At 38.3% G+C, this 132,887-nt stretch overlaps 9 protein-coding genes, 1 long non-coding RNA gene and 2 pseudogenes across 11 annotated transcripts in view; 10 read left to right on the top strand and 2 right to left on the bottom strand.

Moving 5' to 3' along the window:
• Positions 1-6,601: 6,601 nt before the first annotated feature.
• On the bottom strand, positions 6,602-12,600 carry LOC103435874 (serine/threonine-protein kinase MHK-like). Its single transcript, XM_008374303.4, has 18 exons — positions 12,202-12,600; positions 11,133-11,455; positions 10,957-11,035; positions 10,607-10,675; positions 10,373-10,462; positions 10,074-10,212; positions 9,887-9,989; positions 9,667-9,719; positions 9,394-9,460; positions 9,059-9,170; positions 8,916-8,981; positions 8,756-8,824; positions 8,604-8,661; positions 8,388-8,492; positions 7,652-7,686; positions 7,496-7,541; positions 7,262-7,337; positions 6,602-6,975 (listed from the first exon to the last, which is right to left on the bottom strand). The coding sequence occupies exons 2-18, from the start codon at positions 11,138-11,140 to the stop codon at positions 6,846-6,848; spliced, it is 1,305 nt and encodes a 434-aa protein (XP_008372525.3). The 5' UTR covers positions 11,141-11,455; positions 12,202-12,600; the 3' UTR covers positions 6,602-6,845.
• A 22,712-nt stretch (positions 12,601-35,312) lies between these two features.
• Positions 35,313-38,307, top strand: LOC103435875 (chloroplast envelope quinone oxidoreductase homolog). The gene is made up of 4 exons (XM_008374304.4): positions 35,313-35,429; positions 35,771-35,912; positions 37,106-37,197; positions 37,336-38,307. The coding sequence occupies exons 1-4, from the start codon at positions 35,364-35,366 to the stop codon at positions 38,026-38,028; spliced, it is 993 nt and encodes a 330-aa protein (XP_008372526.3). The 5' UTR covers positions 35,313-35,363; the 3' UTR covers positions 38,029-38,307.
• A 1,053-nt stretch (positions 38,308-39,360) lies between these two features.
• On the top strand, positions 39,361-42,335 carry LOC103435878 (chloroplast envelope quinone oxidoreductase homolog). Its single transcript, XM_008374307.4, has 4 exons — positions 39,361-39,564; positions 39,724-39,865; positions 41,125-41,216; positions 41,352-42,335. The coding sequence occupies exons 1-4, from the start codon at positions 39,499-39,501 to the stop codon at positions 42,039-42,041; spliced, it is 990 nt and encodes a 329-aa protein (XP_008372529.1). The 5' UTR covers positions 39,361-39,498; the 3' UTR covers positions 42,042-42,335.
• Positions 42,336-43,217: 882 nt separating this feature from the next.
• Positions 43,218-45,168, top strand: LOC103435877 (chloroplast envelope quinone oxidoreductase homolog). The gene is made up of 4 exons (XM_017332576.3): positions 43,218-43,381; positions 43,743-43,884; positions 44,106-44,197; positions 44,294-45,168. The coding sequence occupies exons 1-4, from the start codon at positions 43,307-43,309 to the stop codon at positions 44,978-44,980; spliced, it is 996 nt and encodes a 331-aa protein (XP_017188065.3). The 5' UTR covers positions 43,218-43,306; the 3' UTR covers positions 44,981-45,168.
• A 327-nt stretch (positions 45,169-45,495) lies between these two features.
• Positions 45,496-48,152, top strand: LOC103435988 (chloroplast envelope quinone oxidoreductase homolog; annotated as a pseudogene).
• Positions 47,721-62,037, top strand: LOC103435876 (chloroplast envelope quinone oxidoreductase homolog). Its single transcript, XM_008374305.4, has 4 exons — positions 47,721-47,855; positions 48,022-48,163; positions 60,961-61,052; positions 61,190-62,037. Exons 1-4 carry the CDS (start codon positions 47,781-47,783, stop codon positions 61,883-61,885), a joined length of 1,005 nt encoding a protein of 334 aa, XP_008372527.1. The 5' UTR covers positions 47,721-47,780; the 3' UTR covers positions 61,886-62,037.
• A 16,563-nt stretch (positions 62,038-78,600) lies between these two features.
• On the top strand, positions 78,601-82,298 carry LOC103435989 (chloroplast envelope quinone oxidoreductase homolog). 2 transcript variants are annotated; one of them, XM_029102478.2, is made up of 4 exons: positions 78,601-79,104; positions 80,302-80,443; positions 80,790-80,881; positions 81,401-82,298. In XM_029102478.2, exons 1-4 carry the CDS (start codon positions 79,039-79,041, stop codon positions 82,088-82,090), a joined length of 990 nt encoding a protein of 329 aa, XP_028958311.1. In that variant the 5' UTR covers positions 78,601-79,038; the 3' UTR covers positions 82,091-82,298. The 2 variants fall into 2 exon arrangements, with proteins under 2 accessions (XP_028958311.1, XP_028958312.1); XM_029102479.2 differs by lacking the exon at positions 78,601-79,104 and adding an exon at positions 79,774-80,083.
• A 953-nt stretch (positions 82,299-83,251) lies between these two features.
• LOC103419948 (chloroplast envelope quinone oxidoreductase homolog) lies at positions 83,252-85,278 on the bottom strand (annotated as a pseudogene).
• Positions 85,279-95,633: 10,355 nt separating this feature from the next.
• LOC103409184 (uncharacterized) lies at positions 95,634-101,888 on the top strand. Its single transcript, XM_070821082.1, has 11 exons — positions 95,634-95,849; positions 95,952-96,048; positions 96,154-96,278; positions 96,802-96,934; positions 97,058-97,215; positions 97,745-98,158; positions 98,241-98,364; positions 98,467-99,135; positions 99,932-99,980; positions 100,419-100,488; positions 100,822-101,888. Exons 2-5 carry the CDS (start codon positions 96,014-96,016, stop codon positions 97,140-97,142), a joined length of 378 nt encoding a protein of 125 aa, XP_070677183.1. The 5' UTR covers positions 95,634-95,849; positions 95,952-96,013; the 3' UTR covers positions 97,143-97,215; positions 97,745-98,158; positions 98,241-98,364; positions 98,467-99,135; positions 99,932-99,980; positions 100,419-100,488; positions 100,822-101,888.
• Positions 101,889-120,366: 18,478 nt separating this feature from the next.
• On the top strand, positions 120,367-120,798 carry LOC139196194 (secreted RxLR effector protein 161-like). Its single transcript, XM_070821860.1, has one exon. The coding sequence runs from the start codon at positions 120,367-120,369 to the stop codon at positions 120,796-120,798; it is 432 nt and encodes a 143-aa protein (XP_070677961.1).
• A 4,232-nt stretch (positions 120,799-125,030) lies between these two features.
• Positions 125,031-127,872, top strand: LOC103435881 (uncharacterized). The gene is made up of 2 exons (XR_529483.4): positions 125,031-125,300; positions 126,656-127,872. It is a non-coding gene; the product is annotated as an uncharacterized lncRNA (long non-coding RNA).
• Positions 127,873-130,888: 3,016 nt separating this feature from the next.
• LOC103435882 (chloroplast envelope quinone oxidoreductase homolog) overlaps positions 130,889-132,887 on the top strand; it is a 3,108-nt gene continuing 1,109 nt past the window's right edge. The window contains exons 1-3 of the mRNA XM_008374311.4: positions 130,889-131,220; positions 131,985-132,126; positions 132,502-132,593. Of these exons, the coding sequence (XP_008372533.3) occupies positions 131,155-131,220; positions 131,985-132,126; positions 132,502-132,593 (300 nt within the window). The 5' untranslated portion in view covers positions 130,889-131,154. The remainder of the gene's footprint in view (positions 131,221-131,984; positions 132,127-132,501; positions 132,594-132,887) is intronic.

Raw genomic sequence — 132,887 nt, 5'->3', positions numbered from 1 at the left:
AACAAAACCAAGTGTTATGATTGAATCTCCCACATATTTGACATCTTGGCTTCTCAAGTGGGGCAAAAGGAATACGCTGCTGTGAATTTGAAAATTGACCAAGTTTACTAGGACTTAGAGTTTGAATGACATGTGTTTGTGTAGGCATGTACTGTCTAGGTGAAAAACTTCTTGGATGTTGATTAAATATGCCTTTGCCTTTGTTCATATTGGCATTAAACTGGTTGAATCCACTAGAGACAAAGCTAGATTGATTAGACCCTCTCTAAGTTGGAATATTGGCAATCATGGCTGTCATAAACGGTGCATTAACAATGGACTCAAGAATGGCTTCTTCAGCAAGCAGTTGTGTTCGAAATTCCTTCAAAGAAATGACATTTTCACACCCCCTTATCACAGTCCGAAATGTATTGTACTATGCTGGTAAACCATTTAATGCAAGTATAACAATGTTTTCATCAAGAAAGTAAACCCCAGCAGCAGAAAGATAATCTCTAGCTTCCTTTATCTTTTGCAAGTACTGAGTGATAAAATTAGAGCCTTTTTTATTGTTTGCAGATTCAAATTCATTTGAAAAATGCTGGTCTTAGAGACAGTTGAAAATTGTTCTTGTAATTGAATCCAAAGATCCCTAGAACTAGTACTCCCAATAGCACATGACATTGCCACAGGACTTAAAGATGCAGTGAGTAATTGCATCAAGGTTTTATCATGCATCATCCAAACTAAATACTCATCATGATGATGAATTTGACGAATTTACATCATATTCTCCAGACTAAGAGATGAATCGAGCAGGACAGGGATACGAGCCATCAACAAACCCTAGGATTCCATTATTTTCAAGCAGTAATTTCATTTGAAAATGCCAATTTAGATAGTTCGAATCATCTAGTTTAACATTCACAATTGTGGAAATCGATGAAACCAAAGCAGTTATCGGTGATTGAAGGAGCTATAATTGAGAAGCAGTTACCATTGTTGCTGGAAAGACTTCTATAATTTGGTAGAAATATCTCTGAGAACATGCACCAAACACCTGGAGTGCACAAATTGTAGAAGACGAAGTCGCAACAGGAATCGCAGTTGCAGAGCCTTAGGGACGAAGAAAACCCTAGATTAGAGAGCAGATGAAGTGAATTCGATCAAGAACCACGAACAAGAAGCAAGAAGATCAATGAAGACAAAGATCGATCGAAGAATCAGAACGGCGGAAGACTCGAATCGAGATCAAGCGTGAGCTTTCATGGCGATTGATACCATGTTAACCTTCAGAAATGTAGTGAGAGAGAGAGAGAGAGAGAGAGAGAGAGAGAGAGAGAGAGAGAGAGAGAGAAATAAAGAATGGAAAACTTCAGTGTATTAATTTCTTAGCAATTAAGCGAGAACATTCAATAGTATTTATACACTACTCAATACTTCTAACAACCTAACTAACTAATTGACTCTCTAATCTTCATACAAGTGGCATAATCTCAGCCACACAACCTATCTCTATCAAGTTCCACCCTCGAATAGGAACTGGAACCGGAAAATATTAATTTTTGGTCGTTTGCTCATCTAATAGAGACTGGTCAGCTGCTCATCAGCAAAAACCAACATTAGGAACATGTCTTGACTATAAGGCCAAAAATTCATTACAACAAATGCAACACAGACGACAACCTCGAATTCGAAGAAGTCCTCGGTGCACCATCACAATCCAACATAAATCTTATTGCAGTTTCCAATTTCCAAAACTAGCAGATCAACGTGCAAACTTAGAATTAGAGCTACTAAATATAGATAATCGTCCAACATAATCAAAAGCTTTAAATTGAAGGTACAAAATCCAAAGCCTCAGTTTCTATATACAACTTTGAATTTCTTGTAAAATATAACCCTAAATTACTATAAAAATCACAATTAGGTGGGACTACAATGCTAAATAGAACTGTTGCTTTTACACCACGGCGTGAGTTCAAATCATGTCGACTTTCTAATCTAACATCTAATTTAACAAATTTATCATTTGAAGTTGAAGACTTGGGATTAGACCTGACATTCGTATCGTGTTTTTTTTTGTTCTTGTCGTTTTTGTGACATATTTGATATTTTAATGGGTCGTGTCGTGTAACACCTGTTAAAGTAAATGGGTAATATGACCCGACCTGAAATCGACCCGTTAATATTATCAGGTAATATGATCCAACCCGTTACCTATTAAAGAAAATATATTTTAAATCAATAAATAATGAAAATGAAAAACATAATTTGATACTAAATTAGTATATGCATATTACATTGTCACATATATATTACTTCAAAACATAAAATATATATATGGGGTGTGCTATCCACACACCCCAAATTACTTCTCACACACCCTTATTAATTCATATATGTTGATCTTCTTCAATTCATCCGATCCGACAGTTGAAAATTAGAAGGGTGTGTGAGAAGTAAAATGGGGTGTGTGGATATCACACCCCTATATATATATATATATATATAACATTTGTCTTTCAAGTATTACATACTCCAAAAATAGAGCCTAATAAAAAACATCAGTACATTACTACAAAATATCAAATGTTCATGGATATGCAAAATAAATTGAGGAACCTTACACGTTTATATATGCTTTCATATTTTTCAGACTTGTACATTAATGATCATGAATTTTATTTATTTTGAACTCCTTTAAAAATACTATTCACGAGGGTTTGTATGGTTTTAAAAATTCAAACAATGATATACCCAGACTCAAAGCTAGAGGATGTGATCACGAATGTTTGCATATTTTTTTTCACATTTTTTGCACTTGTAAATTAATTATTATAATTTTGTAATGAGTTTGGTATTTTTTAATTACTTGCTATCTTTATTTTTAATGTGTTTTATAATTTTTTTAATCTCACTCTTTGCCTATAGTATACTATAAAAATAAATAAAACTTAAATTTTTTAATTTTATATAAAATAATAATACAATAATACATATTTAATATACAATATATAAATATACACCATGGCTACTGTATTTTATAGTAAGTTTTTTTAGTAGTTTGGAAACATAAAACCATCAGATTAACTTTTTCTTAATGTGTTGAATCGTGTAATGACCCGGCCCTGAAATATTTGTTTTGTTTCAGAAAATAAATAGATTGGTGATAGTCCCAAACTACACTCTTGTTTAGTTAACTTACCATTAATCCCAATTAAACATTTTAATTTCATGAACCCTCACAATAAATTTAGGGGTGTAATATCTACACACCTCATTTTACTTCTCACACACATTTTTAATTTTCGGCCGTCGGATCGGATGAATTGAAGAAGATCAACGGACATAAATTATCAAGGGTGTGTGAGAAGTAAAATGGGATGTGTGGATAGCACACTCCTAAATTTATAACCAACATTTGATTATCAAAGCATAAGGATAAAACTCAAGTTATTGACCAAACTTCCTTCTCTTAGCACAATCGTTCAACAAAAGATTTTCCTCGATTACTTAACTACCACCTAATGTGTTTCTTTATTTATAGGCCTTGTTTCCATCCATGGTCCATAATTACAATTTCTATATCAAATGCACTATTTCTTTTCACACTTTGTCACCACCTTCCTTTATAAATCAAATCTCACTTATTTTATGGCTGCATATAACGTCTCATTAGACTGCCTACGTACCCTAAATAAGGATCAAGCCATTTGTAGTTTACATTCCAAATTCTATTTCATAATCTTCACATTTTAAAGTGACTAACACTTCATAAATTAAGCCCAAACAATTGATCCACATCAAATATATTATAAATATGGACTTAGAACATTGTAATTAGCTTAAAAAGAGCAATATCGTCGTCTTAGCCACGCGTCGCCGTAGGTGGCGGTTAACCATCCCGATTCGCCGAAAATTCAACTATTTTTAAAAATTCTCAAAATTTTTAGAAATGAAGATCTCAAAGAGTAGAGAAAATTTTATATCTGTGGCCAAGTCCAATTTGGCCTGGAAAGGCTCCAATTTACCTCGAACCCGCCGGAAACCCTATAAATGGGTAGTCTCAAATCATCACCTCTGATGCTCCGCCTCCCCTACCATGGTTTGGGTTTTGTTCTAGACCCCCAGGGTAGTCTCATGGTGGTGGTTATTGAACCAAATCATTTCAGATTTGGTGGATTTCGAGCAAGGAGGGTCGGCACCCATGGGTGTGTTCTTTCCAAATTCAAGACCAAATTTCATTATTTTTTAGGTGTAATAGGAAGAGGGAAAGTTATGGAGGGGTTTCTAAGTGGTGGTTTGAGGCAATTCACCGAAAAATGGGTGAAAACCCGTCGGAAAATGCTAAGGGAGTTGATCGGGTCGGGTCACCACGGGCCGGGTCTGATCCTCCGTTTCTCAGTTCTCTCCTTTCCCCTCCCCATCTCTTCCCCTATTGGTCAACTCCCCTTATTCCTCCCTTCCTTTTCTCCTTTCTATTCTCTTCTTTCAACCCCAACCGTCCATTTTATTTTTTCATTTTCATCCCAGCCACACACATAGCATGTCACTTGGCTCCATATTTTCTGGGGCCTTCTAAAGAAATATAAAATTACCAATTTATCCCCAACTTTAAACGTTAATAACTTCTTCGTTATAACTCCGTTTCATGAATGGTTTGCGCCTACGCGTTCGTGAGATCGAGCTTTATTTAAAAATATAAATTGTGACCTCAAACGGTCTACATATTTTAAATAATTAATTTCCGAACTTCAAACTTCGTAACTAGTTTAATTTAAAACTAAACTCAAGTGAATTAATATAAATTCTCGATTCTTTTCACATATTCATAATTTTGAATATTTCAATTCATATATTTAAATTTTTCAGGGTATTGCAAATCAGGTTACTCGCGTGTCACCTTCTTGTAAACCTGTTAAGGACCTGTTATTAACGAGTTCTTCTCATGTGACCCGATAGAGACCCGATTAGTTATCATGTTGACCCAAAACCCATTATTTTCGTGTCGTTTACGTATCGTATTAAGGAGTCGTGTAAGAACTTATTAGGTCTACTTGGGATTGAGGGTTTTGATTTTATGTTTCCAAGAAGAGAACAAGAAAGAAAATTTCACAAAATGGATGAGAAAACACAGATAAAAACTTTTGGATTTTACAAAGCAAACATTGTTGGAGAAGAATATGAAGATCTCATTGAAAAAAGAGAGAGAAAAGAAAAGAGGGATTTATCTGAGTCTCTCTCTCTCTCTATGTGTGTGTGTATATGTATGTATATGCGTCCACCTCTATCTTTTGTATGAGAGTGTATTTGTGATTATCTATACATCTATTTTTACTTCTCATACCCCTCTTGTTAATTTATGTCCTTTGATTTTCTTTAATTCAGTCAATCCGACGACCGTAAATTAAGAGAGTGCATGGAATAAAAAGGGGTGTGCGTGTGTAATTTGGGCTTTATAGTTTTAGATCTTCAAATTGTTGGATGTGATGTGCTATGAGGAGGAGGGTTCTCTCTCTCCTCTCCTCTTTCTCCGAATGTTCTCTGAGTCTCTCAAATCCCCTAAAAAGGGAAAAGGAAAGGAACAGGTGGGGCAATAGACACATGTAGATCTCATTTTTATTAGAAAAATTGTACAAATAAATGGTAAGAATAACACTTTTGTTGATCTAATAATCTACTTGTTAATAGAGTTTAGGCCTTTGTGGTTTTTAAGTTGTTCTGGATCCTTTTTCTATCTTTGTGTCGGCTTCTAGTTAGTTGGATTGAAGGAAAGGGTGGTCAATAGGTCGAAAAAAGTGAGTGGATACTAATATACTGGACTTATATTGGAACCATACTCTTCTATTAAGCGGGAAAATTTGAGTGTGATGCTAATATTTTGAACTCATACTAATATAACAATAGTGGTATATGTATCAAGCTCAAAGTGCATGATTTCTATATATAAGTATTACACTCACTCAAACTACTAAAAGACCGTAAACGTATATAAATTGTACCAGTCTTGTGTTAAAATCGTGACCGGACCAATTACGGTAAATGTTTTTGTTTCATTTCGATTTTAACGAAAGAGTACTAGCTAATGAGAGGAATAATGTATAAATGGTTAATCTAATTTGGTTTTGGCCGGTTCACAAAAACTCGAACTCACAATCGAGCCAAACTGAACCAAACCGGCCATTACCCCTTAGATGCGATGCATTTGCGAACAAAAGCACGTGTGGTTGCCGCCCATTTGCAGTGTTTACGCCAAGCAATTTCAGCGGCGTCACCTTTGTCTTTGACTTGTTCTTGCTTTGCTTTGTCATTCCCTCTCCAACGTCTCCATTGCCACTATCCATTCCCTGTCGCAATCTTAACGTCTGTCCACTTCAATTAAACATGCCACATTCCCCTCAATCCCACCACCAAAATCCACAACACCTGCTGCCTGCATTAAAACAAAACACTTATGTTGGAAGAGATCCCAAGTTCGAGTCACCCGCTCACTCCATGCGTCGGTGAAAGAAAAAGCGAGTCACTTTGTTTGGTCAATTAAACAACGTGCGGTTGCATCAGTTAAAAGTAATAAAAAAAACATCGATTTGTAACACTTTGAGCTTCAAAGATGCACGAATTAAGGTGTCAAGTGATCGCTAAATTGTCAACATAATTCGATCTCAGAAGCTAAATTGTCATGGTACAATGTCGATTGGCTTTACAATATTGAAGAATTCGAGTAAGAATATTCTGAATACACTCTACATGTTCACGGTACAATGGCAGACTGTATGACAGTGCTCAATGCAATTCTATATTAACATGTGTAATAAATTACAGCTCGCTTTTCGTTCCAATAGCAGTTTATTAGATCATCTCACTTAGAGGCAATGGCTTTGTGGGAAGGGAGGAGACACGGTCAAAAATCGACCATCTAAGATGTTCGGCTGCAAGGATGGGATGGAGAAACCAGCCGATTGTGGAACTCTGACGGATGGATGCTGAATTGAACTGCAAGAAAGGCATGGGGAATAACAGACATCATGTTAGTCCAGAACAATATGGATAAAACTCAGTTCTGTGAAAAGTCAACAACCTCAAGACAACTATATATCATTATCTACAGCTTCTTGGTGTATTGGAAGTACCATCATATCAATATCCCCATAAGAGAGATATGGTCAACAAGCCATATTATTAAAGCAGAAGGGAAACAAAATTTCGTACATTATCACCACGTAGACCGTTTACACAATGAGCAGATGAACAATATTACTATACGGGCATGCGAACTGACCTGAATGATAAAGAAAAGGAAGGCTCTACTGGGGCACAAATTCCACGTTGGTCGGGGGGCATCAGAGACCAAAATACTGGAGAACAGTTGCAACGACACATCAGTTTCAAGAAAAGAGAAGCTAAGAAGAGAAGGCAAATAGTTTTTTCTTGTCTTAATTCACATTTCTCTCCCTAATTAAGGCAAGCCTTCTAATCTGAAACGATGACATTAAAGAAAGATCCAAAGAATTACCAGATCGTCCAGAACGATCTTCCAAACCAGAGCAAAATAATGCATCCTGCAAAATGAAACTAACATAATTCAAAACAAAAGTAAATTAAGCAGCATTTGGGTTCTAATGCTACAAGATTCCACAAAAACATTCCCGAAAGAAGCCCGTGCACTCACCTCTTTCATATGATGAGATACATCATGGACCACATCTGCAGGGAACAATTACAATACACAGTGAGATGAATATAGCCCTCCAGAAAAGATATAAATATGAGGTGAAACCGAAATATAAAGAATTTACAAAAAGGAGGGGAAGTCCAAAAATTTCCCATAAAATATGACTGCTCAGATAGATCCTTGAATTTGCTCAAAAAAATAAAGATAGATCCTTGAAATATTGACTTATGATTCAGCTGAACTCCGTGGAATAATCAATACTCCAGTTACGAAATAAAGAGGAGAAAAATGGAGTTATCTCCAGTCAAACAGAAATGACACCATTTAAACTTGAAATTCCATATCCTGAAGTCTAAATAATGATGCATGGGAGACAAAAGAATGTACTAAGTAAATGAAGCAGAAGCATGGGGAGGTTGAAATACTTTCACTTCAACAGTCCCTCCAGACTTGCTATTAGCAATTCCTAATACACAAGGCCTGTCTTAAACTTTGAGTGGTCGACTAGTGCTAAAGCAAAAGTGGAAGTAAATTAGGTTATGGACCAAGAACGCCACCCTGAACCTAACTGGATGAGAAAAAAGCTTAAACATAAGCTACTACACTTAGGAATGAGCCCAAGCATGCAAGGCACACAAGACACATTGCAAACATTGCAATAAAACAAAAATTTTGTCATTGCCATCCCTATCCATGCCTTTCATACTAACACCACAGGGACAAACATAATTACCGAAGTCTGGAACACTGGGTTTCACAGCCAACGTCAAGCCAAGAAAGCAGTCCTCAGGCTCAGCACCAAAGTCCGATAATTTCAACTCGAGTGTTGGCTTTGCCCCTGTGAAATAATGGAGAAAAATTATACAAGAAAACGAAAAAAGAAAAAAAAATAATGGATACTAATAAGGGAGGTAGGTACGCATGAAAGAATGGGGAAAGGGAACCTTACCCATGTTACTCAGCTTCAGGTCAAGTGAATCAGGAAGTGAACGAGGAATCCAGCCCACCTATCCATCTTATGTTAGTAAGCTGATCAAATTTATAACATAGCAAAATAGAACAAAAGCAAAGAAGAGAAGAAAACTTGAGAACACATATTACCTGGAAAAAAGGATGTTGCAATGATTCATCGGCGGTTAGCCTCCTTGAGGAATCCCATGAACATAGTTGCTGCCAACAATCAAGAAATCAAGATATTAAAGCATTTAACAAATATTGTCAGGAATTACTGATGAAGGAGAACTGTATAAACAACTCTTACCATGATCAAATCAATAGCTTCTGGACTTGCATTTGGAATGATATCGCAGAGGTTAGCGGGCAAGATCTATTAAAAAGAATGAAATAGTGAGTGAAAGCCAAGCAATATGAATTGATAGTAAACAGATCGATGCAAAAGCTTACCTTTTCATAATTGATAAAGCTATATAATCGAGAGGCATTTGTCCCTTCAGGAAAGACAGTCAAGTCTGGAGTACCAAGCACACAGCAGATCTTGAAGAATTGATCTATCTCACTGTCCATTGAAGAAACTAGATTTGTAAGATGTAAAGAAGTTCTCCAACATATCTTCTTATTAAAGAAGAAAAACTTAGCACACATCTATAGTGCATTTATTTATTTTGTGCGGTACGACAGGTAAAATAAATGGACTACGTAGAGGTAACTGCAAAAGAATCATTTTTACGCACATTTTCTCACCAAGACCAAAAACAATAAATATAGAATGATATAATCACCTTTCACCAGGGAAAATAGGGGATGAAGTGCAAAGCTCAGCTAGGATTGCGCCAGCTGCCCACATGTCTGCATATGTTTTCATTTGTTAATCGCCACTCAAAGAAGCACAAAGAGATAATTGATCTCAAGTTTGATATAGAAAAATCTCATGCAGCCTAATCATAGATATACAATACCAGTATAAACCTCAGTTGAAACTTTTTCAACACAGAAATTACAGAACTTCTGGAAGAGGAGCTGTTCAATGAAGAAGTAATAAAGACCATGCTTACCAACTGCAGGAGTGTATAGTTTGGACTGCAACAAGACTTCTGGTGCTCGATACCTAGGATGCCAAACAAGCACCGTAAAATGTAAAAGATCAGAGTGCATGCATAGACATTTGTGCACAAAATAAGATAACACAACTCGACATTAACCCCCCCACTCCAGAAAACCATACATTCACAAATGCGAAAAACAAGATAAGATGATTGAAGATGACTAACTCACCAGCGTGTGGAAACATATTCAGTGTAAGGAGGCATCGATGATACTTCTCGAGCCAAGCCAAAATCGGCAATTTTAAGAACGTCATTCGTCACCAGCAAATTCTCTTCAAGGGAAAATCGTGTTCGATTAATTTCTTAACAAAAATATAGAGATGCAAGAAAACACAATGTTGCCAAACATAACTTACCTGGCTTTAGATCTCGGTGAAAATACCCACTTTTATGGAGGTGAATGAGTCCATGCAGCAGTTGAGACATAAAGCTACGAATCTCATCCTCTGAAAAGGGTCTTCTTTGTTCTTTCATTATTTGGTACAAATTATAGTTCTGGAAACATGAAATTTGGAATCAAACACATCTTACATAATGAGATTAACTTGACCAACTGGCATTCATCAACTTTCAAATTAAGACGATGATATCATTTTATATGATATATAAGTTATAACGTAAACAAAACTAAATGAGAAGGCAAAAGGTCCCTCACCATATATTCAAAAATGAGGAACACCTCATTGTTTTCCCTGACAACCTCCTTTAACTTTATGATATTGGGATGATTTAGTTTACGAAGTACCTGGGAAAATTTTTTTTGACTTGAATCAATGGAAACAACCAGAGGGCATTATCTATTTCATTTAGCAATATGCAAAATGTAAAAGCTCATATTGATGCATATGGCACAACAATATTGAACCATTAAAGTTATCGTGGGACATACCTTAATCTCTCGTAACCTCCAGTATTCCTCCCAGAAATAGAACTTCCTCTTCATCTTCTTGACAGCAACCTGAGGTCAGAAAGGTTAAGTAATACCAGGAAGGATATCGTTTTTGTATAAATGCTTACTCTAAACTCTTAACTAATTCATTCATATTACAATACTAGAGACAACAATTAATATTGAGTCCGTGTTCTCCCTCAATATTTGTATAAACCACAAGATTGATAAAATCAAAAGCATATGACCAAAAGTTCACAGGGGTTAATCGCAAAAACAAATCAATTCACAGGTCAAGATCAAACAAAGCTTAGGAGAAGTAATCATTTCTTTAGTAAGGAGAACCATACAATCTCCTTTGTTCTCAAATCACGAGCCTTATATACACAACCACAAGTGCCATCACCAAGCTCTTCCAAAATTTTATATCTGGGAAAAGAATTCAAGTAAACAAAAAAATATAAGAATTAAAAAAAAATGAAAACCTATTGTTTTAAACAATTCAAAGCATTAGAAAGCAACTAACCTTTCCATTTTTTATGTGCGAACAGTATACAGTCCAACAATCGTTCAGTGGAATTTAAACAACCTCCAAAAAGAGTCTTCGCTGACAACACGGTTTTGTTCACTGGCTTGTAGGCATTGTATAGCGCTTAAGTCTAGCATCCAGCATTTGGCTTCATCAAGCATCCACTTGTCATTGTAGGAGCGGTTAACAGTCGGGAAGAAGTTTATCAACATTTTGCAACCCTCCACGTGAACTCCAGGGACCAAGCATTAAACTTGGCTAATCCATTTTCTTTACAACTACTAACTTATAGCCTCGTATCAAAAACTGGGGCAATTGAGCTGCAGTAGATGGCAAAGTCAGAAGTTTAATTCAACTTTAACAAACCCAACCATTCAACATCAAACAAAAATCATGTCTTTTAATAGCTACAAGCCTACAAATCACTGTTTGCCTTCTTGGCCAACACAAAAAAAGCACACAGAAAGAAAAACAGAACCCGAATCAAAAAACATACAACATTTTGGTTTCCCAAGTTAAAACATCTCACCCTTCGATAATACTAAATTCCTTAGAATTGCAAGATCAAAGCCTTTTCCTTTCGTTATTTCAATGTTACAATGAACACTACAAGTCAAAATTTTGTAGCCCTTCCCCATCCTATACCTTGTTCAAAAGATCAAACAACGAAATTTTCGTACACAACAAATCTATTAAATCCGTATCCCATCCCATCAATTCAAATCCTAAACATGAAACAACAAGCTCAAACTAGACAAGCAATCCAAATACACTAAAAAGATTCAAACTTTACAATATTACCATATAATTTGTACTATTTCATTAAAACCCAACAATCAACTCCACTACCTCAACCATGGTTAGACTATATATTGGTACAAAACTAACAAAAACTAGAAACCCAGAATTAAATTTTCTTTCTTTTGCTTTTCCTGATTTTCTTAAGAACCAAACAGAGCCCAAAAATGAAAACCTCGTGTGTTTCAATTTGCAAACAGCTAAAAACAATCCAAAAATTCATAAAAGTGCACAACATAATACAAGAAAAATTGAAGGATGAACTTACAAATTTACAACTGAAGCTAATAAATTGAGATAACCAGAGAAACAATTAGGAAGGTAAACAGATCAACAATGCACAAACAGTTTTCCAGGGAAAACAAATAGGGAAATTTTCAGAGAGAAAACTTTCGTTTGAGAGGAGAGGAAACTTGAGAGAGAGAGAATTTGGATTGCTGGTGAAGCCATGAGAGGGAGATGGATTCCGCATAAGAAGCGAAGGAAGAAGAAACCAAGCAAAAATTGTTATTAAAATCCGAAATATTATAAATTATTTGTTCTAATGATTTTATCGGTTTGTTAATATAAATTTTTAAGGAATTGTTATTGGCACTTCATAAATTTTATTTTATATTTCAAATTTTCTATATTTGAAAAGAAAAATATATTTGTGAGAAATATAGAATGAAATTTTTAAAGTGTCAATAACACTTTTCATTTATTATTGGGTGTCGTTAATATAATTAAAAATGAGAAATAGAAAATGCTTTGTCGTGGTGGTGGGAAGGATGGTGGTCCAGGTGGTCCCGCGGCTTATTCATTGGTTACCCGCTTTATTGTCCTCAATTACTTTTTAATTTTTAATTATAAAGAACTAAAGAAAATTAATGAAAATAGGAAGGCTTGTTTTATTAACATCACGTATTGTTGAATACATTCTCATATACTTAATACATTTCATATTTGTTTTTTTTATCAAAGTTTATCTTAATGCATCCCACATAGTTTCTCATAATATCCTCACACCCTACACTCTTAATATACACCCCACACTTTCTACTTACACCCTCCGCTTCACATCTTAGGTGCATATACATATTTTATAGTTTTATGTTTTTGTTTTACTTATGTAATCACAACAATAAAATTGGATTAAAAAAGAATGTGAGGTGTATGTAGAAAATTGGATCGATGCCTTCACGAATCACTGGAAGAAAATCCATATTACTCCAAATGAGTTTTTTTTTATGGATTACATAAGAGCAACTCCACCGTTGCAAAGGCCCCCCGGGCTATTCACTATTTAATCCACCCAGTGAATAGTAACTGCCCATAATGAACAGTAACTGCATTTTGCATCTCCACCTCTACACTGAATAGTCCTGACAATAAGCAATAAAATATTAGTATTTTTTTATTTACAATTAATATTATATTATTTACTTTGTATAAATTAATATTATATTATTTACTTTGAATAAATTAATATTATATTATTAATTTATCTTTTCCTTTTGGAAATCTCTTCCTATCTCTTGAAACTTCTACCATTTTTTTTTTGTTGCACTTCTGACACACAGCAAAGCAGCACACCTGAATGCCTTTCTTAATTTTTACTGCACTTCTGTAGTCCATGGCTTAGCGAAACGATGTGGTGCAGAGGGGTGCTGTGAAGCTGGATCGCCCAGTTAATTTCAGAACGTCATCGTTCAAGTCCCTTCTCCCTCCTTCTCAATCTCCCAAATCCACCTTGCGCTAGAGCAGCCCCGCGTTGTTTGGCTTCGCAGCTTCAAAGGACGACGAAGGTCAATTTTTGTTTCCCCAAATGGGATTCGATTGAATTTTGGAGAAAAATGGAAGCATTATTTCAATTAATCATTTAAATAAATGTTTAGAATTTGGAAATTTTGAGGTAATAGAATAAGCATGGCAAATTCAAATGAGTAAATGAAATGTTGCTTGTATGCATGTTGTTTAACTTTTTTCGAATCGAATAGTACCCGGAAGAGTTCGAGTAGTTGTAAGGTTGAGGCCCATAAATGCAAAGGAGATGATGGTTGACGTCGCTCAGACGTCAGCCTTGCGTCACGTGGCCTTCGGGCTCTCGAGCTGGCAACTTCTGCCGGACCTCTCCCTCAGGCCTGCTCGGGCTCCATCGCCAGCACACGCTGGACCTCCCCACTCGGGCTCTCTGGCCCTGTTTGAGAGCCAATCCATTGGGCAATAGCCCACGGTAGAACTGCTTTAAGGAGCACAACTTAGACAGTTATTATATTCTTAGCAATAGAGGTGTCTACTTTTAACAGCAGTCTTCTTGTGATTATATTCTTAGCAGCAGAGGTGTCCAGGTTTTCTTTGCTTAAGTCTAGAACAAGAAACTTCGAAATTTGAATACTGGTGGCAGTTGAATGACTGAATTCGGCATGCAGCTCTTTAACCAAGTGTATTTCAACTTCTTCAGCAGCAGAATATTGGTGGCAGTTGAATGATTGAATTCGACACGCGTTCAGAGAGCTACATACTGTGTACAAATAAAACCAGTTTCAGTAAGGTGATGAAAGCTTTGGAGATTCGAGATAGTGAAAAAGCCATCAAATGAAAAATGCAGCGAACAAAAAATACATAGTTGTCCAATTGACATGGAATAGCCGCTCCAAACTTGGTATTCTCTGCCCATCTAAAGTTACAAGCAGGAGTTGGATGTCCAACTTAAAAAAGAAAAAAAAAAGGTTTGATCCAACCATCTCTTGGGATGTTTTATGTGAAATGTGATTTTGGGTGTATTTAGAATTTTTTTTTTTTTTAAATCTCAAGAGGTTGAAATTATCATTGCATATTAGGGTATACAAGTTATTTGGTATTAAATTTTAATGTGAGATGTATTCAACATTATATGGGGTGCTAATAAAAAAAATCAAATCTCAATTGTTGAACTAATAAAGACTAAAAATAAAAAACGAGACCTTGAATGCGGTCTCTAGCCGCCAATTTTTTTTACTGAAACCTTATTGTTCCCTCTTCACTTGTAAGTTAGAGGTTTTAGGTTGCTAAAAGCAAATTTGAACCACATTATTATTGCTAACTCAGTGTGAGGCTTAACTTACTCCTTCACCCCCTTAATGTAGATACTATTGTTTGTTAAAAAAAAATTATTAGTTTTGAGTTTTTTTATTAAAGTTCTAACATTAATGGAGTATGTATATCCATGTTGGTCATTATTTTATTAACTTAAAAATTGAAATTTGTAGCCCCTTGTTTTAATGAGAATTTAAATAAAACTCATTGTTTGCAAATTGAAAAAATTAAAAGATAAATTATACTCCCAACCCCAAAGAAAAAAAGACATATAAAATCAAAAGAAAATCATGTTTTTCCATAAATAATGTACATGTATATATAAAATATTGTACACACACGTATACATAAATAATGTACATGTATATATGGATAAACCATAAGTTGGTTCTTTGTTATGACTCTTCCACTACAAAGTTGGTTGTTTGCTATGACTCTTCCACTACAGATGCTGCTGCTAAGAGTTGGGAATACACTCTTGTATTATCTCCTATATTTCGGGATTTATATAGACCAGTTGGTTGTAATCAGTTTGACTTGTAACTCTCTGATGTAATTCATTCCTATAAATACAAACACACAACCTTTCTCAGATTTAACTGAGTTAAGCATCATTAGTTCTTTTGTCCTTTCTACTCTTATGTGTGTTTAACTCTCTTTCATGGTATCTCAGAGCTAACAAGTCTCACGACAAAACATCAATTTTTTTTTTCTAATGGCCTCCTCCTCAGACTCCTTTTCTTCTGCCCTACCCACTTCCGCTGTTCCCAACGTCTCTAATTTTTTAACGATCAAGCTTGATGATACAAACTACCCTCTTTGGCATGCCCAAATACTTCCCCTTCTTCGTAGCAGGAACCTCGTTTCCTTTGTTGATGGCATCAACCTATGTCCTTTAGCTTTTCTCAAGGACAATGACGGCAATCTCACTACTACTGTCAACCCAGCCTTCGAAGTCTAGATGCAACAGGATGCCATGATCCTATCTTGGATCAATAGTTCGGTTCACCCCTCCGTCTTGGCCACTCTTATTGGCTAAACCAATTCTCACTCTGCTTAGTCGTCCCTTCGCGAGCGTTATGCTTCGCCGTCCACTGGCCGTCTCTTGCAACTCCGAAGTGAACTTATGAACACTCATCGTGGTGATTCATCAATTGCTGATTTCTTGGATCGTATCAATTGTCTGGCTGACACACACTCTCTCTCGGGGTCTCTCATTTCAAACTCAGATTTGGTGGCCATTGTTCTCAACAATGTTGGTCCTGCGTACGAAGGTACCGTCGCGTTTGCTCAAGCCCGAGAGGATGTTATCTCATATGCAGCTTTGAAGGCTCTTCCTCTCGACGCTGAACGTCGTCAAAAGATGAGCCATATGTTCAACATTGAAGCTGTTCCCTCTGCCCTCGCTGCTGGACGCGGCGGCCGTGGTTTTCAGGTCGGAACAGGTCGCAGTGCTCAGGCTCCTGGTCGTGGTTTTCCCACAGGTCCTGGTCGTGGTGGTTGTGGCCCTTTTCAACATGGTCGTGGTGTGTTTTAACAGCCAGGGCCTCATGCTCCTAATGATGGTGTGCTCGGTGCTGCTCCTCAGTAAGGTCCTACTTTTAATCCCAACAGTCGTGTTTAGTGCCAAATATGCCGTAAATCAGGTCACTCTGCTATCAACTGCTACAATCGTATGAACGTGGCCTATGAAGGCCGAGTTCCCACTCTCAAGCTTCATGCCTATGTCGTTGCTGCTCCTGCCCATAATCCTCCACCAATGGCTGCCACACTGGTTCAAAATTAGCTCTTTGATTCTGGCGCTAATGCTCATATTACGAATGATTTGACACAAGTGGCTGATCCCCGCGAGTACAATGGCGATCATCATGTGAATGGTGTAGTTGGAGGCACAAGTTTGCATATCTCTAAAGTTGGTCACACACATACTCGCACTCCCTCCCATACCTTTAATCTTTCCAACACCTTATATTGTCCCAATGCTTCTACCAATATTATTTCTGTCAATCGTTTTACTATGGATAACCACTGCTCCCTAACCTTATATCCCCATTCTTATCGTGTTCAGGACTTAACAACAGGGAAGACCCTTTTGCAAGGCCGAAGTAAGAACGGCTTCTATCCTTTTTCAAGTCTTTCATCAAACAATAATCATGGCGTCTTTGCATTTTATGGTAGTCGCGTCTCTGATGCAGTGTGGCACTCTAGATTAAGGTATCCATCTTCTTCTATTTTAAAGTTTTTAGTTGCTAGAAATAAATTGCCAATTCATGGCCATGTGACTTCTGCTCTATGTCAATCTTGTCCTCTAGGCAAAAGTCACAAACTTCCATTTCCGCTTTCAAGTTCAATTTCCAAATTTCCTTTAGATTTAATTCATTCGGATGTATGGACTTCCCCGTCTTACTCGATTGATGGATTTAAATATTATGTGATTTTTATTGATGATTATTCACGCTACTCTTGGATATATCCTTTAAAACTTAAATCCGAAGTGTTTAATACTTTTGTCTCTTTTAAGAAACTCGTTGAAAATATGTTTAGTAGACACATCAAATTCTTGCAAACCGATGGTGGTGGCGAATATATGAATCATGCTTTTAAAAACTATTTATCCTCTCATGGAATTCATCATCATTTTACATGTCCTCATCACCCTGAACAAAATGACCTTGCCGAACGTAAACATCGACGTTTGGTTGAAACTAGCCTTACTCTTCTCGCTCATGCATCTTTACCTGTCACGTTTTGGGTCGAAGCCTTTCACTCTGCCAATTTTGCCCACCAAAGTTTTACATAATGAATCTCCCTTTCAAAAATTATTCTCCACTCCTCCACAATATGAATTTTTAAAGGTTTTTGGTTGTGCATGCTTCCCATATCTTCGACCATATAATCAAACCAAACTTCAATTTTGGTCTAAAAAGTGTATTTTTCTTAGATACTCTTTAAATCAGCAGGGTTATCGTTGTTTTGATCCATCCACAGGCAAAATTTTTATGTCTCGCCATGTTATTTTTGATGAAAAATGTTTTCCCTGACATGATAACCATTGACCACATCTTGCCACCTACACTCTCCACCCCCACCAACTCTCATCGTGTTAACCCTATCACCTTACTACCTAATCCTACCTCACCTCTAACTTTATCCACATTCCCTACCTCGCTAATCACTACCTCACATGATCATCCAACCTATACTCCCACTCCACCGCTTGCCAACCCTACTATCCCTACCATACTACCCACTCATCCTCCAGACTACACTATTTCCCATACTTCTAACCCTTCCCCATCCTTACCTCCACCTGCGAATATTAAGACCACAAGCACCGTGCCACTGACACTTACTCTGCCATCTCACTCTATGATTACACGGGCCAAAGATGGCATTCGTAAACCTAATCCCCGCTATGCTTTAATTGCTGCCACTAATACTTTGGTTGAACCTTCCAGTTTTACACAGGCTAACAAATGTTCACAGTGGCGTCAAGCCATGGCTGAGGAGTTTACAGCTCTTCAACGCACTGGCACTTGGACTCTTGTGTCGTTGCAACCACATCTTAATGTTCTTCCCAATAAATGGGTTTACAGAATCAAACGCAAATCTGATGGCTCCATAGAATGCTTTAAAGCCCGTCTTGTTGATAATGGCTTTCATCAACAGGAAGCATTGACTACGCCGAAACGTTTAGTCCTGTGGTTACTCATGCCACCATCTGATTAATTCTTTCTGTTGCACTACATTACAATTGGTCTATCCGACAGTTGGACGTTCAGAACACCTTCTTACATGGTTCCCTCTCTGAAAATGTCTATATGTGTCAACCCCAAGGCTTTGTTGATCCCCAATTTCCGACTCATGTCTGCAAATTGCAACGTTCTCTTTACGGACTCAAACAAGCCCCAAGGGCGTGGTTTCAGTGCTTCTCCACTCATCTCGATGAACTTGGGTTCGTTGGTTCCCAAGCTGACTCATCCTTATTTACTTACTTTGATGGCACCACCATTATTTATCTCTTAATCTACGTTGATGATATTTTGGTCACTGGAAATAATAGTTCGCAGATTGCCCAACTCATTGCTCAACTTGGTTTACTTTTTTCTATGAAAGATCTTGGGCCCCTACATTATTTTCTAGGAATGGAAGTTACTCGTACCACTTCTGGATTTCATTTGTCCCAAGCCAAATATATCATGGACATTCTTCAACGAACACACATGGCAGACTGCAAGCCTATCCAAACGCCATCTTCTCCTGGCCGTCGTTTATTTCTCCACGAAAGAGATCTTTTTTCTGATGCCACTGAATACCATAGTGTCGTGGGTGCCCTTCAGTATTTGCTCTTCACTCGTCCTGACATTGCTTTCTCTGTCAACCAAGTCTGCCAGTTCATGCACTCTCCCACAAAGGTACATTGGGCTGCTGTCAAACGCATTTTACGTTATCTTAAGGGCACTCATGATCATGGCTTGCTTTATCGTCCAAGTTCCCTCTCCATCACAGCATATGCGGACGCGGACTATGCAGGTGATCCTAATGATCATTGTTCCACAGGTGGTTATTGTATTTTTCTCGGATTTAATCTAATTTCATGGAGCTTCAAGAAACAACGTGGCGTTTCTCGATCAAGTACTGAAGCTGAGTATCGTCAACTTGCTTATACCGCTGCTACTTTGTACTGGTTTCGCAATTTATTTAATGATCTTCATCTTTTTCTTACACCCCCTCAGTTATGGTGTGATAATATAAGTGTTCTTGCTGTTGCTTCGAACCCTGTATACCAAGCCCAAATGCGACATGTTGAGGTTGATTATCATTATGTTCGTGAGAAGGTAACTCAGAAGGAAATAATTGTGGGTTATGTTGCGTCTTCGGATCAGGTCGCAGATTTTCTAACCAAAGGCTTGTCTTCCACTCGGTTTAAGTTTTTTCTTTCCAAGCTTCCCGTTCTTGGTCGACTGCTCAGCTTGCGGGAGTGTGATAAACCATAAGTTGGTTCTTTGCTATGACTCTTCCACTACAGAGATGGTTGTTTGCTATGACTCTTCCACTACAGATGCTGCTGCTAAGAGTTGGGAATATACTCTTGTATTATCTCCTATATTTCGGGATTTATATAGACTAGTTGGTTGTAATCAGTTTGACTTGTAACTCTCTGATGTAATTCATTCCTATAAATACAAACACACAACCTCTCTCGGATTTAACTGAGTTGAGCATCATTAGTTCTGTTGTCCTTTCTACTCTTATGCGTGCTTAACTCTCTTTCATATATAAAATATTGTACACACACATATACATCAACCAAAAAAATGTACCCATATAATTTTAAAATGAGTTAGTGTTGTAGGCCTAATTTACTGAACTATTCTAAGAGAATAGAGAGGGGGAGGCCGGCGACAATAAGAGAGAGAAGAGAGAGATTTAATTGTGAGGTGTGTGTTATATCACTCATTGTGCCTTTATTTATAGTAGTAGGATATATTAAATCCTTACCCTAATAGGATTACAACTCTAATAGGATAATATCTAACTTAGAGAATATTTCAAGATATCTCTAGATACACTAGGATTTACACAATCACATTCTATTCTAAATATGACTGCAACACTCCCCGTTGAGTGTGTAAATACTCAAACAAAACATCGCATTAGATCTTCAGCAGTTGGGATAGAACAGTTCATGAAGTCGTTGGCACAACGGTCGAATGTGAGTATCAAATTAAAGAAAGTATGCATTGGTAGTAAAACTCACAAAACCTCACTATGGAAAACATATGGCAGGTAAAACCCATATAGACTAAGGAGAAGAGTGAGAAATATGCATTGTGAAATCCCGTCCCTGGAATTTCACTATTCATTATGTATCTCATAATTTAAGTTCGTATTTCACGTTTACGTTATTTTTATTACTTAATTTTAATTCCGTAAATTTTGAGAATTAAATCAAATAGTTATCGGGTTTGAATTTTCAAAATCAATCTTTATCTTTCGTTGACTTTTCGAAGTTTTAACTAGTGTTTTTAAATAGATCTCGAACCCATGAACGCATAGGCGAAAGCCGTTTGCGAGTCCGAGTTATAACGGTGTAGTTACATACATTTGAAGTTGTGAACTATAGATTATGAGAATTATTTAATTCCCACATGTGGGTTAAAGGTTAAGTTAGTTTAAAAAGAGGACCAAATCAGATTTTTAGAGGGGGGAAAAGGACCAATAAGGGAAGAAACAAAAAAGGGGGATTTTTCCCCTTCCATTTTCGTCATCCCATGCACCCACAAACCCGACTTCAACCCGGCTGAATTTCGGCCAATCTCCACCATTTTTTCAGGTCATTCTCAACCCTCCACCACCTGCAACTTATTCCACAACCTCTCATCTACCTTATTTGCTCAAATTTAAGGGTTTTTAAGGCCAAATTCAGGTAGAACTCCATCGAAGAATCCGGGGGTTCTCGATGGCGATTCGTCGTTCCGGTGAGTATCACCATTCACCATCACCCTTGATCAACTTCTCTTTGACCCAAGAACAAGACCCAATCAATTTTAGGGGTATTGGAACACCAAGGAAGCCGAATTGAGGAACACCCACCTTAGGGTCGACAGGTGCGAGCCAATCTGAGGGCCTTCCCGGCCAAATTGGATTTGGTCACAGGTATAAAATTTACTCTACTTGTTGAGATCTTTATTCCTATAAAATTTGAGAATTTTTGGAAAAAGTCTAATTTCCCGGTGTGTGACATCCGATTTATGAAATGTTGATAGTTAACATTATGTATGTATAGTCTTATTTGAAAATTACCCATTTATCATGTTACATTTGTTGCTTTAAAGTTAGTGAATGCATTAATGTAATGTTGATGAGGGGGAATCGACAATTATGTTGTCCCATAATGTGAAATTGTTTCTCTTCATATTTGGTACAATTTTGCTAGAGTTGTTAGTATACATTTAGTCAGATGTGGTCCAGATTTTATCCTTGTGATGACAGTGAATAGACATTATTGATGAGCATATTGATTCCATCTCATTGGTTTAGCATTATCAGACCTTTCTGCTTATGCCTGAAGTTGAACGAATCCTTATATGTATGTATAAATTAATGAAGGGATGAATTTGTTTCCTTATTTACAGTATACATATATCTATGTATCCATATTCAAAGGAACTTACATATATCCCTGGATATATATATGCACCAACTGCCAAGACTTTTATATACAGGTACATCTATATTTTTAAGTAGCATCTTCACTTACTTTCTCTAAGTGTTTTCATTCAAATGTTACATTTATTTTGATCATGTTAATTCAAGTTAACCAAAATAGTACTTGGATCTCATAGTGTGAATTAGTAGTTCCAAGTAATCTAATTAAGACTAGAGTCGGAAGTGATGCATTTAGTAATTGCATATACTTGAGAATAGGAGTTGATCGAGGTGATGGATACTTGTAGTAATAATTCGAAACAATGCTTTGGAACCTAGATGGGAAATACAGAAATGGATGGTGTATGTGCTCATGTTGTAAATCATAAGTGTGAAGGTAGGCAGTAAGTTATGTGTTGGTTTGATAGCACTATGTAGCATTGGTACATCGATGACCCTGCTTGGTTAATCCGCATTGGGAGGTCACTACCTATTTGGTTATCTTGACCGTGCTTGGTTAATCCGCATTGGGGGTCACTAATGGTCCTGCTTGGTTAATCCGATTTGGGGGGCCATACTATATATGGATCGCGCTTGGTTAATCCGCGTTGGGCGATCCTTATGGCCATGTATGCTTAGGAGTGATCATGCTTGGTTAATATGCATTGGGTGATCACTTCTTAACAGCTGTAGGAGTGACTCTGCTTGGTTAATCCGCATTGAGGGGTCACTGCCTACTTGGTTACTTTCTCATGGGTAGGCTCTACTTCGTTAAATCAACTCAAAGATCCACTTTGGTTACTTGCGTAGGCTTCGGCCGAACGACGTCTCTCTAGCTCTATTTTGAGTGTATCCGTGAATTTTGGCTTCGAGAACTTTGAGTTGATTTAGAAAAGTCGTTGGATGTCTATGTGACTCTTTCGAAGTTTGCAAAGGTTTGGTATTAATTTCTTATGAATGATTTATATTCAAAGTTTATAAACTGTGATTGGTGGTTGGTTTCATCATTATTATTACATACTTTGTATTATTGTCGCTCACACAAGCTTCGCAACTTATCTAGGTTGTTGGTTGCTTGATGCACCATTTCCATAATGTAGGCACTTATTTCACATGCGACAGGTCTGGGTAAATTATAAGAAACCGTTTGATATTTTAATTCCATTAAGTAGTCCAGAATCCTTGCTCTTGCTCTTTTCCATAAGGTTATCTTAGAATCCTAGATTCAAGTGAATGGGAATTACCCACGATGGATCTTGTGAATACAAATTAGAATTACCATGTTATTATCCATAACCCAAGTAGGGAATTATGTAGAGTTCTTTAATTAAATTCGTGAAATGATATGCTATCTCACTGATTGATTAACGTGATTAAATATTAATATTGTTCTTCGTGATTCCTTGATATGTTACAAGCTATGGATTGAGATATAATGTTGGAAGCATAGTGATTGGTATGATGTAGTGTAATGTGATTTGACATGTGTATTGGAAATGGTTGTGACATGTGATTGAAATGCATATTGAATTGCTTGGGAGATGTGAGGTCTAGTAATGGACCGATAACCCATTGTGATGGGGGTTTGCTGCTCCATATTGTTTCGTTTCATTGAGTCTTTGTGAATTGAGTAACTTGAATCATGTCTTGTTCTTTCGAGCCGTTGTTATGCTTCCTAGACTTCCGTTCATTTCTGTTGAGTGGTCCGGAACTGAGTTCTGATTGGATTCCGTTGAGTAATGGTCTGTAATCCCTTCTACTCCACGATTCTGTTGAGTGACGGTTCGGAATCGTATCCTGATTGGATTCCGTTGAGTGATGGTCCGGAATCCCCTTTGGTGCCTTGGTTCCGTTGGGTGGTCCAAAATTCCCTTTTTCAAAGATGTAGTCTTCGGCCGAACTGTGGCGCTCTAGGCCGCATTTCAACGTGTTGTATGTGTTATTGATGATGTGATGGTTGGCATTATTGATGGATGTGATTATGGAATGATATTGGTTATGGTTATGGTAATTATGATTGGACTCGTTGAACTTTATGACTAGTGAATATGATTATGCTCCGTCGTTTGTCCCTTGTAATATTGCATGTTATGCATTGTGATATATTGTTAAGACATAGCGATTTAATTGATGAATATTTGAGTGTAGTGAAATGAAGAACTACGAATGGCTTGATCCCTAATGAGGGTACGTAGGCAGTCTAACGAGGAGGTTAGATGCAGCCATAAAGTATACGAAAAACTACTATGCGATTCGATTCTCGAGTTGTGCTTTGTACATATCCTGGAGGCGGGGTATGTTAGACATACAGGTATTGGTGTCGTCACGTGTCGATCCTAGACGTATGTTGGGATCGGGGTGTGACATGTATAATGTCTAAAACAAACGTCATACATGACAAAAGTAGTGAACTTTCAACGAAGTATGATCATCCCAGGATGAGTGCCTCATCAAAACCTCGTTAGATAGCAAAAATCCAGTGGAAAAAATGCTCCTAATCGTAGGAAAATAGTACATTAAGATCAAGTGAGTATGTTTCAGGATACTCCCCCTGAGTTAAACATAACTTCCAAATAAAAGAACTATAAGCAATTCAACTCAGACAATTTACGCATATCGATTCCTTGGACGAGATTTTGAAAAGTAGACTTGGGCAAAGACTTGGTAAAGAGATTGGCCAGGTTGTCTTGGGAACGGATTTGCTTGATTTCTATGTTATGATGTTGTTGTTGCTGGTGAGAATAAAAGAACTTCATAATTATATGCTTGGTGTTGTCTCCCAATGCATCCCTTCTTTAACTGCTCGATACATGTTGCGTTATCTTTAAAATATCGTCGTATGAAAGTCAATGACGGTAGTAAGACCACTAGTGCTTTAAATATGTTTCATGATTGCTTTCAACCAAAAACACTCGCATGATGCTTCATGCAAGGTGAGAATCTCAGCATGTTTTGAAGAAGTCGTATCTAGAGTTTGCTTAGTAGACCTCCAAGATATAGCGGTGTCTTCAACGGTAAAGACATAGCTGGTTTGAGAACATGCCATATATGGGTCAAACAGATAACCAACATCTGCGTAACCAACAAGGCGGGAATTATCTTGAAAACCAAGGAGGGGCGGCTTCTCTTGAGGATTCGTGGGTGTAGAACAAGCCCAAGTCCGTCATACCCTTGAGGTAGCAAAAAATGTCTTTAACACCATTCTAATATCTGCGTGTAGGCACAGTACTGTATCTAGCCAAAAGATTAACAACGAAAGAGATGTCGGGTTTTGTGCATTGAGCCAAGTACAATAAAGCACCAATTGCACTTAGGTATGGAACTTTAGGCTCCAAAATCTCTTCCTTATCTTCCTTGGGATAGAAGGGATCTCGTTAAGCATCTAGAGTCCGAACGATCATATGAGTACTCGAAGGATTTGCTTTATACTCATTAAAATGTCGCAACACCTTTTGGGTATAGTTCGATTGATGTACTAGGATTCCTTATGAACAGTGCTCGATCTCCAGGCTGAGACAATTTTGAGTTTTCCCAAAATCCTTCATCTCAAATTCCGATTTCAAGTGAACGACAATCTCCTCAAGCTCTGTGGGAATTCCAATGAGGTTCCTGTCGTTGACATAAACTGCAACGATCGGAAATGCGGCTTCTTGATAAACACGCATAGGCATAATTTGTTGTTCATATAACCCTTACTTGTCAAATATTCACTCAGATGGTTTCAATCCGTAAAGTGACCTTCTCAATCTAATCGAGAGAGTGTTATGTGGTTTAGAGATATTTGAACCAGTCAATGGTTTAGAGATATTTGAACCAGTCAATGGAAGTCTTTTTGGAACTTTCATGTAGATTTCTGTATCTAAATCCCCATAAAGATACACGGTTACCACGTCCATAAGCTGCATATTCAGTTTTTCAAAAATTACCAAACTGATAAGGTAGCGGAACGTTATGACGTCCATTACGGGGGAAACGTCTCCTCGTAATCAATAACAGGGCGTTGAGAGAAGCCTTGCGCTACGAGGCATGCTTTGTATCGCATTATTTTATTCTTCTAATTATGCTTCCTTACGAAAACCCATTTATAGCCTATAGGTTTCACATGTGGTGGAGTAGAAGCTACTAGCCCAAACACCTTATGTTTTGCAAGTGAATTAAGTTCAACCTGGATTGCTTGTTTCTAGTTTGACCAATTTGTTCTATGTCGACATTTATCAATGGAACGTGGTTCAATTTCATCGATAAACATGATGTCAGTAGATACTGTGTACGCAAATGCATCGTCGACGATCATCTCATTTCGATTCCAAACCTCATCTAATACTGCGTAGTGGAGTGAAATCTTACGATTCTTGGGAGGCCAAGTTGTCTTGTCTAAGACATCACCGTAATCTAGAATAACCTCATATGTCAGAACATATAGGTAAGTAATGGTCGGATTCAAACTAAGGTCACTAGTTTGTGCTGTTTTCCTCTTTTGAGGTTATAAATCCTTTAAACCAAGGATTCTACCACGCTTCAGGGTAGGAGCAGATGATTGGTTAGCCGTCAATGTACCGGGTCGCGTGGAAGGTGCGGCCGCCCCACCCTAGGGGACGGTCCAACCTTCCAAGGCAATATTACTGTGTACTTTAGGTACGTCGATCCTTGTAGGTCCGTTTGCAGCAGGTATATGTGATATCCCCACCTTTTCTAGATTAGTAAACCATCTAGCATGCTTTGTGCAATGCTGTGAATTTCTAGAATATGATGCATTTCAATTTTAGACAGTAGTGCGGGGATCTAAATGAGATATAGTGGGAGCATAACACGACAATTTGTGGCGTTCTACAAAAACATTGGTGCTCTTATCTTTCCATACCGACGGGAATACTTTTTCATCAAAGTAACAATCTAAAAATGGTGCGGTAAAGAGATCTTCTATCAAGGGCTCTAAGTAGCGAATAGATGATGGCGAATCATAACCTACATAGATTCCCATTCTTCTCTGGGGACCTATTTTGGTATGTAGTGGCGACGTTATTGGCACATAAACTGTGCACCCAAACACACGTAAATGTGAGACTTCAGGCTCTTATCTAGTAACCAACTATAACGGTGAATGTGGTTGGGTAGCGGTGGGCCTTAGGCGGAACAACATAGTTAAGTGCAATATTGCATAGCCCCAGATAGATATTGGCAGTTTGGTTCGCATGACCAAAGTCCGAGCCATCAATTGAAGGAACGTTATGAAAGCTTCTGCCATACCGTTTTAGGTGTAAACATAAGGTACATGATGTTTAACTTCAATCCCAACGGACATGCAATAATTGTCAAATGTCTGTGACATAAACTCTCCAACATTATCCAATTGAATCAACTTGATCGAATAATCAGGGTGGTGAGCCCTAGGCTTAACAATTTATGCTAAAAGTTTCGCAAATGTAGCATTGCGTTTGGACAATAAGCAGGCATGTGACCAACGCATCAATGCATCAACTAACACCATAAAGTATCTAAATTGTCCGCATGTTGGTTGGATAGGTCCACAAATATCCCCTTAAATCCTCTGAAGAAACTTAGGAGGGTTTTGAATAATCTTTGTAATTAAGGGTTGAGTATTCAACTTCCCCCAAAAACAGGTTTTTCATATCCCTTCCGCGATGTCCCATATGGTCATGCCAAAATAGCAAAATGCTCTGGAACTCAGGCTCAGGGCCAGCCATATGGTAGTTCTCTATGCCGGGAATGGTTGTGATTTACAACTCAATTGGGGAGACGTTCCAGCTTCTCGTGAATACGTTTCTGGCCATATTCGTAAGAAGTGATACAAAGAAATTCAGAACCATTCTCTTTAGTGGTTTCAACATGATATTGATTATCTCGAATATCTCTAAAACTCAGCAACGTTGTTCCGGAACATGGAGAATAGAGGGCCTATTTAATGGTTAAGATAGTACCATTAAACAACATTATACGGGCATTTTCGTATCCTTTTATCAGGTTAGATGAGCCTGATAGGGTTGTTAGAGGTGCATTCTTAGGTACGAAGTTAGTAAAATAGTGTCGCTCATGCAATATGGTGTGCGTGGTAGCACTATCAGCTAGACAACTAATTTCCCTACTAGTCATACTAGAAATAAATTAATTGAATCGGTCACATGCACAAATATAATTCTATTTATTTAATTAATCAATTGAGAAAATAATATCCATAATTCAAAACAAACCATAAACCAAACAGATTATTCCAAAAACTTAGAAAAATTGTCCAAAAATTAAACCATAAACCTAAAAATAAAGGGTTCGGCCACTCCTAGTGGATTCGGCTACTAGGAGTAAAAACACCCAAAAACATGTCTAGAAGAATAAAACTTATTCGTCCATAGGAGTTGATGCCTCTTGAAAATTTGATATCTTCATAGATGTAGTAGCATCTTTGGGATGTTTCACATCGGTAAAGTTAGACTCATGACGGGAATGATATTTGGCAATAGCCTCGGGGGTAGCTCGGCGTACGCATGACCAATGATCCTTTGATCCACAACGATATCACATGTCCAATTCAGTGGAATCCGATCAAACGGTAGCTTTTCCCTTGTTCTTGAAGTTTGGGGCTTTAGAGGTAAGGGGTTGGCATTTCTGGGTCAAATTTCCTCCCTTGGGTGGGCCTTGGCTCTGTTGACCTTGGGCCTATAGGTGGGCTTGCCACCTATTGCCAGGACCACAATGATTCTTTCGTTGTTTGTAGCTGCTAGAATTGGTCGCATGCGTTTCAGGCGAAATGTTCAAGCCAGTGGGTCGAGCTTGATGATTTCTCATCAAAAGCTAGTTCTGCTTTTCAGCGAAAAGTAAAACAAAGATCAAATTTGAAAATTTGGTGAACTTATGTGCCCTATATTGTTGCTGCAGGATAATATTGGTGGTATTGAAGGTCGAATAGGTATTATCCAAGAGATCATCGTATGTTAATTTCACTTTATAGAACTTAAGCAGTGATCGAATTCTACTAACTTCAGAGTTGTATTCATTCACATACTTAAAGTCTTAGAAGCGTAAATGCTGTCAGTCGTGTCTTGCTTCAAGCAAGTAAATGTCTTTTTGATGATCGAAATGATCGGCCAGAGCAAGCCAGATGGTGCGTGGGTCTTCCTTAGCGAGGTACTCGGTAGCAGTGCTTCATGGATGTGTCTTCAAATGAAGATCATTGCAGTAACTTTCTCAGCTTCATTAACGAGGTTGTCGTCGATAGGTTCTTCAATGGTGGCTCTAATACCTTTTGCAGTAAGATGAAGCTTCACATCTTGAACCCAGTTTAGATAGTTTCTTCCAGATACTTCCAGAGCGGTGAAATCCAGCTTGTTCAAGTTTAACATGTCCCTAAAACAAAGGGTACAACAAAACATGATTAGTCATATGGAATCCATATACATATATCGTAGAACATTCGGGTTCTATAGACATGTAATGGTTTAATTAAACATGAAAAGTATAGGTTTCATGTGGTAAATTTTGAATGTAAACTTCGAGTTTCAAAGGTATTAAATATGAAAATACAGAACGCAATATGCTGATTTAAGTATAATGGATTTGAGTTGCTTCGGGAACTCAAGTGTGAGAGCTTTTGAGACTACCAAAAGGATGTAGCGGTTCAAAGTAGAAAAATAAATTATTGAATCATTAATGTCCAAAAGTGATATTCAAGTTAATAATTTTCGATTAATTATTAGATTAATGGACTGCTAGTCACTTTTAATTAATTCAATAGATCAGGACCAAATATGGTCGATTGTGGAAGCAAAAATAATGACAGACAGGTCATATTAGCTTCGATTGGCGATAAGCTAAGTGATAATTAAATTAGAATTGATTAGCATAAACCCAAGTACCCTAAAACATATTTGGGTATGATTTATAACACGGGGATGCCATAAATTGGCATTGGGTCGAAAAATATCGATGCCCAGCCAAAAATGGGCTGGATGCGGTGGGGGTTTAAGCCCTGCAGCAAGGATGCAGGTTGTTAGGCCTCGAGGAAGGTTGCGGGCCTTTGGGTTGTATGGTCTAAGGTTAGCCCAGCAATAGAAGTTGCTAGTTTAGGCCAAAATAGGGCGCGGTAGCGGGCTCAGCCAAAGGCTGGCTTGCGGGTTGGCGCTTATGAACCCCAGCCGAAGCTGAGGTTGGGTTGTGGGCAAGGGCAGTGCAAGCCCAGCAGTTCTAAGGCTGCTGGCAGGTTGGGCCGAGGGTTGGCAAAGCCCAACAAGCAACGTAGGCTTGCTGCAAGCAGCCTTGGGGCATGGTTAGACCTAACAAGCAACATACTTACTGCAGGTTTGGGCCAAGAACTCGGGACAAAGCCTAGCAACTCAAAAGTTTCTGGTGTGGGCTGAAGGGGTTGCAGGCCCACAGTTACCCTTACCAGGCCGAGACTTGGTGTCCGTGTAGGTGTAGCAAAGCCCAATGAGCTGAGCTACTGCCATAGTCCAGACGTCGCAACGACGTTGTTCTGGTGGAGTAGGTACGGTGCTCGGCGGTGGTGCTAGCAGCAGCCATGCCACATAAATTCCCAGTTTTTTTTTTTCCAACTTTTCTAGGGTTTAAAGAACCCTAAATTGCTTCTAATTTATTTATATGCTTTGATTCACAAATTCCGCATAGCAAAACAATAATTGCATAATGCATGAAACATATATATATTGAGAAATATATGAAACATATACAATATATATATATATATATATATATATATATATATCGGAGGAAAATATAAATATAGGGATTCATGCATCATGGGGAATGTTTTCATGCTTCGTGGACGTTTCAAATATCTTACTTTATTTTAAGCATACCTGATTGACAGAAAACAAAGAAAAGCCTTTGAATTTTGTAGAAGAAAGCCTCCTCCTACGATCATTCAGTTCCTTAGCTTCTGGCAAGAGCGTGTTGATAACATGTTATATGCCTAATTTACTGAACTATTCTAAGGGGGGAAAAAGGAGGAGGATGACGACAATAAGAGACAGAAGAAAGAGATTTAATTGTGAGATGTGTATTGTATCACCTCATTGTGCTTTTATTTATAGTAGTAGGATAAGTTAAATCCCTACCCTAATATGATTGCAACTCTAATATGATAATATCTAACTTAGGAAATATTCCAAGATATCCCTAGATACACTAGGATTTATACAATCATATTCCTATTCTAAATATGATTGCAACAGCTAGAATTTTTTTTAATGAATTTTACATAAAAATTGATTTATTTTACATCTAAACAAAATGATATACTTTACATATAACAACTTGATATATTTAAGAATGGGTATATTTAAGATTAAAAAAATTGAAAAGTAACATGAATGGGTACATTTTAGATTAAAAATTGATTTTTTTTATACAAAATAAATGAGTACAAACTTATTTTTAACACACCCTAACCCGGAATATCCACCTGGACTCTAATCGAGCTGTGTTGGTCGATACCAGGAAGGTGACGAAGAAAAAGTGAGTAATGTGGAAAATGTGATTAAATTAAAACCTAAAAGTGACTAAATGCAAGAGTGCGCATGTGAGCGGGTTTGAGCTCATTTCACAAGTGATGTCAGAGCATAAGTAAAATACCGTAAAAGTAAAATAAGAATTATACCATCGGAATTAATCTCCAATATCAACATTTGCCAAGAATCCTCGTCGACACAAAAACTCTGCCACTAAATCCTAAAGGGGTGAAAAACAAGAGTGAGTTCCTAAAGTATGTTTTCTTCACTCGTTTAGAAGTGGATTTGAACTGCTGGGCCTAAAATAAAACTTTGTAAAATCTTTTAAAAAATGAATTAACCCTCGCCATAAAACAAGTATAATTTCCAAATATGATAGTACATATAGTATGAAAACACTTACCATAAATAGTAATATCCTAAGAGTGCAATCATTCACAGTATTTCGCATATAAAACATATATTCGGTACTCATCAACATATGTTAACACACGAGTTTCTGCAGAGATATTCTGACAAGAATATGACGGGGGTGTAATAATGATTTACGCTCTAGTACTACAATCATGTGAAGATTGACATTATGCGCATCACATACGAATCCTAATTGCCTATAGCAATCTAGGACATGATTGACACCTACGATGGATCCAAGGTGAGTGTATCGATCTGATGTGAACATACACGTGAAGACTGACTCTGACTTGAGGTGAGTGTAAACGCCAGTGTAAGCATGTATGATGAGCAGTAACATAAGCATGACCATGCAATGGTAATTCGATAATTCTAGTCAATATAATAATATTCATGGTCGTAAATATAATTAAGGCATCCTATAATAGTACGCATACTTGTGAGCACTACACCTGCCATCTATTTGTGCCATATCTTATAGCATTTCCACCCTTTCAAATCCCTTAGGGATGGTGGATTAAATCCCCTCCCTTCAAAACTCCTCCAACCCCTTCCAATCCATTGGGCTCCGAGGAAGCCCAGTTACTCACCAGGCCAAAATTGACTGGCCTAGCCCTTAGGCCATGTGAGGTAAGGCCACAGTCACATCCCGGCCCGGGCCCCCACCACATCCCGCGCTCGACTCTGCCGTAGCACGATATTGTCCGCTTTAGGCCCCGACCACGCCTTCACGGTTTTGTTTCTGGGAACTCAAACGAGAACTTCCCAATGGGTCACCCATCATGAGATTGCTCTTGCGTGAACTAGCTTAACTTCGGAGTTCCGATGAACTCCGAAGCTAGTGAGCTCCCAAAAGGCCTCATGCTAGTTAGAGATGGGAATATACATATAAAGGTTAGAGGATCCACTCTCCTAGGCGATGTGGGATGTTACAATCCATCCATCTTAGGGGCCCGACGTTCTCGTCAGCACACTTTTGGCCAGGGATTGGCTCTGATACCAAATTGTCACATCTCGGCCTGGGCCCCCAACATATCCTGGGCTCGACTCTGCCGTAGCACGATATTATCCGTTTTGGGCCCCGACCACACCTTCACGATTTTGTTTCTAGGAACTCACACGAGAACTTCCCAGTGGGTCACTCATCATGGGATTGTTCTCGTGCGAACTCGCTTAACTTTAGAGTTCCGATGAACTCCGAAGCTAGTGAGCTCCCAAAAGGCCTCGCGCTAGGTAGAGATGAGAATATACATATAAATGTTAGAGGATCCACTCCCCTGACGATGTAGGATGTTACAGCCACACAATCAAATTTTTTTTTAAATTAATAAAAAATGTGAAAAATTAATTAAAAATATAAAAGATTATAAAATTAGTTAAAAATACAAAAAATTATAAAAAAAAATTTAATTAACAATAGACAAAATTATAATTTTTTCTTGTAAATACCTAATCATGTTCTTCTTACACCACATTTCAATATTCACAAATATTTTCTATTAATATTTTATTGCTATCCGAAATTAAAAATATTTTTTTTATTATTTATTATTTTATAAAAAAAGATAATAATAATATTTTAATACTAATAGCCAGGGCTATACACTTGGACAATTACTGTTCCCTAGGCAATTACTATTCACTTAGAGATTGAATTGCCTTTGCCCAAAGGGCAGGTTTTTTAAGGTGGGAGTGCTCTTAATAGAGGTAGGACACACCAACACATATGAGTTTCATCTCTATTTTTTTTAGAGTAAATTACACAAAACTACCTTAATTATAGATCGAACCACAATCTCATGCCTTATGTTTTAAACATTGCAATGTCATACCTCAACTTATGAATTTGTTGTAATATCAAACCTCCATCAAATTTTTCTATCAAATTAGTTGTTAAATAATGACGTGGCAGAAGCTGGGTCCATCCATTCCCAAAGCAAAATAAAAAAATTATTTTTTAATTTAATAATTAAAATTAATTAAAAATTCTCCAAAGCTCCCTTCAGTACCCTCCTCCAACCTCTTGCCGACTCCCCTCCCTAACACCTGCACCGTCCACCCACCCCACCCTTTCTCTCACGTCTCTCTCTCCCTTCTATTTTTCTTTTACATTGTTTCTCTCTTTGTCTCACGTCTCTCTCCCCCTTACGCTGACAAACTGATAGATCTTAAATCGGAAGTCAGTAATGGCAAGACAAATAGGATCTTAAATCGGAGGTCAGCGAAAGCAAGTCTGAGGTGTCGCCAGCCATCCCTCTGGTTCCATGTCGAATAAGAGTGGGAGAGAACGAGAGATAACAAGAGGAAGAAAATGAGAAAAAGAGAGAAAAGACGGACAGGGCTGCAATGGAGGTGGATGGTTTATGAGAACCGTTTGACCGACGAAATACCCAAGTCCTTTTCGATTTCTCGCCGTACCCGCTTTCGCTGGTGCAGAGCTGCAAGGGCACATCAAATGACCCGACCGGCTCTGATCTGAGGCGTATTTCTCGCAACACCAACTGAAGCTTTCTGAGGTTCCCTCCTCCCCATCAATGGCGGTGTATCAGCCGGTGTGGAGGAACTCGACAAGACGGCCAGAGTAGGAGGGCCAGTGGGCGCGGAGGGATCGGTACAGAGGAAGGAATAAGAGCGGAGAGAGTGAGGGAGTGAGGAAGAGAGTTTTAATTTAATTAATTTAATTATTAAATATAATTTTTTATTTTAGATGGGGAAAGAGTGGATCTCACTCGTGTCACGTCATTATTTAACAGTTAAATTAATAGAAAATTTAACAGAGGTATAGCATTGCAATGAATTCATAAGTTGAGATATAACATTGCAATGTTTAAAATATGAGGTATAAGATTGTAGTTTGACCTATAATTGAGGTAGTTTTGTGTAATTTAATTTTTTTTTAGTATATCGATATTTTTACACTAAAAAGAAGGGGTCATACAATGGACAGTCTAATTTGGTATTGAATTCGCCATCTATGAAATTCGAACCTAAGATATCTCACTTCCAAGTGAAGATGAATATTATCAGATCATAGTACTGAGTGGTAAATCTCATTTCTATTAAGAAGATAATATAAATAATGGTACAAATAAATAGTAAGAATTATATTTTTGTTTGATATAACGATACACACTAAAGTGTGATGGAATAAAAGTCCATAAAAAACAGAGGGTTATTTCCGGCGTTTTCCTTAATTCAACACTTGGCAACCAAGTAATTCCACGTGTGTGCGCTAGACAATACGTCAAAAACCCATTCGGCAAGAATATAGCGACTCTCTCTCTGTCCTTCTCTACAAATATGAATCTCTCGGTCTCTCTTCCGACTCATGGCGTCAAAGCTTATGCATGCGGTTCAGTATGACAGCTATGGCGGAGGAACTTCTGGTTTAAAGGTTTTCTATTTTCTTTCTTCATCTCCTACATTTCTCCTTATATTATTCTGTAAATTTTCTTGGTCAAACATTTTGTAGATTTATCTCATATGTCGCACTTGGTGCGATGACAAGTACCTTCGCCCATGAGCGGTAGGTTTCGGGTTCGAGACTTGGGAGCAGCCTCTCCATAAATGGGGCTAAGGCTAGCCGACATTCACCTCTCCCAGACCCTGCGTAAAGCGGGAGCCTTGTGCACTTGTGCACTGGGTACGACCTTTTTATCTCATATGTTTTTCCTTCTTTGATATTTGCTTCTGGAATTTATGTGTATTTTATTCATGTTAATTTGGTTTTTGCAGCATGCGGAGGTTCCGATACCCTCTCCGAAGAAAGGAGAGGTTTTGTTGAAACTGGAAGCAGCTGCTCTAAACCCAGCTGATTGGAAAATTCAGAAAGGCATGTTTCGGCCCTTATTACCCCGAAAAATTCCTCACACACCTGGTAAATAATTCTGATGTTTTTGCTTGCAAGAATTTCACCACATACTTTTTGTTACAGGTTACAATCAATCTGTGCTTGTGAGTTACTTTTTCTTACCAGAATTTCCCAGCAGTAATTCTGTGCTTGTGAGTTACTGAGTATTGACAGTCCAATTCATAGCACCTAAAAAAATGAATAAATTTTAAATGCTCTGTTTGTTGTTATAAAGTCAGATTAAGTTGACCGTATCGGTGGGAACTTTGGCCTTCTTTTGGTGTCTAGGATTGGGTTGTAATGGACAACTTACTGGATTCAATGTACGTCAATGAAAAATCAAGTGTTGTCCAAGTTGTACTGTTGAAGTTTAAAGGAGGATTAGTCATGGAGGAGACTTAATCTTACCATTTCTGTGGGATAGAAAGGATAACTTAATCGTCTATGACAAACCAATCATCTACCTTCAACTTAGACAACATTTGAAAGCCGGCATCCAATTTTTCATTCAACATTCATAGAGTCAAGTGTGTTATCTCATACAGTCCAATGCTTGACACAAAACAAGGCCTTTCTTTTTAGAATGATCGATCATCCTCTTTGTGAGCCTTCGATTCGAGTAGATTAGATAGTATATTGGAAGATGATTTTGTTGGTCTTACCAGTCATGTATTTGTAGAAGTTTGTTTGGTTTCACCAAAAGAACCCGCTTTCTAGTTGTTCCCCTCCTTTTACGACGTGTTTGTGCACTTAACATTACAGTGCAGTGCTTGTCATTAGTGGTTGGTATTTCCACTGAAGTGTAGTCTACTCGCTTTTCGATAAGTTTCCTGCTCCGGGCTACTTAAATTTTGAGGTACTTTGACAACATTCAACTGGTGTTATAAGCTGCAACAAGCCAACTGTTGTAACAAGGTACTGGGTGTGATTGGTTACTTCATCATTTTAAAACTAGGCGTGCCGAAGAGACGCTTTTTAAAAAGTGGATATTGAAAAGTAAGCATAATGGTTTACGGATCATATCGTGTTTTCAATGAAACTTCTCAGTTAAACTTTATCATATTCGTAATCATGGGAGATTTTTCCGTTGATTTTTTTTTATGATTTTTCTGATATTCCTACATTGAAGGGCGAGTTGTTTGGTGATGTAAGTTATCAATTTCTATGAGTTTTTAGATTGGTAGGTTTTTGTTGTTAACATTGTCTAATGATAATAATAGCTACGGATGTGGCTGGAGAGGTTGTAGAGGTTGGACAAGGCGTGCAAAAGTTCAAACCGGGGGACAAAGTTGTGGCATTTCTGATCCATGCTGTGAGTGTTCATCTTATTCCTTTGGTTACTTTTTCCCCGTCTTGAAGAGCTAATTGTGCATATAAGAAGCTTCCCGTTTAGAACTCATTGATTATATTTGTGCCTCAATTTTCGTTGTCATCTTACATATATGGATAGAATGGAGGTGGACTGGCTGAGTACGCTACAGCTAGTGAGAACTTAACAGTAGCCAGGCCACCTGAAGTATCAGCAGTTGAAGGTGCAGGCTTACCTGTTGCTGGCATTACAGCTCACCAAAGTCTCACGCAAGCTGCTGGGGTCAAGCTGGACGGAAGCGGCCAGCAAAAGAACATATTGATTACTGCTGCCTCTGGGGGCGTGGGTCAGTATGCCGTCCAACTAGCAAAGCTCGGTAACACGCATGTTACAGCCACTTGTGGAGCTCGTAACATTGAATTTGTCAAGAGCTTAGGGGCAGATGAGGTTCTTGACTACAAGTCCCCAGAAGGAGCAGCTCTGACAAGCCCATCTGGTCGGAAATATGATGCTGTGGTCCACTGCACAACCGGCATCCCCTGGTCAACTTTTGAGCCTAATTTGAGCGCCAATGGGAAGGTCATAGACATCACTCCTGGTCCAAGTGCTTTTGCTACTTTTGCTCTGAAGAAACTGACATTCTCGAAGAAGCAGCTGGTGCCACTGCTTATGAATGCCAAGGCGGAGAACTTGGAGTATCTTGTTAAGTTAGTGAAGGAAGGAAAGCTCAAGACAGTGATTGACTCGACGCACCCTCTTAGCAAGGCTGAAGATGCTTGGGCTAGGTGTGTAGATGGACACGCGACTGGAAAGATTATTGTCGAGGTTAAGTAAACAACATATAGGGTGATGCTATTCACACGCTCTTTATTTATTTATTTACATCATTCGATCATCTTCAATTCATTAGATCCGGCAGTCGGAAATTGAGTAAGATGTGTGAATGGTAAATAAAGAGGTGTGGTTATCACAATCCATGACATACAAGTCCTTAATGTTTTTATAGCGGTATGTAAACTTCATTTGTGCTGTATGATATCTCCCCTTGATGTGTGGGTGTTTGTTTTGTAAATGATAAGGTTTGGATTTAAATAATGTTCATTTTATTGTTAACTACGTTTTACAGTTGGCAATGTTAACTACGTTTTAGGTTGTGAGTTCTAAACTTTTGCTCCCTCATTGACCTACCCCTTGGGGTTGTTACCTGTCAATTTTATTATTATTTTGCTGGGTGTCAATTTTGTCCAAATAATAAATACTTACAAGATTTTGATTATCTATTTAAATTAATAATATGATAGATGTAAGATGAAATAGGCTAATCGAGTTACTCTTCCTTGGCGAGCTCTAACACTAAGGGCTAGTTTGGTATTGTTGCGTTTTTTGAAAAAAAAAATACTTATGTTGTGCTGTGAGAATAAATAGCTGTAAAATAAAGTTGTTAAATGTTTGATAAATTTTTTTTTTGTAAAAGTGCTTTTAACAAAAAAAATAATATTTAAATATTTGGTAAACTTTTATATAAAAATGTTGTAAACATGTTAAATGATTACAAAGACTATAACATTCAATGTGTTATAAAAATTATCAAAGAGAATAATGCAGCGATAAAAATTGTAATTTTGTATAGTATACAGGAGTATACTTATCATTTGAAATTTTCATTAAATAGATACTATTCACAATGCTTTGAATAAAAAAAAAAACTTTTTCAAGAAGCATAGTAGCATGGTAGACCATAGTTCTATTTTTTATTGTTATTGACAACAATTTTGAAAAAGAAACAATTTTCTTTTGTTTTACTAAACACATTTGATGTCTAAATTTTTTTAATTTTTTTTTAAAGCACCACACCCTCCAACCAACTCTAAATTTATTTTTATATAATGATATATTTACAAGTGAATAAAGTCAATAAACCAGAGAGTTATTTCCGTCGATTATCTTAGTTCAACACGTGGCAAACTGAAATAATTCCAAGTGTCGTTGTCAAAAACCCAATCCTAGGGATTTCGATCCTCTCCTGAGCTCAAGGTGAGGGTCTTCCTGATCAAGGATTGTAGGTCGTTAGATGAAAATCCAACGATTACAAATAAGGGATTTCTTTAAAATTATAATAATTATAACCGTTAGATTTTTATCTAACGGTCCACATACCTTGGATCCTCACCTTCGGCTCAGGAGAGGATCCAAATTCCATCCACAAGGATCTAGCAACTCGCCCTCTCTCACTCTCCCTCTTCTCTCTCTACAAATCTGAATCCTCCCTCGTCTGTCTCTGCCGATTCAGAAGGGTACGGCAACATGGCGTCAAAGCTTATGCATGCGGTACAGTACGACAGCTATGGCGGAGGCGCTTCTGCTTTAAAGGTTATCGCTTTTCTTTCTTCATCTCGTACGTTCCCCTTTTGTTATTCTGTAAATTTGTTTGGTCTAACATTTTGTACATCTATCTCATATGTTTTTCCTTCTTTGATATTTCCTTCTCGAATTTATGTGTATTTTATTCGTGTAATTTGTTTTTTGCAGCATGTGGAGGCTCCGGTCCCCTCTCCCAAGAAGGGGGAGGTTTTGTTGAAACTGGAAGCAGCTGCTCTAAACCCAGTTGATTGGAAAATTCAGAAGGGCATGCTTCGGCCTTTTTTCCCCCGAAAATTTCCTCACATACCTGGTGAATGATTCTGCTTTCTTTGCTTGCAAGAATTTAACCAAATTCTTTTTCTTACAAGTTACAAGTTACAATCAATCTTGAACTTTCCCAGCAGTAATTATGTATGTGCTTGTGAGTTCCTGAGTAAATAATTTGACAGTCCAATCATAGCATCCAGAAAAATGAATAAGATTTTAAGTGATCTGTTTGTTATAAAGTCAGATTAACTTGTAGTGTTATAAACGAGAAGTTGATCGTATTGGTAGGAACTTTGGCCTTCGTTTGGTGTCTAGGATTGGGTTGGAATGGATAACTTACTAGGTTCAATGTACGTCAAAGAAAAAATGGATGCCAACTTTCATATGTTGTTTAAGTTGAAGTTAGAAGGAGGATTAGTCATGGAGGAAAATTAACTCTACCATTTTTGTGGGGATTGAAAGGATAACTTAATCCTCTATGACTAATCAATCTTCTACCTTCAACTTAGGCAACATGTGAAATCTGGCATCCGGTTTTTTGTTCTAAAATCCATTCAGTCAAGTGTGTTATCTCTTCCAGTCCAATGCTTGACACCAAACAAGGCCTCTGTTTTTAGAATGATTGATCGTCCTCTTTTTGTATTGGAAGATTTGGTTGGCCTTACCAGGCATAGATTTGTAGAAGTTTGTTTGGGCTAGGCCCCCTTTTTCACCAAAAGAACCCGCTGTTTCTAGTTTGTACCTGCTCCTTTTCAGACGTGTTTGTTCACTTCACATTACAGCGTAGTGCTTGTCATTAGTGTTTGGTAATGCCACTGATGTGTAGTCTACTCGCCTTTCAATAAGTTTGCTGCACCATGCTAGTTAAATTTTTGAGATACCTAGACAACATTCAACTGGTCTCATAAGCTGAAACATGCTAACTGTTGTACAAGGTACTGGGTGTGATTGGTTACTACATTATTGAAAAACTAGGCATGCCGAACAGACCCTTTTTAAAAAGTGAATATTGAAAAGTAAGCACAATGGTTTACGGATCATATCGTGTTTTCAATGAAACTTCTCATTTACACTTTATGCTATTTGTAATCTTGGGAGAATTTTCCGGTGCTTTTTTTTTTAATGATTTTTCTGGTGCTTGAATCAGTTGGATTCTGAAGTAAATTTGTGCTTTGATTTTTAAAATGGCATTCATCTATCCTACATTGAAAGGCGAGGTGTTTGATGGTTTAAGTTATCAATGTCATTCAGTTTGTAGACTGGTAGGTTTTTGTTTTTAACGTTGTCTAATGATATTAACAGTTACTGATGTGGCTGGAGAGGTTGTAGAGGTTGGACAAGGAGTGCAAAAGTTCAAACCGGGGGACAAAGTTGTGACATTTCTGAGCCATGCTGTGAGTGTTCATCTTATTCCTTTGGTTACTTTTTCCCCGTCTTGAAGATCTAATTGTGCATATAAGAAGTTTCACATTTAGAACTCATTTATTATATGTGTGCCTCAATTTCATTGTCATCTTATGTATGGATAGAATGGAGGTGGACTGGCTGAGTACACTAAAGCTAGTGAGAACTTGATAGTGTCCAGGCCACCTGAAGTCTCAGCAGCTGAAGGTGCAGGCTTACCTGTTGCTGGCCTCACAGCTCACCAGTGTCTCACGGAATCTGCTGGGATCAAGCTGGACGGAAGCGGCCAGCAAAAGAACATATTGATTACTGCTGCCTCTGGGGGCGTGGGTCAGTATGCAGTCCAACTAGCAAAGCTCGGTAACACGCATGTTACAGCCACGTGTGGAGCTCGTAACATTGAATTTGTCCAGAGCTTAGGGGCAGATGAGGTTCTTGACTACAAGACCCCAGAAGGAGCAGCTCTGACTAGCCCATCTGGTCGGAAATATGATGTTGTGGTCCACTGCGCAACTGGCATCCCCTGGTCAACTTTTGAGCCTAATTTGAGCACCAACGGGAAGGTAATAGACATCACTCCCAGTCCAAGTGCCTTTGCTACTTTTGCACTGAAGAAACTCACATTCTCGAAGAAGCAGCTGGTGCCACTGTTTCTGAATGTCAAGGCTGAGAACTTGGAGTATCTTGTTAAGTTGGTGAAGGAAGGAAAGCTCAAGACGGTAATCGACTCGACGTATTCTCTGAGCAAGGCTGAAGATGCTTGGGCTAGGAGTATGGATGGACACGCGACTGGAAAGATTATTGTCGAGCCTTAAGTAGACAAGAGACAGGGTGGTTCTATTCACACGCCCTTTGTTAATTTCTGTCTTTTGATCACCTTCAATTCACTCGACTAGACAGTTGAAAATTGAGAGGGGTATGTGAAAAGTAAATAAAGGTGTGTGGATAGCATTACCCATGTATATACATCTTAGTGTTTCTTAAGTGGTATGTAAATTTCATGTGTGCTTTATTTTATCTCCCATTGATGTGTGGGTGTTTGTATTGTAAATGATAAGGTATGGATATAAATTAATGTTAATTTTATTGTTAAGTACATTTTATAGTAAGTATTGTTGGGTGTGCATCCCATACATCCTATTATATTATGGCTATATATATTTTACACCCTCTATATTTTTTTCGTATTGCCCCCTAAGATTTTGACTTGTACCATTTTGTTAGTGTTTAAATCTTCATCAAGTTGATGACATGGTAATTATGAAATCCGTAATTGCGATGATTTGTAAGTTATATATGCACCACATTGATTGAAAAACTCATCAACTTAATGGATATTAGTACATTCAAATATTCAAAAGATGTAAATTGATACAATTGTAAAATTATGATGTAAATTGTAGTTAGCTTACTATATTAAAAAGTCAGTACTCTTTGCATACAATTTTCTTTTTTTCGATAAATCTCCGCATACAATTTTTTTATCATAATTTTTCAAAAAATAAACTATTTACCTCAAATGCCACTTAAGATGATATGAAAATGTAGTACAAAAATATAGTATGAATAATATTACTCACTTTTTTAGGCCCTGAAAAAGTGGGATACAATGGTTTAGTATTTGATCGATTTGAGGTCAATATATATTTGACTTCGTTTTTACTATTTTAACGATAAGTGATCAATATTTAATTACATATAATTTCATTGAATTACATAGAATTTCTTAAGGGACATTTCATAAATCTCATTCTACATTTCTCACAAGCGTTTTTTTCTTTCTAATTATAGAAAGTTTGGAGTGCAAAATGAGATTTTTAGAATACCAATAACAATCTCTTTTCTTAAAACACCAAATTTTATATTTTGGTAATAAAAAAATTGAGAAAAATCGAAAACCGAAACATCAATATAATAAAATAAAAGGTTATTTCCGTCATTCACAATAATATAACACTTGGCAACTTGCTGTGCGTCCACGTCTGGTATACAAGACGTCTAAAGCCGCTCCCGCAAAGAATCTAGGAAAACACACACGCACTCTCTGTCGCCCCTCTCTATCTCTCTGCCGACTCAGGGGATGGCAGCAATGGCGTCGAAGCTTATGCATGCGGTTCAGTACGACGGCTATGGCGGAGGAGCTTCTGGTTTAAAGGTTCTTTCTTTACGATTGTCGCCTTCTTTTTGATTCTCTATTTTTCTGTAAAAACATTATTTTGTAGATTTCTCATGTCTTTTATTCTTATTTTATTGGTGATTTTTGCTTCTGGGATTTCATTAATGCTCAATACTCTTCGGTGTAAAAAGAAAATGTATTACTTGTATAATTAGGCTCTGAAATCCCAAATAAATAAAATAAAAACCGAAGAGATGAATGATAACTCTTGAGAAAATGCTGCAATGTTGATTGAATATGTGCCCTTGATTTTGAAGGGCAATAAAAATCCATGGAGAAAGTAGTACATGTGAGAGCTACCTTAATAAATTGTTTATGCAAAATTGTATGGTTGTTGCAGCATGTAGAGGTTCCGATCCCCCCTCCGACGAAAGGCGAGGTTTTGCTGAAACTGGAAGCAGCCAGTATAAACCCAATTGATTGGAAAATTCAGAAAGGCATGTTGCGGCCTTTTTTGCCCCGCAAATTCCCTTATACACCCGGTAATTTCTGTTTTTCCCGGTGTTTGATTAAGTACTACAGCGTTGAACTGATTGATACATTTACCGGAATTTGATCAGTTTCGTGTTGTTGGGGAGAGTTGTGAGGTAGATAAATTAGCAACATTCTGAAACAAATTATGCTCCTATATTGCAAGACGAGTTGTTTTGTGGTTTGTACACTCTTGTTTGTTGACATTGGCTAATGATATTGTTGAAAACAGTTACTGATGTTGCTGGAGAGGTTGTAGAAGTTGGACAGGGGGTCCAAAAGTTCAAACCTGGCGACAAAGTTGTGGCATATCTTTCCCAAGCTGTAAGTTTTCGTTTTATTCCTTTGGTTAAATCCTATCTTCATTTGTTTGTCACTGCTATCATCTGTGGCTCACTTTTCTTTGTTGTCGTATAAAAGGGAGGTGGACTGGCCAAGTACGCTGCAGCTACTGGGAACTTGACAGTGACCAGGCCACCTGAAGTATCAGCAGCTGAAGGTGCAGGCTTACCTGTTGCTGGCCTCACAGCTCACCAGTGTCTCACGCAGGCTGCTGGGGTCAAGCTGGACGGAAGCGGCCAGCAAAAGAACATACTGATTACTGCTGCCTCTGGTGGTGTGGGTCAATATGCAGTCCAACTAGCAAAGCTTGGAAACACGCATGTTACAGCTACTTGTGGAGCTCGGAACATTGAATTTGTCAAGAGCTTAGGGGCAGATGAGGTTCTTGACTACAAGACCCCAGAAGGAGCAGCTCTGAATAGCCCATCTGGTCGGAAATATGATGCCGTGGTCCACTGTGCAACCGGCATTCCCTGGTCAACTTTTGAGCCTAATTTGAGCGCCAACGGGAAGGTGATAGACATTACTCCCGGTCCAAGTGCCTTGGTTACTTTTGCTCTGAAGAAACTCACCTTCTCAAAGAAGCAGCTGGTGCCGCTGCTCATGAATGCCAAGGCTGAGAACCTGGAGTATCTCGTTAAGTTGGTGAAGGAAGGAAAGCTCAGGACAGTGATTGATTCGACATATCCTCTGAGCAAGGCTGAAGATGCTTGGGCTAACAGTATCAGTGGACATGCGACCGGGAAGATCATCGTCGAGCCTTAAGTAGACAAGATGTAACATCATACTGATATTTTTAATGGAATGTAAACTATATCTTCATGTACTTAAACAAGAGTTATCTCATACAGGTGGTTGTGCGCCTTATGTTATGTCTTCCAATGATGTGTTGGTCTTCAGTCTTGTATTGCAACTGATACGGTTTGGATCTAATGTTCACATTTTCCTGTCAATACGCTAATTCTGATACTTTCCTGCAAACATTTATCTTTTACAAGCTTTGTTTTGGTAGACTAATCCAAGGGTTATTATTGTAAATATGTTAATTGTTTGGCTGTTTACTTGGGGCCAATGTGTAATACCTATACATTGGAGTTACTTATCGATGTGAATATGAAAAACTCTTGAAGTCTATAAACTTAAACTCTTTTAAGTCTACAAATAGGCGAACAATAAACACACATAAAGCATACGCTGTGTGTTTATTGCGAGTTGAGTTGTTTTGTGGTTTATGCATTCATGTCTGTGAGTCTGGTAAGTTGGTTTGTTGACATTGACCAATGATGTTATTGAAAACAGTTACTGATGTTGCTGGAGCTAGAGGTTGTAGAAGTTGGAAGGGACCCAAAAGTTCAAACCGGGCGACAATTAAAGTTGTGGCATATCTTTCCCAAGCTGTACCTGTTCATTTTATTCCTTTGGTTAAGTTCGGTCTCCATGTGTTTGTCACTGCTATCACCAGTGCCTCACTTTGTTACCATATAAAAGGGAGGTGGACTGGCCGAGTATGCTGAAGCTGCAGGGTTACCTATTGCTGGTCTCACAGCTCACCAGTCTCACGCAATGCAGGGGTCAAGCTCGACGGAAGTGGCCAGCAAAAGAGCTTTTTTATTACTGCTGCATCAGGTGGTGTGGGTCAGTATGCAGTCCAACTAGCAAAGCTCGGAAACACTCATGTTAGCCACTTGTGGAGCTTCTAACATTGAATTTGTCAAGAGGCTTACGGATAGATGAGGTCCTTGATTACAAGACCCCAGAAGGAGCAGCTCCTCTGAATAGCCCATCCGGTCGGAAATATGGTGCTGTGGTCCACTGTGCATTCCCTGGTCAACTTTTGAGCCTAATTTGAGTGCCAGCGGGAAGGTCAAGTGCCTTGGTTACTTTTGCTCTGAAGAAGCTCACCTTCTCAAAGAAGCAGCTGGTGCCACTGCTCTTGAATTAGGCTGAGAACTTGTGTTAAAAGTACAACACGAGCCCAAAGAGCCCAAAGAATAAAGTTTACCCCATGGTGAAAAATCAAAGTAAAAAGCATACATAAGCTAGACCACATAGCTTAAAAAGTTATGACACTCTCTTTTTCTAAGCTATTGTAACAAATGTGTGGTCATAAACACAGCCCATGTCAGTGGGCTGTTTGTAGAAAAGTCTAGAACAATGGCTAGGATGAAATGAGTCCATTTCACCGATTTATGACTGGTTTGGTATTGCTGTGCTTTGAAAAAAAAGCTACTGTGAGAATAAGCGGTTGTGAAATAAATCAGCAGAGTGTTTGGTAAACTTTTTGTAAAAGTGCTTTTGGAAAAAAAAAAAAAGTCTGATAGTGGGTCTTTTCATTAAAGGAGCACTGTAGCTCCGTGTGCTTTGAAAAAAAAACCAGTTTTCCAAAGCTGCAAATAGCAGCTTCAGCTTTTTCCTTTGATTTCAGCTTATTCTCACAGCAGCTTCCAAAATAAGCCATTTTTTTTCAGTTTACCAAACACCTAAAACCCTCACAGCTTTTTTTCATGGGTGCTTTTTTTTTAAGCACCTCACTCTCAAACCACCCCTTAGTAAGTCGGTTTAGCAAGCCTATAAATATGTAATGGTGGAAAGTAAGAAAAGTAAGTAGTAATGAAGTAAGAAAGTAAGAGAGGAAACTAGAAACTAAGAGAGAGCTAAGTAAGAAAGTGAGAAGCCTTGTGAGTGAGTAGTTTTGTGAAGAGTGTGAGTGGTCTAGAGTGTGTCTTTAGAAAAAGAGAGTGTCATAGCTTCTAAGTTATGCCCTTGATAGTTGTTGTGTTGTAATATTCTGTGAGTGTAATACAAATAATTTGTTTACTTGTTTTGTCTCTCCAATATTTGTGTTAGAGTTGTGTACTCTAATTTTCCTCAACAACTTGGAGTATCCAGTTTCGTTGGTCAATGAAGGAAAGCTCAAGACAGTGATCGACTCGACACATCCTCTGAGCAAGGCTGAAGACGCTTGGGCTAAGAGTATCGATAGACATGCGACTGGGAAGATTATTGTCGAGCCTTAAGTAGACAAGATACATCTTAGTGGTTTTTAATGGGATATGCAAACATTATGCACTTATCTAGAGTTGTGTCATTTGTTATATCTTCCAGTGATGTGTAGGTCTTGTATTGTAAATGATAAGGTTTGGGATCTAATGTTCACATTTTCTTGTTAATAGATTCTGATTGTTCCGTGCCAAAATTCTCTTTTACAAGCTTTTATTTGGTGAAGACTTTTCTCTCACCACACGGGAGGCGACTCTTCGTTCCGCCTCTCTGATCATATGGCCCCCTACACAGCTAATGCCGTCGTTTGTGTGGTGGTGGAGAGTTTTCAGTTCGTACTTTCTCACTTGTGAATTTTCTTTTCATCACCTTTTATTGTAGAGAGTTGCAAATTCTGACTTCCAACTTCTTCTTCTTCAAGGCTTGACTTTTCATCTATCTGACTTTTCTCAACAAGCATGTCCTGGTTCTGGTTGTATATATTGGCCTGCTGGCTTTACGTATAGAGATTGATATAAATAGCAACTTAAACATTAATATTTTAACAGTTCCCACTAGGGTTTGCATGGCAGGCATGGCGCCCAAGCTTATGCATGCGGTGCAGTACGTCCGCTATGGTGGAGGAGCTTCTGGTTTACAGGTTCCTTTTTCTTTATCTGTTACATTTTTCCCTTTCTTTTTTTTTTTTTCTACGAAGTGCTCAATGTTCGTTGGCTTGAAACAAAAAAACTCGAGTTCTATAACGGAAAAAAAAGTAGAGTTTTATAATTTTTGTATCTGTATTTTATTTATGAAATTTGTTGCAGCATGCAGAGGTTCCAATACCCACTCCGAAGAAAGGCGAGGTTTTGCTGAAATTGGAAGCAGCTAGTATAAACCCACTGGATTGGAAAATTCAGAAAGGCGTGGCACGACCTTTTTTGCCCAAAAAATTTCCTCATATACCTGGTAAGTAATCAAGTTGATCACCTTGGTAGGAACTTTGACCTGTTTTATTTGGTATCTAAGATTGAGTTGAAACTTGAAAGGGATAACTCTACATTCTAATGTATGTTATAAAAGAGAAATGCACGTCAACAACTCCCAAATGTTGTTTCAGTTGAAGTTAAAAAATTGATTAGGTTTCCTACTTGAATAACCCATCTTTTACCTTAAACTTACAAAACATTTGAAAAGTTTGACATCCATTTTTATTCATGTCCAGCCCTCGAAGCCAAACAAGGCCTTTGTACTTGTGTATTTTACCTGTTCAAAGTATTCGAAGTTGATGTTGGTAAAAACTGTTTATACAATGACAATAACGACATATTTTTTAGTGTGTCTGAAACACAGGACGGAACATCACATTTCAACACTTTGAAAAAAAAAAAAACTTTCCTCCAATTGTATAATAACATGTGATCTTCCACCCTGTGTTTTGGGCACCTTGAAAAATCTCTCGACAATAACTAAAGACTCGAGATTTTTACCTGCCTCCTTTTCAAAAGTTTTCCTCATATGACTATGCAGTGCTTGTTTTGCAAATTTTCTTTCACTGCCTGTAGAATTTGGTGAAGTTTAGTTACTTAGGTTTGTTAAATTCTTCAATAATCACCCTGTTCCAGTCAATTAACGTTTGAGGATCCTTCATAAATCAATTCGTGTCATATAAACTGCCGCAGGCCAGGCAATGTACTGATGATAAAGTAAAGTTACCTAAATTTGATTAATTACGACAACATTGAACTGATTAATAAAGCTACCTAATGTTGATTAATTACTACGGCGTTTGAAACAAAATCATGCTCTACTCGGTGTCCCAAAGAGATTGCCCTCTTTAAAGAATTGGGCATAATGGTTACAGATTAGTTCATGTTGTTAATAAAACACTCATCATACATTGAAGTATTTGGATAGTTTTGAGGTAGATAAATTAGCTGGATTATGAAACAAATTTATGCTTTGACTTTAAAATGGAGAGATATTGCTCCTATATTGCGAGACGAGTTGTTTTGTGGTTTATGCATTCATTGTTAGACCTACAACTGATTAGTCTTTGCCAAGGATCACAATTAACATTCACATATACATATATATATTTGAGGAGTCTGAGTATGATCATACCTGAGGACGTCATGATACAAGCAACAAAACAGCAACACAGAGAGTCTTCTACTCACTGAGGAACCTGATATCAAAACCCTAGCAATAGTTCTAGATCTTGTTTTTGATGTAATCTTCCCGTGAGCAGGGACACCTCCTGTATAGGCTTATGAACCCAACTGCATCCCAACTATCGTGGGATCGTCAAAGCCTAAAAAATCTCCACGTTTGTCAGTTGTTAAACCACAACTGAAGCACGCATTTAGTGTCCTACAAATAAGGGATTTTATCCTTTAAATGGTTTTGAAACTCCGCCTATGTCTTACATGGCCGGTCCCAAGCCCGGATAAAGGAGGAGGGGGAGGGCGTCAGGTAGTCGACAGCCGGCACTCCATGATCACGTCGAATCCTTATGAAAATGAATCCAGAACAAAATCGCGCTAAAGCTAGGGCATCACCCGTAAGTGGCGCGCTGTGTGGCCCGAGCACAGTGATAAGTGAGCAAGGGTCGCTGTATCTCCATCGGCACCCGGATGCAGTGTTAAATGAGCAAGGGGGCCATAGAAACTTCTTTTCGAACGACTCCACTCAAAGTTGTTTGGGAGCATATGCTCCTATCAACTTTACCCGGGACACACAAAAGAAGTACTTTGATCCTATTAGACGGGGGAGGGTGAAGAAGCTAGGACAGAAGGGTAGAGTTCAAGAGAGCAAAATGCGTTTAGGAACGTGGAATATAGGAACCTTAACGGGAAAATCTATGGAAGTAGTGGAAGTTATGGTGAGGAGAAGGATAAATATTATGTGCCTACAAGAAACTAAGTGGGTTGGTAGTAAGGCAAAGGATCTAGAAAACTCAGGGTTTAAACTTTGGTATTCGGGCACAAATAGAACGAGAAACGGTGTTGGCATCATCGTGGACAAGACCTTGGTACAAGATGTTGTAGATGTCAAGAGGGTAGGAGATAGAATCATGGCAATCAAGATTGTAATAGGACAAGAACTTATCAATGTGATTAGTGCGTACGCACCTCAAGTAGGGTTGGATACGAGTTCGAAGGAGAAATTTTGGGAAGATCTTGGAGACTTGGTGCAAGGAATTGCTCAGACGGAGAAGTTATTTATAGGAGGAGATTTAAATGGACACGTGGGCAGGGAGACAGGCAACTATGGAGGTTTTCATGGTGGCCATGGTTTTGGGGAGAGAAACGAGGATGGGGAAGCTATCTTGGATTTTGCAATGGCATATGATCTCTTCTTAGCCAACACCTTCTTTAAGAAGAGAGAAGAACATGTGATCACCTACAAGAGTGGGTCGTCAAAAACACAAATAGATTTTCTTCTAATGAGGAAAGGGGATCGTATAACTTGTAAGGATTGCAAAGTTATACCAGGAGAGAGCGTGGCTAATCAACATCGCTTGTTGGTGATGGATGTACATATCAAAAGAGTAAGACAAAAGAACAAGACTTGGAAGTGCCCAAGGACTAGATGGTGGAATCTAAGAGAAGAAAAACAAGCCATTTTCAAAGAGAAGGTAATCACCCAATGTGTGTGGGATAGAGAGGGGGAAGCTAGCCAAATGTGGGATTCCATGGCTAGTTGTATCCGAAAAGTAGCAAAAGAGGTATTAGGAGAGTCCAAGGGCTTTGCCCCACACCAAAAGGAATCTTGGTGGTGGAATGAGGAGGTACAAACAAAGGTGAAGGCTAAGAAGGAATGTTGTAAAGCCTTATACAAGGAGAGGACCGATGAAAATGGTGAAAGGTATAGAAAAGCGAAGCAAGAGGCGAAGAAAGCTGTCAGAGAAGCTAAGTTAGCGGCTTACGACGATATGTATAAACGACTAGATACCAAAGAATGAGAGTTGGATATCTATAAACTATCTAGAGCAAGGGAAAAGAAGACAAGGGACCTAAACCAAGTGAGGTGCATCAAGGATGAGGATGGAAAGGTTCTTGCTACAGAGAACGCGGTTAAAGACAGATGGAGAGGTTATTTTCATAATCTTTTCAATGAAGGACATGAATTGAGTGCTTCTTTAGGGGAGTTGAGTAACTCAGAAGAGTGTAGAAACTACTCTTTTTATCGTCGAATCCGGAAGGAAGAAGTGGTTGTAGCTTTGAAGAAGATGAAGCATAAAAAAGCAATAGGCCCAGACGATATACCAATCGAAGTGTGGAAACTTTTGGGAGAGACAGGTATAACATGGCTCACTGACCTTTTCAATAGGATTTTGAAAACGAAGAAGATGCCAAATGAGTGGCGAACGAGCACTTTGGTGCCTATTTACAAGAATAAGGGCGACGTACAAAATTGCATGAACTATAGGGGTATTAAGCTAATGAGCCATACAATGAAGCTCTGGGAGAGAGTCATTGAGCATAGATTGAGGCAAGAGACACATGTTTCGGACAACCAATTCGGGTTCATGCCAGGGCGCTCAACCATGGAGGCAATCTATCTCTTACGAAGATTGATGGAAAGATATAGAGATGGGAAAAAGGATTTACACATGGTCTTTATAGATTTGGAAAAAGCGTATGATAGGGTCCCAAGAGACATTCTTTGGAGGATTTTAGAGAAGAAAGGAGTACGAGTAGCATATATCCAAGCTATAAAGGATATGTATGAAGGAGCAAAGACTGCCGTAAGAACTCATGAAGGACAAACCGAAAGCTTTCCCATAACTGTAGGATTACATCAAGGCTCATCCTTAAGTCCTTACCTTTTTGCGTTGGTAATGGATGAGTTAACAGGACATATTCAAGATGATATTCCTTGGTGTATGCTTTTCGCAGACGATATAGTGTTGATAGATGAAACTCAGGAAGGGGTAAATGCAAAGCTTAACCTTTGGAGAGAAGTGTTGGAATCTAAAGGTCTTCGCCTAAGCCGATCAAAGACAGAATATATGGAGTGCAAGTTCAGTGCAAATGGAGGCCAAAACGAGTTAGGGGTGAGGATCGGAGATCAAGAAATACCAAAGAGCGACCGTTTTCGTTACCTAGGATCTATCTTGCAAAAGAACGGAGAATTAGATGGAGATCTCAACCATAGAATACAAACTGGATGGATGAAGTGGAAGAGTGCATCCGGCGTGTTGTGTGACCGCCGTATGCCACTGAAGCTCAAGGGAAAATTTTATAAGACGGCAATAAGGCCGGCGATGCTGTATGGCACAGAATGTTGGGCGGTGAAACATCAACACGTACACAAAATGGGTGTAGCGGAGATGAGGATGCTTCGTTGGATGTGTGAGCACACGAGAAAGGATAAGATTAGGAATGAGGATATCCGGGGTAAAGTAGGAGTAGCCGAAATTGAAGGAAAGATGAGAGAAAATCGGTTACGGTGGTTTGGACATGTGCAAAGAAGGCCTACTGACGCTCCGATTAGAAGATGTGACTATGGGACAGAGGTTCAGGGCCGAAGGGGTAGAGGAAGACCTAGGAAAACTTTGGAAGAGACTCTAAGAAAAGACTTAGAGTACTTGGATCTAACGAAGGACATGACACAGGATCGAGCACAATGGCGTTCTAAGATTCATATAGCCGATCCCACTCAGTGACTTGGACTTTCCAAGTCTCCAACCGAGAAGTTTTCCTCACTCGGGAAATTAAGGGAACACTACCCTAACCTACATGCTCCACTCAGAAAGCTTCAACATACAAGCTTCAACAAAAGAAAATTCAAAGAACTTAGCGAAGAAGGCTTTGGTGTATTTAACACAATACGTTGAAATGAAGGAAAGCTTATTTATTGATATCCCCGATAAGCTACAAATATGTACATATACATGAGTCAAAATAAACACACAAGAGGGAGCCTTCACAAAGGTTGCTTAGGAGAAGTCTCAGCAGTCGGTAGAGCCCCAGAAAGAGAAGGCACCGGAGGGGGATCATTTGGAGCCTCAGTACTGGACAGAACCCTAGAAGGAGGAGGCATCAGAGGTTGATCATTTGGAGCTTCATTACGCGGTACAGCCCCAGAAGACGAAGGCAATAAATGCCTTTGGAACAAACCCACAAATCTCTGATGATCAAGTAAAACCTGACCATCAGTTTCCTTCATCTGGTCAAGCTTCCTCTTCATGTTTGTAGCATAGTCATGTGCGAGCCGGTGCAACTGTTTATTCTCATGCTTGAGCCCTCTAATCTCCTGTTTGAGACTCATCACTTCAGCCGCCAATGATTCAACTTGGCGGGTTCGAGCAAATAGGCGTTGGGCCATATTAGACACAGAACCTGCACACTGAACACTGAGAGCCAGCGAATCCTTAACAGCTAACTCATCAGACCGTTTGGAAAGTAGTCTGTTATCTTTGGGAGTGAGAAGGTTCCTGGCCACCACCGCAGCGGTCATATCATTCTTCATCACGGAATCCCCAACGGTAAGAGGACCAGTTGGGGAGACGAAGGATGGGCGCCATATGTTGTCTGGAGAAGGCGGGGCTGCCTCTTCAACAAGGTTCAAGTCAAAACGACGGTCGGAGGGGCCAGACATTTTCAAAGGTGTTGAAGAGAGAAGAGGTCGGACAAATCAAGATCTTAGAAGTGCAAGAATGAAGCTTCTACTGGTGGAGATTCAAGTGTGCTTTGGAACTTAATGCCAGCCCCTATAAAAATCTGCACTCGACGGAGCTTCAGAAATCGAAGAGGCGCCTGCTCAGAAATCGAAGAGGCGTTTGCTTTCTCAAAAGTTGGGCTGCTTAGAGATCACGAGGGTTGATCTCAGAAATCGAAGAGGCGTTTGCTTTCTCAAAAGTTGGGCTGCTCAAATACCACGAAGGCCGATCTCAGAAATCGAAGAGGCGCTCGCTTTCTCAAAAGCTGGGCTCCCCAGAGACCACGAGGGCCGATCTCAGAAATCGAAGAGGCATCTACTTTTCCAGCCTTGTCAGCACCTGTCACACGCACACTCAGCTTTGCGGAAATTATGGGCATTCTGTCAAAGACTTCTGGGGAAGTAGTCCCACACGCAACAATAGCTCATGGGTACCACAGATAACTTTGCCAAAGTTCTCTGCCAAAGTTGAGCACGTGAAGCTTGCAGCTCCCACTACACCGCTCTGACCAAGAAGGGTAAAAGAATAGCAAAGAAACAGCACTAACAAAGTTTAGACCCATAAATTTTGAAGGTCTAGCTACCATATTATTACCCACAAGGGTAAAGGAACAGTACCACTGTTGGATAATTGGAAAGTCCCTGTGTGTCAACCTCTGTGCTTCGTGGCAAGGTAGATTAGCAAACATGCCCAAACTTTACTCACATTCGAGAAAACACTCCCAACAAGATTGCTTGCTCCAAAATCGAAGAGGCACCGCCCTCCAAATCTCGAGAGCCACTCTCCCAACATGATTACTTTCTCAAAAATCGAAGAGACACTGCTCCCCGAATCTCGAGAGCCAGACCCCCAGCATGATTGCTTTCTCAAAAATCGATGAGGCATCGTTCTCCGAATCAATTGAAGAGGCGCTCGCTTTCTCAAAAGCTGGGCTGCTCAGAGACCACGAGGGCCGATCTCAGAAATCGAAGAGGCACCTACTTTTCTAGCCTTGTCAGCACCTGTCACACGCACACTCAGCTTTGCAGAAATTATGGGCATTTTGTCGAAGACTTCTGGTGAAGTAGAAAGCACATGAATCTTACTGTTCAATCACCCACTTCCCACACGCAACAATAACTCATGGGTACCATAGATAACTTTGCCAAAGTTCTCTGCCAAAGTTGAGCACGTGAAGCTTGCAGCTCCCACTACATCGCTCTGACCAAGAAAGGTAAAAGAATAGCAAAGAAACAGCACTAACAAAGTTTAGACACATAAATTTTGAAGGTCTAGCTACCATATTATTACCCACAAGGGTAAAGGAACAGTACGGATAATTGGAAAGTCCCTGTGTGTCAACCTCTGTGCTTCGTGGCAAGGTAGACTAGCAAACATGCCCAACCTTTACTCACATTCGAGAAAACACTCCCAACAAGATTGCTTGCTCCAAAATCGAAGAGGCACCGTCCTCCGAATCTCGAAAGCCAGACTCCCAACATGACTACTTTCTCAAAATCGAAGAGAGGGTAAAGGAACAGTACCATTGCTGGATAATTGGAAAGTCCCTGTGTGTCAACCTTTGTGCTTCGTGGCAAGGTAGACTAGCAAACATGTCCAACCTTTACTCACATTCGAGACAACACTCCCAACAAGATTGCTTGCTCCAAAATCGAAGAGGCACCGCCCTCCGAATCTTGAGAGCCAGACTCCCAACATGATTACTTCCTCAAAAATCGAAGAGACACTGCTCTCCGAATCTCGACAGTCAGACCCCCATCATGATTGCTTTCTCAAAAATCGAAGAGGCATCGTTCTCCGAATCTCGAGAGCCAGATACCACAGACCACTTTTTCAAAGTGCTCTGACAGAGTTAAAACATGTGAAACTGGCAGCTCCCACTACCGTGCTATGACCAAGCAGGGTAAAGGAATAGCATTACTACTTGTTGTTAGGGAGACTCCTATATATGTCGACCTCCATCCCCAACGGACAGGCAGACCTGCAAAAATGCTCAACCCTTCATCATATCTGAGAGGGCACTCCCAACGAAGCCTTTCGAAATATTCAGCTTTCTTTCCCCCCCCGATAATACCTCTGCAAACAAGCTATACTAGAGCAAGAATATCTCATATCATCAGGGTTAAAAGCAAGAGTATCCCATATCATGCTTTTTCCCTGTCTTTTCTTTTGGCCTTGTTTTTACCTGCAAGACAAGGAGAAAGAGAGCAATCAGTCAGCACTTGGAATCAAGCTTCCAGCCAGGAAGTGACTGCCTGGAACCCCTTACCTGATTACTTACCTGGCATTGCTCTCGAGTACTCATCTTCAACATCTTATGTTTCCAGGGAAGATTCCGCATCTGCTTGAGGAACAGATAGGGCAAGTGTGAAGGATACAAGGAAGCATGTGGAGACAAGCGTAACAGCACACGTGCCGATACATCCATTACTCTGTCAAAAGCAAAAGTATCCCATATCAGCAGGGTGGAACGTACTCTAGATTTGATGGACTTGTTTTGACCCTCAAATTCTTCAGTCGGCCTTATACTCTGGAGGAAACCAGAAAACCCTCCAGCTCAGTTCAAGAATAAGCCTGTGGAAAGTTACTTCTTCAAAAGCAAAAGTATCTCATATCATCTCTTCTCATTTTTCTTCTCTTTATCCTTCATGCTGCTGCAAGATGGGGAGAAGGTGAACAATCAGTCGGAGCTCTGATTGCTTACCTTGTCTGTCACCTCTTTCAGCAGACCCCCTAGCTCGGCGACTTGGGAGACTCCTACTACATGGTTTGTATCGCGCTTGACCAAGCCTGAAACTACAAGTAAGCTTCAAGTGAAATTGATACATTACCTTGTGCATCTCCACCAGTTAAAGATACCACCCCTGATGGAGGAAGAGTACTTCCAGAGAAGATGCCACATCTACCTATGAGACAGATAAGGCAAGTCAAGACGACACCACACTCCGATACTTAGAAGTTTCGTGATTACGAGATCATTCTCCCACAATATTTCCTAATGTCATTTGTACTAAATCATTCACTTGTACTCACTAAAGGAGAGCTTGAACCTATGTACTTGTGTAAACCCTTCACAATTAATGAGAACTCTTCTATTCCGTGGACGTAGCCAATCTGGGTGAACCACGTACATCTTGTGTTTGCTTTCCTATCTCTATCCATTTATATACTTATCCACACTAATGACCGGAGCAATCTAGCGAAGATCACAAAAAGCGACCGTTTTCGCTACCTAGGATCTATCTTGCAAGAGAACGGAGAATTAGATGGAGATCTCAACCATAGAATACGAGCTGGATGGAAAGAGTGCATCCGGCGTGTTGTGTGACCGTCGTAGGCCACTGAAGCTCAAGGGAAAATTTTATAGGACGGCAATAAGGCCAACGATGTTGTATGGCACAGAATGTTGGGTGGTGAAGCATCAACACGTACACAAAATGGGTGTAGCGGAGATGAGGATGCTTCGTGGGATGTGTGGGCACACGAGAAAGGATAAGATTGGGAATGAGGATATCCGAGGTAAAGTAGGAGTAGCCGAAATTGTAGGAAAGATGAGAGAAAATCGGCTCCGGTGATTTGGACATGTGCAAAGAAGGCCGACTGACGCTCCGGTTCGAAGATGTGACTACGGGACAGAGGTTCAGGGCCGAAGGGGTAGAGGAAGACCTAGGAAAACTTTGGAAGAGACTCTAAGAAAAGACTTAGAGTACTTGGATCTAACGGAGGACATGACACAAAACCGAGCGCAATGGCGTTCTAGGATTCATATAGCCGACCCCACTTAGTGGGAAAAGGCTTTGTTGTTGTTGTTGTTGTATCCTTTAAATGGTTTTGACTTTAATTAATTAATTCCACGTATGATAGTCCTTATTATGCTCAGTGACAATTCAATAGAGTCCTAACATTCTCCCACTTGAATTATCACTGATCATATCCTTTATCAACGCATTAATCCCTTAGTGATCACTTTTGTCAACACAACCATTAATCCCTTTGCATATCTGCCATAAATTATTTCAAAGAAATGAACCTTAGAAAATCTTATACATCAACTCGTACAAGCACCCTAAGATCACATCACCCAAAATAACTTATGCATGATATAATTACCGAAACAAATTCAAAACTTTGTTTCCATGCTCCCACTGATCAGAGCAGTCCACCATTGTCAAGCTTTTGTTTAGCTCCAATGGAATGCTTATAATACCAAGCACATTTAGTCCGAATCTTTCGTCAGTCCACAACATTTCAATATATTGCATACATATATTTGTACATATATACAATAGCTGAAATAAAACCTCAACCATTAACAGGGTAAAATTCAAGAGTACATGAATTCAAGCTTTATTTTAACAAAAGATGAAATCAAATGAAAGATAACCCTTACTTCCATACAGTAGCTGAATCAAAGGATTCAACCACGCCCATGTTTGCCACATGATTCTTGAAAACTCCCACTGCCAACGGTTTTGTAAGGGGATCAGCCAACATTAAAGTAGTGTCAATGTGTTCTATAGACACCATTCCTGCCTTCACCTTCTCCTTGACTGATTGATACTTGACATCCATTAATCGAGCTGCATAAGATTTCTTGTTGTTTTTAGAGAAGAACACAGCAGCTTTATTGTCACAATATATTACAAGTGGCTTCGCAATTGTGTCAACTATCCTCATTTCTGAAATAAGATTCTTCAACATCATGGCTTGTTGGGTTGCTTCAAAACATGAAATATATTCTGCCTGCATTGTTGAAGTAGCCAAAGTTTTCTGCTTTGCACTTCTCCAAGAAATAGCACCTCCAGCCATTAGAAAAACATACCCACTCGTTGATCTTCGATCATCCTCACATCCCGCAAAGTTTGAGTCACAATGACCAATCACTTCCAACCTTTCAATCCTACCATATACTAACATGTAGGATTTGGTCCTTTGCAAGTATCGAACAACCTTCTTGGCAGCAATCCAATGATATTCCCCTGGGTTTGCTTGGAATCTCCCAAGCACACTAACTGCAAAAGCCAAATCCGGCCTCGTGCAAACTTGTGCATACATTAAACTTCCAACAAGTGAAGCATAGGGTCTGTTGGACATGTTTTGCTTTTCAATATCATTCTGAGGACATTGAGATTTGTTAAACTTGTCTCCTTTGCTCATTGGGGCTTCACCTTTTGCACAACTCTCCATATTGAATCTTTTCAGGACCTTTTTTATATAAGATTTCTGCGAGAGCCCTAGTAAGCATCTTTTCCTATCCCTAATTATTTCTATTCCAAGCACGAAAGTAGCATCACCCATGTCTTTCATTTCGAAAGTATTTGGACAGTCCCTTTTGAAATGACCATATTCCTTGCAAAAATAAGACTTAACCTTTTCCATATCCACCCTAAAACCTTGAGGTCCCTTTGAGGAGAGAGTATTATTTCCAGCAGAGTGAGAAAAGTTAAAGGGTTTGCTTGGCTTACCAGAAAACACATCGTGCTTCTTTCCTTTGTCTGTGCTCACCATATTGACAACCTCTTGTTTTCCTTGTTTCATCCTTGCCTCCTCTTGGACACAGATTGAAATCAAATCATTCAAACTCCATTTTTCTTTCTGAGCATTGTAGGATGTCTTCAACTGCTCATAACTCTCAGGGAGAGAGTTAAGAGCCATATGAACCACAAAAGAGTCATCAATAGGCACTTCAAGATCACTGAGCTTTGCCGCTGGCTCCACCATTTTCAGTATGTGCTCCCTAACTGTGTGACTTTCATCAAATTTCAAAGTAGTCAGGGTTGTCATGAGGTTTCCTATCTCTCCTTTCTCAGAGACCTTGAACTTTGCCTCAATGCCTTCAAGGAAATTCTTTGCTTTGTCACTGGCAGGTAGTCCCCCTCTCACAGCTTCCCCAATTGATCTTTTTATCACAAGAAATGCCATGCGATTAGCTTTTTCCCATTTTTCAAATTTCAACCTTTGAGCAGCTGTGCTAGTTACATCCACTGGTGCTGGCTCATCTTCTCTAAGTGCCAAATCGTAGTCCATCAGTCCTAAAATAATCTCAACATCTTGTCTCCATTTTTTGTAATTTCCTCCATTGAGCGGCTCGATAGAGGAAAAATTCAGGGACATGGGATTCACTGAGGACGTCATTAATTTGTTAGTGAAACAAACAATGAAAATTGCATGTAGTACAAGGTAACACCTTTGGGCAAGAAACACTTTACTACAAGTTTCATTGACATAGCTACTTAATTTAATATTAAACACCTTCATAACTCAGGTCTTTGGACAAGAATTAGATCAATTTAATATCAAAATAACCACTATGCCCTAATTCACTTAATCGAACCATTCATATATTCCCTTTTTGAAGAGAGCAGTATGTATGTTATGATAAATGAATTACAATGTCCTGCGACCTAATTCATGCAACAATGCTTGACAAAATCCCATTTTGATGTGATCTTCTATGCAGTTGTGCATCGGTGCAAAGTCTTGCTCCCTTAAAATTCTTCAACTGAGGATTATATGTGACATGTTTAAACTAAAAAACAGTTTTGAATCCAAGTAGACTAACCTTGCTCTGATACCAAATGTTAGACCTACAACTGATTAGTCTTTGCCAAGGATCACAATTAACATTCACATATACATATATATATTTGAGGAGTCTGAGTATGATCATACCTGAGGACGTCATGATACAAGCAACAAAACAGCAACACAGAGAGTCTTCTACTCACTGAGGAACCTGATATCAAAACCCTAGCGATAGTTCTAGATCTTGTTTTTGATGTAATCTTCCCGTGAGCAGGGACACCTCCTGTATAGGCTTATGAACCCAACTGCATCCCAACTATCGTGGGATCGTCAAAGCCTAAAAAATCTCCACGTTTGTCAGTTGTTAAACCACAACTGAAGCACGCATTTAGTGTCCTACAAATAAGGGATTTTATCCTTTAAATGGTTTTGACTTTAATTAATTAATTCCACGTATGATAGTCCTTATTATGCTCAGTGACAATTCAATAGAGTCCTAACATTCATGTCTGAGAGTCTTAGGCTGGTAGGTTGGTTTGTTGACATCGTGTAATGATATCATTGAAAATAGTTACTGATGTTGCTGGAGAGGTTGTAAAAGTTGGAGAGGGCGTCCAAAAGTTCAAACCGGGCGACAAAGTTGTGGCATATCTGACCGCTGCTGTGAGTGTTCATCTTAATCCTTTGGTTACTTTTTCCCCTTTTTGAATAGCTCATTGTGCATATAAGAAGTTTAGCATTTAGATCTCGTTTGTTATATCTATGCCTCAATTTTCTGTTGTCATCTTACATATGGATAGATTGGAGGCGGACTGGCTGAGTACGCCACAGCTAATGAGAACATGACAGCGGCCAGGCCACCAGAAGTTTCAGCAGCTGAAGCTGCAGGCTTACCTATTGCTGGCGTCACAGCTCACCAATGTCTCACGCAAGCTGCTCGGGTCAAGCTTGACGGAAGTGGCCAGCAAAAGAACATATTGATTACTGCTGCCTCTGGCGGTGTGGGTCAGTATGCAGTCCAATTAGCCAAGCTCGGTAATGCTCATGTTACGGCCACTTGTGGAGCTCGTAACGTTGAATTTGTCAAGAGCTTAGGGGCAGATGAGGTTCTTGACTACAAGACCCCAGAAGGAGCAGCTCTGAAGAGCCCATCTGGTCGGAAATATGATGCCGTGGTCCACTGCACAACCAGTACCGGTGTTCCCTGGTCAACTTTTGAGCCTAATTTGAGTTCCAACGGGAAGGTCATAGCAATCACTCCCGGTCCAAGTGCCTTTCTTACTTTTGCTCTGAAGAAACTCTCCTTCTCGAAGAAGCGGCTGGTGCCGCTGTTTGCTGATGTCAAGGCTGAGAACCTTGAGTATCTTGTTAAGTTGGTGAAGGAAGGAAAGCTCAAGACGGTAATCGACTCGACGCATCCTCTGAGCAAGGCTGAAGATGCATGGGCTAAGAGTATGGATGGACATGCAACCGGGAAGGTCATCGTTGAGGCTTAAGTAGACGAAATATAGTCTTGTAACCTAAAACAAATTATAAATGCAAGAGTTGTCTGATACAGTTGCTTTAGTTGTGTGCTATATGATATTTCTAATAGTTTAATGTGTGGGTCTTGTATTGTTAATGATATGGATTATTTGATTTATGTTCATTTTCTTGTAAAGTATATTTGACAGTGCTTTTGATACAAGTTATACAAAGTTGGCCGAAGATCTTTGACATCCAATTTCTATTTAATTTTCCATCCAAAATAAAATGACCATGTTAGTTCAAGGGCAGATGCACATTGGGATCAGTATTTGATGTAATCCCCTCTAAGCATATCTTGATAGTACTCGGTAGGTTGCGTCAATAATATTCTACAAATGCTATCCATAGCACTTGTCATATAGCTTCAGCAAATGTCAATATCTGTTAACATATTCATAATATAGTTCATCTGACGACAACAAGCTCACTAAGTGTTCGATGAAATGTCTCCATGAATCAACTGAAATTTGTTCGCGCGCTAAAATTTTTATTTTCAAAATTTAGGTTTTTAAATTAAAAGAGCCAAAGTTTAAATTTTGAATCCGCTATTGCCTCGGTCATTAAATTTTGGGAGACTTTGGATGCGGTCCCTAATTATCAATGTTTTTTTACTGAAACTTTTGTGATTTTCCGTTTTTGATCGAAGTCCCTGACATTAATGTAATAATGTATTTCTATGTAGGTTATTTTATTTTTAAATTAAAAATGAAATTTGTAGTTATTTATATTAATGAGATTTTAAATAAAACCTATAATTTATGGGATAAAAAAATATTAAAGATAAATTATACTCTCCAATATATTTTGTGTGTGTACATACATACATACACATACATACATGGGTACGTTCATTAAAACTAACAAAAAAATTATTGCTCCAAAACATGGGTACATATTAAATTTCTTCTATTAAACTTGACATGAATTCATTCTCAAATCAAAGAAATAGAATGTACCCACATAAATTTAAAAAATGAATTAGAAAAAAGATTGAATGAATTATATATATAAAAAAAATAGGTAGATTTTATTGTGAACACGGAAAATTCCTGAAACGAAAGAGACAAGAACGACATGCACAAACAAATATTTGTATTTTTTTATTTTGGGTTACAATCTCTCTCAAATTTGATCCTCTGATTCGATCTCCGTAAGGTATTGATTTGTGGATGTTTCGTTGATCCAAGGGCCGTTGAGGCTTGATCTTGGATGAACTGTTGGAAGTTTCTTCAAGGGGGCCGTGGGCTTGATCTTTGAAGGTGGATTTGAGCGGATCTTCAAGGAGCCGTTGGAGCTTGATCTTGAGGATAAGTGTTTCTTCAAGGGCCGTTAAGGCTTGATCTTGAATAACGGTGATGAACGGATCTTCAAGGGCTTTTGGGCTTGATCTTGAAGAACGGTTGGATGTGTGGATTTGTTGAACGTTGTTGATCCAAAGGGCCGTTGGGGCTTGATCTTGGATGAACTGTTGGAAGTTTCTTCAAGGGGTCGTGGGCTTGATCTTTGAAGGTGGATGATTGTTGATCCAAGGGCCGTCGGGGCTTGATCTTGGAAGAACGGATGATGAACGAAGAACGAAGAAGGCTTTCTTGATTATTCGGGAACCTAGATGCTTGAGAGCTTCGGAGTTTCAGAGCTTCAGAGCTTCAAGGTGTAGTATCAATTGGTTCCAAATGAATGAATTAGCCTTCTATTTATAGAATTTTTCAAGGCCTAATTTTGAATATAATATTCCAGATGAAATAAGTCGTTTCTGCCATGTGTTGACATGTGTCCTGTTTGATGACTTTTCCAACTCATTTCAATTTTCGTTGAGTCATACGCTACGTGTACAATTTATGTAATACATGAGCGTTGACACTTTGATTTATCGGTCAACATTTATTTACCGAAATTTCGATGTCTACAAATGCCCCCACTTCAAGGCACGTCGTATACATGTGCTTGTCACGTGTAGGAGATGCGTTTTGAAGTCCCTTACTGTAGATGTCGATCCAAGTGCCGTCGAGGCTTGATCTTGAATTGGGCTGGAGATTTCTTCAAGGGTCGTTGAGGCTTGATCTTGACTTGGGCTTGAAATTTCTTCAAGGGCCGTTGAGGCTTGTTCTTGAACTTTCGTTTGAAATTTCTTCAAGGGCCGTTGAGGCTTGTTCTTGAACTTTTATTTGAAATTTCTTCACGGGCCGTCAAGGCTTGATCTTGAAGGTTGAAATTGGACCACAATGAGCTTCATGTGGTAGATGATCTTTGGCTTTGGTAGTGGATGAAGTGGCACATATTATGTTGTGCTTGTTGACTTTCCACAGCTTTGGTCTTGAACTGGGTTTTGATTCAAAGGTGATAGACACTTAATCTTGAATCGGACTTGTGATTTCCTCAAGGGCCGTCGAGGCTTGATCTTGAATTTGGCTGGAAACTTCTTCAAGGGCCTTTGAGGCTTGATTCTTGAAGGTTGACTCGAACACATGGCAAGCAGGCACGAGGTGAAGGTGACGACTTGTTGCTTTGTTCAATCTTTCTAATTCACACCTGAGCAGTTTGGTCAACGGTATGATCTTCAAGATTGATGGGCTCTTCTTCCAGTTGGTGACTTGATCTTTAAGGATTTGATTCAAGGGTGGTGAATCGACACGTACATCTCACAACACCTAGTAAGTCGACCCAAGAATTTGAGGGTCAAAACGAGTTCACCATCCAGAATGATTGCAACCCTGATGATATGAGATACTTTTGATTTTGAAGAAGTAGCGGATGACTCAGCACGTGCTTTGTTGCACTTGTCTCCATATGCTTCAAGGTATCATTTTCATTTCCTTTAACTGTTCCTCAGGCAGATGCGGCATCTTCTCGAGTTCTTCATCTCAGACTCCTTCTGCTGAGTTGACTGTGCATGCTGCATTCTTCTCTGCTTGTTTCTTCAGGCAGATGTGGCAGCTTCTTGAGTTCCTCAGTTCGGACTCCTTCTGCTGAGTTGACTGTGCAGACCGCATTCTTCTCTGCTTGTTTCTTCTGCACGTTGTCTCTACATGCTGCAAGGTATTATTTTCACTTGCCTTTATATGTTCTTCAGGCAGATGTGGCAGCTTCTTTGGAAGTACAGCAGCAGTGGGAGACGAGTACTCGAGAGCAGTGCTAGGTAGGCAATCAGGGAAGGGTTCCAAGCAGTCGGTTCCTTACCCGAGTTTGAGTGGAAGTTCCGGCATATTGTTTTCTTTATCCTTGTCTTTGTAGGTAAGAACAAGGACAAAGGAAATGACAGGGAGAACGCATGATATGAGATACTCTTGCTTTCTACCCTAGTGATATGAGATACTTTTGCTTTGGAGTCATTGGCTTGCAGAGGTACCCCAAGGAATAAGGAACACTGAGTGACCCGAGAGGCTTCGTTGGGAAGGCATTCTCGGAGATGAAGAAAGGTTATGTATGTCTGCCTCGCTATGGAGGGTGAAGGTGGACAATTATAGGAAATTCGTTAGTACCTGTAGAGGTACTATTCTTTTACTCGTGTCGGTAACCAATGCGTGATTGATCAGTATGGCTTCACGTGCTTTCTTCTTTATCAGAAATTTTTGACAAATTGTCCGTAATTTTCATCAAGCTGAGTGTGCGTGTGATAGGTGTTGACGAGGCTGAAAAAGACTGGCACCTCTTCGATATCTGGGATCGGCGCTTCGACAAATTGCCCGTGATTTCCGCAAAGCTGAGTTTGCGCGTGACGGGTGCTAACGCGTCTGGAAAAGCAAGATGCTTCTCCGATTTCTGAGCTTGCCTCTTCGATTTTTGAATCGGCATTTTCGAACTCTGAGCTCACCTTTTCGATCTCTGAAATCCCGTCGAGTGCTGATTTTTTTATAGAGGCACGCAGTTCGTTTCAAAGCACACTTGAATTTTTGCTTGTAGAAACTCCCCTCTTGCACTTCTAAGATCTTAATTTGTCCGACCTCTTCTTTCTTCAACACCTTTGAAAATGTCTGGGCCTTCCGACCATCGTTTTGATTTGAACTTTGGTGAAAAGGTAGTCCCGCCTTCTCCAGACGACATATGGCGCCCATCCTTCATATCCCCTACTGGTCCTCTTACCGTTGGGGATTCGATGGTGAAGAATGATATGACCGCTGCGGTGGTGGCCCGAAACCTTGTCACTCCTAGAGATAACAGACTACTTTCCAAACGGTCTGATGAGTTAGCTGTTAAGGATTCTCTGGCTCTCAGTGTGCAGTGTGCAGGTTCTGTGTCTAATATGGCCCAACGCCTATTTGCTCGAACCCGTCAAGTTGAATCATTGGTGGCGGAAGTGATGAGTCTCAAACAGGAGATTAGAGGGCTCAAGCAGGAGAATAAACAGTTGCATAAGCTCGCACATATCTATGCGACAAACATGAAGAGGAAGATTGACCAGATGCAAGAATCTGATGGTCAGATTTTACTTGATCATCAGAGGTTTGTGGGTTTGTTCCAGCAGCATTTGCCTTCGTCTTCTGGGTAAGAAGTCGCGCATCCTGATGGCAACGGACGATCTTTGTGTCGCAATTTCATCATCTTCAACACGTTCATGTTGCTTTGAAGGTTGACAAGAGTTGTTTTACCCCCTTTCCGATTGGCGGACTTGTGGAGGAGACGTATGCTTCTTGTGCAATTTCTTAGGAGTGACTTGAGTCCATCCTTCAATTTTGCTTGTCTTGGAGGATGCCCCCAGCGGTTGAGGTGAAAACTTCGAGTCGGAAGAGCCAGAAGTGATGGTGGTATAGTTTGTGTTCACCACATCGTCAAGATCTAGCTCGATGATTCCTTTCTGAGCCAGCTTCATGATGAGATCTTTCAGCACGAAACATTTTTCTGTCGGATGACTGATGAAGCGGTGGAATTTACAGTACCTTGAACTGTCAGTGCGATTCATCTCTTCTGGCCGTCTGCACTCAGGCAAGCCAATCACCTTCTTTTCCAGCAAGTCTTCTAACATGGCAACCACATCAGAGTCGGGGAATGGATAAGTTTTCTCCTCAAGCTCCTTCAAAGTGTGTCTACGCATCTCTTGATCACGAAAGCCTTCGGCTTGAATCGCCTTGCCTCGTGTGGGGATTTTGACGGGAGCTGTGTTGACCGTCATTGCTTCCTTGGTGGGTTTCCACGTAGCCTTCTCCACCTTTGGCCCAAGAACTTTGTCGTTTTTGTAGTCGGCGATCGGTTCCTTCTTCCCATGATGGGCGATGCTCAACTCCATGTCATGGGCGCGAGTGGCCAATTCCTCGAAAGTCCGTGGTTTAATGCCTTGAATGATGTATTGCAAACCCCATTGCATGCCTTGGATGCACATCTCGATTGAAGAGGTTTCCGAGAGCCTGTCTTTACAGTCGAGGCTTAGAGTGCGCCATCTGTTGATGTAGTCAATGACTGGCTCGTCCTTCCACTGCTTTGTGCTCGTTAGCTCTAGCATGCTCACAATGCGGCGGGTGCTGTAGAAGCGGTTGAGGAATTCTCGTTCTAATTGCTCCCAGCTGTTGATGGACTCAGGCTCTAGGTCTGTGTACCACTCAAAGGCATTTCCTTTCAGCGAGCGCACAAATTGCTTGGCGAGGTAGCCTCCCTCCGTCCCCGCGTTGTTGCAAGTTTCGACGAAATGTGCAACGTGCTGCTTTGGGTTTCCTTTTCCATCAAACTGCATGAACTTTGGTGGTTGATAACCCCTTGGCATCTTTAGGGCATCAATCTTCTTGGAATAGGGCTTCGAATAGAACAATGAGGTATGTGAGCTCCCTTCGTACTGTGCCTTGATGGTGTTGGTGATCATCTCCTGCAGCTGCTGGATAGAAAGAGATCCCATGAGTGCCGCTGCTTGGTCTGGCTCCGGCTTCCCATCGATTTTCTTCACCGGGGGTTCTTCGTCTCCGCCAGCTCCTCCCTTTAGTGGATCATCCTCTGGGTCGGGTTTATCGCCGTCTTGCGCCTCCAATCGGTTGACTAGTGCTGCAATTTGCAAGTCTTTTTCTTCCACAGTTCGGGTTAGCCTTGCGATTGCTTCATTCATTTGAGCCAGCTGCTCATCGATTGAAGTTGCTCCAATGGTCATGACTTGCATGGCTGAACTGTCGCTTGAATCGGCATCGGAGAGCATGGATTCGGAGTATTTCCTTGGGCTTTCCCCCCTTGGTGCCCTTAGTGAGGCTAAGGTGATCAAAGGCTCGTGCCTTGGGTGCTTTTGTTCCCTTGGCAGAGTTGATGCAGAGGTGAAAGAGGTGGCAGAAGTAGCTCTTGCCATGCTTCGAGTCGTGATGCCCAAAGTGACACCAGTTGCGACGAGGACGCTTTTGTTCTTTGCGCCGGTTGCGGGAACAATTTGAGCCTTTCTTGATGTCATTAATTTTGGAAGCGCGCTTGAATTTCTTGAACGGAGAAAGAGATGAGAGGCAGAGATTGTCCCACTGGGCGTGCCAATTTGTGAACACGGAAAATTCCTGAAACGAAAGAGACAAGAACGACGTGCACAAACAAATATTTGTATTTTTTGATTTTAGGTTACAATCTCTCTCAAATTTGATCCTCTGATTCGATCTCCGTAAGGTATTGATTTGTGGATGTTTCGTTGATCCAAGGGCCGTTGAGGCTTGATCTTGGATGAACTGTTGGAAGTTTCTTCAAGGGGGCCGTGGGCTTGATCTTTGAAGGTGGATTTGAGCGGATCTTCAAGGAGCCGTTGGAACTTGATCTTGAGGATAAGTGTTTCTTCAATGGCCGTTAAGGCTTGATCTTGAATAACGGTGATGAACGGATCTTCAAGGGCTTTTGGGCTTGATCTTGAAGAACGGTTGGATGTGTGGATTTGTTGAACGTTGTTGATCCAAAAGGCCGTTGGGGCTTGATCTTGGATGAACTGTTGGAAGTTTCTTCAAGGGGTCGTGGGCTTGATCTTTGAAGATGGATGATTGTTGATCCAAGGGCCGTCGGGGCTTGATCTTGGAAGAACGGATGATGAACGAAGAACGAAGAAGGCTTTCTTGATTCTTCGGGAACCTAGATGCTTGAGAGCTTCGAAGTTTCAGAGCTTCAGAGCTTCAAGGTGTAGTATCAATTGGTTCCAAATGAATGAATTAGCCTTCTATTTATAGAATTTTCCAAGGCCTAATTTTGAATATAATATTCCAGATGAAATAAGTCTTTTCTGCCATGTGTTGACACGTGTCATGTTTGATGACTTTTCCAACTCATTTCAATTTTCGTTGAGTCATACGCTACGTGTAAAATTTATGTAATACATGAGCGTTGACACTTTGATTTATCGGTCAACATTTATTTACCGAAATTTCGATGTCTACATTTATATTAAAAAAAAGTACATTTTATAGATAACAAATTGGTATATCTAAGAATAAGTACATTTAAGATTAGAAAAATAGAAGAATTATATAAATGGGTACATATAAAATTAAAATTTTGAATTTTTTTTTATAAAACATTAATGGGTACAAACTTATTCTTATTTTAGTTTTTATATTTTGGAAATTTTTTGAATTGAAAATGAATTAGGAGTTTAATAAGGATGTGAGTATTAAAACCCTAAATCAATTACTAATTTTTATTTTAAAACTTATGTAACTGACATGTAATTTATTAATACATTAATGTTAGGGACTTTGATCAAAATATAAAAACTATTAAGGTCTCAATTAATATAAGAACATTAAAAACTAAGAACTGAATACTAATTTTTCCTTAAATTTTTTCATTCTTATCTCTATTAATTAATGAAACCCTCTTTGTCAACCAAAAGAAAGTGAAAATACTACTTAGTCTTCTATCACACAAAAAAATAATCGGCAATAATGTAATTTCACAACTCTAAATTTTACTATTTTTATTGAAGTCTCACCTACAGGTAATGTTAAAATACCTTCAATATTAAAAATAAAAAATAAAAAATAAAAAAAACTCTCACTTCCCCCACGTTCTCTCTCTCTCTCTCTCTCTCTCTCTCTCTCTCTCTCTCTCTCTCTCTCCTTCTCTCTCCTTCTCATTTTCTAAAAAAATAGGCAAATGCTAGTTGTTCATTATAGTTTTCGTTTCTCGAAATGTGCAACTTTATCAAAAAGTTAGGTTAAGTGTCACAAAATATGACATGCCAACATAATTTTCTAGAAGATGAAATTTCAACAAGAATACAAGATCAACAAAATACTGATAACATATAACATGTGTATTAGTGTGTGGAAATACAAGATCAACAAAATATTGATTTTATTATATTAACATGAATCATGTGTATTTTTTTTTTTCAAAAAAGGGACTAGTTGGCTTCGTCACAGTAATCCACCTTTTTGGTAGCCAGGAAAACTCAAAGAGGAATTTTAGTCTCCCTTTTACCACCATCGTATGATTCACAAGTAGGGCTAGGTTCAGTTCAAATCGGTTCAGTTTGGTTTTTTTCGGTTTCGATTTCGGTTTGGTTCGGTTTTTTCCAATTATTTTTTTAATCTAGATATTGGCATGTTATTTAGCTGCCCTAAAATCATTCCCAAAAACATAATAACGTTTAGACATTAAACTTGATAAATAGGGTGATAAACTATATTATTGAAACCTAGCTACTAGAACAAATGAATATCAAATCAAGCTATTTTCATGACTACCTAGAACAATAGGCTCTTATTCCGTGTATGCAAGAAAAACCATCATCATGGCATGACGTCGATCCAAGCGGAGAACACTCATCAACCTGTGATTTATAAATTCTCTCTGAGAAGCTTATGGTTTTCCTTGCACTATCCGTGGGTGGGTGGGTTATATATTGCATAGGAGATCAATGAGATGGGAAAGGAATATATGCCTATTATCATCCTAATGATTGTTATTTGCTGCAGGTTTGCTATACATAAAAAAATACATATCCAATGCAAAATAATATTTGAAATGTGGCATGCAAATGGTACAGTTTACTCTTGTTTTCATGTTTTTTTATTTTTTTTTAATTTTAAATCTGGATATGGGTGAAGAAACAATATTTTGGGCTTAAAGTTTGGGTTTAGAGTTTCTAAAGGCTTTATTTTTAATATTTTTGGTTTAAAATTTGGCAACACATTGGGCTTTTAGCATATTTGGGCTTATAAATTGGGTTTACAAAATAATACCCAAAACAGATAATTATTATTTTTTTAAATATTAATTTAATTAATTTGGTTCGGTTCGGTTTCTAGACCACTGAAACTGAAACCGAACCAAAAGAATTTGGTTCGGTTCGGTTCGATTTTTGGTTTTTTTCGGTTTTCGGTTTTTTGAACCCACCCATATTGACAAGCGCTAAGAATTGAACTCAAGACGTACCGTGTAGAATACAAACCTAGAATTCGAACCCAACCACTGAGCCACCCTATGGTGGTTATATGATGTAGGCACTACAATAAGTATGGTCCCTATATTAAATATGGATGTTGGTGGCTTTCACCTACCAAAGCTGTTGGAGCATTTATGTTTTTATTTAAATATTTTAAATATTTATATTTTAGTTTATTACAAACATTAAATATAAAACATAATTTGTTATCATCCTTTGATTGTAGACAGTTTTGCATCCCATAAATCCCCATAAATATCCTTGATTTTGTACGGTTTCACACCCTCCAACGTGCATCCTATAAACATCCATGATTTCTTACGGTTTTAAACCCTCCAATGTCTATTTCTTTATATATATATATATAGATTATATAGGTTAGAAAAAGAGCAGAACATAGACGAAGTAAGAAAAAGTTTTATATATATTGATTTATAAAAAGCAATATATTGGTAAGGTGTAAGTTCGAAGGTTCTTCCGATGTGCAAGGAAGAATCTTATCAGAAGAAGGTTCTTGGCTGTTTTATCCTGGGGACGACGTGGTGTTTGTGAACTGCTTGCACACTTTGGGCAGAGCCGCGAAACGTCTTAAAGAAAGCGACTTAGTCCGCGACTCATCCCAAGAATCATTCACCACTCAAGGCTTTTACATTTTTTCGGGTAACTTCGTTCCTTTCTATTTCAGTGTTCAACAAAAGCCATGGTTTGATCTATTTTAATTAAGTTACATTCTAACCAATGTTCGAAAATGCGGCCTAAGAGGCAGCCTAAGCGCTAGGAGTTGGGCTTCCGAGGTGATTTGGAGCGAAACGTTAGAGAAAATCGGTGATGGCTTAGGCAGGCGCCTAGGCAGCCGCTAGGCGGTCTAGGCGGTGTTAGGCGGCCCACTAGGCAGTTGCCATACCTTCGCCAGCATCGATGGTCCCAAAGAGGAAGGAGATCCACGTCCTTTCTTTGAGCCCTAAACAAAAATTTAAGACAAAACCCTGACTTTATTAAAATAATTAAACAATCAACGGAGAAGGTAGTGGAATTTGGAGCTAACCTGGGCCGGCTTTCTTTAGGTTCTTGATGTATCTGACCATTTATGGTTCTTCAGATTTTGTAGAAACGGCTGACAAAGGTAAGAGGTGAAATGAATGCAAAAGTAAATAGGGTTTTGGTGGGGCTAGGGAGCATTTTGGGCTCCAGAGGAGAAATGAATGCAAAAGTAAATAGGGTTTTGATGGGGCTAGGCATTTTATGATTATAATATGCCTTTATTTTGGGCCCAAAATAATATATGATTATATTAATGTGTTTTTAACCTCTAAACTTGTTGAATACTTGTAATTTATATATTCTTCTACTTTTATTTTTCAATTTACTATTATTTTGTTCTCAATACAAGTATATGTATTCACTATAAGAAAACAGGGCTTCAGTGACGATGGCAAAGCGTCACTGAATACTACAAATTCGTCATATAATAGTATATGTGACGAATTTCGGTTGTCACAAGGCTCGTCACCTATGTGGAGTCATCGATAGTATATGTGACGAATTTGTGATTCGTCACTTGTTCTTAGTATACGTGGCGCCCGATTCCTCACATATTTTCAAGCCCAAATGCCAATCTTGACTCAATTTATGACGTTATAAGCGTCACAAATCCTAAAATTATGTGATGAATAGGTATATCGTCACATGCTCCTTTAAATTGTTTATATTATATTTTAATCCATTTATTCATTTACATTTTATCATTTTAGGAATTAAACTAGCATTTCAGCTTAATGTAGTTATGTAAATGGCAAGTACATACTATGAAACTCAATGAAAAAAAATTCTTATAATTCAAATATGGGTAGTTTTTACATTAACATGTCCACAGTAACCTACAATATATCCCAATTGTAGCTTGAAAAAGACAATATCATAACTAAAAATATTGAATGGGAGTTGTCTGCTACGAAATCGGTAGCATCAATAATAGGCAACATAGAGGAAACTGGCCCTTTGAATAGGTTCAATCTTTAAAGCTCCAGCTGCATCACCACTTTTAATTTTGTAATCCATTCCAGTAGACATATCAAGAACTGTTTCACTCAAACAAAACGGTTAGGTAACCCAAATGTTGTTCAAACGCATAACTTACTAAAAACATTATAGCAAGAAAAAAAGTGTTGATACACAAGATATATCCCTTCTACAGTACACTTGACCAAAAGGTATACATATTAACACCTATTTAAGTTATTAAACGACTTTACCGGTATATATTTGTAATAGCACCTGGGAATATGGGTGGTGATATAACCAATACCATGATTGACCTGCAAAAGACAAAAATGGATTATTTGTTGGCCAACCTAGTTGGACCTTTGTTTTCCATATTAGTGGACCTACACAAAGAGACCATTCTTGAAAAACAGTGAGACCTAAATATTCAAATCCCAAATGACAACTAATTTATATATAAAGCAAAGCAAGTAGACTTAGTGAGAAACAAGAATCCTAACTAAAATCTCAAACAAAAATCCATCACAACAAAAGAGAATACAACACGCACACAACTACTCATATGAGCTAACAAAAGGGTTAGAAGTCAAGCAACCAAGTACCAACCTGTAATTGAAAATTCATATAAAAAAATAAGTTAACCAAACATTCGAAATGATCTAAATGTAGATTCCCAAAAAACACAAGAAAGAAAAATATTCAAATATATTACAAAACTCTACTAATCTACACTAGTGAAGAGAGAAGGGTTTGAACTTGAGACGCAGTTGGTTGACTAAGAATGTCAGGGCAATCCATCACTCATTATTGCCTCTTTGTTTCTTTTTTCTTTCTCTTACATGAAGAAAGTTGAAGTTGCACTTCAAAACCAATTGAAAATAGACCAAACTTTTCTCATAATACAAGATTTAACTTTCCAATGTTAGATAGCACCACACAACATTTTTCCCTTTCTAAATCACGACCTCAAAAAAACTTACCTCACATGCATTCTATCATGTCCTTTTTAAAAAAGAAAAAGTTACTATTATTAAGGAGTAAGGGAAGAGTTCGAAACTATTATATTACTTGAGAGAAATGAAAAGTTTTGAACACATAAGTAAAAACTCAACACCTAATCCAATAGAAATTAGTCATTTAGATATGAGGTTAGGTATCGAATGGCTGGTTGAATTAAGTTAGGACAAGTCAGACTCAACCTAGTAGGACAAGTCAGACTCATTTGTGACACACAAAAAACATTTACGAGACAAAAAGGAGTGGACAAAGTAAGAACACATATACATTATAAATGAAAGAAAAGCAACCACCAATTCAGCCCAATTATCTTTATGTGGTCCCTCCAAATATAATATCCTTTTACAAGGAAACTCGTCTGTAATAGAGAAATTTTTTAGTGTAATCAGAATATGAAATGATACACCATATGTAACTATACAAATGATGAGATATATATATTATTAAAATTTTCTATCACTTATATAAAACACGTGATGTAACGCTCGTATTCCAATCACAATAAAAAATTTCTCTCGGTAATAGACGGTGATGAAGCTAACAACATTTTTTTGCAGACCAAGATATAAAGCTTGAGTACCACTTTGGCTAGCTGTTTTTTGGCTACCGACTCTGATCGGCCATTTTGGCTAGTTGTTTTTGGCTATCTACTGTTATCGAGACGCTTTGAGTCACTTTTTGTTAAGTATCTTGCCGTATATATACTAGTAGACATAGTTGACTGTAGAGTATAAAGTGGTAACTTAAACAATTATGTATGTTTTAATCCTACATGAAAAACAGAAGCATTCTAGAAAATAATTTCATCTTGCAAGAAAAATAGAAGCATTCCAAAAAAATAATTTCATCATACAATTCACAGTAAAAAGAAAAATGCGGAAAAGTAAAAAGCAAATAGAAAAATTGATTAAAAATCCTCCATATATAATAATAAATCTAGTTAAAAATCCTCAATCGTAGAATTAAACAGCCAGGCACAAATACATATTGATCTAGAAAAATCAAAACCAAAATTTACCCAAATTAGAGGTTGCAGAGTGCGGATGTGCAAGCAGAGGGCTGCTGGAGGCCAGTACCTGCAAATTCAAAACCAAATTTAGAAAAAAAATGATAGAAAAAAATTGAAAAGAAACTTCAATCCTATCAGATTGGGTTGAGCGTATGAAGGTGATCGTACACTCGTAACATTCATCCAGAAATTTCTGTACTTCCCATGTCCATCTGTTCATTGCTTTTTTCGGTTGCCACTACCAGTGACAAAAATCCAAGGCAATGAAATAGTAGCAAATTAAAATTAAAGTTTCACATCCTGTGGATCTGGTTAAAATTATAAAGTTTCACCCATTATTCATTGATTTTCGAAAGAGAAAGAGAAAGGAAATTGATAATTGGGTTATATAATGTACGCACTACAATAATTATGGTCTCTATATTAAATATGGATGTTGGTGGCTTCTCACCTACCAAAGTCATGCTTTGATCTATTTTAATTAAGTTTCATTCTAACCAGTGTTCGAAAACGTGGTCTAAGCGGCTGCCTAGGCGCTGGGCGTTAGGCTTCCGAGGTGATTTGGAGCAAAACATTAGAGAAACTCGATGATGGCTTAGGCGGGTACCTGGGCAGCCGCTAGGCGGTCTAGGCGGCCCGCTAGGCGGTTGCTATACCTTCGCCAGCATCGATGGTCCTGAAGAGAAAGGCAATCCACATTTTTTCTTTGAGCCCTAAACAAAAATTTAAGACAAAACCCTAATTTTATTAAAATAATTAAACAATCAACGGAGAAGATAGTGGAATTTGGCGCTAACCCTGGCCCTTCTTTTGGCTTTCTTTGGATTCTTGATTCATCTGACCATTTATGGTTCTTCGGATTTTGCAGAAACAGCTAACAAAGGTACGAGGATGCAAAAGTAAATAGGGTTTTGGTGGGGCTAGGGAGCATTTTGGGCTCCAGAGGAAAAATGAATGCAAAAGTAAATAGGGTTTTGGTGGGGCTAGGCCTTTTATGATTATATTAATATGTTTTTAAACTCTAAATTTGTTGAATACTTGTAATCTATGTATTCTTCTACTTTTATTTTTCAATTTACTATTATTTTGTTCTCAATACAAGTATATATATTAGTCTCTAATCTATCAAGGATTCTTCCAGTATCAGTTTAAAATAAAAGGTAACCACTGATTGATAGACATGTTTTGGTATGCTTGCATATGTTGTCAAAAGCATCACAGTTCTGGAAATGAAAGGTAACATTGATTCATTTTCCCCATGGCAAGTCTGATATAAACCTCAATGATAATAGGACCTTGTCCCAACTAATCATGCTTCTCGATCCATTTACAACGCTGGGGCTTATTTTTATTTTGAATCACATGTTGTTATATATTTCCTAATTATCCCCATCCATGTTATTTTCTGTCCTCTTACTGTCATACTCTCAATGTTGATTATTCAATATTTGAACAGGTAAAGCCATTAACCTTCGTTGAAGCGTCCAAACCCCCGAAGCCTATTTTATTTTTATTTTTTTTCCACTTTGCGAGTGAATACCATCATTCCCAACCAAGATGCCAGCACAATCCCCTACGTTGATAGGAGTCACCGAAAGGAGGTAGTTCAATATGTTAAATGGAAGCAAAGAGAAAGTCGAAGTAGCAGAACTATCTCTCAGACAAACACCAAAAGAAGGAAACGGAAGATCAGGATTTCCATGGAGAATAATGAAAACTAGGGCTGGGTTCAGTTCGAAACGGTTCAGTTTTTTGTCCAAACCGAAACCGAACCGAAATTTCGGTTCGGTTCGGTCTATTTTTTTCAATTCGGTTTGTTTCGATTTTGAGAATGAAAACTGCAGTTGTATCATAGAATCACAAACTCGAATTCGACGGTGGGTTTGAGAATGAAAAAGAACTCGAAGATGGAGATTGTAGAATTAAAAGCTTGAAGAATCGGACTTGAAAATAATAGGATCAAAAGTTCGAAGAATCAGACTTAAAATAATAGAATCAAGATTTAAGAAATAAAAAGCGGAGAGAGAGAGAAATAGTGAGATACTACGAGAGAGTGAGAAATAGTGAGAGAGAGAGAGAGAGAGAGACAAAGTTCTATAAAGCAAGCACCCATGTGCTTGATACAACCTTTGTCAGCAACACTTTAATTAGTTTAATAATATAATAATTACCCCATTACACATTCCAACACACACATATATATATATATATATATATATTCAAAACAGATATTTAAATAATAAAAAATTAAAAAAATATATTAATTTAATTAATTCGGTTCGGTCCGGTTTTCGGACCTTAAAAACTGAACCGAACTGGCCAAATTCGATTCGTTTCGGTTCGATTTTTTTTGTTCAATTTTTTTTGTTTCGGTTCGGTTCTCAGTTTTTTTTCGATTTTTGGTTTTTTGAACCCAGTCCTAATGAAAACCACAAAAGCAAGAATGAGAATTATAAGATTTGAAGAATGTGGAGGCGTATATAGAAAATGTATGGTGTATGTTGAGAATGTGGGGTCTAAGGGTGTTATGGGAAGTATGTGGGGTTTATTAAGATAAGTTTTAATTAAAAAAACAAATGTGAGGTGCATTAAATATGTGGAGTTTATTCAACAATATGTGGGGTGTTAATATAATAAGCTTATATTTAATTTGATAAACTTAATTTCCAGAATCTAATTTTGTAAACAACTTTAACCGGAATCTAATTTTGTTTCATTCTCAATTAAATTCCTCCTCAATCCGATTTCTCCTCAATTCAATTCCCTTAAATTTGATTACGGATTAGTAAACGCGCCCTTAAAGTGTTTGGTTGCTAGAATAGTAGATATGTTGTTGTTTGGTTAGAGAGTTAAGAATGACAATTGTTGTAATTTTATTGGGCCATAAAGTCTAGTGAGTAAAATTGGTACTAAATTGTGAGCACTCAAGTATTGTTTTTTTTTTTCTTTTAAGACCCCTACTGTATTTATCTTAAACTCTCACATTATCTATAAATATTGTATTACTTTTTAAAAAGTAATGTAAATATTGGTTAATGCTTATTTTACGATAAAAGAAATTCATTTAAATCCTATTGGGCTCCTGCCTAGATCTCGCCTAGGTGCCTAGCTACTAGGTTCCAATCTGCTACCTGACTAGCGCTTTTTTTAGAATATAATCCTAGCTAATTTAAGCTTATTACATTGACTTTGATATTATCGCTTACAACCGCTTTTGTGGAGATACTATTTTTTGCTTTGAATATTGACTCAAAACTTTGCACTCTTCAATATAAAAGCAACCGCTTTGATTGAATCTTGCACTCTCTTGAATTTCACCCCTCACCTCGACAAATCTTGGCATCAGCACTGCATACACTTATTGTATATTTACATATGGACCACATACGTATTGTCTATTTCACGTAGGGACAAGATAGGGACCATCTACTTGTCGTATTGTCTATTTAACATATGGACCACATACATATTGTCTATTTAACATGGGGACCAGACCATGATGTACCTATTGTACTGCCCAAATCATTATGATCACGTGAATTAGTTGTGCCAATGAGTCAACATCACGTGTATTAGTTTGTTCGACAATAGACATGGGCCAATGAGTCAACATTCTTATGAATCACGTTTATTAGTTTATTCCACATTAGACATGGACTAATGAGTCCATTGCTGTACTAGCATAAGCTCTGTACTTCATAGAATCCGGGAGGGAGGAGCTTCAAGTTTCTGCGGCTCTTCGTAACGTTGGTTGGACTTACAACTGAGAGACTATGGCCAATGAGACCATGCACGCGGTTCAGTACGACAACTATGGCGGCGGAACTTCTGGTTTAAAGGTTGTTTATAGACTTGTAACTCTTATTTCATAAACGTAAACTCACCTGTTTTTTTTTTTTTTTTTTTCGAGAGTTCATTATAGCCGTGTACTTCTTAACCTCTAAATAAAATCCAAAATTTAATATGAGTTGTTGACCCATTACTGCAATTATTTTACAAAATTGCAAGTATTCTCCAATCATGTCAATATGGATGATTTACTCCTTGTTTTGCGCCTTCAATGAGTTTCATAATGTTTTGTCTATTTATATATCATTAATGTACCCATTTAGAATTTGTTGATTCACTAATTTACTTATATGGTATATATAAGTTATTTACCTGCATTTTCATGTGCAATAATTACCTACCGACACAATATAAGCACATTCTTTTCATACAACGAAGTATTACAACTAAAGGGTGAGAAAATAATAGATACATTATTTTATGACATCACATAAGAAATACACTAATTTACCTATATTTACACTAATTTATCTATATTTACAAGCACAAATTTACCTAGTTGCATATAATAAATCAATTTCAAACAAAAAAATAAGAAGCAAGAACAATTGTGAAAGAGGGAGGTCTTGGCTTCAATTTTCGCCAAAGGCAAATTTGGACCTCATTATTGCTAGCTCATTATGAGGTTAAATTCACCCCCCTCATTTAGTGTAGAAAATATATAGTTTGTTAAAAAAAAAAATTGAAATAGAATAGGAAAAGAAATGTCTAAATCCAATTGTTATTAGGGATAATATAGCCATTGGAAACATGTAAAATATTTGAATTCAAGCTTAATTAAGGAATATGCTTATGGGGATCCTAATCACCAGGCTTTAATCAAGTAAAACAATTATGTCGGGTTTTAGATGAAAAATCTATGTTCCAGAGGTGAAGTCATATTTTCAGTTTAATAACTGCAATCCCACTTGGAATACGAGTACTTGATTGAGTCATTGCGATGATGGGAAGGAAATGATAAAGGAAGAGGTTTTATCTTTTACTTTTATTGTTTTTATCCAAAATCACATGATGAAAGAAATAGTAACAGGGATTTACTCAGTTACTTGGTTTTGTTATCGAGAAAATTACCATTTGTATATGCTTATGAAATGTTAAACAAAGTTGTTGGTCTATTATGTGGATACTTTGTTGCTTTGAAGAACTTTGCAGAACACATTCTTGTCATGACATTGGCCTTATTGCAGCATGTTGAAGTTCCGATTCCAAATCCGAAAAAAGATGAGGTGTTGCTGAAATTGGAGGCAACTAGTCTAAACGCAATTGATTGGAAAGCTCAGAAAGGCATGCTCTGGCCTTTGTTGCCTCGCAGGTTTCCGTACATACCTGGTAATTTGGTTTGGCTGCCTTGAGACGCTGCTACTTAGGGGATCCATTTTGTGTTTATAACTCTTTACGTAATTATTTCTTGAAAAGTAGTACGAATGTTCGATAAATGCTTAAACACCTGTTTCTTGTTCATTTCATCTATAAACTTCTGGAGTGAAATTTGTGTGTTTTCTGGGGAGAGATTCTTACGTAAACATTGATATTATAGCATAGTTTTTCGAGTTCTTCAAAGGGAAAGGGTGGGATGCATTTCTTAACATGTTTTATGTAGAAGTTTTCACAGAACCGCATTTTGTCAGAAGTCGTTTTGTTAACTGAAGATATTCATTGGTGGAACTCGGAACAGGTATTGATGTGGCAGGAGAGGTTGTAAAGGTAGGACCTGGAGTAAAAAAATTCAAACCTGGTGACAAAGTTGTCGGGAAGGTTAACACTCTTGTAAGTTCCCTTATATACTAGCTCATTTTCTCTGTTTCACTTGAAATTCTTCAAATTTAGTCTTCGTTTTCGGCGGAAGTAAAATTTAACTGAAAGGATAACATAATTCAGAAAAAGGGAATTAAGCTTCCATATCATGTTTTGGAAATAGCATCTTTTAGGCTCCACATACATCTAGGAAACATGCATATTGATGGATTTAACTTAATTTAGAACTATTATTTTCATCAATGATACCTGAATAAGTATCTACTAATTTGAAAAGTTGAATCCATTTGTTCCAATCTGAATTATTGTATTTGTAAACCCTCGTTAACCCTTCATCGACTTTGTGTGCCTCTTTTCCTAGTGTCATTCCAGTCGGCATGAGACTGAACTATTGCATGTAAAAACCACTTTTGGTGTGCTTAATATGCAAACCCAGTGACAGAATGTGTCACCTAGATATCTGATGCATCATTCATTGATACATACCATGTCCCTTTTTGTCTCATTCTGTTCTTCGACAATGAATCAAAGACTGGAGGTGGACTAGCTGAATTTGCCGTGACAATGGAGAGTTTAACTGTTGCAAGGCCACCGGAAGTTTCTGCAGCCACCGCTGTAGGATTACCCGTTGCTGGTCTCACAGCTCACCAGGCTCTTACACAAACTGCTGGGATCAAGCTTGATGGAAGTGGTCAGCAAGCAAACATCCTGATCACAGCTGCTTCAGGTGGTGTAGGTCTCTACGCGGTTCAGTTGGCAAAGCTCGGAAATACTCATATTACAGCCACTTGTGGTGCCCGCAACATTGAACTGGTCAAAAGCCTAGGGGCTGATGAGGTTATTGACTACAAGACCCCAGAAGGTGCAGCTCTTAGGAGTCCATCTGGTCGAAAATATGATGTTGTGATCCACTGTGCAACATGCATTCCTTGGTCAACTTTTGAGCCTAATTTGAGTGCGAACGGTAAGGTAATAGATGTTACTCCCACCCCCAGCTCTCTGTTTAGCGTTGCACTGAAGAAACTTACCTTTTCTAAGAAGCAACTGGTGCCACTGTTCTTATTTCCCAAGGCTGATAACCTTGAGTATCTTATTAAGTTGGTGAAAGAAGCGAAGCTGAAGACTATAATTGACTCAAAGTATCCCCTGGCCAAGGCGGAGGACGCTTGGGATAGGATCAGCGATGGCCATGCTACCGGAAAGATAATTGTGGAGCCTTAGTTTTGGCCATGCTTTGTTTTGAATTGCAGTGTTTTACAAATAAAATCGCAGGTCATAGATATTCTTGGATTGAAAAATCCTAGATACATTTGGTTGCTAGTTATACTTTTCCTAAAGGATTGTATTTACTTGAAGGACAAGTTAATCCTCTCCTTATTCTCGACTATAAATAAAGACACTGCAGAGGGAGTAACATTCACATAATAAATCATTACACTCTCTCCATACTCTCTCTTGCCTCACCCCCTATTCACCCCCTATTCCCCTTCAGTTAAATAGGCCACAACAGTTACTTCCAAATTTTGGTAAGTTAATGATAATACTTTGAGTACTTCGAAAAAATTAACAATTTTGCGCAGAGTAATAACAATGAATCAGAAACAGCAGGAAAGTACAGACATAAGAAAAGAAATCAACGGGAGTTCTCAAGGGTGGTGACCGAAAATGCACTCGTTACAGTGGAACCAGGGTTAGATAGATGAGTGGAGTTGATTGTTGTGCTTTAATAAAATACTATAAACTGATACGATTACATTCTAAAATTTGGTTCTTTTTAGGGTCTATGGATAGTTTTTAAGTTAGTATTTTCATGTTTAGGATTGGAATTGATGGAGGGAATTAGGCTTTTAAGTTGGTTTCTTACGTTCGAAGATTTGAACAAGATTAGGATGGGGGCAGGAAATTAAAAAATTTGACTTGCAGAGTTGTTTGTAAGATTGAAATAATCAAAGGAAAAGGCTTTGATCTTGCTTCTTGCAAGTGCAACGAGACTTTATATTGTGGCCGAACAAGATTTTAACTTGGGAGACCAAAATGTTTCGAGGTTTTTCATTTGGACAAGGATTGTCTGCCCTCTTTGTTCCCATGCCCTCACATGCCCTCTGTTTGTGTGGTCACGGTTAAGTCACGTCAATATTTTATATTACTATTTATTTTTGTCTTATTATCTCTATAAAAAAAACAATATAAAATGTTGACTTGATTTTACCGTGATCACACAAAACAAGAGGGCACGGGAACGAGGAGGGCAGACAATCCTTGTCCTTTTCATTTGGGTTCCAGTTACTTTCTGTCTGCTCTGTTTGCGTTGAGATGACAGACAAACCGCGATTAGTTGTATAATTGTAGGTATTGAAAGGCATGATCTTTGTTTGGAAATGCTCAACTAAATGCTTCAGCTAAGCTTAAAATGATATTCCCAGTAGCATGGCCATCGATACTCTTAAGCCAAGCATCTTCAACCTTGCTCAGAGGATGCATCGAGTCAATCACTGGCTTCAGCTTCCCTTCCTTCACCAACTTAACAAGATACTCTAGGTTCACATCCTTGGGAATCATGAGCAGTGGCACCTGCTGTTTCTTCATTACAAAAGTAGCTAAAGAACTCACATCGGAGAAATGTCTACAACCTTCCCTTTTGCATTCAAATTAGACTCAAAAGTTGACCAAGGAATGCCTTTTCCACAGTCGATTACAAAATCATATTTTCGTCCAGATGGGCTCTTTAGAGCTGCCCCATCCGCAGTCCTGTATTCAAGAACCTCATCTGCCCCTAAGCTCTTGACCAATTCGATGTTACACGCCCCACATGTGGCTGTAACGTTAGTATCCCAAGCTTTGCTAGTTGGACTGCATAGTGCCCCACGCCACCAGAGGCAGCAGTGATCAATATGTTATTTATTTTGACCAGTTCCGTCAAGCTTGACCCCACATTGGGCGAGAGCCTGGGGAGCTGTGAGACCGGCAACCGGTAGGCATGCGCCATCGGCAGCTAAAACTTCAGGTGGCCTAGCAACCATTAATCTCTCATTAGTTGCAGCAAACTCAGCCAGTCCTCCTCCACTCTATCAAACACATGAATTTTACATGTGAAAATCCTAAGCATAAACAAGTAGCTCATAGAGAAAAGGGGAATAAGTCGATCGAGCACTTACGAAATGGCGGAGCAGTACAACAACTTTGTCACCGAATTTGAACTTTTTGGCACCTTGTCCAACTTCTACAACCTCTCCGGCCACATCAGTTGCTGGTCATGTCATGTGAGAGAGAGAGGAGAATTAAAAACCGTCTACACTAAAGATTTTGCACTACAGATAGCAGCCTAGAGCTCAAAGACATTGAATGCTTAAATTCCCAAAACAACTCATCCTTCAACATAATTTTGTTACAGAATCCTACTAATCCATCAACCCACAACGCTGGACGTGTTCCACGTACGAATCGAACACAAATGAGAGATTATATTTAGTGTTCTGGCATAAGTTTTATTTACGAATGTTGAAGATAAAAAATTATAAAAACATCACAAATCACATGAGAAACAGAATTCCCAGGTATTTGAGGGAATTTGCCGGGGAAAAGAGGCCGCAGCTCGCCTTTCTGATTTTCCAATCAACTGGTTGAGACTATCTGCTTCCAATTTCAGCAAAACCTCATTCTTCTTCAGGGCGGGGATCGGAACCTCAATGTATTGCAACTAAAGTTCTAAAACACGCTAGGCCAGGCGGTGGCCTGGGGTCAGATGCTAGACGGCTTGGCAAGCGCCTAGGAGGATTAAACAGATTTAAGTAAATTTATTATATATTATATAAATAAGTGTCTACGTTTATACTTAAAAAATATATACTTTCACGATAAACTACAAAATATAATGACATATATAAAGTATTGAATCATAATAAAAAACAGATTTAAGTAAATTTATTATATATTATATAAATAAGTGTCTACGTTTATACTTAAAAAATATATACTTTCACGATAAACTACAAAATATAATGACATACATATTATAAAGTATTGAATCATAATAAAAACATGGAGAACAAGCATATAATATGTGTTAATCTAAGTATTTGACTAGTCTTTTACAATTTATTGAAAAAAATAAAAAGCAAAACGAAAGTTATCTATTTTCGAAGTGAGCCACGACCTAGGTAGGTTTGGGTGGGCTAGGGCGCTTAGGCGATCTAGGTAGGCGCTTAGGCAGGTTTAGGTACCATTTTTTATTTTCAAATGTTTAGGGATTAATCGGGATGGTGGTCAGCCGAATAGCACTTAGATGGGAGTTTTTAAAACAATGTTTGCAACAAAAATAAAATTTACTTAACGAATCACCACTTCATCTCAATCTTTAAACACTTCCATAGCAGGTTGTACTTGAACCGCATGCAGAAGCTCTCCGCCATGGTAGTCAAACTTCCGAGACAGTTTGAGAAATGTGGGCCTTTTTTGTTATAGTTGTTCGAAAGCTTTGTGCGCGTGACGAGTCAACACTGATAACTGTTGTATGGGAGCAACTTGTTCAGTTAGTATGATTATCTCGTAGCTTTTTTTTTTTTTTGTCATTATTGAAAAATTAAGGAAGAAAGACTTGTTCAGGAGACAAATATCTTATGTGAACGATTCTTTCAGCCTAACTTTGTTGAAGAAAACGCATAGAATATAATAAAGCAATTGAGTTCAGAACTTGTTGAAGCTTTGCCATGATCACGAAGCAAAATCTACCCACGAATGCTATCAATAGCACTCATTATATAGCTTTAGCAAATGTCAATATCTGTTAACATATTCGTAATATAGTTCATCTGACGACAACAAACTCACTAAGTGTTCGATGAAATATCTCCATGAATCAACTGAAATTTGCTCGCACGCTAAAATTTCTATTTTAAAAATTTAGGTTTTTAAATTAAAAAGCCAAAGTTTAAATTTTGAATCTGATATTGCCTCAGTCATTAAATTTTGGAAGACTTTGGATGCGGTCCCTAATTATCAATATTTTTTTACTGAAACTTTTGTGATTTTCAGTTTTTTATCGAAATCTCTGACATTAATGTAATAATGTATTTATATATAGGTTATTTTATTTTTAAATTAAAAATGAAATTTGTAGTTATTTATATTAATGAGATTTTAAATAAAACCTATAATTTATGGGATAAAAAATATTAAAGAATATATATTGTGTGTGTGTGTGTGTGTGTGTGTGTGTGTGTGTGTGTGTACACACATACATGGGTACGTTCATCAAAACTAAAAAAAAAATTATTGCACCAAAACATGGGTACATATTAAATTTCTTCTATTAAATTTGACATGAATTCATTATCAAATCAACGAAATAAAATATACCCATATAAATTTAAAAAATGAATTAGAAAAAAGATTGAATGAATTTTATATATATATAAAGGTACATTTTATAGATAACAAATTGGTATATCTAAGAATAAGTACATTTAAGATTAGAGAAATAGAAGAATTATATAAATGGTTACATATAAGATTGAAAAATTGAATTTTTTTTTTTTATAAAACATTAATGGGTACAAACTTATTCTAATTTTATTTTTTATGTTTTGGAAAGTTTTTGAATTGAAAATTAATTTTTATTTAAAACCCTAAATCAATTACTAATTTTTATTTAAAAAAATTATGTAACTGACATGTAATTTATTAATACATTAATGCTAGGGACTTTGATCAAAATCTAAAAACTAATAAAGTCTCAGTTAATATATGAACATTAAAAACTAGGAATCATATATTAATTTTTCCTTAAATTTTTTATTTTTTCTGTTATTTTTTTCATTCCTATCTCTATTAATTAATGAAACCCTTTTTGTCAACCAAAAGAGGATGAAAAGACTACTTAGTCTTCTATCACACAAAAAAAATGATGAGCAATAATGTAATTTCACAGGTTCAAATTTTACTTTTTTTTATTGAAGCCTCACCTACAGGTAATGTTAAAATACCTCCAATATTTAAAATAAAAAAAACAAAAAAAAACCTCCAACTCCCTCCACGTTCTATCTCTCTCTCTCTCCTTCTCATTTTCTAAAAAAAATGTGTTCATATACACAAAATGTGTAGGCAAATGCTAGTTGTTCATTATAGTTTTCGTTTCTCGAAATGTGCAACTTTATCACAAAGTTAGGTTAAGTGTCACAAAAATATGACTGGCCAACATAATTTTCTAGAAGATGAAATTTCAACAAGAATACAAGATCAACAAAATACCGACAACATATAACGTGTGTATCACTACTACAATATTAGCTTTAGGTGTCGGATGATGGTGGTGGTTTAATAAGTCATTATGTCGGATAAAAGATATTCGACACATCATTCAGTTAGTGTCGGGTAACAATGAAATCCTGTCGGTTATATTCGACATAAATTCCTGACAGATATTTAGTGTCGGATGCAATAGCCATAAAATTATTATAACTGCCAGTATTTTTGAATTCTTTTTTTTTTAAATATTTTTAACATATTCCGACGGTTTTTAAGTTAATGGTGGTGGTTATAACCGACAGAAATTGACTATTTTATTATTTTAGTTTCTAGCGGTTATTATTTTAGTATTCTGACTGTTATAACCTACAGAAATTGACTATTTTATTATTTTAAAATGTTATATTGATTAAAAATAAATAAATAAATAAACACATGGTTTAAATATTTTTTTTTCACTCATGGCCCTATCGGATATAACCAACACGAACAAAGCAAAATTTTGGGCAGCTGCCAGAATAATCTCTGAATGTTTTTTTTTTTTTTCACTCAGGGTCCCATTACCTAATCTCTGAATGTTTTTATATTTAATTTTTTTGCGATTTTTTACACATGCTATCTAAAAGTATATACAAACGTATTTGACGGTTGGATTGTTGAAACTAGTTTCGTAGAATGCATATCCTATCAAATTGATAGATTTAACAAACACTTAAGAGTTAAAGTTATACTTCCATTAGGTATAAAATAAGATTTATCCACTAGAGTAAATATTTTAAATTGAAGATCAAATTCATTCATTGCATTCTTATAGGGGTCGAGGAGTGTAGCAGTAAAAAATCATCAAAATCGGAGCTAAAATAACCGTTAAATTGTGATTTTTCGTTTATAACCATCGAAAACTTTTGTTCCATTACCTAATCTCTGAATCTTTGTTTTTTGCGATTTTTTACGTATGCGATCTCGGAATGTGTACAAACAATTTTGATGGTTGGATCATTGAAAAACGTTTCGTATAATGCGTATTGCATCAAAATGGTAGATTAAACAAACACTTAGAATTAATGTTATACTTCCCCATCAAGTTTAAAATAAGATTTGTGGTATCCACTAGTGTAAATATTTTAAATTGAAGATCGAATTCGTTCAATACATTCTTATAGGGTCAAGGAGTGTATCTGTAAAAAAATCATCAAAATTGGAGCTAAAATAACAGTTAAATTGTGATTTTTCGTTTATAACCGTCGAAAACTTTTGTTCTGTTATCTAATATCTGAATGTTTGTTATTAGTGATTTTTTACGTATGCGATCTCGGAGTGTGTACAAACAAGTTTGATGGTTAGATCATTGAAAAAAGTTTTGTAGAATGTGTATCACGTCAAAATGGTAGATTACATAAACACTTAAATAGTTAATGTTATACTTCCATTAAGTATAAAATAAGATTTTGTGGTATCCACTAGTATAAATATTTTAAATTGAAGATTAAATTTATTCATTACATTCTTATAGGGTCGAGGAGTGTAGCTGTAAAAAATCATTAAAATCAGAACTAAAATAACCGTTAAATTGTGATTTTTTGTTTAGAACCGTCGAAAACTTTTGTTCCGTTACATAATTTTTGAATGTTTATTTTTTATGATTTTTTACGTATGCTATCTCGAAGTGTGTACAAATAAGTTTGACGATTGGATCGTTGAAAAAAGTTTCGTAGAATGCATATCGCGTCAAAACGGTAGATTAAACAAACACTTAGAGTTAATATTATACTTCCATTAAGTTTAAAATAAGATTTTGTGATATCCATTAGTGTAAATATTTTAAATTGAAGATCAAATTCGTTCATTGCATTCTTATAGGATCGAGGAGTGTAGCTGTAAAAAAATCATCAAAACCGAAGCTAAAATAACCATTAAATTGAGATTTTTCGTTTATAACCGTAAAAAAACTTTTGTTATGTTACCTAATCTCTGATTTTTTTTTTTTTTTTTTTGCGATTTTTTACGTATGCGATCTTGTAGTAGTATCTACAAACAAGTTTGACGGTTAGATTATGGAAACTAGTTTCATAAAATGCATATCTCCGTTCAATTTATTTTATTTTTTTAAATCGTAACAAAATTTTGGGGGGGAATTTAAAATTTTGGGAGGGAATTTAGGGGGGATTTTTGCCGCCATTTTTTTCTATCGGTTATAACTGACAGTAATGAAAATTTTCCAAAATAAAACCCCTCCATCTCTTCCTTGCACCGGTGCCTTGTCCCTTCCCCCTTCCTTCTCCCTTTTCTCCTCTCCTAATTTCATTCTCCTTCTCTTCTCCCCTTCTCCTTCTCGCTTCAATCACCATGGATGAACAATTCGAGAAGCAACATTTTGAAACCAGTACGTTTTAAATTATTTGTATTATGTTTATTTTGTGTTTTAAATAGAAATTATAAACTTCTTAACTTTCTTAAATAGAAATATCAAAGCATGAGAAAATCTAGCATACAAAGGAAGTTGCTGTATGAGCCCAAATACATACATAGGAAAAAATGCAACAACATAAAGGAGAGACGTTGTCAATTCCTCATCGAGATGAATCAAGAGCACAACTGTAGCAGTGAACGAGAGCATGGTCGTCCCTAGCGAGAAGAAAAGAAAGGCAAATCCTAAATGTAGCCTGAGCGGAAGAGATTGATGGAAGTTTTTGTACTCAAACTGAGATGTCAAGATCGAGAGAAATGTGACGAGAAAAGACAATGAGCTGATCAACGAGACAAGGTTGGTGATGATAAAGGTGGTGAAGAAAGGAGAGTGTCGGAGAACATGAGAACCGCCTGAACTGTAACCCCCGGGAGTAGTGTAGGCGGCTGCATAACTTGCCCAAATTTTCGGTTTGTCTTTTCTTTTCTTTTTCAAATATATTTATCTGTCTTTCTAATCCTTTTCTTGTTGTTGGGGGTCAAACTTCTGTCTATATATATATTCAGGTTAGCTGCGAAATAGGAAACAAACTTGAAGAATTTAAGAATATGGTGTACCTTAGAGGAACGTTGCACATCTCAAAGCTGGAAAATGCAGTGAATGCAGGAAAGGCCAACTTGAAAGGGAAAGAAATGATTCAGAAAGTGGTTTATATTTCTTTTTATTAATATATTTTCTATCGGTTTTATCCGACAGAGAATGCTCTTATTTATTCAGTATTAATGTATTCTCTGTCGGTTATATTCGACACAATTTCTGTCTGTTTTAGAGTATTTTCTGTTGGAAAATTCATTTCCTAACCCTAGCAATTTTGTCACTTATTATAACCGCCACTGCATCCATTTTTTGTCGGATTTTGCTTAATATATGACAGTAATATACGTTTCTTGTCGGTTATCATAGCGACACTAGTAAATGGTTTCGTAGTAGTGTATTAGTTTGTGGAAATACAAGATCAAAAAAATACAGATAACATGAATTAGTTTGTGGAAATACAAGATCGACAAAATACTAATTTTATTATATTAACATGAATCATGTGTATTTTTTTTTTTCAAAAAAGGGACTAGTTGGCTTCGTCATGGTAGTCCACCTTTTTGGGAGCCAGGAAAACTCATAGAGGAATTTTAGTCTCCCTTTTACCACCATCATATGATTCACCAGCGCTAGAAATCGAACTCAAGACGTACAGTGCAGAATACGAGCCTGGAATTCGTACCCAACCACTGAGCCACCCTGTGGTGGTTATATGATGTAGGCCCTACAATAAGTATGGTCCCTATATTAAATATGGATGTTGGTGGCTTCTCACCTACCAAAGCCATACTTTGATCTATTTTAATTAAGTTGCATTCTAACCAGTGTTCAAAAACGCGGCCTAAGCGGCTGCCTACGCACTAGGCGTTGGGCTTTCGAGGCGATTTGGAGCGAAATGTTAGAGAAATTCGGTGATGGCTTAGGCGGGCGCCTAGGCAGCCGCTAGGCGGTCTAGGCGGTGCTAGGCGGCCCACTAGGCGGTTGCCATACCTTCATCAGCATCGATGGTCCCGAAGAGGAAGGAGATCCACCTATTTTCTTTGAGCCTTAAACAAAAATTTAAGACACAACCCTAACTTTATTAAAATAATTAAACAAACAACGAAGAAGGTAGTGGAATTTGGAGCCAACCTTGGCCTTTCTTTTGGCTTTCTTTGGGTTCTTGATGCATTTGACCATTTATGGTTCTTCGGATTTTGCATAAACGACTGACGAAGGTAAGAGATGAAATGAATGCAAAAGTAAATATTTTGGTGGGGCTAGGCCTTTTATGATTATAATATGCCATGTTTTTTGGGCCCAAAATAATATATGTTTATATTAATGTGTTTTTAAACTCTAAACTTGTTGAATACTTGTAATTTATGTATTCTTTTAATTTTATTTTTCAATTTACTATTATTTTGTTCTCAATACAAGTATATACATTAGTCTCTAATCTATCAAGGATTCTTCCAGTATTAGTTTAAAATAAAAGGTAACCAGTGATTGATAAACATGTTTTGGTATGCTTGCATATGCTGTCAAAAGCATCACAGTTTTGGAAATGAAGGGTAACATTGATTCATTTTCCCCATGGCAAGTCTAATATAAACCTAAATGATAATAGGACCTTGTCCCAACTAATCATGCTTCTCGATCCATTTACAACGCTGGGACATATTTTTATTTTGAATCACATGTTGTTATATATTTCCTAATTATCTCAATCCATGTTTTTTTTCTGTCCTCATACTGTAATACTCTCAATGCTGATTAGCCAGTATTTGAACAGGTAAAGCCATTAACCTTCGTTGAGGCGTCCAAACCCCCGAAGCCTGTTTTATTTCATTTTTTTCCACTTTGAGAGTGAATACCATCACTCCCAACCAAGATGCCAGCATAGTCCCCTACGTTAACAAGAGTCATCGAAAGGAGGTAGTTCAACATGTTAAATGGAAGCAAAGAGAAAGTCGAAGTAGCAGAACTGTCTGTTGGACAAACACCAAAAGAAGGAAACGAAAGATCAAGATTTCCATGGAGAATAATGAAAACCATAGAAGCAAGAATGATAATTATAAGATTTGAAGAATGTGGAGGTGTATGTAGAAAATGTAAGATGTATGTTGAGAATGTGGGGTGTGAGGGTGTTATGGGAAGTATTTGGGGTTTATTAAGATAAGTTTTAATTAAAAAAACAAATGTGAGGAGCATTAAGTATGTGAAGTTTATTCAACAAAATGTGGGGTGTTAACATAATAAGCCTATATTTAATTAGATAAACTTAATTTTCAATAATTATAGCATAAACATAATTTATTTAAACAAGGACAAATTTAGTAATCAAGTTAGTTTTAATTCCGATTTTAGTGAACTAGTAAACAATATATATGGAACTAATATCATTTGTATTCCGATTACAATTAGTTTAGTAAACAACTTTGACCAGAATCTAATTTTGTTTCATTCTCAATCCAATTCCTCCTTAATTTGATTTCTCCTCAATTCAATTTCCTTCAATCTGATTATGGATTAGTAAACTCGCCCCTAAAGTGTATGGCTGCTAGAATAATAGATTTGTTGTTATTTGGTTAGAGAGTTGAGAATGACAGCTGTCGTAATTTTATTGGGCCACAAACTCTAAGTGAGTAAAAGTATATATGCTAAAACTGGGTTTCGGATGGCACTGTTCATTAATAGTGCCGGGACGGAAATGCACCTTGCTTGGTTTGTGTTTTGACGTTGTTCTCCCTCTTTTCTCCATTGAAATGTCGGCTTTGCCCATGATTGGTGGGTGTTTTTCGACTGGCCGAATTGCCCTTCGGGGTTTTAATGGGTTCTCTTCGAGGGTTGGTGCAGGGAGAAGGTGGGAATTGCATCTGCTACGTGTTGATCATCGTCCATGGTTGGTGGGTGTTTTTTGACTGCCCGAATTGCCCTTTGGGTTTATAATGGGTTCTCATTGTTTTCGAGGGATTGATGCAGGGAGAAGGTGGGGATTGGATCTGCCACGTGTTGATCATCCTGTTATGCTCTTTTTGCTCTATTTTGTTTCGTTTTTGTTTCCCTTTTCTTATTTTCTTTGTTGCGTCGCTGTCTTTCGCTCTCGTCTTCTCTTTTGCTTTCTTCTTGCCTGTTTGCTTTGGTTTCGCGCGCGTTTGTGTTTGCTTCTTCTCGATCGTCCTCTCCTCTGCTCTGTGCCTCTTTGCTACGTCGGAGAACCCTGCGGTGCGTGATTTTTTTTTTAGATTTTTATGTTCGTTTTCATATTTTTATGTTAGTTTGGAAAATGAGTTTTCTTCTGTTGCGTTTAAATATGTATGGGCTTCGTTCGTTTTTTGGGTTTATCGTTTAATTTTGGTGATGTTGTCCTTTTGAATCATGCGTTCAAATAGATTTTAGGGTTTTAGAATGCTGCAGCAGTCGACGCCTGTGTAGAAAGATGTCTGGTTATGTGATTTGCTGAAGCAGAGGTTGGGAAAAGAGAGAGGGGGTATAAGAAGTGTGGTTAGGCATGAGTGGTGGAGGTAGAGAGTTTGCGTTTTGCTGTTTGGTGGGTTTTCCTTTTGGCCATCTCATTGTTTTGATCCGTTAGTTATTTAAGCAAATTGTTATGGGTGTGTTGTTTTTTAGAGTCTCCCTTTCTTCGTATGAGGGTGATGCCATTGATTGATGATTAGTCACACTATTAATTGCACTGACAATTTAGTCTTAGTTATGGATTTGCAGTGGATAGAGTTCATTTTGCGAAGTACAAAATTGCATTCACACTTTAGTCTTGGTGTAAAGCAATAATTGGCGTATTGATTTCAACTCATCGTTCTCAAGTATTCTTAATCTCGCAGGATGAAGGTATAGTAGGAATATTTAGTACATTATAGAATGTAACTCTTTATTCGTATAATCTTACTCATTGACTCAGTCAGAATTCAGTTTATCCTTCAGTAAGGTGTATAAAAAATGGTATACTTATTCTACGATTAGCGAAAATAGCCGATTGCCATTTCTTAGATGTTCAGGAGATGTGTGCAACATTAGTGCTGTAACTTTTTCCATGTTTACCATTTTTTCTTCAATCCAAAACACGAAAGCTGAGGATTGCCATTATATAGATTTGTGGTCAAATGAAAGAGGTTGGATTTGTACATGTGATTCATGGTGAAATGAAAGAGGATAGAATGATTTTTCATTTCGTTGGTGGAGAACGAAAGCAAAAAATTATATTATGAGGTAGTTGGTTTGGGGATGTGGTTGTTTTAGTGTGACACTAAATCTTTCATCGTGGGATTTGTTTCTTTGAAGCCTTTGGGTTCAGCCTTGATTTGCAGAGGATGACATAAATTTGTATCTTTTTTTAGATGGAGGTTTGTTTTGTGTTATGTGACTGGATTCGTGGTGGTTCATGAATGTGTTAGGCTTGGTGTTTCTGTACTTGAGTTTTTGTGCGGTCTTAGTGTCGGCTATTTTGTTGTTGTCATTTCTTTTTCGTGTGGTCATTAACTTTGTGATTTCTTTGTTGTAGTTGTTGCTATTAGTGGTGGTGGCTGAGGTGTTTGTTTCTTGGTGTTAAAACTTGGGTATCCCGTTCTTTTCGTCAATATTATTTGTTCTTTGGAGGTGTCATTCACGGGATTTGCAGTCTGGGTCTCTGTTTTGCGTCCTTAGTTTTATTGGACAATATAAAATTTGTGCAATTGTTATATAGGCATGCAAGACAGGGTGGAAAAGATAGCGAAAGTACAAATGGTTGTTAAACTCTCCATGTCTTCCTTTCAGACCATGGGTGAATGAATTGTGGATCGTTTATAGTTTTTGTCTTTTTTTCTTTTTGTAGTTTTGTGGGAGTTTCTGATGTGTCATTGAAATTCCCTTTTGATAGGATAAATGGAAACTGTGCGCCCAACTCCTGTTAATCAGTTAATACCATACATAAAGGCGGACAAAATCAAAATTCGCATATGCAGGATTTGGAAATTGACGATTCCAGGAACCGTTCAAAAGTCTACAAACCTGCACTGCATATTGGTTGATGAAGCGGTGAGAAATAATTGTCTAATTATTTTACCCAAAGTTGGAGTCAATGAGTATTAACTCACTGGATAATGTTTATATTAACTCACTGGATAATGTTTATGTTGCCATGCTTTTTTACATGTTAGAAGGTTAGAGTTCGATATGTTGTCATCAGCGAAATGTGTGCATCACCTGTGTTTTCCCTCTGTTTGTTCCCTCAATTTTTGGCTTTCTTTCCTTATATTTGCCATGCGGTATGTTCTGTTGTAAACTTTTATGTGTTGATGGATTTTTTTTTTTTACATTTTGTTTGAAATAATTTAACTGCGTTCATTCGTTCTATTTGCTCATGGTAACAATTTGATTCATGTCATGTTGTTTGTGTTGTCGAGTGTATGATTTGTGTTTTCATTTATTTGTTAATTGATTTTTTGGCTTTTTTTCCTCTTTTTTAATACGATGTGAAGCAACATGCGGTTGAGGCCTCTACATTGGATGTTGATTATGATGTCATGGCTTAAAAAATTGAAGATGGTGCATGCTATGAAATCACCGAATTTCAAACTATTAGAATTAGGGCACAATACAAGGTGGTGCTGCATGAAACTCAGGTTTTGTTCACCTCGAAAACAGCTTTCCGAAAATTAGCAAGTGTGTTTCCGCCCATCCCTCGCCATCGATTTTTCCTACAAGACTATAACACACTCTACCCTCGCTTAAACAGAGTTGACATCCTCACAGGTACTATTAATGTCTATGTGCATGTGCGTGTCTTAAAGTGTGTGTTTACTTCCTAAAATGGATTTTAATAATGTGCATCTGTTTGTTTTTTCAAATGGTAAGATGTCATTGGTCATATAAGCGTTGTGCAGCGGCTGGAACCTAAACAAATTAATCAAAGGGTTATGTACAAGTGTGATGTGGTTATCCAAAATATTAGGTTATTTTTCACTTCTTATCCCTATTCTTACATACTGTTTTCAATATTTGTTGCTTTGGTGGTATAAAAAGGTCAAAAATTTATTTGTCGTTTCTTTATCGACAGAAAAGAGGAACTAATGGTTATGTTGTGGGCAGACGTTGCTGAAGCTTTTTCTTCTTTGTCAGCAGAGGAATTTTCTTTGTCAGTCATTGTTGTTTTCACAAGTCTGAAAGTCAAGATCTACCTCGGTATTCCATTTTGTTAAATACTTACTTTTAGTCTGTTTATTGTGATGTGTACACATGTTGTTTCTTTACATTATTTGGATGTTTTGTTGTCCTAAACTTTTGTTATCTTTCTTTCGTCCAATTTCTGATTATATGTTTCTTTCCTTCTTGGCCAGTTAATTTACAAATGTCTCAATCTATCACTGGTTGGTCACTGTTATTAGTCGTTTTCTTACTTTATTTCTGTTTGTTTCGTCTCTTTTGTATTCCCTTTTGTTTTTTTAACTTTGTTAATGTCATTAATATTGTTCATTAATCTTTTTCTCTGTGGTGTGGTTGCAACGCACAAAAAAAATTTATTTGAGTAGTACTGGTTCGTCTGTGTTTTTTATTGACCTAGACATCCCCGAAGTGAATACGTATAAGTCAGTGTGAGTAAATTTTTCGTTTTTAAAACAAAATAACACTTTTTTTAATTGGAAAACAATTGTTATCATTTTTTTTTTATAATTGTTAAACTGATAAAGTGTTTTGAATCCTGCAGGTTTTGTGATTGTAAAGAAGCTCTGGACATACTTTCTCCCTCTGCAATCCAACGAAACGAAGCTCAAATTTTGCAGACTGCTAAAAAAGCTACAATTGATGAATTGGCTTTTTTGGATCCAGATTTGCATAAGGTATAAAACATAACGTTTATTTTTTGTGTATTCTTAAAATCTTACCATTGCATTTTAACCTTTTTAATGAAACTGAGTTCTGTTGTTCTTGCTGTTACGGCTATGTGACAAAATATATCACAGGATGATACATTTGTGTGTAGAGCATCTGTCAAGCGTTTTGACATGCGGTTCAACTAGTGGTACAGTGCTTGCCCGAACTGCTTGAAACAGGTGCACAAGGATCCAACCATTGGGCAGCTCATTTGTCAAAAACATCCAAACCAAATACCAACGCTGTGGTAATGTTAAATCAAATATTTGAAGCAAGGCTAACAAAAAGTTTACTCTTTCTTGATACCCTGTTGTTTGTTCTCATTAACCAATTGAGAAAAATAAATATAGATAGGGTTATTCACATTGTGTGCAAAATTTACAATTTTGGTATAATTATTTATGTCATCACACTTATTTTTTTTTTAAATTCCAGATTATGAAAGCATTTTTATAATAGATATACACAATGGTTGCCAAACATGGTGTTCCTTAAAAAAAAATTTGTTACCATTGTTCACTCTTTACTTTATGTTTTTGTTCAACTTCAGTTGTATAAACCTAAATGTTATTATTTTTTTTCTATTCTGACAAATAATTTATCTTTGTTTCCTTTTCTTTTTTATGTTTTCTCATATTTGGTCACACATGATCACCATATGATTATATAATATTACTCCACATTTGCAATCTATTTTGTTTCAGCTTTTTTACCTCTTATGTTTGTGAAAACCTCTGATTCTCAAAAATCTCATTGGTTTGAGTTTCTAAATGTAGGTACAAAGTCAATCTCATTCTTGAAGATGAAACAAATGAAATGAATGCTTTGATAATCGGTAAATGTGGTGAAAAGCTTTTTGGCATGCCTTGCAAAGACCTGGTATTAAATCAAAGACTGGTAGAGCAACAACAGTTGCCAAACGAATTTCTCAGGCTTATTGGATAGAAGAAAATTTTTCACTTGCGATTTGGCAACAGGAGGAATACTTTTTATTCAAATGATATCCTCATTCATAACGTGACTGAAGACACAGTTATGCAGCCAGCAACTCCACAACCTTTGTCAAGAGAAATCATAGTGTCTTCCACCATTGCTTCATCTTCGACCTCAACAGTTTAACCCAATGAGCAGTCGTTTAAACGAAAAAGGGAATCAATCAGGCAAGCTCTTTTCACTGGCGGTGAACAAAGGTTTGTCCCATACCTTTGTAACTATAAATTTCAAATTTGTGTGTAGTCATGTTGTTTAACATTGATACCTCATTTAAAACAGTGGAGTAGAGGAAATTTCAGACACGGATCCAAGAGAGTTGGATGAAGTCCTGATCAAATTGCTAAAAAAGAACCCATCCTCAACTGCTGGAAAATTAGATGCTACCCCTCCAAAAAAAAGCTAGGTTGTTATATTTTACCTTTGCTTTTTTTTTTTTTGCTAAATTTTTTTTACAACTTGGATTTAACAGCCGTCTAACTCTCTTAATTTTTTTTTTTTTCCCTAGGTTGGTTTCTTGAAAGGGAACAATGCAGCAACATAAGTTGACCTCCATTGATAAAAAATCATGATGGTTTTTTGTTAACATGTATAAAACAATATTTATGCTATTTCCCTGTCATGTAAATATGTTTCTGATCTGAACTTCAAAACATTTTTTGCCTGTACATAAACCAGCATTTGCCAGTTTTTTGTATCCCAATGCTGGTTGTGGTTGAAAAGCAGTTCCAGGTACTAAGATCCAGCATATGCCTGGAATATTTTTTGTGTATGTAAACAACCAACTGGTAACCTTTTTTTATCTATATCGTACAAATTAAAGATTTCATTTGTAAGCCTATTGCAACCTGTGTGTTTTCAATGGTGTTTACATTTTGTGATGTTATTTTTACATCTTCTGGACATGGTGGTCAGTATACTTTGAGTTGAGACCTACAATGTTTTTCAATTGGCATACAACCAAGTTCTGGTAAACCTTTTTTCTCCATATGGCCCATTTCTTTATTTATTCTTTTTCTTATTTGAGTGTTTGATATATAGGTAAAGTTTATGTTTAAATTTTCTTTTTATGACTGCAGATTTTGTCTCCACAATCAGATGCTAGGTGTCACTGTCTCATCTCATTCTTCTTCGCTTTTAGGAACTGCCAATGCTCCAATTTCGTCTTTTGTTCAAGGTATATAATCTATTGAAACATTTAGTTTTTAATATATTAACCATTGTGCAATATCCATATTCTGTTAGTTTTCTTACTCCCTGCCTTCTTCTTCCTATTTTTTGGCTTTTCATCCATTTCTATTTGACTTTTATCCAACCCATAATCCTCACTTTCTAATCTTTTATTCCATATGTTTGATTACCCAATGTATACTCAACCGGTTTAATCTTTAAATTGTTTACTGTTAACTCCAACATTTTTATTTCCATTCTGTAATCATTTGATTTTTACTTTTGGCTTCCAATCTGCATTCTCATTAACTTTTTTTAACAACTTTGTCTTAAGTACTTGGGATTCCTTTGGAGACATTAAATGCTAATTTTTCTCAAGTGAATGCATAAGGATCAGAGTTAATTACTACTGAAACATATAGAACCTTTAACTATACCATAAGTATCATATTGGACAGTAAATAACCATAAAAGTAGCTTCGTTCTGGTCTATAATCATATCCAACATATCTCCATCATTTTTTTTCAACTTTAAAATTCAAATTTAGGATCAAAATTTGCTTTAGTCCTTTATGTTTCAGCCTCAACCAGTAACGGTTTAAATTTTGTATTCATCAATGCTATTAACTTTCTCAACATGTCATTATCAAATCCCCAATATGTCCTCCATCGCTTTCATTGAGTTACTATATGCAAACAAATTTACACTAATTTTTATTCATTGTGAACAGTATTTTCATCTCTCTATATCCAATCTTTCCTCCAAAATGTTTACAGACCGAATCTGTTTTGGTTTCCTACAGTGAAGTTGAGATTGATACGAAAGAAGTACGTGTGATCGCTGCTGTCAAGGTACGGAATTGATTAACCTCGACTTTTAATTGCTTTTCCACTTATTAATTTCCGTTTCCATGTGGATTCGAAGTTCTTTTCCTTTGCAATTCTTTGTCTTCATTTTTCTTACACTTAGTGACTGAGGTTTCCATTGATTACATCCCACTCCTTCTCATCTGTTCCAAAACTGACTCTTCAATATGCAACCAAAATTTTAACTCAATTTCTCCAGCGGATTAATTTCTTTTTCAGCAATGCAATTTTTTTACATTTTGTAATTCATTAAGTTCACAATTCCTTTCAACTCTCTACATGTTGAGACCAGCCTCTGTCTTTTCCTTTTCGTTATGCACTTCACAAGTTACAATCTTTTCAACGGAATATTTTCAGTGAATTCCAAACATTGGTCTTCGTGGTTCTCATCATTGCATTGTAAAAAGTTGTCATTTGGTATAGATGATCTTGGTTTAGCAAATTGATAGCGAGATGGAACACTCCTAACTGCATTGCAACTCCTAACTACGTTGTAAGTTCTACTCACTCATCCTATAAGAGTTGCTTCATAATTGTAATATTCAAAACCAGATAGCTTTTTCAGTTATGGTTCGATTATTATTTTCCTTTTCAATTGTTATTCTTCATTTTTGATTTGGTTGCTGTTTGTGATTTCCATTCAATATGATCCATACTCTCAGTTTTCTTTTGAGAATTCCTCTCTTTGCCTTTTCCCAATGTTAATATTTTTCTCCATGATAGAAATTTTAGGGTCTATGTTAATATATATATTAATTTTGATCCTACAAGTTCAAGGCATTGATGATGGAATTAAATTCAATGCTGCTCATTGTTCCTTTTGTAGATAAGGTTGTACAGGAGCAAGGCGTAGCACCGCAGCATCGCGCGGGCAGTCTTGCTAGTTGGTACTAAATTGTGGGTACTCAAGTATTGTTTATTTTATTTTTTCATTTCTTTTAAGACCCCTACTGGATTTATCTTAAACTCTCACATTATATATAAATGTTGTATTACTTTTTAAAAAGTAATGTAAATATTGTTTAATGCTTATTTTACGATAAAAGAAATTCATTTAAATCCCACTAGGCTCCTGCCTAGATCTCTCTTAGACGCCTAGCTACTAGGTTCCAGTCTACTACTTGACTAGCGTCTTTTTTAAGAATATAAACCTAGCTAATATAAGTTTATTACATTGGCTTTGATATTACCGCTTACAATCGTTTTGGTGGAGACTATTTTCTGCTATGAATATTGACTCAAAACTTTGCACTCTCAAATATAAAAACAACCACTTCGATTGAATCTTGCACTCTTTTGAATTTCACCTCTCTTCTCGGCAAATTCTAGCTTCACCACTGCATACACTTATTGTATAATTAACATATAGACCACATACGTACTGTACATTTAACATGGGGACTTATTGTATCGTCTATTTAACATATGGACCACATTACGTACTCTACATTTAACATGGGGACCATATACTCAGTGTAGTGTCTACATCATTATGAATCACGCGTATCAGTTTGTTCCACAATAGACAGACAAGGGTCAATCAGTCCACATCATTATGAATCACGCGTATTATTTGTTCCACTATAGACATGGGCTAATGAGTCTAGTGCTGTACTATCATAAGCTCTGTATTTGATAGAATCCTCAGCTTCAAGTTTCTGCGGCTCTTCGGAACGTTGGTTGGACTTAAAACTGAGAGACTATGGCCAATGAGACCATGCACGCGGTTCAGTACGACAACCATGGCGGGGGAACTTCTGGTTTAAAGGTTGTTTATAGACTTGTAACTCTTATTTCATAAACATAAACTCACCAGTTTGTTAATTTTATTTTTCGGGAGTTCAGTATACCCGCACACTTCTTAACCTCTAAATAAAACCATAAATTTAATGAGTTGCAAGTGAGAGAAATAGTTGACCCATTACTGCAATCATTTTACAAAATTGCAAGGATTCTCCAATCATGTCAATATCGATGATTTACTCCTTGTTTTGCACCTTCAATGAGTTTCAAAATGTTGTACATTTATATATCATTAATGTACCCATTTAGAATTTGTTGATTCACTAATTTACTTATATGGTATATGTAGACATTGAAATTTCCGTAAAATAAATGTTGACCAACAATTACAATTTCAACGTTCATGGGTCACATAAATTTTACATGTAGCGTGTGACTAAACGGAAAATCAAAATAAATAAGAAAAGTCATCAAATAAGGACATGTGTCAACACTTGGCAGAAACGATTTACTTCATCTGAATATTATATTCAAATTAGGCCTTGAAAAATTCTATAAATACAAGGTCATTTTATTCGTTTTAGGACACTAATTCATAATCAATTCACATCACACCAAAACCTTTGAAGCTTTGAAACTCTAAAGCTCTCAAGTAAATCCCGAAAGATCAAGAAAGTTCTCTTCGTTCTTCGTCAAATCCTCCTTCAAGATCAAGCCCTGACGATCCTTGAAGAACTTTCACCAATTCAAGATCAAGCCCCGACGGCCCTTGAGGAAAGTGTTCATCGTTCATCATCCGTTCATCCTAAGATCACTTTGGATCAACAACATCAACAAATCCACACATCCAACCGTTCTTCAAGATCAAGCCCAAAAGCCCTTGAAGATCCATTCATCAACCGTTCATTCAAGATCAAGCCCAAAAACCCTTGAAGATCCGTTCATCAACAGTTCTTCAAGATCAAGCCCAAAAGCCTTGAAGATCTGTTCATCCATCAACCTTTAAGATCAAGCCCAAAGCCCTTTGAAGAAATTTCCAACCGTTCATCCAAGATCAAGCCTCGACGAACCTTGGATTAATTGCACATCCACAAATCAACACCTCATGGAGATCGAATCAGAGGATCAAATTTGAGAGAGATTGTAACCCCAAAATCATTAATAAAAAATATTATTTTGTACACGTGTTCTTGTCTCATTTGTTTCAGGAATTTTCGTGTTTGCATAAGATCAAGTCCTAACGGCATTTTGGATCAACAACATCAACAAATCCACACATCCAACTGTTCTTCCATGGTCTCATTTGTTTCAGGAATTTCCGTGTTTACAAATTTGGCACGCCCATTGGGACAATCTCTACCTCTCATCTCTTTCTCCGTTCAAGGAAATCAAAGCACACATTCGAAAATCAAATGGCATCAAGGAAGTTTCAAATGGTTCCCGCAACCAACACGAAAAACAAGAGCGTCATCGCCGCAAGTGGTGTCATTTCGGGCATCATAACTCGAAGCAAGGCAAGAGCTTTTTCTACCGCTTCTTCCACCTCTGCATCAACTCTGCCAAAGGAACAAGAGCACCCGAGGCACGAACCTGTGATCACCCTGGCCTCACTAAGGGCGCTAAGGGATGAAAGCCCAAGGAAGTACTCTAATTCCATGTTTTCCAATGCTGACTCAAGCGGCAGTTTAGCCATGCAAGTCATGACCACTGGAGCTACTTCAATCGATGAACAGTTGGCTCAAATGAATGAAGCGATCGCAAGACTAACACGGACCGTGGAAGAAAAAGACTTGCAAATCACTGCACTTGTCAATCGCCTGGAGGCATAGGATGACGAGAAACCTGACCCAAAGAAGGGAGGAGCCGGCGAAGAAGATGAGCCTTTGGTGGAGAAAGTCGATGTGAAACCGGAGCCAGACCAAGCAGCGGCATTCATGAGATCTCTTTCTATCCAGCAGTTGCAAGAGATGATTACCAGCATCATCAAGGCGCAGTACAAAGGAAGCTCACATGACTCTGTACTATACTCAAAGCCCTACTTCAAGAAAATTGACGCTTTGAAGATGCCGATGGGTTATCAGCCATTAAAGTTCATGCAGTTCGATGGAAAGGGAAACCCAAAGCAACATGTTGCCCATTTCATTGAAACTTGCAACAATGCTGGAACGGAGGGAGACTACCTCGTCAAGCAGTTCGTGCGCTCGCTGAAAGGCAACGCCTTTGACTGGTACACCGACCTCGAGCCTGAGTCTATCAACAGTTGGGATTAGCTAGAAAGGGAATTCCTTAACCGCTTATACAGCACTCGTCGCACCGTAAGCATGCTGGAGTTGACCAGTACGAAACAGTGGAAGGATGAACATGTCATCGACTACATCAATAGATGGTGTTCATTAAGTCTGGATTGTAAAGATCAGCTTTCTGAAACATCTGCCATTGAGATGTGTGTTCAAGGCATGCACTGGGGGTTACATTACATCCTCCAAGGTATAAAACCGAGAACATTTGAGGAACTGGCAACTCGATCTCACGACATGGAGCTAAGTATCGCCAATCATGGGAAGAAGGAGCTGATCACCGACTTCGAGAAGGATAAAGTGTTCTTCCCAAATGTAGATAGGACTGGAAAATAACCCTCCAAGGAAGCTTTTACTGTCAACACCGCACCTATCAAGACCTCCCCTGCGCCCATCAAGATCTCCTCCAAGACCAAAGCAAAAGAGATAAAGAGAGGTGAGCCTCTTCGCACCTAATACAAGTACAAAAACACCTTGAGGGAGTTAGAGCAAAAGACGTACCCTTTTCCTGACTCAAACATGGATGCAATGTTAGATGACTTACTGGAAAAGAAGGTGATCAAGTTACCGGAATGCAAGCGCCCTGAAGAGATGAATTCCGTAAACGATCCTAAGTACTGCAAGTACTATCGTATCGTGAGCCATTTTTTTGGTAAATGCTTCATCCTCAAAGAACTCATCATGAAGTTAGCACAACAAGGGCAAATCGAGCTCGATCTTAAAGACACGGCCGCAACACATACTACTACAATTACGTTTGGATCCTTTGATCCCGTGCCTCTCCAAGTGACACCTGACCATTCCCGTAAATGCTCAAGCTACATGACATCTTCTGCACAACCATCACTGGGGGCAAGCGACCAAGATGCACATACTGATGACGAAAAAGAATGGACATTGGTGACCTACAAAAAGACAAGGAAACCAAAACCACAAGCCACAAGCCACAAGGCCAAAGGTGGAACAAGGGAGAAAGCACCGTTGTCGCAATAGTAGGAAGCCCAAAAGAAACGGAAAAGCTGCTAAGCCAACGTATGCTGGGGAACCTATGGAGCAAGAGCCATGTATTCCCGTCTCTTTGCACAAGTACTTCCCGGAGGACTTCTTCCAACAGTGCACTGCCGCTGCATGTCACATGGTCGAAGTAGAAATGGAATAACCTTTAAAAGGCAAAGCCATCGCTATCGAGGAAAAAAAGATAAACGAAGGCTTGAAGCTTCGGCCGCATGAATGTGCCACATGCTGTGCCACCTAAGACGCAATCAACTTCACAGATGAAGACTTACTGCTGGGATCAAAGCCTCACAACCGTCATTTCTTCGTCTCGGGGTACATAAGAGAGCACAAAGTCAACCGCATGCTTGTGGATGGTGGATCAGCCATAAACATCATGCCAAAGTCAACAATGACCACAATCGGCATCAAGGTGGACGAACTATCCCTAAGCCGTCTACTAATCCAAGGTTTTAATCAAGGAGGTCAAAGAGCAATGGGCACGATCCGAGTGGAGATGACCATTGGCGAACTTAAGTCAAGCACGATATTCCACGTTATTGATGCAAGAACTTCTTATAGCTTGCTCTTAGAAAGGCCTTGGATCCACGTGAAGGGAGTAGTACTGTCCACCCTTCACCAATGCTTAAAATTTTACCGAGAAGGAGTGAAGGTGATCCAAGACGACACCAAGCCATTCACCGAAGCCGAATCATATTTTGGAGATGCCAAGTTCTACATGGATGAAGACATGGTGCCTGAAGCTATTTCAAAAGAGATAAAATCCACTGGTAAAGCAACACCTAAAAAGCAGGAGTGGCAAGCCATGCCCAAGAAGTAAGAAGGAGAAGTTATGTTTTCCGATACATCTCGATGTCGAGAAGAAAGAATGGTCAATCCCCGTTCGAAACTGGAGCAAGCAAAGTCGATGCACAACGACACAAGGATAATTTAAAGTTGCTCAAGACGAATGCAGTTTTGCCTCTGACACAGCTACGCGATGCTAAGGTTGCAAGACTACCACAAGGCTTCATAAAAGCTCTGCCAAATGGGGTGGAACCAAGCTTTCTTCCAACCAAGAGGACCGAAGAAGGTTTTGATCCAAACGCCTACAAGCTCATGTCGAAAACTCAGTACGACTTCGCTTCCTCTTCGAATCCTGGAAAGAGGGTTTCAAACACCTTCAACGACAAAGAATATAACCTCACCAAGACTCAAAAGAAGTTGAAGGAGCATGGTTACGAAGTTGACAACAACAAAGCTGGGCTTGACTTCACACTAAATGCACCCGTGAAGATTTCAAGCAAAGCGAAAAATGCTAGCACTTAACACATCAGCATGAGCGTTGAACAAAATCAAGAGGAGCCTAAGTCCGCTCCTCGGATGTCAGTCTTCGATAGGATGAATCGTTCAAGGCCTAGAATTTCGGCACTTGATTGCATTGGTGGTCAAGACCAAACCTCCGTTTTCAAGAGGCTTAACACACCAACATCCCAAAGCTCTGTTTTTGAAAGGTTATTAAAACCCAAGCAACGCAGCAACATGGCTAGCTCTCATCGGCGATGGTTAGCTTTGGAAAGACTTGAAGACAACAAGAAGCCTTCTAGAAAGAGGGAAATGACGCAAAAGGAAGAAAAGCTCGACAGTTTGGCAAGAAAAGATGATGTTCGAAGCTCTATTCCTTCAAGGATGAAACGCCAAGCAATCTTGTAGGTTGACACAATTGGATCACTGAAAGTGAGAAGGCGCACCATCATTCCCACCGGCCAATCTTAATGTCAACAAGCCCGAAAGGACGGAACTGAAGAGGAAGTCCAAGACGTCTTCCACATCACGATCCAAGAAGGCAAAGAAGAAGAAATCCCCGAGGAAGACGTCACTGCCGCACCACCACAACTTGAGGATGGGGGGCAAGCCACGATTAATGATCTCAAGGAGCTTAACTTAGGCACAAAAAAAGAGTTGAAGCCTATCTTTGTAAGTGCGCTGCTAAGTGCGGATGAGACAGAAGAGTATTACCAATTGCTACTAGAGTACAAAGACGTCTTTGCTTGGACCTACAAGGAAATGCCCGGCCTTGACCCTGTCATCGTTGTGCATCATCTTGCAGTCAAGCCTGGAACACGACCGATAAAGCAAACTCAAAGGCGATATCGATCGGAGCTCATCCTACAAATTGAGGCTGAGATTGACAAGCTAATTGAAGCAGGCTTCATTCGAGAGGTGCAATACCCCAGGTGGATCTCCAACATCATCATCGTCCTTAAGAAATCTGGACAAATACGTGTTTGCATAGACTTCCGGGACCTCAACGATGCTTGCCCGAAGGACGACTTCCCCTTGCCAATCATCAAAATCATGGTAGATGCAACCACTGGCTATGAAGCACTGTCATTCATGGACGGCTCTTATGGATACAATCAAATTCACATGGCTCTCGAAGATGAGGAACTAACAGCCTTCCGCACTCTAAAAGGTATCTACTGCTACAAGGTGATGCCCTTTGGTCTGAAAAACGCTGGAGCCACATATCAACGCGCAATGCAGAAAATCTTCAATGACATGCTACACAAAAACGTAGAATGTTACGTAGATGATGCGGTTGTCAAGACAAAGAAAATATCAGATCACCTGAAGGATTTATGAATAGTGTTTGAAAGGTTGCGAAAATACACCCTTAAGATGAACCTGTTAAAGTGCGCATTTGGCATCACCTCTAAAAAGTTCCTCGGCTTCATTGTCAAGCACTGTGGCATTGAAGTGGACCAATAAAAAATCAAGGCCATTCAAAGCATGCCTGAACCAAGAAACCTGCACGAGCTGAAAAATCTACAAGGACGACTAGCCTTCATCAAACATTTCATCTCCAACCTTGCAGGGCGTTATCAACCATTCAGTCGACTCATGAAGAAGGATGTTCCGTTCGTATGGGACGAAGCATGCCACAATGCTTTTGAAAGAATAAAAAAATATTTATCAAGTCCACCTGTCATGGGGGCGTATGTGCCCGGGAAACTGCTCATATTGTACATCGCCGCTCAGGAAAGTTCAGTTAGAGCACTCTTGGCACAAGAGAATGAATCCCAGAAAGAATGAGCACTCTACTACCTTAGCCGAACTTTCACCGGCGCTGAGTTGAACTACTCCCCAATAGAAAAGATGTGCCTCGCCTTGATGTTTGCTATTCAGAAGCTCAGGCATTACATGCATGCTTACACCATCCACCTAGTTACTAAAGCTGATCTGGTCAAATACGTCATGTCCAAACCAGTCTTGACAGGGCGACTAGCTAAATGGGCGTTGCTTCTTAATCAATAAGAGATCATCTACATACCAACTAAAGCCGTCAAGGGACAAGCACTAGCAGACTTCCTTGCCGATCATCCAATCCTAGCTGATTGGAAAATCTCAGATGACTTGCTTGATGAGGAGGTGTTCTACATTGACATCTTCCCGACATGGATGATGTTCTTCGACGGATCTGCATGAGCAAACGGAGCAGGGGCATGAGTAGTATTCATGTCGCCACAAAGGCAAATACTACTTTATTCCTTCCAACTAAGCGAACTATGCTCCAACAACGTCGCTGAGTACCAAGCACTGATCATCAGGCTTCAAATGGCGATCAACATGGGAATCACAGCCCTTGAGGTATTTGGTGACTCCAAGCTCATAATCAATCAACTCTTAACTGAATATGAGGTGAGGAAAGACGATCTCGTCCCATACTTTCGGCTGGCAACTCAACTGCTACAAAAGTTCAAGACTGTGACACTGGAACATATGCCAAGAAAAGAAAAACAAATGGCAGACGCTCTTGCCAACCTAGCCTCAAATATGACACTAGGGGGAAGATGAAGCTGCAGACGTGCCAGTTTGCCAAAGATGGGTGATCCCGTTCGTCACTGAAATGCTACTGGATGATACAAATGTCATCTCAATACTTCCAGTCGATGCTGAAGAGTCGAGACAACCGCTAATCTACTACCTGGAGCATGGAAAGCTTCCAAATGATCCTAGACATCACTCCGAAATACATCGACAAGCACCTTGCTTTCTTTACTACAAAGGAACACTCCACCGATGCTCTTTTGAATGAGTACTTCTGAGATGCCTAGGTGAGGAAGAAGCCAATCAAGCCATGGAAGAAGCACACTCAGGCGTATGCGGGGTGCATCAGTCTAGACCAAAGCTACATTTTCAGCTCAAAAGAATGGGTTACTACTGGCCAAGCATGGTGAAAGATTGTCTGGAACACGCCAAAAGGTGCTAAGCCTGCCAATTCCATGCCAACTTCATACATCAACGACCTGAACCATTACACCCTACAGTTGTTTCATGGCCATTCAATGCATAGGGATTGGATGTCGTAGGGCCGATTGCACCAAAGTCATCTACAGAAGAAGCTTACATCCTAGCTGCAACAGATTACTTCTCCAAGTGGGCTGAAGCCATACCCCTAAGGGAAGTCAAGAAGGAAGCTGTTGTCTGTTTCATCAAGGAACATATCATCCACCGATATGGTGTGCCTCGCTACATCATCACTGACAATGGAAAACGATTCTCCAACCGACTCATGGACGAGCTCTATGAGAAATACAAGTTCAAACTACACAAGTCTTCCATGTATCATACTCCGGCCAACGGTCTTGCAGAAGCATTCAACAAAACATTGTGCAGCTTCCTAAAGAAGGTGATCGGCCGAATAAAGAGAAACTGGCATGAAAGAATAAGCGAAGCACTTTGGGCATATAGGACGACACATAAGACTCCTACCCAAGCTACGCATTATTCTCTCGTGTACGGCGTGTAAGCTGTTCTGCCACTCGAAAGCCAAATCCCCTCACTAAGGATGGCTATACAAGAAGGCTTGACTGATGAAGAAAACACAAAGTTGCATCTTCAACAGCTGGAAGCACTGGATGAGAAAAGGCTTGAAGCTCAGCAGCACTTGGAGTGTTATAAAGCACGACTCTCCAAGGCTTTCAACAAGAAAGTTCGCCCTCGTTCTTTTCAAGTGGGAGATCTCGTTCTTACATTGCGTAGACTTATCATCACAACTCACAAAACAAAAAGCAATTTCACATCAAAGTGGGATGGACCTGGCGTAATAGAAAAAGTCTACACCAATGGCGCCTACTTAATCATGGCAGAAGACAACTTGAATATCGGCCCCATCAATGGCAGATTCTTGAAGCGCTACTACCCCTAAAACAAATGGACCATGCTCCTAGCCCGCAAGAGCATAAACTACGTACGGGACTAAAACAAATCGAAAAAAATATGTATTTGAACTACATTATGACTTGATCTCTTCTTTGGAAGGGTACGTAAGCAACTCGAACGATCAACTTCGAGTACAGTCACGTCAAAATAAAAAATAAGGTTTTATTAAATGTTTGACTATTGAGAGTCAATTTTATTACAAATAAAAAAAAACAATATTCTTTGTAGTAAAAAAAATTTAAAAAAAATGTATACATGTTAAAGTGGGTCTTCTTACACTTAAGACCCGTGCCAAATCAAAGAAACACAAGTTGAAGTCCACAGAAATGAGCAGCCCAAATCCAGGCCCAAGCCATACCCTCCTGACCTCCATCGGATCCCATACCCAATAGGCCCATGAAGAGGCCCAAGTCTCACTCTTTCTGCTGAAATGGCTTCGGAGGATGTGAAACCGAGCGAATCGACGGTTTCGAAGATCGTCAACCTGGCTGAGAAGGCGAGAGATGGAGGACGCTTTCACTGTGATTCTAAGCTTCATGTCTTACATGTACGATCACGCGGGCGGTTGGACGACGCCTGGTTCTAGATCCTCCGCGAAAGCTGCCCTTCACAACCACCGTTTTGCCGCTCTGCTTCATCCGTGCTCTTCAGCGCCGGCGCAACCCAATTCCAGCAACCGCTGGACCCGTGTCCTTCCTCACCAACCTCGCACTCATCGCCTTCGGCCTCGACGCACAAGCCAACTTCGATTGCTCTTCATCAGATCTAAGAGCTGCGAGCACTACCACTATCGACACCCAGCCATGGATGTACCTCCTCCCAACACCCCAAGCTTCATTCGCAGACTACTTGGGATCAAGCCACGCCATCTTAGTGAAATTCTTGACGACAATCCTATCTCCAAGAAAACGAGAAGGCAGTTGAGAAACAGGGATGCTGCCGAGAGATCAAGAAAGAGGAGACCAGAATAACTTTGCTGTTGCCGCTTTCCAAACCCGAAAACAAGTGTCCATATCAAGTGTGCTGCTCACAAATGAAATCCTGGTGATGAGGAAGATTGTTGAGAATCTATCGCAGCGCTCGAATACGATTAACCTCTGTGATGTGTACGAAGATGAGAATGGGGTTCATTTATGGAGAAATGTTTTGGAGAAGTGTCTTGCAGGCCGAGACTCATTCTTGGCCCCATTCTCACCGTCAAGATCCCTTTCCAAAATCTCCTGCCAGAATCGAGTCGGTTCGGCTGGGTTGCTCTATTCTGGACTTTGCATCTTTAGAGGGCTGAACCTCCAAGCTCTCCACTTCTCTTCCTCAGCTGCCCAAGTGATGGGAAATTATTCGCATATGATGTTGAAGTTGATGCAGAAGTAACACATATGTGACAGATTGCACATGGGGTGTACATATCAGCCTCATAGAGTAAAGATGCTTGGTTGGTGGCCATGAACTTTGTATTTTTTTTACGAAGGCAATTATAATGGAAGCGGTCTTAGTGGTTTAGGTCGAAACTCTCAGCTTGAAGACTCACAGACGGAGGAGACTTGAAGTCAAGTCAACGGGGCTCGTCTGCCCTTCGGTTGTACAATAAATCAAAGTTTTTCCAAGTCTTCTCTATCAGTGTGTCTGAGATCATATTATCTCAACTTCTCCACACCGCCCTCCCACGTCCACTGCGTCAAGCTCCAGACCCTCCACACCTTGAGCTCGGCCTCTTTCAGACTAGATTTGTGCGATGACTGAAACTATAGTCCAAGTCAACAAGTTCGATGAGAGGTTGAGTTGTTTGGGCTTGTGCGACTCAGTCGAGTTGCTGAATACGTTGAAGCGATCAAAGGAATGACGTGCATCATCGGCAAGGGCTCGGTAGGCGTTGATGAGGCTCACAGAGGAAACAACGAGATGGCTGGCAGTACATTAGTTGCTGAGAGAAGAAAGACACAGACAGCAGCATGGCAGCGGCTAGTTGGGCAGAGATTCTCGGTGGCGTGTGACCTTGTGGTGGGGCTCTCGCTGGGTAGAGAGGTAGAGTTGCAGCTGTCACTTATCCAACGATTAGCATGAAGCAAAGGTGTCTTTGGGGGAGCCCAGGGAATTGACGTGGCGGAGTCTGTTGGTTGTGCTCAGTTGTGGTAGTAGTGGAGCTTCAGATTTCGAAGAGGTTCATCTTCCATGGCAGAACAAGAGGAAGGGCTTCTTCCTCAGTCTCCTCGCATTCTTCTTCGGCCCTCAACGCACTTTCGTCCGTGCTCTCCATGCTCCTGCATCTAAACCTGCGAGTCATCTTCACTCTGGCCACCATGAACAAAATCGACGAAGAACTTCAGTAACCACCGTCAAACGACTAGCCGGTCATGAAGCTCGACGCTTTGCACTACCTCAAGCTCGTCACTTTGGTCGCCATGATCAAAGTCGGCGAAGAACTTCAACGACCACCGTCAAACGACTAGCTGGTCGTGAAGCTCGACGCTTTGCACTACCACTAATCTTGACTCTAGCTCTCCTTCCGTCTTCGTCCTTCCCTGCAAATTCCCCAGCCCATCATCAAAATTTATACAAAAAAAAAGGTAAATTACATGGTAGCCCCTCAGGTTTGAGGTCTATTACAACTCCATACAACATCTTTAAAACATTTCACTTTCATACCTTAAGTACTATTTTATTTCAAAATAATACATCCGTTACATTTTTCATCCATTGATCCGTTAAGTGCTGACGTGGCTGCCAAATGTGTGTCACGTGGCTTCCAAATGTATGCCACGTGGCAAAAATAATAATTTTTGTTTGAAAATTTTGAATCTTCTTAAAAAAAACAAAAGCAAAAGCTGAACCCCTCTTCCCTTCCCTCCATACCCATACACAAAAACCCATAAACTTAAACACCCCCTCTCCAGACGACCCACCTCACCCCACCTCGCAGAGGCTCTTCCTGAAGCCCTCTCCGCCCCCCCCCCCCGGCTGCGGCTACAAGCTTGCGTGACTACCCTCCCCCCCTGCGACGATAAGCTCCGGAAACGACAAGCTCTCACGAACCCTGCCCCCGGCGACAAGCTCCCTTCGTCGAGCCACCTCCCTCTGCGGTCCTACGACAAGGAGTACGTGCTGAAGAGGAACTCTAGGGCTAGGGTTCTCAAGGCTGGGATGCCAGGTCGTCCTCACTCCAGAGCTTCAAGGAATGGTGGTTGCTGTCCCTTAAGGTTAAACTCTTGGATTTCTGTGTATGAATTGAGAAAATTGTTGTTTAATTTCATGATTTGAATATGTTGGAATGTTGTGGGTGAGGTTACATATGAGAGAAGGGAGAAAGGGAGTGGGGTGGGTTTTTGGATGGGAGGGGAGGTGAAGAGAGTGGAGGAGAGGGAGGTGGTTGGGAGGGAAAAGAGGGGTAGGGAGAGGTTGCGGGGGTGGTTCTGTGTTTTCTAAGTTTTGGTTTTTTTTATTTATTTTTTATTATTTTATTATTTTTTATATTTTTTATAAGAAGATTAAGATTTTTCAAAAATAAAAAATTATTATTTTTGCCACGTGGCATACATTTGGCAGCCATGTGGCACATATTTGACAGCCACGTCAGCATTTAACGGATCAATGGATGTAAAATGTAACGGAGGTATTATTTTGAAATAAAATAGTACTTGAGGCATGAAAGTGAAATGTTTTAAAGATGTTGTATGAGATTGTAATAGATCTCAAACCTAAGGGGCTACTATGTAATTTACCCAAAAAATAATAAAAAAATGGGATGGTGGAGCAAAGTGGTGCCACCACGTTAAAAGAAAGAAAAAATATATATATATATGGCCGACAAAAAAAAAGTATAAAAGTTTGGATGGTGCACAGCACCATGTGAAAAAAAATAAAAAAAATACTAATAAAAAATTGTAAAGGATCATCACCATCAGCCCACTTTGAAAAGAAGGATAAAAAATACAAAAAAACAAAAAAAAAGCAAAAGAAAGTAGGGAGGTGGGATGGTGCGAATTGCACCATATGAAAGAAAGAAAAAAAGTTTTGGAATGGTGCCTTACCGCGTGAAAGAAAGAAAAGAAAGAAAAGAAAGAAATATATAAAAAATTGAATGGTGGATCAGCACCATGTGAAAGAAAAGAAAAGAAAAAAGAAAAAAAATCCATTGAGTGAAAAAAGCCTCATTTATTGATTTCAAGAAGGTTGCTCAGGTGGCACCTCATCACTCGGCGAAACTCAGGGAAGAAGAGACGCCGGAGGTTGATTGTTTGGAGCCTCAACACTCGGTAAAACGCCAGAGGACAAATGCAATATGTGTCTCTGGAGTAAAGCCACAAACATATGATGGTCACTCTGAATCCGACTTTCGAATTCCTGCAGCTGGTCAAGCTTTCTCTTCATGCTCGTCGAGTAACTATTGGCAAGCATGTGCAACTCTGTTTTCACGCTAAAGCCCTCTAATCTCTTGCTTAAGACTCGCCACCTCAGCCATTAGTGACTCGACTTAACGAGTTCGAGCAAGAAGGCGTTGGCCCATATTTGATACGGAGCCCGCACACTGAACACTGAAAGCCAGAGAGTCCTGAACAACCATCTCATCAGACCGTTTGGAAATGATCCTGCTATCCTTGGGGGTGAGAAGATTTCTAGCAACCACCATAGCAGTGATGTCATTCTTCATCACAAAGTCCCTAACTGTAAGAGGACCGGTGAGGGATAAGAAGGATGGGTGCCATATGTTGTATGGAGAAGACATATCAACATCTTCCCCAACATTCAAATCAAGAAGACGATCAGATAGGCAAGCCATTTGTAAAAAAAATAATAAAGGAAGAAGAGGTCAGGTAAATCGAATTCTCAGAAATATTAAAAAAAAAAAATTCCTACATGCGACAACTCTCTAAGTGTGTTTTGAACACAATTCATGCCTCTATAAAAAAGAAGAGGCAACAAGGCCTGTTCAGAAATCGAAGAGGCAACGTGACCGTTCAGAAACCAAAAAGGCACCTCTCCCTGAATTTCAAAAGTCGGGCCTTTTGTTCAGAAATAAAAAAGGCAACAAGGCCACCGGTTCACAGATCGAAGAGGCACTGCTATCTGAATTTAAAAAAAAATTGGATTTTCCGGATCAAAGTTTGTCGCCACCCTTTCAACTTTGCAGAAAGCACGGACAACTTTGTCAAAGATTTCTGACAAAGTCGAAAACGCGTGAATCTTACTGTTTCAATTACCTAACGGTTGCCGACAAGAGTAAAGAAATAGTGCCACTACTGGCTGTTGGAAAATTCCTATATATGTCGACCTTCGTCCTCCATAGCAAGGCAGACCTACAAAAAATGCCCAACTCTTCCTCACCTCCGAGAGTACACTCCCAGTATAGCCTCTTGAAATACTCAGTTTTCTTCCTCTCCAGGAATACCCTTGCAAACAAATGACATCAAAACAAAAGTATCTCATATGATCAGGTTAGAAAGCAAGAGTATCTCATATCATGCTTTTTCCTCGTCTTTTCCTTTACCTTTGCTTTTACCTGCAAGACAAGGAGAAAGAAAGCAATCAGTCGGAACTTGAAATCAAACTTCTGATCTGGAATTGATTGCCCGGAACCTTTGCCTGGTTGCTTACCTGGCAGTGCTCTTGAGTGCTCATCGCCGCTAAGAAGTAGTGCTCTGAAAGACCATTTAAATGCAAAGATTGCATTCCACTCTTGCATCGGGGGCAATTACTGCAAGAGATTGAAGCAGAAGGATCAATGATGAGCCAGAACAGATCACTATAGCACGACGCCCTTCCCTGCAGAACCGCATAACCTAGATGGATGAGTCTAAATCAAAGCTAAGCTTGGCATCGTTGCCCTAATCAAAGAGCTCGAAAAGCTTCAATAGCCTTTCGCTGGCACCATCCCCGAAGAACAAAGCCTCGCTATGCAATGCTGTCAAATCGCCACCACTTCTTCGAAAGCAAGAGTATCTCATATCATACTTTCTCCCTGTCATTTTCTTTGTCCTTGTTCTTACCTACAGGACAAGAAGAAAGAGAGCAATCAGTCGGAACTTGAAGTCAAACTCCTAGTCAGGAACCGACTACCTGGAACCCTTTCCTGATTTCTTACCTAACATTGCTCCGCCGGGGAAATAGACAAGTCTAGCAGAAAATACCAAATCTGCCTGAAGAACAGATAAGGTAAGTGAAAATGCTACATTGAAGCATGTGGAGACAAGCACAGCAAACATGTGCCGATTCACCTGCTACTTCTTCAAAAGCAAAAAATATCTCATATCGTCAGGGTTGCAAGTACTCTAGATTTGGCGGACTTGTTTTGACCCTCAAATTCTTGAGTCTACTCGCTAGGCGTTGTGAGCTGCACGTGTCGATTCACCACCCTTGAATCAAATCCTTAAAGATTAAGTCACCAACTTGAAGAAATCACGTTCGATTCAAGATTAAGTGTCCACCATCCTTGAACCAAATTCAGCTCCAGATAAAAGGAGTAAATCCAGACATTTTGGGGTAAGTCTAGCAGAAGAAACCCCTCAACCCAGTTCAAGAATAAGCCAGTGGAAAGTCAATAATTGGAGGAAACCAGAAAATCCTCCAACCCAGTTCAAGATCAAAGTTGTGGAAAGTCAACAAGCGCAAGAAAATACGTACCGATTCATCCACTACCAAAGCCAAAGATCATCTACCACATGAAGCTCCTTGTGGTCCAATTTAATTCAAGATCAAGCCTCGACGGCCTTTGAAGAAATTTCAAACAAAGTTCAAGAACAAGCCTCAACGACCCTTGAAGAAATCTCCAGCCCAATTCAAGATCAAGCATCGATGGCCATTGGATCGACATTTACATTAAGGGACTTTAAAATGCATCTCCTACACGTGACAAGCACATGTATACGACGCGCCTTGAAGTGGGGGCATTTGTAGACATTGAAATTTCGGTGAAATAAATGTTGACCAACAATTACAATTTCAATCTCAAGTGTCACATAAATTTTACACGTAGCGTGTGACTAAATCCATTCATCCTAAGATCAAGCCCCAATGACCTTTTGGATCAACAACATCAATAAATCCACACATCCAACCGTTCTTCAAGATCAAGCCCAAAAGCCCTTGAAGATCCGTTCATCAACAGTTCTTCAAGATCAAGCTCAAAAGCCTTGAAGATCCGTTCATCCATCAACCCTCAAGATTAGGCCTAAAGCCCCTTGAAGAAATTTCCAACCGTTCATCCAAGTTCAAGCCTCAATGGCCCTTGGATCAATCGCACATCCACAAATCAACACCTCATGGAGATCGAATCAGAGGATTAAATTTGAGAGAGATTGTAACCTCAAAAATCATTAATACAAAATATTATTTTGTACATGTGTTCTTGTTTCGTTTGTTTCAAGAATTTCCATGTTTACAGTATATATAAGTTATTTACATTCATTTTCATGTGTAATAATTTACCTACCAACAAGATATAAGTACATTCTTCTCATACAACGAAATATTACAACCAAAGGGTGAGAAAATAATAGATACATTATTTTATGACATCACATAATAAATACACTAATTTACCTATATTTACACTAATTTATCTATATTTACAAGCACAAATTTACCTTGTTGCATATAATAAATCAATTTCAAACAAAAAAAATAAGAAAAAAGAACAATTGTGAAAGAGAGAGGTCTTAGCTTCAATTTTCGCCAAAGGCAAATTTGGACCTCATTATTGCTAGCTCATTATGAGGCTAAGTTCACCCCTCCTTTAGTGTAGAAAATATTGTTTGTTAAAAAAAAAATGATATAGAATAGGAAAAGAAATGTCTAAATCCAATTGTTATTAGGGATAATTTAGCCATTGAAAACATGTAAAATATTTGAATTCAAGCTTAATTAGGGAATATGCTTATGGGGATCCTAATCACTGGGTTTTAATCAAGTAAAACAATTATGTCGGGTTTTAGATGAAAAATCTATGTTCCAGGGGTGAAGTCATATTTTCAATTTAATAACTGCAATCCCACTTGGATTACGAGTACTTGATTGAGTCATGCAGTCCATTAATCTAATAATGAATCCAAAATTATTAACCTGAAGATCACTTTTGGGCATTAACGATTTAATAATTTATTTTTATACTTTGAACCATCACATACTTTCGTAGTAACGAAGCTCTCATACTTGAGTTCCCGAAGAACCTCAAATCCACTATATTCAAATTAGTATATTGCATTCTGTGTTTCTTGCAGGAACCTCTTATTATGAACTAATTGTTCATAAAACTAAATTGAACTTGTAGTTTCAAATTTAGTGCCTTTGAAATCCGAAGTTTTCATTCAAAACATACCACATGAAACCTGTAGTTTTCATGCATCAATTAAACCAATACATGCCTACAGAACCTGTATGTTTTACGATATATGTTTATGGCTTACCATATGACTACTCACGTTTTTCCTTCTGTAGTTTTCACGAATCTGATCTCCTGGAGAAGACTTATTCCACTTTCCATGCCACCAATATTGTCCTGCAGCAACAATATAAGGCACATAAATTCACCAAGTTTTCGGATTTCATCTCTGTATTCCTTCTCGCTGAAAAGCAGAACCAGCTTTTGATGAAGAATCATCAAGCTTGACCCCACTGGCTCGAACGCCTAGGCTGAAGCGCATGCGACCTATTTTAGGAGCCATAAACGATGAAAGAATCGTCGTAGCCGTGGCAACGAGCAGCAAGCCCAACCACGAGCCCAATGTCAATAGAGTGTCACACCTAAGGGAAAAAATGTGACCCATCAGCGTCCACCACTCTCCCCTAAAGCCTTAAACTTCAAGAATAAGGGCAAAGCTCCCGTTCAGTCTGCTTTTACTGAACTGGACATGTGTTATCGTTGTGGATCAAGGGATCATTGGTCATGCTTATGTCGAGCTTCCCCTGAGGCTATTGCCAAGTATCATTCCCGTCATTAATCTAACTTTGCACATGTGGATCATCCGGAAGATGTAACTACATCAATGGAGATATCAAATTTTCAGGAGGCGTCAACGCTTATGGATGAATAAATTAGACATATTTTTTTTAAGGTGTTTACCCCTAGAGGTTGAATCTGACCATCACTCACTCATCTGTTCCAACGCATGAGGTTATTCTAGATTATGGTGATGCTTTAGATGAAACATGCCAGCCTCTCGAGAATCATAAGATTTTGGTCCATTACGTAATATTGGATAAGGTTTGGAATATGAATAAGATGATTGTCGATGATGCATTCGCGTATTCAGTAGCTACTGATATCATGCTTACCGATGACATTGAACCACGTTTCTTTGATGGATGAATGCCGACGTAGAACTGATTGGTCAAACTGGAAACAAGCAATCTAGGTTGAACTCGATTCGTTCATGAAACGTAAGGTATTTGGACCTATCGTTCCTACACCACCACGCTTGAAGCCCGTTGGCTACAAATGGGTTTTTGTGAGGAAGCGTAATGAGAATAATGAAATAGTGTGATACAAAGCACGCCTCGTAGCACAATGTTTTTCTCAGCGCCGTGGGATTGATTACAAGGAGACGTATTCCCCCGCAATGGACATTATAATATTCTATTACCTAATCAGTTTGGTAGTTTTCAAAAAACTGAATATGCAGCTTATGGACGTGGTAACCGCTTATCTCTATGGGGATCTAGATACATAAATTTACATGAAAGTTCCAGAAGGACTTCCATTGACTAGTTCAAATAGTTCTAGACCATGGAACACTTTCTCTATTAGGTTGAGGAGGTCACTCTACGAATTGAAACAATCCGGGCGAATGTGGTATAACCGTCTGAGTGAATATTTAACAAATCAGGGTTATGTGAACAACGAATTATGCCCATGCGTGTTCATAAAGAGGTCACATTCCTTATTTGCAATCGTTGCAGTTTATGTCGATAACATGAACCTCATTGGGAGTCCCGTAAAGCATGAGGAAATTGATGCGCATTTGAAATCGGAATTTGAGATGAAGGATCTTGGTAAAACTCGATACTGTCTTGGCCTGGAGATCGAGCATTGTTTGCATGGAATCATAGTACATTAATTGAACTACACCCAAAAGGTGTTACATCCTTTTAATGAGGATAAAACGAAACCTTCGAGTACACTCATGGTCGTTCGGACTCTAGATGCTAAACGAGATTCCTTCCATCCAAAAGGGGATGAGGAAGAGATTTTGGAACCCAAAGTTCCTTACCTAAGTGCAATTGGGGCTTTATTGTATTTGGCTCAGTGCATTAGACCCGACATCTCATTTGCTGTGAACATTTTGGCAAGATACAACAATGCGCCCACATGCAGTTACTGGAATGATGTTAAAGACATTTTTCGCTACCTCAAAAGTACAACGGATTTGGGCTTGTTCTATACCTACGAATCTTCGAGTGTTACCGCCCCTTATGGTTCTCGGATTGATTCTCGCCTTGTTGGTTACGCAGATGCTGGATATCTGTTTGACCCACACATGGCACGTTCTCAAACAGGCTATGTCTTTACCTTTAGAGACACCGCTATATCTTATAGGACATATTTGAAGCATTAGTGGTCTTACATCAGTCGTTGACCTTCTTACGACGATATTTGAAGACAATGCGGCATGTATCAAGCAGTTGAAGAAGGGATACATCAAGGGAGACAAAACCAAGCACATAACGCCGAAGTTCTTTTACTCACACCAACAGTAGTAGCATCAGAACATTGAGGTCAAGCAAATCCGTTCCCAAGACAACCTGGCTGATCTCTTCACCAAGTTATTGCCCAAGTTTACTTTTCAGAAGCTCGTCCAAGGAATCAAAATGCTTAAATTATCTGAGTTGAGTCGCTTGTAGTTCTCTTATTTAGAAGTTATGTCTAACTCAGGGGGAATATCTAGAAACATACTCACATGATCTTAATGTACTCTTTTTCCTACGATTAAGAGCATTTTTTCCACTGGATTTTTGCTACCTAACGAGGTTTTAATGAGACACTCATCTTGGGATGATCATACTCGATTGAGTTCACTACCTTCGTCCAATTTGATGTTTGTTTAAAGACATTATACATACTTCTCACTTTTCTCCTTAGTCCATGGGTTTTCCCCATGACTTGGGTTTTACCATAACGATATTTTTGTGAGTTTTACTACAAATGCATACTTTACTTAAATTTGAGACTCGCAATCATCCGTTGTGCCGATGACTTCATCAACTATTCTACCTTATCTGCTGAAGATCTGATGCGATGGTTTGTTGAGTATTTACACACTCAAGGGGGAGTGTTGCAATCATATTTAGAATAGGAATGTGATTGTATAAATCCTAGGGAATCTGGGAATGTATCTTCTATTCCTATTAGGAGTTGATTACCTATTAAATGTTGTGATCCTAAAGGGAAAGATTTTTACCTATCCTACTACTATAAATAAAGACACAATAGGGTGAATCAAACACACCTCACAATTAAATCACTCTCTCTTCTCTCTAACCATAGTCGGCCCCTTCTCTCTCTCTAAACCCTAGATCGTTCAATCAAATAGGCTTACAACATAATGCTTATTTTACGATAAAAGAAATTCATTTAAATCCTACTAGGCTCCTACCTAGATCTCTCCTAGGTGCCTAGCTACTAGGTTCCAGTCAGCTGCTTGACTAGCGTATTTTTTTTAGAATATAAACCTAGCCAATTTAAGCTTATTACATTGGCTTTGATATTACTGCTTACAACCTCTTTGGTGGAGACACTATTTTCTGCTATAAATATGGACTCAAAACTTTGCACTCTCTAATATAAAAGTAACCGCTTCAATTGAATCTTGCACTCTTTTAAATTTCACCTCTCTTCTCGGCAAATCCTGGCTTCGCCACTGCATACAATTATGGTCAGTGTTCTAAAAGTCGGTCTAGGCGGTCGCCTAGGCGCTGGGCGTTCGGTTGCTGCTGCGATTAGCTTCTAATCGGACACAAAATCGGAAATATATTAGACGGACGCTTAGGCGGGATTAGGTGGGACTAGGCGGAGTTATGCTGGTCAGGACGGTGTTGGGCGAAGGCTAGGAGGGCCTACGTAGAGCACGCCAGAATCTGAAAAAATTGTTGCAGAGCCGTCGTGCAACTCAACGCGAAGAAGATGAAGATGATGCTTTACTTTATTTTCTTTCTCCTTGGTTCCTGTGCTAGTTAATTAGTTTATCTATTTTTTCTCCTTGTTTCCTGTGCTGTTTAATTTGTTTATTTGTTTTTTATCTTGGTTTCTGCATAAGGCTAATTTATTTATTACGACTATAACATATTTATTTTGTTTTTAATATTGTTTCTGTTTTTGTCTGGTTGTAAACATGGATCATTATTCAGTTTGCATGATTCAATCAAGATGGTCCCCACCATCTTTTATCTAGGAAAAGCATCCATTACAGACTGCACGTTTTCTTTGAATGGTTCTCACCATTTTTTTACTACTTTTTATCCCCTTTTCTTTTTCAACTCTTAACCCGTTATTACTTTTCATTCTTTTTTTTATTTTTTTGTTGTAATGTTTTATTTTATTTTTTTAAGATCATACCATATGTATTTTTATTATGTACTTAAAATGTTAAAGCTCTCGCTTAAAAAAGAACATATTATTTAATGTTTAAATTTGATTATCTTATAATTTTAAATGAAATTATGTATATTTTAGATATGAACAAACACTTATTTATATGATATATAATAAATTTACTTAAATCCGCTGAATATGTGGTTTTAAATTGTGAGCTTGTCGTACATGTGTCATCCTACAATACTCCTCACTATGGTTATATGACATATATGCTTGATGTGTTTTAAAATTTTGAACTTGTTGGATACTCTTTTTGCATTTTATCATTTTTTTATTATCTTATCCATGAATTTCATACAAGTATAATTTTTTGTAAGTGTCAATATGCACTTATTTACAAGATATACAAGAAATTTACCTAAATCCGCCTAGGCCGCCTAAGCGCTAGGCACTAGCTCGCCGCCCGACTAGCGCCTAATGTTTTTTAGAACCCTGCTTATGGTATATTTAACATATGGACCACATACGTGTAGTCTAATTAACATAGGGACTTATTCTATTGTCTATTTAACATATGGACTAGACTCGGTAATTTCTCACATGGAACAGTGACATGACACGAAAATAACGGATTTCGGATCAACACGATAACTTATCGGGTGACCTGTTAAGAACCCGTTAATAACGGATTTTGAACGGGTATACATGCGGGTAACCCGTTTCGACCCGTTAGGAAAAAATTTATTTTGATAATTTTAAAGTTTAATTACTAAAAGATTTATTATAAAATACAATAGCTATATTAATATATACAATATATTCTATATTAAATATATAGTTTTGTATTATTATTTTATATAAGTTTAAAAAAAAAAGTTTTTGTCATTATTTATTTTTATTATGAGAGTTCCTTATTATCATTACTAAGATAAATTTTAATTAACATGTTGTTGTCCAAAATTAAAATAAACTAATATATTATTTGTATAGGCAAAAACTAAGAAGACATACATACAAGTATGAAAAATATGAAAAAATATATAAACACTCGCAAGTCATCATTATTCCTCCACGAGTAGATAATGGTTACACTTACATTATCGTTTAGATTTTTAAAATCTTCCAAACCTTCATGAATAATATTTTTTATTTGAGGACAAAATTAATAAAATTAATAATAATTATTGTAGAAGTGTAAAAAATGTATAAAAAAAATACAAAATCACTCATAGTGACAAACTTTACAGCTTTCATGAAGGGGTCAGCTTCGAAATCCAACACTATAATTTATAAACCTTCAATTTATATTTAACCGTCGATTGTCATTTACACTTTATTCTTCTTACTGAATTTTATTTTAAAAATTATCTTCTTTTGAAAACATGATCATCTGGTAGATGTAAGAAGATGAACGATTCAGATCTTTGATATCACGTTTTGATATTTACGGTTAACTGAAATATGAGTCGATGTCATATAGTTTGTCGAAACTTTATAAACATCAAGCAATATTTTCACTAACCGTGAAACTCTAAATATAATATCAACGATCCAAACAGTTTATCTTTCTGCATCCTCTAATAGATCAAGTTTTCAAAAAAGAAAATCTGAAGAAAAAAAAAATTTGATGAGAACAATGAAGCGTAAATGTAAACAACAATCAACAGTTAAATTTTGATCTATGATTTATATGATTATAATGGCGAATTTCAAAGTTAAGCTATTCATGAAAGTTGTAAAGCTTGTCATTATGAGCGTTTATATATATTTTTTATATTTTTTTACCCTTCTACATTAATTAAAAAACTATTAAAGACTTTAGGTAAGTGAAAATATACTTAAAAGAAAAATACGTTTTTATGTTTTGGATGTGACAATAAGATATGTATATACTTATTGAGTATTATGTTTTTCATTTGATTATTTATTGGTTTAAAATATATTTTCCTTAATAGGTAACAGGTCGGGTCATATTACCTGTTTATATTATCGGGTTGATTTCGGGTCGGATTATTTTACCCATTTATTTTAACGGGTATTACACGACACGATCCGTTAAGATATCGGGTATGACATGAAACTAACACGAATACGAAAAACAGGACACAAATGTCAGATCTAATATGGACCACATACGTACTGTACATTTAACATGGGGACTTATTGTATCGTCTATTTGACATATGGACCACATACGTACTGTACATTTAGCAGGGGGACCATATACTCAGTGTAGTGTCTAAATCAATATGAATCACGTGTATTTGTTCCACAATAGACAAGGGTTAATCAGTCAACATCATTATGAATCACTCGTATCAGTTTGTTCCCCAATAGATATGGGCTAATGGGTCTATTGCTGTACTAGCATAAGCTCTGTATTTCTTAGAATCCGGGAGGGAGGAGCTTCAAGTTTCTGCGGCTCTTCGGAATGTTGGTTGGACTTACAACTGAGAGACTATGGCCAATGAGACCATGCACGAGGTTCAGTACGACAACTATGGCGGCGGAACTTCTGGTTTAAAGGTTGTTTATAGACTTGTAACTCTTATTTCATAAACGTAAACTCACCTGTTTGTTTGTTTTTTTTTTTTTTTTTTTTTCGGGAGTTCAATATACCCGTGCACTTCTTAACCTCTAAATAAAACCCAAAATTTAATATGAGTTGCAAGCTAGAGAAATAGTTGACCGATTACTGCAATTATTTTACAAAATTGCAAGTATTCTCCAATCATGTCAATATGGATGATTTACTCCTTGTTTTGCGCCTTCAATGAGTTTCATAATGTTTTGTCTATTTATATATCATTAATGTACCCATTTAGAATTTGTTGATTCACTAATTTACTTATATGGTATATATAAGTTATTTACCTGCATTTTCATGTGCAATAATTACCTACCGACACAATATAAGCACATTATTTTCATACAACGAAGTATTACAACTAAAGGGTGAGAAAAGAATAGATACATTATTTTATGACATCACATAAGAAATACACTAATTTACCTATATTTACACTAATTTATCTATATTTACAAGCACAAATTTACCTAGTGGCATATAATAAATCAATTTCAAACAAAAAATAAGAAGCAAGAACAATTGTTAAAGAGAGAGGTCTTACCTTCAATTTTCGCCAAAGGCAAATTTAGACCTCATTATTGCTAGCTCATTATGAGGCTAAGTTCACCCCTCCTTTAGTGTAAAAAATATTGTTTGTTAAAAAAAAAAAACTTGATATATTTGTTAGGGATAATTTAGCCATTGGAAACATGTAAAATATTTGAATTCAAGCTCATTAAGGAATATGCTTATGGGGATCCTAATCACTGGGTTTTAATCAAGTAAAACAATTATGTCGGGTTTTAGATGAAAAATATATGTTCCAGGGGTGAAGTCATATTTTCAATTTAATAACTGCAATCCCACTTGGATTACGAGTACTTGATTGAGTCATGCAGTCCATTAATATAATAATGAATCCAAAATTATTGACCTAAAGATCACTTTTGGACATTAACGATTCAATAATTTATTTTTTTACTTTGAACCATCACATACTTTCGTAGTAACGACGCTCTCACACTTGAGTTCTCGAAGAACCTCAAATCCACTATATTCAAATTAGTATATTGCATTCTGTGTTTCTTGCAGGAACATCTCATTATGAACTAATTGTTCATAAAACTAAATTGAACTTGTAATTTCAAATTTAGTACCTTTGAAACCCGCAGTTTTTATTCAAAACATACCACATGAAACCTGTAGTTTTCATGCATCAATTAAACCAGTACATGCCTATAGAACCTGTATGTTTTACGATATATGTTTATGGCTTACCATATGACTACTCACGTTTTTCCTTCTGTTTTAGGGACATGTGGAACTTAAACAAGCTCGATTTCTCTGCTCTAGAATTTTCTGGAAGAAACTATCTGAAGTGGGTTCAAGACATGAAGTTCCATCTGACTGCAAAGGGCATCAGAGCCACCATCGAGGCACCTACCACCGACAAACCTGTTGACAAAGCTTAGAAGGCTTCTACAATGATCTTCATTCGAAGGCACATCCATGATGCACTGCAGACTGAGTATCTCGCTGAGGAGGACCAACGCACCCTTTGGCTTGCTCTGGCCGACCGTTTTGATCGCCAGAAAGACATACTGAAGTAAGACACGACTAGCAACATCTTCACTTCCAGGACTTTAAGTATGTGAATGAATACAACTCTGAAGTTTGTAGAATCCGTTCACTGTTGAAATTCTGCAAAGTGGAACTAACCGAATCAGATCTTCTGGAGAATACTTATTCCACCTTCCATGCCACCAATATTGTCCTGCAGCAAAAATATAGGGCACATAAATTCACCAAGTTTTTGGATTTGATCTCTGTTTTACTTATCGCTGAAAAGCAGACCAAGCTTTTGATGAAGAATCATCAAGCTCGATCAATTGGCTCGAACGCCTAAGCTGAAGCGCATGCGACCTATTCTAGTAGCCATAAATGACGAAAGAATCATCGTAGCTGTGGCAATGGGTGGCAAACCCAACCACAAGCCCAAGGTCAACAAAGTGCCACATCTAAGGGAAGAAATATAACCCAGCAGCGTCAACCACTCTCCCCTAAGGCCATAAACTTCAAGAATAAGGGCAAAGCTCCCGTTCAGCCTGCTTCTGCTGAACTGGACATGTGCTATCATTGTGGATCAAATGATCATTGGTCACTATTATGTCAAGCTTCCCCTGAGGCTATTGCCAAGTATCATTCCAGTTATGAGTCTAACTTTGCACATGTGGATCATCCGGAAGATGCAACTACATCAATGGACATTTCGGATTTTCAGGAGGCGTCAACGCTTATGGATGAATAAATTAGACATGTTTTTAGGGTGTTTACCCCTAAAGGCCGAACCCAATAGGAGTGGCTGGCCATACCCCCCCTATTTTTCTAGATTTATGGTTTAATTTTGAACAATTTTTCTAAGTATTTGGAATAATTTGTTTGGTTTTGGTTTGTTTTGAATTAGGGATTGTTATTGGAATGGATATTATTTTCTCGAATTGGTTAATTGAATGAATGGACTTATATTTATGCATGTGACCAATTTAATCAATTTATTTCTATGTATGTCTAGTGGGGAAGTTAGTTGTCTGGCAGATAGTGCAACCACACACACCATCTTGCGTGAACGACATTATTTTACTAACTTAATACCCAAGAAAGCTCATTTTACAACTCTCTCAAGCTCATCCAACCTGATTGCAGGATACGGAAAGGCACGTATCATGTTATCTAATGGTACAATCTTGAACATTAACAAGACACTTTATTCTCCACGTTCCGGAAGAACGTTGCTGAGTTTTAGAGATATTCGAGATAATCAATATCATCTTGAAACCACAGAAGATAATGGTTCTGAATTTCTATGTATCACTTCATACGAATATGGCCAGAAGCATATTTACGAGAAGTTGAAACGTCTGCCGAGTGGATTGTACATCATAACCATTCCCAGCATAGAAGCCCACAGTGTGGCCGGCCTTATGCCTGAGTTCTAGGACACTTTGTTGCTTTGACATGACCGTTTGGGACATCCTGGATGTGATATGATGTGCCGTATCCTCAAATCTGCACACGGGGCATAAGTTACATCCATATGCTGGACTCCCGCCATGCAAAGCGTGCTCTTTAGGGAAGTTAAATACTTAACCCTTATATACAAAAGGATTATTCACGACCTCCCTAAGTTTCTTTAGAGGATTCAAGGGGACATTTGTGGACATATCCAACCAACATGTGGACCATTTAGATAATTTATGGTGTTGGTTGATGCATCGACAAGATGGTCACATGTTTGCTTGTTGTCCACACGCAACACCGTGTTTGCTAAACTCCTAGCTCAAATCATTAAGCTAAGGGCTCACCACCCTGATTATCCGATTAAGTTGATTCGACTGGATAACATTAGAGAGTTTATGTCACAGATGTTTGACGATTATTGCATGTCATTAGGGATTGATGTGGAACATCCTGTACCGTATGTTCACATCCAAAACGGCCTGGCATAAGCTTTCATAAAGCGCATTTAATTGATATCTCAGATTTTGGTTATGAGAACCAAACTGCTAGTATCTGCCTGGGGCTATGCAATATTGCACGTAGCTATGTTGATCCGCCTAAGGCCCACCGCTACTCAACCATATTCACTGTTACAGTTGGTCACTGGATACGAGCCTGACGTCTTGCATTTATAGGTGTTTGGGTGCGCCATTTATGTGCCAATAGCACCGTCACTACGTACCAAAATGGGTCCTCAGAGAAAAATGGGAATCTATGTCGGTTATGATTAGTGATGACATTGAACCATTGACAAGAGATCTCTTTACCACATGTTTTGCAAATTGTCACTTTGATGAGACAGTCTTCCGGTCATTAGGGGGAGATAAGCATGCTAACGTTCTCGTAGAACGCCACAAATTGTCGTGGTATGCTCCCACTATGTCTCATTTAGATCCCCGCACTGCCCAATCTGAAATTGAGGTGCGACGAATTATAGATTTTCAGAGCATTGCTCAAAGTATGCTGGATGCTTTTAATGATCTAGCAAAGGTGACAATATCACATATACTCGCTGCAAACATACCTGCAAGGATAGATGTACCCTGTGTACGTCAACAACCTGCCTGGGAAGGCCGGACCGTCCCCGAAGGTAGGGAGGCCGCACCTTCCACGCGGTACGGTACATTGGCAGCTAGCCAATCATTTGCTTCTATCCTGAAGCGTGGCAGACCCCTTGGTTCAAAGGATTCACAACCTTGGAAGAGGAAAATGGCACCAACTAGTGACCCTAGTTTGAATCCGACCATCGCTCACTCATCTGATCCAACGCATGAGGTTATTCTAGATTACGGCGATGCTTCAGACGAAACATGCCGGCCTCTTGAGAATCACGAGATTTCGGTCCATTACGCAATATTAGATAAGGTTTGGAATAGGAATGAAATGATCGTCGACGATGCATTCGCGTATTCAGTAGCTACTAACATCATGCTTAGTGATGACATTGAACCACGTTCCGTCGATGGATGAATGCCGACGTAGAACTGATTGGTCAAACTGGAAACAAGTAATCCAGGTTGAACTCGATTCGCTCGCGAAACGTAAGGTATTTGGACCTATCGTTCCTACACCACAACTCGTGAAGCCCGTTGGCTATAAGTGGGTTTTCGTGAGGAAGCGTAATGAGAAGAATGAAATAGTACGATACAAAGCACACCTCGTAGTGCAAGGCTTCTCTCAGCGCCTTGGGAGTGATTACGAGGAGACGTATTCCCCCCGTTAGCTACAAGGGAAAGTGTTGCAGTCATATTTAGAATAGGAATGTGATTGTGTAAATCTTAGGGAATCTGGGAATGTATCTTATATTTATATCAGGGGTTGATTACCTATTAAATATTGTAATCCTAAAGGAAAATGTTTTTACCTATCCTACTACTATAAATAAAGGCACAATTGTGTGAATCAAACACACCTCACGATTAAATCACTCTCTCTTCTCCTAATATAGTCGGCTCCTTCTCTCTTTCTAAACCCTAGATCGTTCAATCAAATAGGCCTACAACTTAATGCTTATTTTATGATAAAAGAAATTCGTTTAAATCCCACTAGGCTCATGCCTAGATCTGTCTTAGGCGCCTAGCTACTAAGTTCCAGTCCGCTGTTTGACTAGCGTCTATTTTTAGAATATAAACCTAGCCAATTTAAGCTTATTACATTGGTTTTGATATTACCGTTTACAACCGTTTTAGTGGAGAGACTATTTTCTACTATGAATATTGACTCAAAACTTTACACTCTCCAATATAAAAGCAACCACTTCGATTGAATCTTGCATTATTTTGAATTTCCCATCTCTTCCCGGTTCTGCTACTGCATACACTTATTGTATATTTAACATATGGACCACTTACGTGTTGTCTATTTAACATAGGGACCATGTAATTATTGATCGTCTATTTAACATGTGGACCACATACGTACTGTAAACCATATACTGATTGTACTGTCTACATCAATATGAATCACGTGTATTTGTTCCACGACAGACAAGGGTCAATCAGTCAACATCATTATGAATAACGCGTATTATTTGTTCCACTATAGCCCATGAATCCCGTGTCTTTGTTCCACAATAGACAAGGGTCAATCAGTGAACATCAATCAATCACGCGTATATTTGTTCCACTATAGACATGGGCTAATGAGTCTATTGCTGTACTAGCATAAGCTCTGTATTTGATAGAATCCGGGAGGGAGGAGCTTCAAGTTTCTGCGGCTCTTCGGAACGTTGGTTGGACTTACAACTGAGAGACTATGGCCAATGAGACCATGCACGCTGTTCAGTACGACAACTATGGCGGCGGAACTTCTGGTTTAAAGGTTGTTTATAGACTTGTAACTCTTATTTCATAAACGTAAACTCACCTGTATTTTTTCTTTTTTTCTTCCGGGAGTTCAATACCCGTGCACTTCTTAACCTCTAAATAAAATCCAAAATTTAATATGAGTTGCAATCATTTTACAAAATTGCAAGTATTCTCCAATCATGTCAATATCAAAGATTTACTCCTTGTTTTGCGCCTTCAATGAGTTTCATAATGTTTGTCTATTTATATATCATTAATGTACCCATTTAGGGATAATATAGAATAGGAAAAGAAATGTCTAAATCCAATTGTTATTAGGGATAATATAGCCATTGGAAACATGTAAAATATTTGTATTCAAGCTTAATTAAGGAATATGCTTATGGGGATCCTAATTATTGGGGTTTAATCAAGTAAAACAATTATGTCGGGTTTTACATAAAAAATCTATGTTCTAGGGGTGAAGTCATATTTTCAGTTTAATAACTGCAATCCCACTTGGAATACGAGTACTTGATTGAGTCATTGCGATGTTGGGAAGGAAAGGATAAAGGAAGAGGTTTTATCTTTTACTTTTATTGTTTTTATCTGAATCACATGATGAAAGAAATAGTAACAGGGATTTACTCAGTTACTAGGTTTTGTTATCGAGAAAATTACCATTTGTATATGCTTATGAAATGTTAAACAAAGTTGTTGGTCTATTATGTGGATACTTTGTTGCTTTGAAGAACTTTGCAGAACACATTCTTGTCATGACATTGGCCTTTATTGCAGCATGTTGAAGTTCCGATTCCAAATCCGAAAAAAGATGAGGTGTTGCTGAAATTGGAGGCAACTAGTCTAAACGCAATTGATTGGAAAGCTCAGAAAGGCATGCTCTGGCCTTTGTTGCCTCGCAGGTTTCCGCACATACCTGGTAATTTGGTTTGGCTGTCTTGAGACGCTGCTACTTAGGGGATCCATTTTGTGTTTATAACTCTTTACGTAATTATGCTTCATTCCATGTATTATTTGATCTTCTTCTTGAAAAGTAGTACGAATGTTCGATAAATGCTTAAACACCTGTTTCTTGTTCATTTCATCTAATAAACTTCTGGAGTGGAATTTGTGTGTTTTCCGGGGAGAGATTCTTACGTAAACATCGATATTATAGCATAGTTTTTCGAGTTCTTCAAAGGGAAAGGGTGGGATGCATTTCTTAACATGTTTTATGTAGAAGTTTTCACAGGACCGCATTTTGTGAGAAGTCGTTTTATTAACTGAAGATATTCATTGGTGGAACTCGGAACAGGTATTGATGTGGCAGGAGAGGTTGTAAAGGTAGGACCTGGAGTAAAAAAATTCAAACCTGGTGACAAAGTTGTTGGGAAGGTTAACACTCTTGTAAGTTCCCTTATATACTAGCTCATTTTCTCTGTTTCACTTGAAATTCTTCAAATTTAGTCTTCGTTTTCGGCGAAGTAAAATTTAACTGAAAGGATAACATAATTCAGAAAAAGGGAATTAAGCTCCCATATCATGTTTTGGAAATAGCATCTTTTAGGCTTCACATACATCTAGGAAACATGCATATAGATGGATTTAACTTAATTTAGAACTATTATTTTCATCAATGATATCTGAATAAGTATCTACTAATTTGAAAAGTTGAATCCATTTGTTCCAATCTGAATTGTT

The sequence above is a fragment of the Malus domestica genome, chromosome 05 (genome assembly GCF_042453785.1).
Source record: "Malus domestica chromosome 05, GDT2T_hap1".
Taxonomy (NCBI): domain Eukaryota; kingdom Viridiplantae; phylum Streptophyta; class Magnoliopsida; order Rosales; family Rosaceae; genus Malus; species Malus domestica.
This window is presented reverse-complemented; position numbering and strand designations above follow the sequence as displayed.

Bases quoted from the DNA above. Each gene is read 5' to 3' on its own strand.
- LOC103435989 (XM_029102478.2), top strand. From the start codon at position 79,039: ATGGCCAATGAGACCATGCACGCGGTTCAGTACGACAACTATGGCGGC. The intron at 79,105-80,301 runs GTTGTTTATAGA...GCCTTATTGCAG, and splicing joins GCGGAACTTCTGGTTTAAAG to CATGTTGAAGTTCCGATTCC. The intron at 80,444-80,789 runs GTAATTTGGTTT...AACTCGGAACAG, and splicing joins CAGGTTTCCGTACATACCTG to GTATTGATGTGGCAGGAGAG.
- LOC103435876 (XM_008374305.4), top strand. From the start codon at position 47,781: ATGGCAGGCATGGCGCCCAAGCTTATGCATGCGGTGCAGTACGTCCGC. The intron at 48,164-60,960 runs GTAAGTAATCAA...CATTGAAAATAG, and splicing joins AAAATTTCCTCATATACCTG to TTACTGATGTTGCTGGAGAG. The intron at 61,053-61,189 runs GTGAGTGTTCAT...ACATATGGATAG, and splicing joins TGGCATATCTGACCGCTGCT to ATTGGAGGCGGACTGGCTGA.
- LOC103409184 (XM_070821082.1), top strand. From the start codon at position 96,014: ATGTACAAGTGTGATGTGGTTATCCAAAATATTAG. The intron at 96,049-96,153 runs GTTATTTTTCAC...CTTTATCGACAG, and splicing joins GTGGTTATCCAAAATATTAG to AAAAGAGGAACTAATGGTTA. The intron at 96,935-97,057 runs GTATAAAACATA...AATATATCACAG, and splicing joins TGGATCCAGATTTGCATAAG to GATGATACATTTGTGTGTAG.
- LOC103435875 (XM_008374304.4), top strand. From the start codon at position 35,364: ATGGCGTCAAAGCTTATGCATGCGGTTCAGTATGACAGCTATGGCGGA. The intron at 35,430-35,770 runs GTTTTCTATTTT...TGGTTTTTGCAG, and splicing joins GAGGAACTTCTGGTTTAAAG to CATGCGGAGGTTCCGATACC. The intron at 35,913-37,105 runs GTAAATAATTCT...TGATAATAATAG, and splicing joins AAAAATTCCTCACACACCTG to CTACGGATGTGGCTGGAGAG.
- LOC103435874 (XM_008374303.4), bottom strand. The intron at 9,461-9,666 runs GTAAGCATGGTC...AAACATATGCAG, and splicing joins ACTATACACTCCTGCAGTTG to ACATGTGGGCAGCTGGCGCA. The intron at 8,825-8,915 runs GTAAGAGTTGTT...GATTGTTGGCAG, and splicing joins AAGCTATTGATTTGATCATG to CAACTATGTTCATGGGATTC.
- LOC103435877 (XM_017332576.3), top strand. From the start codon at position 43,307: ATGGCAGCAATGGCGTCGAAGCTTATGCATGCGGTTCAGTACGACGGC. The intron at 43,382-43,742 runs GTTCTTTCTTTA...TGGTTGTTGCAG, and splicing joins GAGGAGCTTCTGGTTTAAAG to CATGTAGAGGTTCCGATCCC. The intron at 44,198-44,293 runs GTAAGTTTTCGT...GTCGTATAAAAG, and splicing joins TGGCATATCTTTCCCAAGCT to GGAGGTGGACTGGCCAAGTA.
- LOC103435878 (XM_008374307.4), top strand. From the start codon at position 39,499: ATGGCGTCAAAGCTTATGCATGCGGTACAGTACGACAGCTATGGCGGA. The intron at 39,565-39,723 runs GTTATCGCTTTT...TGTTTTTTGCAG, and splicing joins GAGGCGCTTCTGCTTTAAAG to CATGTGGAGGCTCCGGTCCC. The intron at 39,866-41,124 runs GTGAATGATTCT...TGATATTAACAG, and splicing joins AAAATTTCCTCACATACCTG to TTACTGATGTGGCTGGAGAG.
- LOC139196194 (XM_070821860.1), top strand. From the start codon at position 120,367: ATGGTCGTTCGGACTCTAGATGCTAAACGAGATTCCTTCCATCCAAAA.